The sequence below is a fragment of the Eleutherodactylus coqui genome, chromosome 9 (genome assembly GCF_035609145.1).
Source record: "Eleutherodactylus coqui strain aEleCoq1 chromosome 9, aEleCoq1.hap1, whole genome shotgun sequence".
Classification (NCBI taxonomy): Eukaryota; Metazoa; Chordata; class Amphibia; order Anura; family Eleutherodactylidae; genus Eleutherodactylus; species Eleutherodactylus coqui.
Genome location: NC_089845.1, coordinates 72,128,098 through 72,272,276, shown reverse-complemented (window position 1 = coordinate 72,272,276; position 144,179 = coordinate 72,128,098). Strand labels below are relative to the sequence as shown.

Genomic DNA, 144,179 nt, shown 5'->3' with positions numbered 1-144,179 from the left:
GAGAGCAGGTATTTTTTTCCCAATTAAGGAAAGCAAATGGCGAACCCAGCAGTAAAGCGTAGCTGGGTGCGTCTGATTTAGCAATGTTGTTCAAGCAGCTCACACGTGTCCACCGCCCGTAAGGACGGACAGAGGCTGGACAAATAGATTTGTTTTCAGTTTTTTTCCACCAAAAGGCAGCACTGCGTATATTCAATGAACATGAGAAGTTTAATAACTGTGCTGTGTCCCTGCTTATGTGTCACAGAACGTGAGGGTAGCAGAGTTATTATAACTCTTGGAGAGCAGGTATTTTTTTCCCAATTAAGGAAAGCAAATGGCGAAGCCAGCAGTAAAGCGTAGCTGGGTGCGTCTGATTTAGCAATGTTGTTCAAGCAGCTCACACGTGTCCACCGCCCGTAAGGACGGACAGAGGCTGGACAAATAGATTTGTTTTCAGTTTTTTTCCACCAAAAGGCAGCACTGCGTATATTCAATGAACATGAGAAGTTTAATAACTGTGCTGTGTCCCTGCTTATGTGTCACAGAACATGAGGGTAGCAGAGTTATTATAACTCTTGGAGAGCAGGTATTTTTTTCCCAATTAAGGAAAGCAAATGGCGAAGCCAGCAGTAAAGCGTAGCTGGGTGCGTCTGATTTAGCAATGTTGTTCAAGCAGCTCACACGTGTCCACCGCCCGTAAGGACGGACAGAGGCTGGACAAATAGATTTGTTTTCAGTTTTTTTCCACCAAAAGGCAGCACTGAGTATATTCTATGAATAATAACTGTGTTGTGGCCCTGCCTATACAATTCTTTCCCTGCAGTATCAATGGAGGGTGCAATGGTCTGCAGAGGCGATTTTGAGAAGCAAAAAAAAATGCAGCACAGCTAACAGCAGCCTGGACAGTACTGCACACGGATAAATATGGCCCTAGAAAGGACCGTTGAGGTTCTTGAAGGCTACACTCACTCCTAACACTCTCCCTGCCTATGCAGCACTTCTGTCCCTAATGCCAGGTGCAACGGTCTGCAGAGGCGATTTTGAGAAAAAAAAAATTTGCCACTGCTAACAGCAGCCAACACACAGCTATCAGTGGCCCTAATAAGGACCTTTGGGGGGTCTTGAAGCCTACACTAACTACCAATTCTTTCCCTACAGCAGCTCCGGTACAAACAGCACTGTCCCTCATCTAACTCACAAGGCATCTGAGGCGAGCCGCGGGAGGGGCCGACTTTTATGTTCGGGTGACACCTGATCTCCCCAGCCACTCACAGCAGGGGGGTGGTATAGGGCTTGAACGTCACAGGGGGAAGTTGTAATGCCTTCCCTGTCTTTCAATTGGCCAGAAAAGCGCGCTAACGTCTCAGGGAAGGAAGTGAAAGTAACCAGAACACCGCATGGTGTTCGTTACGAATAACGAACATCCCGAACACCCTAATATTCGCACGAATATCAAGCTCGGACGAACGCGTTCGCTCATCTCTAATAGTGATGAATGGGAGATGCAAGAACAGAAAGAGTCAGGGCTCATTCACACGAGGGGGTAGGCACGCAAAAATCAGATGCCTTCATCCGAACGTTCCCATAGGGAACCATTCATTCTAATAGCCGTGTGTTTTTTACACACGTGATTTAGGTAGGCCAAACCAGAAGGAGCTGCGAAAAAGTGACTGTCAAGGTGGCGCCGCTGCTCTCTTACACTAGGAAAGGTGTGTTTTTGGTGCGATTTGTGATAGGTGAAAAGGGCAATTGACAAATTTCTGACACCAGCCTGTATACAGACCAGGGCCTGTGTCGGACGAAATAATAATATAAGAAGGAGAAAAATAAAATAAAACCTTTTTCTCCCCTGAAATATACTGTGGTACCTCCGTGCAGATGGTGAATGGTGGGAAGGGACTCCAACAGGTAGGATCAATTGAACACACTGAACAGTTTATTTCCTTTAGCACAAAAGAATCTTCAGCTTATTTAGTGTAGTTCAGAATTACTTTGTATTTCTCAGTACAATTCAGATTTGCTGTTTTTGTAAGGTGCATTTCTTAGTTTAATTTACTTACAGGTAGTAACAGAACAATTAGAGCATATTCAGGCATGAGGCGCAGACTTACTATCTTGACAACAAATGGGCTTATTGACTGTATTTAAGCATGGTATTTCTTCCTATCCTTTATGCTTTGCCCTCCTGCTTTTCTTTCTTTATTTGCAGCTATTCTCTTGAGGTCTGAGCTTTCTTAGCGAACATTACAGTTACCGTATTTTTTACTTTATAAGATGCACTGGATGATAACACACACCCAGGTATTAGAGGAGGAAAATTGGGAAAAATATTTTAAACTCACCCAGGGAATTTAGTTCACAGTGCAGTTGATAGTACCGGCCGATGGAGGGCCACTTCTATGCCTTTACTTTCTCATTCACAGGAGAAGCAGCAGAGCTCTGAGACAGCAGTGCTCCATAACAGTAGCACTCAAGTATGGACGGGAGGAAGGGAAAAAGCCAACTGGTGGAGGTGGGGCAGCAGCAGTTCCTGACGGTGCTCACCACCAATCAGCAGTACATACGTGTGGCAGTGCAGAGGAGAGAGAACTCCTAACTGATTGCGCATTTGTTCACTCGATCGCAAGTTTGTGTGTGCAAACGCCTGATTCCAATGGCCAGTTTAAATTTCGGCACGTTCACTTTATAAGACGCACTGACTTTTTCCCTCCCCTTTTGGGTAAACAAAAGTTCGTCTTATAAAGCGAAAAATAATGTATTTTATTCTTGGGCTGATTCTCTTTTATTACTTCCAGTATTAGGATTTCCTTACTGCTTTACAGTTTCTCTAGATTCTTGCTGAAGTTTATCTATTTCTTTGCTTTCCTTTTCTCTTAGTCTGAATTATAGAACTTTTGAATACTCACACTTTCTCTCCTTCCCACTGCACTAGTTAGTAGGGTTACTCCTTCACTAGAACTCCATGTATAGCAACCTTCTCCTTCTCCAGCTTCTCTCCAACTCCTCTAGTAGACTCTTCTAGACTCAACAGCTCACTCCTCTTTATTCTACACTTACCGCTCTCAACCAACCTGTGAGTTGGACCTTTCTACCTATCCTAGGCTGTCCTTCTCTGGTTGTCTGACTAATGCCTTCTAAACTAGGCTGTGACAGTCTTGGAATAGTGCGGTTGACCAACATTAAAGCAATATATACATTATTCATTTACATCTCCTCAGAGTCCACAGTCTTTTATGGAGCGTACAATCCTGTACACTACATTTCTATTTGCTTTTTGCTAGTCTAGTCTTCTTTTCCTTTTAGTATAGTTTTGTTCCTGTATGTGTTTTCTAGTCCAGTTCTTGTTTCTATTCCCAGTTTGTATTTTTTGTTCATAGGTCCTAAATGCCTTCACATTTATTTCTCAATGCTAGTGTTTTCAGATAAAGCTGCCAGTAGGGATATCTGAGGAGGGACACCGGTGTCTTGTGTTGGGACCAGTGTAAGGGAAAGATTAGGGAAAAACTTAAGGCCCAATGATTATTGCTCAAAATCCGCTCAAAAGCCGTTTTTTGAGCAATAATCATTGTGTGTAACTGCACTTACATTGTGCAGTTTTCATTATGCCGCTGCTCATTGTTGTCTTTCAGTGTGCTGAAAGACGATGATGAGCATTATCAGGGACTTACAGCGGGATACAGCTGATACTATTGTTTCAGCTGTATCCCGCTCCCTGATGACAGGCTGGGTATGAAGAACAGAGGGGGCCAGCTCTGTTCTCCATACTTGGCACGGAGCGCTTGGCTGTATAGCAGCCAAGTTCTCCATGCAGAAAACATCTGGATGCAGAAGTGGGGAAACTCCGCTTGTCTTCTGCATCCTTCGCTCGGAGCGCTCGGCTGTATAACAGCCGGGCACACGGAGCGGGGAACAGCTGGATGCAGAAGACAAGCGGGGACACCGTTTTTTGTGTGATGTCGCTTCTAATTTAGTTTTCCCTTTAGCTTTTTGGCTACAGGCGAACACTGCAGGCACTAAGTGGAAGATCATCACAGACCATCCTATGCAAAGGGGAGGCCACTATGATCTCTTGCACCTCCACCGCAACCATCCGTGGAGGAATCAGCATATTGTAACACGTTTGTAATAGAACTCTGTATTATGAAAGTGTTACAAATGACATTACAGCCATAGGTCATCAACATTTTATCAGTATTTTATCTATTTTTGCCTCTGTTTACTTTATTTTCTACTGAACAAATGCTAATCCTTAATTGCCTGATAGAAAAAATAGCAATAGGTAGGCAAAAACACAAAAAATAGGTTATGCCCATATAAACAATGTATTCCAAAGGGTATTGCCTGGTCAGCCCAGGTGTTACATATATATGGATCCTGACCTGCGCAGTGCACTATAGTTTTTCACATAGATGCAAACACCATGTAACTTCCATTTATGTAGATGCATTGTAAGATTTTTATCTACTGTATACAATATTAAAATGCGTTTTGATGACTTATTGTGTAGGAGAAATTCCACAGAACAGCCCCTCGCTGTGTTTTTGAATAGCTTTCTATTTTATAGATGTAATACAACCCACAGTGTACAACATTTCAGGTGTAAGGAAAATGGATTAAATCATCTAAAACTAATTTATAAACAGACACTACTATTTAGTTTGAAGTATATATACCCTGTTTCCCTGGAAATAAGACCTACCCCGAAAATAAGACCCTAGCATGAATTTTCAGGATTTTTGAGGATGCAGCATGATTTTTCAGGATTTTTGAGGATGCTTGAAATATATGCCCTACTCTAAAAATACACCCACATTACAGTTAATAAAAAAAAGTTAATTTAAACAGTGTCCATGCAGCTATACATGTAAAAAAGTAAAAGCTTTTACATGTATTCATTGTCTCCTTTTTAAAAGATAACCAAATAGCAGGAATACATGTGGTGGGGGTGAATTATATACTCTCTATTTTGTGGTATATGGACTGCAGCTTTTTTGCTTACTTATTTCTTCAATTGTACTGACTAGACTGCTCCGTACTATAATGCTGCCCAACCCCCCCGCACGACCCAGTGTCCACAACGCACACCAGTGTCCCTGCGCAGCCTTCAGCTGCCCTCATGCCACACCACCCTCATGTCTATTTAGAAGTGCGTCTGCCATGAGGAGGAACCGCAGGCACACACTGCAGAGGGTTGGCACGGCTAGGCAGTGACCCTCTTTAAAAGGGGCGGGGCGATAGCCCACAATGCTGTACAGAAGCAATGAGAAATATAATCCTGTGCCACCGCCATCAGGAGCTGCACACGTGGGCATAGCAATGGGGAACCTATGTGCCACACACTATTCATTCTGTCAAGGTGTCTGCATGCCCCAGTCAGACCGCGTTTTTTTATAAATAGTCACAGGCAGGTACAACTCCGCAATGGGAATTCCGTGTGCACCCACAGCATGGGTGGCTCCCTGGAACCCACAGGCGGTACATAAATATATCCCATTGCATTGCCCATCACAGCTGAGGTAATGTCGTGCTTAATGCAGGTGGGCTTCGGCCCACACTGCATGCCCCAGTCAGACTGGGGTTCTTTAGAAGTGGACACATGCAGTTACAACTCCCTGTGGACCGACAGCATGGGTGGATGCCAAGAAGCCACCGGCGGTACATAAATATATCCCATTGCAGTGCCCAACACAGCTGAGGTAATGTCGTGCTTAATGCAGGTGGGCTTCGGCCCACACTGCATGCCCCAGTCAGACTGGGGTTCTTTAGAAGTGGACACATGCAGTTACAACTCCCTGTGGACCCACGGCATGGGTGGCTCCCTGGAACCCACCGGAGGTACATAAATATATCCCATTGCAGTGCCCAACACAGCTGATGTAACGTCAGCTGTAATGCAGGTGGGCTAAAAATTAATTGGATTACACTGTAGGCGAGGGCCCCCAAAAATTGGTGTACCAACAGTACTAATGTACCTCAGAAAAATTGCCCATGCCCAACCATGAGGGCAGGTGAAACCCATTAATTGCTTTGGTTAATGTGGCTTAATTGGTAACTAGGCCTGGAGGCAGCCCAGTTAAAATAAAAATTGGTTGAGGTGAAAGTTTCAACGCTTTAATGAGCATTGAAACGTATAAAAATTGTTTACAAAAATTATATGACTGAGCCTTGTGGGCCTAAGAAAAATTGCCCGTTCGGCGTGATTATGTGAGGTTTCAGGAGGAGGAGCAGGCGGAGGAGGAGGAATATTATACACAGATTGATGAAGCAAAAAGGTCCCCGTTTTGGATGGTGATAGAGAACGATGCTTCCATCCGCGGGTGCAGCCTACGTATTGCTTAGGTATCGCTGCTGTCCGCTGGTGAAGAAGAGAAGTCTGGGGAAATCCAGGTTTTGTTCATCTTGATGAGTGTAAGCCTGTCGGCACTGTCGGTTGACAGGTGGGTATGCTTATCCGTGATGATTCCCCCAGCCACACTAAACACACTCTCTGACAAGACGCTAGCTGCAGGACAAGCAAGCACCTCCAGGGCATACAGCGTGAGTTCAGGCCACGTGTCCAGCTTTGACACCCAGTAGTTGTAGGGGGCAGAGGCGTCACCGAGGACGGTCGTGCGATCGGCTACGTACTCCCTCACCATCCTTTTACAGTGCTCCCGCCGACTCAGCCGTGACTGGGGAGCGGTGACACAGTCTTGCTGGGGAGCCAGAAATCTGGCAAAGGCCTTGGATAATGGTCCCCTGCCTGCGCTGTACATGCTGCCTGATCTCTGCGCCTCCCCTGCTACCTGGCCCTCGGAACTGTGCCTTCTGCCACTAGCGCTGTCGGATGGGAAGTTTACCATCAGTTTGTCCACCAGCGCCCTGTGGTATAGCATCATTCTTGAACCCCTTTCCTCTTCGGGAATGAGAGTGGAAAGGTTCTCCTTATACCGTGGGTCGAGCAGTGTGTACACATAGTAATCCGTAGTGGCCAGAATGCGTGTAACGCGAGGGTCACGAGAAAGGCATCCTAACTTGAAGTCAGCCAGGTGTGCTAGGGTACCTGTACGCAACACATGGCTGTCCTCACTAGGAAGATCACTTTCAGGATCCTCCTCCTCCTCCTCTGGCCATACATGCTGAAAGGATGACAGGCAAGCAGCATGTGTACCCTCAGCAGTGGGCCAAGCTGTCTCTTCCCCCTCCTCCTCATGCTCCCCCCCCCCCCCTCCTCCTCCTCCTCCTCTGGCCATACACGCTGAAAGGATGACAGGCAAGCAGCATGTGTACCCTCAGCAGTGGGCCAAGCTGTCTCTTCCCCCTCCTCCTCATGCTCCTCCCCCTCCTCCTCAACGCGCTGAGATATAGACAGGAGGGTGCTCTGACTATCCAGCGACATACTGTCTTCCCCCGCCTCTGTTTCCGAGTGCAAAACGTCTGCCTTTATGCTTTGCAGGGAACTTCTCAAGAGGCATAGCAGAGGAATGGTGACGCTAATGATTGCAGCATCCCCGCTCAGCATCTGGGTAGACTCCTCAAAGTTTCCAAGGACCTGGCAGATATCTGCCAACCAGGCCCACTCTTCTGTAAATAATTGAGGAGGCTGACTCCCACTACGCTGCCCATCTTGGAGTTGGTATCCCGCAATAGCTCTACGCTGCTCATAGAGCCTGGCCAACATGTGGAGCGTAGAGTTCCACTGTGTGGCCACGTCGCACAGCAATCGGTGCACTGGCAGATGAAACCGATGTTACAGGGTGCGCAGGGTGGCAGCGTCCGTATTGGAGTTGCGGAAATGTGCGCTGACCCAGCGCACCTTTCCGAGCAGGTATGACAACTGTGGGTAGCTTTTCAGAAAGCGCTGAACCACCAAATTAAAGACATGGGCCAGGCATGGCACATGCGTGAGGCTGCCGAGCTGCAGAGTCTCCACCAGATTACGGCCGTTGTCACACACGACCATGCCCGGTTGGAGGCTCAGAGGCGCAAGCCAGCGGTCGGTCTGCTCTGTCAGACCCTGCAGCAGTTCGTGGGCCGTGTGCCTCTTCTCTTCTAAGCTGAGTAGTTTCAGCACGGCCTGTCGTGCCGCGCGACACCGACTGCTGGCGACGTGCTGCTGCTGACACATCTTGATTGCGAGACAGAGGTTGCATAGGAAGAGGAGGAGGAGGGTGGTTTAGTGGAGGAAGCATACACCACCGCAGATACCACCACCGAGCTGGGGCACGCAATTCGGGGGGTGGGTAGGACGTGAGCGGTCCCAGGCTCTGACTCTGTCCCAGCCTCCACTAAATTCACCCAATGTGCCGTCAGGGAGATATAGTGGCCCTGCCCGCCTGTGCTTGTCCACGTGTCTGTTGGTAAGTGGACCTTGGCAGTAACCGCGTTGGTGAGGGCGCGTACAATGTTGCGGGAGACGTGGTCGTGCAGGGCTGGGACGGCACATCGGGAAAAGTAGTGGCAACTGGGAACCGAGTAGCGCGGGGCCGCCGCCATCATGCTTTTGAAAGCCTCCGTTTCCACAAGCGTATACGGTAGCATCTCCAGGCTGATCAATTTGGCAATGTGCACGTTTAACGCTTGAGCGTGCGGGTGCCTGGCGGCGTACTTGCGCTTGCGCTCAAACAGTGGCGCTAGCGACGTCTGGACGCTGCACTGAGAGACATTGCTGGATGGGGCCGAGGACAGCGGAGGTGAGGGTGTGGGTGCAGGCCAGGAGACGGTAGTGCCTGTGTCCTCAGAGGGGGGTTGGGGCACAGGGGGAGAGGCAGTGGTGCAAACCGGAGGCGGTGAACGGCCTTCGTCCCACCTTGTGGGGTGCTTGGCCATCATATGCCTGCGCATGCTGGTGGTGGTGGCTCCCCAGCTGATCTTGGCGCGACAAAGGTTGCACACCACTGTTCGTCGGTCGTCAGGTGTCTCTGTGAAAAACTGCCACACCGTAGAACACCTTGACCTCTGCAGGGTGGCATGGCGCGAGGGGGCGCTTTGGGAAACAGTTGGTGGATTATTCGGTCTGGCCCTGCCTCTACCCCTGGCCGCCGCACTGGCTCGGCTTGTGTCCACACCCTGACTTGGGCCTCCGCATCCTCGCCCGCGTCCACGTCCTATAGGCCTACCCCTACCCCTCAGCATGGTGTATTACCAGTAGTGCAGAAACAGAACGCTGTAATTAAATGTGCCGCTTATTGGCCTGTGGTTGGAGGCTGACTTCGCTTACGGAACGCCAGGAAATAATTTTGCGCAAGCCTGCTGTAACACTTAGCTGGCTGCGTATGAATTAGGAGGACTACTACACCCAGCACGGACCCAGAACACTGAGGACAGTCACAGGCAGCCAAAATAGATTTTTTTCCCCAAATGTTTTTGCAAAGGCCCACTGCCTATATTCAATAAATATATCTCTTCTCTCTCTGCGTCACCGCTACTGACCCTGGAGTATGTCAAATAACTGCAGAGTGTTGCACTGTGGACTGGAATACAGCGGTGATTTAACAGCCAACACAGAGCCAGGAAATAATTTTGCGCAAGCCTGCTGTAACACTTAGCTGGCTGCATATGAATTAGGAGGACTACTACACCCAGCACAGACCCAGAACACTGAGGACAGTCACAGGCAGCCCAAATAGATTTTTTTCCCTAAATGTTTTTGCAATATATGTCTTCTGTCCCTGCCTAACCACCACTTCTGGCCCTGGAGTATTACTGCAGGACGCAATGCTCTGCACGGCCGATATACCAAAAAAAAAAAAAGTGCAACACTGCAAAAAGCAGCCTCCACAGTACTGCACACGGTTAGATGTAGCCCTAAGAAGGACCGTTGGGGTTCTTGAACCCTAAAATACTCCTAACGCTCTCCCTATAGCAACTCCACCAAGACAGCACTTTCCCTAAAGTATGTCAGAACGCATCTATGGCGAGCCGCGGGAGGGGCTGATTTTTATACTCGGGTGACACCTGATCTCGCCAGCCACTCACTGCAGGGGGGTGGTATAGGGCTTGAACGTCGCAGGGGGAAGTTGTAATGCTTTCCCTGTCTTTCTATTGGCCAGAAAAGCGCGCTAACGTCTCAGAGATGAAAGTGAAAGTAACTCGAACATCGCGTGGTACTCGTCACGAGTAACGAGCATCTCGAACACGCTAATACTCGAACGAGTATCAAGCTCAGACGAGTACGTTCGCTCATCTCTATTTCAGATGTTTTGATATCTAATGTGTATGGTTTCAGATTACAGGGTACATACTATGAGGGCTTTAGTTAACATTGGCTTTGGGTTATTTTTTTATGTATAGATTTTTATTTTATTCTGTAATTTTGTTTTACTTATTTATGTAATTAGTTTTTTTACTATGTCCCCCATGATATCCTATAAGACCTTTGGTTGATATACACATGTATTTTTTTAAAATCTTTATTGCACACTTTTCCACTTTAGCTGGGAAATCCATAGGAGCCCCGGTAACAGGGAAAACATCCCCCTATAGTGACAATAGTCACTAATAAAGCTGATAAGGGTCTGCCAAGACCCTGTATCTCTGCTGTGGCAGGGGTCCTGGCAGTCACATGACCGCCGGCTCGCGTGGTGGAAGTTATACTTTCACTTTTTAGTACACTTTTTAGCTCATTGAGCGCTGTGTACTAGGGAAAGGAGAAGGCAGAATGGTTTAAAAACGCCTCCTGGCTTCTCCTCTGGGGTTATCAGCTGTGACTAACAGCTGACAGCCAACCTGCTTCTGATTGATTGCAGAAGCTGAGGCTTTAATCCCACACCATATTTTCACTATCGAGCGGTGCTTGGTCCTAATTGGGTTAAAGATCTTTCCCGGTATAGAAGTAAGGCTCACAGGCCCATAGTTTCCTAGGTCCACCTTCTTCCCTTTTTTGGAGATAGGCACAACATTTGCCCTTCTCCAATCTTCTGGGACTTCTCCTGTACTCCAAGAATTTTCAAAGATTATGTCCAGTGGTTCAGCAATTAACTTTGCTGTGTCCTTCATTGTACAATGTAAAACCTCATCCTCTTTTATTAAGTCTATTTCTTATATCTAGGTTGTAGCTTTAAGCTTTGCATTCCAATCATGTGTATCATCCCACCAAGTTTCTGTGATGCCTATGATCATATTTCTCTTCCTGTGTTAGGAACTCCAATTCTCCTGTGTTTCCCATGCTCTGTGCATTTGCATAGAAACATTTTAGTTTGTTATGAGTGTCTCTTGCTCCTCTGCTTTCCTTCAGAATTTTTTGCCTATGTTCTTTCCACTTCTAATAATAAGGTTCTTCCCTTCGTATTGTTCTAGTTTAAAGCTATCCTGATGAGTAGACGTTGAGCTAATTTAGCAATCACTAAAGAGACTGAGGGCAAAGTGAACTAATTGTGGAGAAGGAAGGTTAGCAAGCTGATTGGGCAGACCACCATTGAAATGGTGTAGACTGAGAGCATTGTTGGCCTAAATAGGGTTCATTTTAACTGGAATAGTCTGTTACTATGGGGCTAATGTATATCTGGAGAGAACCTGGGATAAGTGACTGCAGTACTGAGCAGATAACTGGGGGAGGCTGCTGGTACTCAGCTAGGATTTAGGTAGAAGCCAACTTTGAGGGGTATTGAGGAGGATCTGCAGCATAGAGCTGGTTGCATGGGAGACCTGGTGAGCAGCTAAACCATTTTAGCTGCATGGTGCTTTATAATGAGCGGATTAAACATTTCAGATACATAGTACATTTGAACTGAGTATCCTAGGATTTTGCAGGAGTATAGGGCAAGTGGAGCCTTGGTGAGTCAGGGCCTAATTCGAAGGTGTAATTGCCATTGAGATATCAGTTGAAATTGGGAGGCAGTTCGTAGCAACATGAATTTTTGAGCAGGACTCTTTTAAAGTGAACAGGAGCTAGGAGCATGTTTTATATGCTGGTCCATTAGATTAGGACATCTTATGTCAACTGTGCGTGACACTTGTTGAGCACAATTTGCATCTATGTGCTGTTTGATGCAAATTGTGCTCAAGAATCTTAGATATAACACACACATGGCTGTTTGAATGTGGTCTCATTGAGTGAGAAAAAAGTGCATTAACAGAGCAATAATAGAAAAAAATTATATTATTACACTTAAAGGGGTTTTCCTGGGTAAAAACTACTGATAACCGAGCTACAGGATAGGCCATCAATAATTAATTAATCGCTGGGGATTCACCTTTTAGGACCCCCGTCGATAAGCTGAGTGCGTGGGTATGCTGTCAATGCAGCAGGCTGGACATGCATCATAGGGGACAGCAGTGGGCAGAGCCAGCATTAGGGGGGACAAATTGGGCAATTTCCAAGGTCCCCCATGCCCAAAGTGGACTTCTGCCTCCAGTGCTGCAAGTGCTTCACAGCTTTTGTTCTCCCATCCTTGAATATGAATGGTTGGGCAATACGTCGGCTGACAAGCATAACAAGAGGAAAGTGTGGTTGTGGAATGACACAAAATCTGACAACATTAGCACCGTAGGCATTATGCTCTGTCTCCAGCCTCGTGCTTCAGCGCAGCCACTGCCCCACTTGACCAGCGGCCGTCTAGGGCTTCCAGCAAGCCTATGACTGGTCAACACAAACTTAATAGCATGAATTCACTCTATGTGGCAGTCTGCTATGGCCCCTATGTAAAGGCTGCACTAACAGCTGACGTGGGGGAATAGAGGTTGGTGTTCCTATGTTGATCAGTTTTATTTTTTCAATCCATCCACATGGCTTGTAGTGTAAATGCTGCAGTTTCTCATCTATATTAAGCATGGTTCTGCTTTCATAGCTATGCAGTAAGCTAAGTTCTAGTACCATATCAATTTATTAAGTTCAGTTCTGGTACTGTATCTGTGGTGGTGGTAGTGATTATGCATTCAGTCGAGGCCGACTTTCAGTCACTTCATGGATCACTGTTCTCCATGCTTCCTATCCTTGTCCGGCTGTGATCCATAAAGTATTTTGGCAGACATAGTGTAGTTTACCATTGTTTTCTCCACCCCTACTTATTTATCTGTTCTATTCACCGAGGCAGAGATAAATAAAAAAGAGACCTGCAGTCTAAAATAGACCAGATGTCAAATGCGCTTTTTCTCTCTCTTTGTCTAATAACAGATCAGGTATCCAATATGTTTTTATCCCTTTATCTCTTTTTTTCTAACACTCTGCTATGCTATCATTCTAATAATCTAGCTAAATAGTCTAGGCTAATGTCTTGTTTAGCAGCATAGAAACATAACAAAATGAAAAAAACAAAGAGGTCTGACAGGGCCTCCTACCTAGATGGTGGGCAGGAGACCATTGAGGAGATCATTTTCATTTTAAATAAGGGATAAAATACATAAGATAAATAAGGGATAATAACATATTAGATACCTGATCTATTATTAGACAAAGAGAGAAAAAAAGCGCATTTGACATCTGGTCTATTTTTAGACTGCAGGTCTCTTTTTGTCCAAGTCTGCTGGATCCCTTCCAATGATTGAGAGAGAATGTATCTGAATGGTATATGCTCTCATTAATGTACATTGGATGTTTCTGGCGTCCAATGTGTGCTGTATTCTATTCAGTAAAGAAGAGTTGACATCCTTTGGTGCCCAACTGTGAGTGATAGCTCACCAAATAATAGTCTTGTTTTATTGGGTTTTCCTGTATTATAAAAAGTGGTTCCTGATGAGTTGAATCAAACAGAAACGGGTGCATAGACCCAAGAACCAAAAACGACTGTGCATAAACCCAAATCATAAGATCTTGATGAAAGATCTTGTCAATAAATCCATCGCTATAAACCCACTTGGGCTGAATAGCATATTACTGCAGCACAGCAAACAATACATCACAGTCGAATTAGGTGTAAATATGAGCACGTCATTGTGAAGTATAAGCGGGCAGTAATATACACTACCGTTCAAAAGTTTGGGGTCACATTGAAATGTCCTTATTTTTGAAGAAAAAGCACTGTACTTTTCAATGAAGATAACTTTAAACTAGTCCTAACTTTAAACAAACGCACTCTATACATTGCTAATGTGGTAAATGACTATTCTAGCTGCAAATGCCTGGTTTTTTGTGCAAAATCTACAAAAGTGAATAGAGGCCCATTTCCAGCAACTATCACTCCAGTGTTCTAATGGTACAATGTGTTTGCTCATTGGCTCAGAAGGCTAATTGATGATTAGAAAACCCTTGTGCAATCATGTTCACACATCTGAAAACAGTCTAGCTCGTTACAGAAGCTACAAAACTGACCTTCCTGTGAGCAGATTGAGTTTCTGGAGCATCACATTTGTGGGGTCAATTAAACGCTCAAAATGGCCAGAAAAAGAGAACTTTCATCTGAAACTCGACAGTCTATTCTTGTTCTTAGAAATGAAGGCTATTCCATGCGAGAAATTGCTATGAAATTGAAGATTTCCTACAACGGTGTGTACTACTCCCTTCAGAGGACAGCACAAACAGGCTCTAACCAGAGTAGAAAAAGAAGTGGGAGGCCGCGTTGCACAACTAAGCAAGAAGATAAGCACATTAGAGTCTCTAGTTTGAGAAACAGACGCCTCACAGGTACCCAACTGGCATCTTCATTAAATAGTACCCGCAAAACACCAGTGTCAACATCAACAGTGAAGAGGCGGCTGCGGGATTTTGGGCTTCAGGGCAGAGTGGCAAAGAAAAAGCCATATCTGAGACTGGCCAATAAAAGAAAAAGATTAAGATGGGCAAAAGAACACAGACATTGGACAGAGGAAGACTGGAAAAAAGTGTTGTGGACGGATGAATCCAAGTTTGAGGTGTTTGGATCACAAAGAAGAACGTTTGTGAGACGCAGAACAAATAAAAAGATGCTGGAAGAATGCCTGACGCCATCTGTTAAGCATGGTGGAGGTAATGTGATGGTCTGGGGTTGCTTTGGTGCTGGTAAGGTGGGAGATTTGTACAGGGTAAAAGGGATTCTGAATAAGGAAGGCTATCACTCCATTTTGCAACGCCATGCCATACCCAGTGGACAGCGCTTGATTGGAACCAATTTCATCCTACAACAGGACAATGACCATAAACACACCTCCAAATTGTGCAAGAACTATTTACAGCAGAAGCAGGCAGCTGGTATTCTATCGGTAATGGAGTGGCCAGCGCAGTCACCAGATCTGAACCCCATTGAGCTGTTGTGGGAGCAGCTTGACCGTATGGTACGCCAGAAGTGCCCATCCAACCAATCCAACTTGTGGGAGATGCTTCTAGAAGCGTGGGGTGCAATTTCACAAGCTTACCTCAACAAATTAACAGCTAGAATGTCAAAGGTGTGCAATGCTGTAATTGCTGCAAAAGGAGGATTCTTTGACGAAAGCAAAGTTTGATGTAAAAACAATGTTATTTCAAATACAAATCATTATTTCTAACCTTGTCAATGTCTTGACTCTATTTTCTATTCATTTCACAACGCATGGTGGTGAATAAGTGTGACTTTTCATGGAAAACACAAAATTGTTTGGGTGACCCCAAACTTTTGAACGGTAGTGTAGGTGAATGATCTATCCAGAGGACTAGGTGGATAATACCTATAAACCCCCATAGTCACCTGTTTGTAACGTGTGTGTATACACATAAGCACAGTTCAATCACTTTTTCACTGTACTGTTAAGCCCCAGATAGTGGGGATGCTATAGTTGGGTATCTATATAATACCACTCCATCCATGAGTATGTACATTATCTTTAGCTCAGAATAGTATACTATGTATATTGAGACCGTACATGGTTTGGTTTTAGGTACATCTTGATCGAACACTTTGTATGTCTAGAGAATGTTTATTGTGTTTAAAACAATAAAAGCTAAGTTACGCATTTATCTAGGTTTGGGACCAGCATGTATCTAGCTACACGACTAGGTTACTGTATCTATGTAGTAAGCTTCAATTTTGGTACCATGTTTATCTGCCTGCTGTATGTGCAGAGCAGTGCAGACTGGTTTGAGAACTGGGGTCTGATATTCTTTTCAATGTAGTCTGGTCTAGGTTTAGGTCTCAGAACTGTGCTAAAACATGATTATTTTTGTTTTAATTTGCTGAGTAAACTGAGCATGACTGCATTAGTTATCTAAGAATTTAGCAAAACCAATATACTTGCCAAAAGCAACAACCCTAAGTGGATCCCCTAAAAAGTAAACTTTTATTAATCAGTTCTGGTGGCAGGAGGAATACCAGAACTGACAGGATTAGGTGTATTAGGACATGTGATGGCTATACAGACCAGATTAATTCTACTGTGTGGAGGTATTGGCCTATCCAATATCTGACTCGGATGTATCTGAAGCTATCAGTACCTATCCAAGCATCACCTTCCGCCGTGGTAACAATTTAAAGAATATGCTTGTTCATAGTTATTTTCCAAGGTCCCTCCAGTCTCGCAATATGAGAGGGATAGGACAGACACTAGGTTGTTGACCATGTGGAAATTGTTCATTTTACTCTGTGGTGATGAATACAACATCTTTTAGAAATTCCATTGATAACAAGACATATGCTATAAAAGAAACTCCATAAACTGCAGAAGTAGAGCTGCCATGTACATGATGATGGGCCAATGCCTGAAAATATGTCTGTAAGACTATACAGGGGTTCAGACACAGGATTTCCAAGCATCAGAGCTCTATTAGAACTAGAACAGAAATGCCAGTATCTAGGCATATAAATACATATGTAGCACATGGCAGAAAAATTTGTAGCTTGAGGTTCTGTGGTATATGTGAGGTCCACTTGGTCCCGAAGAAGGGTAATCTGAATGCTGTCCTGTTGAAAGAAGAGGTGAGATGGCTCTTTCACCTGAAGAGCAAAACACCCTTGGGACTGAATGAGGGTTTTTCTTTGGGGCATTTATTTAAATCTCTACTTTTGACATTTGATACTATTGAGTATTAATACGTTGAGCTGTGCCTTCTCTTTATTTATAAGGATGAGGATATATATATTTAATTTGTATATTTTATATTTCTTAATTGTTTTCATGTAATTATATATCCGGCTGTCTGCTTTATGCCGCTATGACTTTGAACCAGTGAGTATTAGAGAGGGCTATCATTTATTTTGTCACATTAAAAATGAGTGTGAACGCTCTGTGGCATTGTGTTAGTATTGATTGATTGGCTATCATAGCGCAAATTATACCAACATCTTGGCCTTGATAGATTTTTTTATTCTGTCGGCTAATTTTAATATACTGAGCATGCTCTGGCCTATGAATTCTGAGAACACCTCTGCATTATGGAGACTTTTATTATATCAGCCTGTTTTGATCAACTGAGCATGCTCAGGGTGACTAACACAGGGAGTGCCTTGGCAATGTGTCTCCTATTGGCTAAATGTTATGTGTTTCTCTATTGGCTGCCAAATACTGTTTTCCTATTGATCTTTGCACTGATGTCTGTGCATTACGCCTAGAGCCACTATTGGTTGATCCCTCTGTCTCTAGCACAGCTGATTGGTGGTGGGGATGATACTGCTCACATCTCTTACTGATATATATGTCTGTTGCAGCTGGACGCTACATCTGTAGCTCCATGTATATCTGAGGACACCAGTTGTCTGGTGAAAAATGTTGGGGAGCTCTAGTGCTATGTTTTAGCTTCAGATTTATGCTGTAGGCATTCATCTTTTTACTATTGATTGTGATGCTTTCAGTGTATTAGCGTAGTACTCCAGAGTTGAGTACTACTGCACTTCTTTGGCTATATAAAAGGCCTAATTCATGCTGATTATCATGCATTATAAGTTAGTATGTTCATGTTATTGTCGTGTGCAGTCATGCCTCACTGTATGTTGTTTACTAGCAATGCTCTCAGTCCCTTAGAAAGTACAGTTCACCTAGCAACAGTCAAGGGAGTGGTTAGCCAGGCTTAGCCAGAATGGAGGACCTGGGAGTGGCAGCTTAGATCTCCTTTACAGGTTGTTAGTGGTGGCAGTATAAAAGAGAGGAGTGCGTGGAGGTAAATCAGTCTAGCCAGTTCAGAGGAGACTGAAGGAAACCAGGGAGAAGGTGAAAGCCTCTGCCAAGACATTGCAAAGCCAGACAGTGGGGTGGGAAGGAAATTACATCTCAGGTGTGAGTACTTAAGGGCTCAAATGCAACACTTGTACACAACACTACGGTGCTACTTAATTAAGAACAAGAAAAAGAAACTTCAGAGACTTTGACTCAGAGCAGGTCTGTACCCAAATACCAATTAGGATCACCCTGAGTCCAGCAGGAAGAAACAGAACCCCCAACAGGACATGGACACAGGTAAAATCAGCTGTGTTATCAATCTGTCATCTCACAACCCTATAGATTTAACTGGAGCAAATCAGCTGCTACTAAAGCTAGTAAACTCTTGGGGTGCATTAAAAGAGGTATAGGGGCGAGGGATGAGAATATTATACTTCAACTATATAAGGCACTTGTCAGGCCCCACATGGAATACTATGTACAGTTCTGGACACTGATACTCAGGAAAGATGTTGCAGCACTTGAGGGGTTTCAAAGAAGGGCAATTAAATTAATAAATGGAATGGGAGGACTGGAATACCCAGAGAGACTATTAAAATTGGGATTGGGATTATTTACCATGGAAAAAAAGACGGTTAAGGGGCGATCAAATAACTATGTATAAATACATCAGGGGATAATACCAGATCTCTCTCATGACCTGTTTATACCCAGGACTGTGACAGTAACATGAGAGCATCCTCTTTGTCTAAAAGAAAACAGGTTTCATCACCAACACAAAAGAGGGTTCTTTACTGTAAGAGCAGTGAGACTGTGGAACTCTCTGCCTGAGGATGTGGTGATACTAAAATCCATAGAGGAGTTTAAGAGGGGACTAAATGTCTTTCTAGAGCACTATAATATTACTATTACAGGATATAGACATTAGGTGACCAATAGGGTTGTTGATCTCAAATGTTGATCCAGGGATTACTCTGGCTGTCATTATGGAGTCAGGAAGGAATTTGTTTTCCTCCAAATGAGCTAAATTGACTTTTTTTCCCCCTTCCTCTGGACCAACAAGTGCGAAGTTGAAACAGGCTGAACTAGATGGATATTGTCTTCATTGAGCTTAGCATACTATGTTATTATGTAGCCCCACTAATGTGGAGCTCTGTGTCCTCTCCAGGGGACTTTCATTCTGTCCTATTAAAATGCTTGACAAAACAGAACTCTGCAGCGACATGGAGGAATATTTCAGGAGACTAAGAATGAAAGAGCTCTTCCATGACAGAGAGAAGACAGGACTTACAAGCACCCAAACACAGGAGAAACTAGGGGCCAAGAAGAAGTCTGATTGGACAGCTTCTACTGGCCTCAACCCCACTTTGTACAAATATATAGACTCCTTTAGTAATGTGGTGTAATCTACTATACTGTATAAGCAGAAAAAAGAAGCATTTAATATCAATATGCAGGAAAGAATGGCCATCTATGCACTTAAGAGAAACAAGGAGATCACCATTAAGCCTGCAGATAAAGGTTTTGCTATAGTTCTTATGAATACATCAGACTACAAAAAAGAAGCAGACAGACAGCTAAGAGACACCAGATACTACACCAAAATGGATCAGGACTCGACTCAAAAATATGTGAGGAAATTGAGAAGGGTTGACAGAATCCTATCTGTGAGGTCCCCAATACTCCTGGGCTTGATACCAGAGAACATTTTACATGAAACTACACAAAGCTGGCAACCCAGGGAGGCCAATTATCTCAGGTGTGGGAACCCTCATTGAAGGAATCTCAGGATAGGTAGAAGGTGTCCTCAAACCACTCGTGAGAAATGCAGCCAGCTACTTGGAGGACACCACAGACCTGGTAAATAAACTGTCAACTATAGGCCCCCTCACTGATGGCGACATCCTGGCCACCATGGATGTGGAATCCTTATATTCCAACATCCTACTTGAAGATGGACTGACTACCTGCCAGGCACACTTTGAGGCCAATGGGGTTGCAACTCATGAGATTCATTCTCTCACACAACTATTTCTACTTTGGTAAAGAGAGATTGATGCAACTCACTGGAACTGCAGAAAATGGCACTGCAATATGCCAAACTTTTCATGGCAAAACTGAAGAGTGCCTTTCTGGCCTCCTGCTTCAGCATACCATTGGCCTACATCCGCTACATTGATGACATCATAATCATCTGGGCCAACACCGAACAAGAACTAATACAATTTCATGAAAGATTTAATGCATTCCACCCCACCATAAACCTGACACTAAGCTACTTACATACCGAAATCAACTTTTTGGACACTACCATAAAAATTTCAAGCAACTCAATACTGACATCCCTATACCAAATTGTTCGGCCCACATACCTCAGATGGGACAGTTTTCACCCTAAACACATCAAAAAGTCAATCGTTAACAGCCAGGCCATCAGATACAACTGGATCTGCTCCAACCTAACAGACAGAGAGGAGCATCTATACCATCTTAAAAGGACATTTTTAAACCATCTATTGATGACCAAATTACCAGAGCCACCAGGATACCCAGAAATCAACTACTCCAATACACAGAGAAGGAAGGAAACAATCGTGTACCTCTAGTAGTGACCTACAATTCACAGCTAGAGGTACTACGGAAAACCGCAAAGAAACTCCATCATAAGCTACACAATGATGACTGTCTTAAAACCATATTCCTGGACCCTCCACTTCTGTGTTACATGCAACCCCCAAATTTGAGGAACTTTATAATCAGCAGTGCATTGCACTCTGACACACAAAAAGTAACTTATCCCTAAAATGTAAGTAGCTGCAAGACCTGCTCACATGTATCCTGTGTGTGGTCAGTACAAGTCTACAAACCCACAGCAGGCTTATAAGATCCCTGGGACATTCACATGTTCCACATCCAATATTGTGTACCTAATCCTATGCAATAAATGTTAGATTGGTGGCCTTTATGTTGGAGAAATGGAAAAAAGACTTAAAGTGAGGATGAGGTCTCATCACCACACAATTAAACAGAGAAAGACAGAATTACCTGTGGCGGAGCACTTTTCTAGTAACGGACACGGTCAGAGGCGTAACTTAAAGCTCCTGGGCCCCAATGCAAAATGTGTAGCAGGGCCTCTAATTATAATGTTTTATTAATAGTGTTGGGCTCCCTATATGGAGAAGAGAGGCCTTATGGGCCCCCTAAAGCTCCTGGGCCCGGGTGCAACCGCATCCCCTGCACCCACTATAGTTACGCCCCTGGAGACGACATAGAAGATATGAAAGTTATTATACTGAAAGGCAATTTCAAATCACAGCGGCTCAGAAGAATTTGGGAATATAAATTTATAACAACTTTTGATACTTTCAACAGAGGGTTAAACTGCTCAAAATGGTTCATGCATGATTGGCAAGTATGAGATGTCTATAGCACAGAAAACACTGCTGACCTGATGACCCCCTAACACTAATTCAGGGACCATAAAACCATCACATCTGTATTAGTGAATATTTAAAGATGTTTGTATTTCTGCTGTAGTATTCTTTTAAGTGCAAATCAATCACATGCATGTATGTGCCTTGTCACAAGTATGTGTGTATATATATGCATGCCTCTTCAGCTCTAACGAAAAAAAGGTTTGGTACCATGTTAGTCAGTAGAGCAAAGTGTGACTATTCTGAGTAAGAGAAACCAAGTAATCTTGTAGATGTGATATCTTTTAATGGCTAACAAAAAATACATGATGTTACAGCAAGCTTTCGGATTCTCTATTGACCCTTCCTCAGGCTAAAATGGAACTGGTTTGGATGGGGCATAAATATGATATACAAATCCAGAGAGGACACCCCTCTTGATTGAAATAAAAATGTTCACACACAGAAATGTGAGACCGTTTTACACTCAAAACCTAAAACAAACTTAGCTGAGACATAAATACAGGAATGTTACAGTTTTATGATGTGTCTTATCTGTCCTTCAACCTGCACATGTAAGAAAATGCAGCGCCACCTATTGAATTGCACCTCCTTCAGACCTTTCATGTTTTCCACTTATGCAAGAATCCCAGGTGGAGGGTCATTCGATTCTTGAAGGTATCAAACATGGCCCTACATTTATACTCCTAAATTCTTTCGGTGACACTGTGACTTCAAATTGCCCTTCAGTATAATAACTCATCTGCTTTAAGGTGTGTCCCTGACCACAAAAATGTTTTGCCACAGGTAATTCAGTCTTTCCCTCTCTAATTGAGTGGCGATGAGTTCCTAAAGCAAAGGTCAACAGAAATACAATTCATAAGATATCCTTCTAGATGTTTTAACATTCTTTCTTTTGTTTATGTACTGGATGCTGCTCTTCCTTCAAGTATTATACTCCTTCACATAATGTTTATGAACTAGATGTGTCCTTTCCAAAGATTGTTTTGCTTCTAATAGAATAATTTGTCGAACAATTTTTTCTATGCTTACATAGCTATAGATACAATAATAAAAGAGAAGCAGAGATGAGTGAGCGTACTCGCTAAGGCAAATTACTCGAGCGAGTATTGCCATTTTCGAGTACATGCCCGCTCGTGCCAAAAGATTCGGGGGCCGGCGGGGGTGAGCGGTGAGTTGCGGGAGTGAGCATAGGGGAGCGGGGGAGGAGGGGAGAGAGAGATCTCCCCTCTGTTACATGTTGTGCTTCTCCTGGTTGTATTAAATTATGATCTAATATATATTAGAGTGTATCATGCACCCTGTTGAAAAGCTAGAATAGTTTGCACAATAGAGTATGCCCCTTTTTCCATGAGTTTTGTTAGGCCTGCAGAGATAAAACTTTAACCCTGTGTGTACTGAAAGACAGGCTGCTTGTATAGAAAAAAATCTTTTTTTTTGATGAATTTGGGTCATAAGCTTGGACTTGATAGTTAATGGTTATAAGTAGAGATGAGCGAACGTACTCGGATAGGCACTACTCGTCCGAGTAATGTGCCTTATCCGAGTACCTCCCCGCTCGTGCTGAAAGGTTCGGGTGCCGGCACGGAGCGGGGAGCTGCAGGGGAGAGCGGGGAGGAACGGAGGGGAGATCTTTCTCTCCTTCTCTCCCGCCCGCTCTGCCCCGCTCCCCGCTGCGACTCACCTGTCAGCAGCGGCAGCTCCCGAACCTTTCAGCACGAGCGGGGAGGTACTCGGATAAGGCACATTACTCGGACGAGTAGTGCCTATCCGAGTACGTTCGCTCATCTCTAGTTATAAGTAAAGATGAGCGAGCACCAAAATGCTTGGGTGCTCGTTACTCGGGACGAAATTATCGCGATGCTCGATGGTTCGTTTTGAGTAACGAACCCCATTGAAGTCAATGGGCGACCCGAGCATTTTTGTATATCGCCAATGCTCGCTAAGGTTTTCATTTGTGAAAATCTGGGCAATTCAAGAAAGTGATGGGAACAACACAGCAACGGATAGGGCAGGCGAGGGGCTTCATGTTGGGCTGCATCTCAAGTTCCCAGGTCCCACTATTAAGCCACAATAGTGGCAAGAGTGCCCCCCCCCTCTTAACAACTTTTACTTCTGAAAAGCCCTCATTAGCAATGCATACCTTAGCTAAGCACCACACTACCTCCAACAAAAGCACAATCACTGCCTGCATGACACTCCGCTGCCACTTCTCCTGGGTTACATGCTGCCCAACACCCCCGCACGACCCAGTGTCCACAACGCACACCAGTGTCCCTGCGCAGCCTTCAGCTGCCCTCATGCCACACCACCCTCATGTCTATTTATAAGTGCGTCTGCCATGAGGAGGAACCGCAGGCACACACTGCAGAGGGTTGGCACGGCTAGGCAGCGACCCTCTTTAAAAGGGGCGGGGCGATAGCCCACAATGCTGTACAGAAGCAATGAGAAATATAATCCTGTGCCACCGCCATCAGGAGCTGCACACGTGGGCATAGCAATGGGGAACCTATGTGCCACACACTATTCATTCTGTCAAGGTGTCTGCATGCCCCAGTCAGACCGCAGTTTTTTATAAATAGTCACAGGCAGGTACAACTCCGCAATGGGAATTCTGTGTGCACCCACAGCATGGGTGGCTCCCTGGAACCCACCGGCTGTACATAAATGTATCCCCTTGCAGTGCCCATCACAGCTGAGGTAACGTCCGATTAAATGCAGGTGGGCTTCGGCCCACACTGCATGCCCCAGTCAGACTGGGGTTCTTCAGAAGTGGACACATGCAGTTACAACTCCGTGTGGACCCACAGCATGGGTGGGTGCCAGGAACCCACCGGCGGTACATAAATATATCCCATTGCAGTGCCCATCACAGCTGATGTAACATCAGCTTTAATGCATGTGGGCAAAAAATTAATTAGATTACACTGTAGGCGAGGGCCCCAAAAAATTGGTGTACCAATAGTACTAATGTACCTGAGAAAAATTGCCCATGCCCAACCAAGAGGGCAGGTGAAACCCATTAATCGCTTTGGTTAATGTGGCTTAATTGGTAACTAGGCCTGGAAGTAGCCCAGTTAAAATAAAAATTGGTTCAGGTGAAAGCTTCAACGCTTTAATGAGCATTGAAACGTATAAAAATTGTTTACAAAAATTATATGACTGAGCCTTGTGGGCCTAAGAAAAATTGCCCGTTCGGCGTGATTACGTGAGGTTTCAGGAGGAGGAGCAGGAGGAGGAGGATGAATAGAATACACAGATTGATGAAGCAAAAAGGTCCCCGTTTTTGATGGTGATAGAGAACGATGCTTCCATCCGCGGGTGCAGCCTACGTATTGCTTAGGTATCGCTGCTGTCCGCTGGTGGAGAAGAGAAGTCTGGGGAAATCCAGGCTTTGTTCATCTTGATGAGTGTAAGCCTGTCGGCACTGTCGGTTGACAGGCGGGTACGCTTATCCGTGATGATTCCCCCAGCCACACTAAACACCCTCTCTGACAAGACGCTAGCCGCAGGACAAGCAAGCACCTCCAGGGCATACAGTGCGAGTTCAGGCCACGTGTCCAGCTTCGACACCCAGTAGTTGTAGGAGGCAGAGGCATCACCGAGGACGGTCGTGCGATCGGCTACGTACTCCCTCACCATCCTTTTACAGTGCTCCCGCCAACTCAGCCTTGACTGGGGAGCGGTGACACAGTCTTGCTGGGGAGCCATAAAGCTGGCAAAGGCCTTGGAGAATGTTCCCCTGCCTGCGCTGTACATGCTGCCTGATCTCTGCGCCTCCCCTGCTACCTGGCCCTCGGAACTGCACCTTCTGCCACTAGCGCTGTCGGATGGGAATGTTACCATCAGTTTGTCCGCCAGGGTCCTGTGGTATAGCATCACTCTCGAACCCCTTTCCTCTTCGGGTATGAGAGTGGAAAGGTTCTCCTTATACCGTGGGTCGAGCAGTGTGTACACCCAGTACTCCGTAGTGACCAGAATGCGTGTAACGCGAGGGTCTCGAGAAAGGCATCCTAACATGAAGTCAGCCATGTGTGCCAGGGTACCTGTACGCAACACATGGCTGTCCTCACTAGGAAGATCACTTTCAGGATCCTCCTCCTCCTCCTCCTCAGGCCATACACGCTGAAAGGATGACAGGCAAGCAGCATGGGTACCCTCAGCAGTAGGCCAAGCTGTCTCTTCCCCCTCCTCCTCATGCTCCTCCCCCTCCTCCTCAACGCGCTGAGATATAGACATGAGGGTGCTCTGACTATCCAGCGACATACTGTCTTCCCCCGCCTCTGTTTCCAAGCGCAAGCGTCTGCCTTTATGCTTTGCAGGGAACTTCTCAAGAGGCATAGCAGAGGAATGGTGACGCTAATGATTGCAGCATCCCCGCTCACCATCTGGGTAGACTTCTCAAAGTTTCCAAGGACCTGGCAGATGGCTGCCAACCAGGCCCACTCTTCTGTGAAGTATTGAGGAGGCTGACTCCCACTACGCCGCCCATGTTGGAGTTGGTATTCCACTATAGCTCTACGCTGCTCATAGAGTCTGGCCAACATGTGGAGTGTAGAGTTCCACCATGTGGGCACGTCGCACAGCAGTCGGTGCACTGGCAGATTAAACCGATGTTGCAGGGTGCGCAGGGTGGCAGCGTCCGTCTTGTACTTGCGGAAATGTGCGCTGACCCGGTGCACCTTTCCGAGCAGGTATGACAAGTGTGGGTAGCTTTTCAGAAAGCGCTGAACCACCAAATTAAAGACATGGGCCAGGCATGGCATGCGCGTGAGGCTGCCGAGCTGCAGAGCCGCCACCAGGTTACGGCCGTTGTCACACACGACCATGCCCGGTTGGAGGCTCAGCGGCAAAAGCCAGCGGTCGGTCTGCTCTGTCAGACCCTGCAGCAGTTCGTGGGCCGTGTGCCTCTTCTCTCCTAAGCTGAGTAGTTTCAGCACGGCCTGCTGACGCTTGCCCACCGCTGTGCTGCCACGCCGCGCGACACCGACTGCTGGCGACGTGCTGCTGCTGCTGACACATTTTGATTGCGAGACAGAGGTTGCGTTGGAGGAGGAGGAGGAGGGTGGTTTAGTGGAGGAAGCATACACCGTCGCAGATACCAGCACCGAGCTGGGGCCCGCAATTCTGGGGGTGGGTAGGACGTGAGCGGTCCCAGGCTCTGACTCTGTCCCAGCCTCCACTAAATTTACCCAATGTGCCGTCAGGGAAATATAGTGGCCCTGCCCGCCTGTGCTTGTCCACGTGTCCGTTGTCAAGTGGACCTTGGCAGTAACCGCGTTGGTGAGGGCGCGTACAATGTTGAGTCGGACGTGGTCGTGCAGGGCTGGGACGGCACATCGGGAAAAGTAGTGGCAACTGGGAACCGAGTAGCGCGGGGCCGCCGCCGCCATCATGCTTTTGAAAGCCTCCGTTTCCACAAGCCTATACGGCAGCATCTCCAGGCTGATCAATTTGGTTATGTGCATGTTTAACGCTTGAGCATGCGGGTGTGTGGCAGCGTACTTGCGCACAAACAGTTGCGCTAGCGACGTCTGGACGCTGCACTGAGAGACATTGCTGGATGGGGCCGAGGACAGCGGAGGTGAGGGTGTGGGTGCAGGCCGGTAGGCACTCGTTCCTGTGTCCTCAGAGGGGGGTTGGATCTCAGTGGCAGGTTGGGGCACAGGGGGAGAGGCAGTGGTGCAAACCGGAGGCGGTGAACGGCCTTTGTCCCACCTTGTGGGGTGCTTGGCCATCATATGCCTGCGCATGCTGGTGGTGGTGGCTCCCCAGCTGATCTTGGCGCGACAAAGGTTGCACACCAGTGTTCGTCGGTCGTCAGGCATCTCTGTGAAAAACTGCCACACCTTAGAGCACCTTGGCCTCTGCAGGGTGGCATGGCGCGAGGGGGCGCTTTGGGAAACAGTTGGTGGATTACTCGGTCTGGCCCTGCCTCTACCCCTGGCCACCGCACTGGCTCGGCCTGTGCCCACACCCTGACTTGGGCCTCCGCGTCCTCGCCCGCGTCCACGTCCTCTAGGCCTACCCCTACCCCTCAGCATGCTGTATTACCAGTAGTGCAGAAACAGAACCCTGTAATTAAATGTGCCGCTTATTGGCCTGTGGTTGGAGGCTGACTTCGCTTACGGAACGCACAGCAGAGGCAGGAAAGAATTTTGCGCAAGCCTGCTGTAACACTTAGCTGGCTGCGTATGAATTAGGACAACTACCCCCAGCAGAGACCCAGTACACTTGTGGACAGGAATACAGTGGTGATGTAAGAGGCAACACAGAGGCAGGAAAGACGTTTGCGTAAGCCTGCTGTAACACTTAGCTGGCTGCGTATGAATTAGGACAACTACCCCCAGCAGAGACCCAGTACACTTGTGGACAGGAATACAGCGGTGATGTAAGAGGCAACACAGAGGCAGGAAAGAATTTTGCGCAAGCCTGCTGTAACACTTAGCTGGCTGCGTATGAGTTAGGACAACTACCCCCAGCAGAGACCCAGTACACTTGTGGACAGGAATACAGCGGTGATGTAAGAGGCAACACAGAGGCAGGAAAGAATTTTGCGCAAGCCTGCTGTAACACTTAGCTGGCTGCGTATGAGTTAGGACAACTAACCCCAGCAGAGACCCAGTACACTTGTGGACAGGAATACAGTGGTGATGTAAGAGGCAACACAGAGGCAGGAAAGAATTTTGCGCAAGCCTGCTGTAACACTTGACTGGCTGCGTATGAATTAGGACAACTAACCCCAGCAGAGACCCAGTACACTTGTGGACAGGAATACAGTGGTGATGTAAGAGGCCACACAGAGGCAGGAAAGAATTTTGCGCAAGCCTGCTGTAACACTTAGCTGGCTGCGTATGAATTAGGACAACTACCCCCAGCAGAGACCCAGTACACTGAGGACGGTCACAGGCAGCCCAAATAGATTTTTTTCCCAAATGTTTTTGGAAAGGCCCACTGCCTATATACACTAAATATGTCTTCTGTCCCTGCCTCACCACTACTGGCCCTGGACAATGTAAAATTACTGCAGGGCGCAATGCTCTGCACGGCCGATATACAAAAAAAAAAAAAAAGTGCAACACTGCAAAAAGCAGCCTCCACACTACTGCACACGGTTAGATGTGGCCCTAAGAAGGACCGTTGGGGTTCTTGAAGCCTAAATACTCCTAACACTCTCCCTATAGCAGCTCCGGCACCAGCAGCACTGTCCCTGAGCTATGTCAGAATGCATCTGTGGCGAGCCGCGGGAGGGGCCGATTTATATACTCGGGTGACACCTGATCTCGCCAGCCACCCACTGCAGGGGGGTGGTATAGGGCTTGAACGTCGCAGGGGGAAGTTGTAATGCCTTCCCTGTCTTTCTATTGGCCAGAAAAGCGCGCTAACGTCTCAGAGATGAAAGTGAATGTAACTCGAACATCGCGTGGTACTCGTCTCGAGTAATGAGCATCTCGAACACGCTAATACTCGAACGAGTATCAAGCTCGGACGAGTACGTTCGCTCATCTCTAGTTATAAGCTGTACAACTGAATGTAACACGTTATGAGATTGATATGTGCTGGATACACTGAAACCTTCAACACAGTCCCATACTGGTAGAATAGTGTTTATTTAGTGTAATGGCTACCTGATTCCTATGCTAATTGGTAGGTGGAATCTGGGACTCCACTAATGTGTTAAGATTTCGAAGTAATGCCCGTTGGATAGTTGGTCATTCTGGGAATGACAATTGCAGCAGAAGATTCCAAATGAGTGGAATTTTACATTAATGAATTAAGACTTTGAGAAAGCTTTAGTTAAAGTATATCATTTGGAGAATATTTGTGGCTATAGATGAGCTAGGGTGAGTAAAATATCCGAGGGACAGAGGAGGTGACCCAGTGGTGGTCATGCTCAATTAATGATGTTTGTAGCTACAGCTCATTAGTAAATGTCTGCAGGACAGAGCTGATCCAGTGTAGAGCATGCTTGATTATCTTGCCAATTATGGACAGTATAGGAGTACCAAAAGAGAGACAAGTAAGCCAAAGACAGGATGTCTGGATATGGGAAAGTGAAGCAAATTTGGGAGAGGGAGAATGTGGAGGTTGGATAGCAATCATGATGTAAAGAAAGAAGTAGATAAATGAATTGAAGTGTCATAGAATGTGTGTGCTGAAGGTTACAAGGAAGTTTAATTGAAAGGATGTTTATGTACAGTGATTTGAATTTGAGACAAAGGAGGAGAGCAGGGCAGCTTCAGCAGGTATAGCCTCTCTGTCTACCTCTGACACCTTTCCGCAATGTGGTGATGTAGCAAAGCTGAACTTGTTCGATATCCATATTGGGCAAAATGTGATGTGGGAAAACCAGAGAATGAATTGTCATTTCACTGCTTGGAAAGATGTTAGATTATGGTCATTCATCTCATGTACTGATAAGAGAAAATAAATCAATGAACTCTGTTATAGAGTTCTATTACTTGTCTAGGGAGAGTAAAGTTTTCTTTGTTCTCCAGGAGATAAGGTGCTTTCCAAAGGGAGGGGGTGTCTGTGTCAGAAAATTGTATGTGTGAATTGAGAATCTGTGTTATTGCTGGACAAGAGAACTAGGATGTAATTTTTCATCAGTTCTGATCATAAATAATTTGGATTTGTTATTTTTGTGAATTTGTAAATGCGAAGGGCTGGTATGAGTAAATTGAGTTGTGTATGGTATGTGTATCGTTGGATGGCTGGACATGGAACTGAGAGAGACATATATGTATAGGTTCTTGATGCGTGTACAACACAAGTACATGGTATATTTAATACATGGGTCTTTCTTATTTGAATAATGTGGAATTATGATACTAAAACAGTAATGAGATATTTGTGGACTTGACAAGCCTAATAAGTATTTTACAAAAAGAATCAAATGAATTACAAGAGTTTACTTAAAGTGTATTACATTTTTAATGTGGGTAGATTTTTGGTGTCAAACACCTGCTTCACCCACTTACGAGGGTCAGACATGCTAAGCAACAATTGCCTATACCCCAAATGATTTTAAGCTGACTAGCCTACCCACTAACCAACAGTTAATTACTATTTGTGCTGTACTTATTGTTACAAACTCTGAGGAAAATGCATCGCTTTATATGCAGGACACTAATCACATTACTAACGGCAAAATATAGGCAGTTCAGGCTATCCCACTCCTCGGAAACCCCCAGGAAGTGCGGGGATTGGTCGGATATTGCAGAGAACGAATGCCTCAAGCCTCCAGCCTTCTATGACTGCCTATCCCTCCCAAAACAGTGCCCATATCCCAATTGAAAGATGTACAGTCCTGAATCCAGAGAGGGAAAAAAATGTGTAACTTCAAATGTAAATGCATATTTGTTTATAACAATGGAAAATGAGATCAGGGGGCTTGAAAATGTTGTTTAAAACTTCCATTGCTAATGCAGATTTTGGTTGCAGTAGCAGTATCCAGTGTCATTTGTGATGCGCCGACCACTGACCTGGGCGGCAGTACTTGCCGCCCAGCATGTTCGGAGCAGGGGTGGAAGCTAGCACTTTGCCAGCTTCTGCCCTGTGATTGGACAGCTGCCGGAGAGAAAGAAGAGGAGCAGCAGCCTCTCGGTGACCGCTCCCGTACCGCACAGGTTAGTATGTTTTTTTCTTTTTTTTTTTTTTTCGGACAGAACCCCTTTAACCAATCATTGGCAACCAAGCAAGGTAGAAATGTGTACTCACAGAAAATGAACCTCTGGGATAAATTGCTCTTGCATCCAGATCACAAGCAGCAGTGCAGTAGACTCACTCTTTCCACACACGCCACACAAAATTTGTGTTGCAAACTCCTCACACAACACCCAGTGTATTGGAGAACCATGATTAAAAGTTGTTACATCTGTAATTACTGTAGGTTTAATGAATCTGTTTTGCAGTCATTACAGTGATAAGACATTCATATAAAAGATAGTAGATGGGGGCGTGGCTTGGAGATGGCGGCGTGAGCACTCTCTGCTTTAAGTTCCACCAGCAAAAACTGGCTTCAATGTGCACACAGTAGCCCAACAAAACCACCACTACTTACATGAGCCGCAGGAGAATCTCTAGCCACTTGGTGGCACCTCCAGAGGCCGGCCCTGCAGGTATTCAGCGCTTCCTCAGGGCTCCTAGCGCCGCAGGCTCAGGATCAAAGATGGCGTGGAACCGCATTTGCAGCTCCTCCTCACCGCCGGACAGCAGTATCAGGACACTCAGACCTGCCGGCCGTGCCGGGGACTGCTGACGTTTCTGCTCAACAGAAGGAGAGGACAGGGAGGAAGTGCCACATTGCAGAGCGCCCATGCCGGCAGATGAGGTGAACTCCCCCCAGCCACCAGAGTCCCCTGAAGGTAGTGATAGCCAGGAGGGGAGCGATCTGCCACTTAACCCAGGCAACCATCCAGAAGAAAGGCAGAATCTTAGTGCTGCCTTGAGTCAGGACTCTACCCCTCTGACACCCACATAAGAGGATGGGGGTGATAGAATAAGGCACCACACACATGGCCTGGATGAAGGCCCTCTGGAGAGCCCTAGTGCCAGCAGGCCTGTCATTTCACTCAACCAGCCTCCAGCAAAAGGGCATCCAGTCGGAACTGGCAGCCGCCACGACGGGGGCCACATTGCACTGCTAAATAGGAGCCAGCCTACCAAAATTGTTTCAGCCGCCGCACCCCGAAACAGGAAGCCTTTCTAACTGGGACCAGTGCCCACCTGAAGATAGCAGCCGCTCCCACATTCAGGGGCCACATGGATAACCCCGGATACAGCCTTTCATCTGACCGCGGATCCCCTGAAGAGTCACTACAGGGTGACTCCTAGGACTGCAAGAAGCACTTGCGGGCAGTGCCTACAAAAAGAGACTTCCAGAGGACTCCCACAAACAGGCCCTGTCTCTTTTGCAGCAGGAGTTAAGACATGTGGGTCATAGGCTGCAAACTGTAGAGGAGTCCCAAGAAGAAGTTTTTTCTTTGCTGGATGCCCACAGTCAAGTCATCAATGCCCAGACCCTGCAGATGGCAGACATTCTATCCCATCTATAAAGAAGTTATGCACTTGAAAAAGACCCTCCGTTGGGTCGAAACGTTGTGCGTTTTACTGGATTTTTTGCACCGAATAAAGAAGCATCTGTTGATCCACTTTTAAAGAAAATTTAACCACCTTTGGCGCTGCTCATTACTTCTTTATGCATTGACTGTCTTCTGAAGATCCAAAGGAGTCGGGTCTTCATATATGAGCTTTTTGCGCATCCTTTCCCTCCTCCCACTGAAGTGGTCGGATCTAACGGAGTGCTGCTGTAACTTCGATTACTTGGATGATTCTATCCCATCTAGACGACCTGGGGAACAGGCACCGAAGCAAAAACACACGCTTGCAAGCCCTGTCTGAAGAGATGACTCCTCGGCAGCTAGAAAATTGGGCACGCAACATGTTCAGCTCCCTATTGCACCACAATCGTTCTCAGCCAGTAGAAATAGATCATATTCACAGAAGCTTGGGCCCCAGACCAGAGGATCCGGGAAAACCTTGAGATGTAATATGCCGGATCCATTTCTGCAAGGACAAAGAGGCGATTCTGAAGCAGGCCCGGGATAACAACCCGGCTCTCACCCATAATGGAACTCCTATTACAATATTCCTAAATCTGGCCTGGCGTACCCTGCATCTCCACAGGGCGGTGAGACCGCTCCTTCACGCTTTACGAGAAGGAATCATATTATACAGATGGGGCTACCCGTTTCAACTGATATCTTCCAAGAACAGCAAAACAGCAATATTTAAAAGTTCGGCGGAACTACCAAGATTCCTGGGGGCTCTGGAGCTCCCCATGGTGGCGTTGCTGGACTGGCCTTTCCTGCCATCGCTACCAGTTGTGGCTCCCAGCGTGACCTGGCGAGAGGCTCGACCCCAAAAGAGAAGGGGTAAAGGTCATCCTGGAACTATCCCTCCCACCTGAGGTCTGTGAAGAAACATAACACCAAGACCTGAACATGGGAGTCCTGGGAAGCGCTCCTGTACACTTGGACTCTATCTGAAGATACCAACCGACGAAATGACTGATCCATTCTTCTCCTTTATCCCCTCCCCCCTTCCTTTTTTGTTCTTTTTGTTGTTGTTGTTCTGTGTGCTCCCCTTCCTCAGCTTTTCCTCTTCTTTCTTTGTTTTTTTATGTTTCCCAGGCCCCTATGCTCACGTTCTTGTTGCATTTTTCTGTGCTGTTTTTTCTTTGTTTGTTTATTCTTGGGCTATATGAGGCATGCCAAAGAGAGCTCTCTGACCCGTCCAAGTTACAAGAAGACTGTCTGCGGTTTGAATTGTTTATAACTAAGAGTTGCAGGTTCGACATTTCTGCACCGTTGGGGCATTCCTATTATATTTAGTTAGTTGGTGGGTAAGGCGCGGGTCTCCCGGAGGTATCCCTTCCTACTTCCCGCAATAGGCTAGACGCCACTAAGTGTCGTCTAATCTCTGGTATAGACCAGACGAGTACCTACTCTTATGAGTCTGGGGCACTATCCCCTGACTGACAGATTACTACATTTCTGTCACCCTGCTACTTTCCTTATATCTACTCTTCTACTCTTTCTCTTAACCCTCCTGTTAACCCCGGTGGCAGCCCATGCCAATAACTTACCAACATGACGAGCACATCTCCCATACCCCCGGCTGCCAACATTCTATAGACCACGGAGATCTCCCCCTTCTGCTCTGAGACCTGACCCTGCGTTCTGATAAAATGGTGTCCCCCCTGTGGAGTGAGATAAACGCCCTATACAACGCCCTCACCGCGGGGAAGAATTCCTTTTCCCCAGAGATCGCTCTTCTCTCCATCATCCCAAGCTCTATAGCATCGATTAAGAAAGGTGTCCTCGAGACAGGTGATACCGCAGCTATTGAACACTATGGTGACTCCTACACGCTTAATGTGGTTAAAAGCCATGGATGACATTATGTAAGAATTAAGCACTAGAGACGACACTAAATTCTCTATTTATTATGCTATGTGGGCGACCTGGATAAGTTTCCGTTCCTCTGCTAAATTTAATTCATGGTTAACTAATGGTGTGTTATAGTCCCGAATATAACTGCTATGAGATGTTATATTTGATGTCCGCATTTGGATGGCCACCGTCGGTAAGATTTTTTTCTGTTTTTATCTATCCCATACTTATGCAAATGTGGGAGAAGTTGGTAGTACAAACAGATTATTTTTACATGATCATAAATTAATTGTGTTTGGGCTGCTAAATCAGATAAATGCAGTACAGTCCCAGTTAATTGTAATCACTAACCAATATACAATAGTACTTAATTACCTTACAGCTAGCCAGAGTGGAATGTATCAAATAATTGGACCCAAAGGACAGAAAGAGAATTAAGACTGCTAGTAGAGTGATACAGATTCCTTGTTCAATCCTGCTAATAGGTTTAAAACTATTGGGGAATGGATCATGAGAATCATACAAATCATATTTCAAATATTGTGTGTAGTTGCTTATGCTATAGTTAAGTTGCTAATGTGTTGTATACCTTTTATGTTTAAGGCTGCTTTCACATGGGCTACAAATCTGTGCCGGATCATGGAGAAGACCTAGGAGTATCAAAAGGATGTGTACATGTGTTTCATCGACTACATCAAGGCATTTAATTGTTTTGAACATGACAAGCTTTGGAAGTGTCTGAAACAAATGGATGCCCCAGAACATATTGAACAGCTTATAAGGTCACTTTACAACAACCAAAAAGGAACAGTCAGGACAGCTTATGGAAACACGGATTGGTTCAGAATCGAGAAAGCCGTACAGGAAGGCTGCATTGTATCACCAGTCATTTTCAATCTGTACGCAGAAACGATCATGAGGCGATGCAATCTGGACTAATCAAAATAGGTGGCAGAAATGTTAACAAACTTCGATATGCAGATGACACCACCCTATTTGTGGAAAGTGAAAGGGACCTGGAATACCTTATCAAAATGCACAAAGAAAGTGAGCTCATGGGACTGAACCTCAACAGCAAGAAAACGGAAGTCATGACCGCCGTAAGTAACGGTACAGTGAACATAAACATCAACAATGAAGATGTCGAGACAGTCCAAGATTTCATCTTCCATGGACCCAAAATCAATTGCAACGGGCAATTGTGCATTGGTACATATGTATGTATTTATATATATACATTTTTATGATTGCTTTTTACAATAAATCTAGCAGGTTTACACCTGCATTTTCTATCTTGGCTTCCATGGTTCCTCAGAGTGCCTAAGGTAACATTTTCATTCTTGCCATCCACTGCTGCCTTTTCTTAAAGGGGTTGAGCCTCAATAATTTGGGGATACAACTAACCTGGGCTAGCCCTTCCCACACCTCTGGGAAGTTTAGGAAACCATCTGTTTTTTTGCGTCCACACTTCGGATTTCCGTTGGAATTATTCTACGTGCATACTGGGACGTGGAGATGTCGGGTAGAGAGTTTCCCTATGCACTGGGGGAACTTTTCCACCTACGCCGGGTAAGTTCTCTTCTACACCACTGTAATTTACATTTATATTGGCATTAGAGGAAGGAGCGCTGTCCTTACTTTTCTTTTTTCATCATTGATTTGAAGGAATGCTGCTATCCAACTGGTGGTGCTGCAGAGATATTGTTTCATCTTCCTTATTTGCATAAATTACCCAGAAGATCATTGATGGCCTTATAAGTCTCCTCACTCACCTTCTAGGTGCTCTCCTTGAGGAGAAATAAAACCCCTCCCGACCCTGGATTGCAGCTGACAGATCTCTCCACTGAGCCATCCAGGCCTTTGGGAAAATTCTCCTGCATACCCTAGGCTTATTTCATGATCCTGTATACCTAGTGCTGCCTCCCTGTTCTTGCTCTGCCCTGCTCCTGATTAAGCCCTCTATATAAACCTGAACCTATCCTTGCATGCATTGCATGATTATTCTCTTCACAGCATTGACTGATCAAACTCCACTTCCGGCTGCTCCTTTGCTATTGAGACATGACTTCCTGATACCAACCCCTGGCTTTCTATTTGACTGTGTCGTGGATTTATTTGGGGTCCATGGTGTAATCAATAAGAATGTTAGCACCCTTCCAGATTCCCGTTCAGAGATTGTGTGCACAATGGAAGAGATCACAGATACAGACTGTTAGTGTAGAAAGTCTTCCTGGACTCTCTTTATTAGTAGGTGTATAGCATCTTATATAGCATTATGAGTTATTTGCCCTTTATGGGCATGCCAGAAGCAATACGTGATTGGAAATCAAAGCATGGGATTGGGTAATCCAATTATGGTCTTTTTCCATCTGGTCCTGCGTGAGCTACGTACTGTGGTTACTGGTGGTAGTTGTATTCTTACTTAGTTGTTTATTTCTGTACCAGGTTGGGGCAGTGAGTGGCTGAGGAATATGGCTCGGGTGCATTCTTACCAAGACGGGGAATCTATGTAGACAAGTATGGTCTCTTATTATGAGTCATATAAAGAAAGTTCCCCTCTCCATCTGTTATTTCACACGTTACCTGTGGTGTTTTATGTTCTTTGTTCCACTATGTTAACATAGCCCCCCCACATTTGCTTGGACGAGTAAACAGTTACAGGAGAAGAGCGATTCTCGCTTGAGTATCTGCCTTAAACAAGCGTGCTCGCTCATCTCTAATAATATTATAACTAGGGATTATCACATTCGCCTCTAAGTACAGACCATATTAGACAGTGTCGGGATACACCCTGTTAAGAAGGGAATGGTACCATCCACTTGTAGGTTTGTTTATAATAACAGAAGAACAGAACAATGCTAAGAAAAGATGCTGCAGAATTGGTATATTATGGAAAATACAAGTATTTACCCTGACATAACAGGTGAGGCGACAGATCCTTGTTAGTGCACAAAATAGGAGGTCTTTAATAAATATAAATCCTCAGCTACACACCTGAGTTCAGTCTATGCCTGAGTATACAGTAAATAAGGGAGATGAAGCAATACCTCTGCAGCGCCACCTATTGGAAGGCAGCATTCCTGCAAGTCAATGTTAGACTCTTTATACAAGCCTTGTAACAATGACTGGGAATTGAACGGTATGTGATTTGAAGCAGGCATCTTAGAGCATCCACAGAAGTGACAACGAGGGGCTCTATTTTCCTTTTGCTATAGTTCTAAACCTGATACCTCTTACACAAGCTTTACTTTTGGGATTATTATAGCCAAGAAAATCAGCATGATGTCCTAGGATATGCTCACACAGAGTGGAAATGCTGCAGAATGTCTAATGTGGCAAATTCTGCAGAATTTCTGCAAAAAAACCTGTGTCAAAAAGTGGTCAGAAATTGTAGGGCGACATATTTGCAGAGCATGTGCTGGCCTTTTGAGACAGCGGGCGTGTGCATGCATGAGCCCCTCAGGCAGCCATGAGAGACTGACTGGAAGCCAGGGCACAGTGCAAGCCATGAACAGGTAAGGCAAGATGGCAGTCACAGCCACATCTATCCTATCTATCTATCCATCTCATATCTATCTATCTATCTATCTATCTCATATCTATCTATCTATCTCATATCTATCTATCTCATATCTATCTATCTATCTATCTATCTCATATCTATCTCATATCTATCTATCTCATATCTATCTATCTCATATCTATCTATCTCATATCTCTCTCTCTCTCATATCTCTCTATCTCATCTCTCTCTCTCTCTCATATCTCTCTCTCTGTCATATCTCTCTATCTCATATCTCTCTATCTCATATCTATCTATCTCATATCTATCTATCTCATATCTCTCTCTCTCTCATATCTCTCTATCTCATCTCTCTCTCTCTCTCTCTCTCATATCTCTCTCTCTGTCATATCTCTCTATCTCATATCTCTCTATCTCATATCTATCTATCTCATATCTATCTATCTCATATCTATCTATCTCATATCTCTCTATCTATCTATCTATCTATCTATCTATCTATCTATCTGATCTGCTCTCAAATGCATAAATAAACTGATAATAAATGCTTTAAGTGTTGGATATTTGCATGTATTTCTGTAGATCATTGTTGAAGAGCTCAAAGATAATATCCTTGGTTATAATATATTTCTTAACACAAAAATGCATCTTCAAAGACCTTACTGCTCTTCAAGAAGCATCAGTTTCTAAAGGTGTTGGCATGCACCCTCTGGTGGTGATGTGAAATGAAAGTGTTATTTGACTTGGATAAGGATGTTAGGATGGAAAGGAGGAGTTAAAGGCTTCCTAGCAGTGTGGATAGCTGCTGTAGGTATAAAACAGAGAGTTGCTCAGTGAGTGATCAATAGCTGCTCCTTCTGTGGACTAAAATGTGAATACCAGTCACCTGCATCTACTCTTCCAGCTGCTAGCTCCTGTACAAAGTGGATAATGGACCAGTCAGAAAAGAATGGGATTGTACAGCATGATCAGGAGTTAAACATGAATTCTTATGAAGATTCCTAAAAAAGGCTCCAGGTAAAATAAGGAGGTTTAGGACTACTTCCACCGACTACTCTGATGCAAAACTAATGAAGGCAGATTTTATTATAGTTTGCATTGCTTAATGAACATATGTGTGATGTGAAAAAAGAACATTTTTATGAATGGATTACTATCTGCTCTTTATGTTCAGAAAACCTACATCAAGCTATTTTATCACATACAGCAGTTTGCCATATGGCTGTAGTCACAATATGTGTGATTTTTACATAGGACTGAAAGTAAACCAGTTGCATTAAGCTAACTGAAAAGCTGCTTAAATGTTGCAGCCCTGGAGATTTATATTACAAATTCAGCTCTGCTACATCTATTTATCTCACATAAAACAATCATACCTAGTTAAGAATTGGGAATACTGTTATGCTCCCAGGTTGCTTCATGTGATAGTGATATTCAGTGAATGTAGTTATTATCTGTTATTCATTATAATTATTACTTTTAGGAATCATTCCACATATCAGATTTATTTGTTTTTTTTTATTTCACTGATTTTTTACAGAAACTGATAATATTATTACAAAGTATTATGATAATATGTTTGACTGCAGAATACATTTTAATGTGTATTATTTAGGCATGCCAGGGTCAATGAAAATATTGTTACGTTCTCATGTTTACTTGAACTAAAATATCTTGGCCATCAACAGGAGAAGTTGGATTCTCATACATTGTATGGCAGTAAATCAGATGGTTAGTGATTTAGGAATTTGAGGTTAGAACGTATGAGAATGTTGTTTTTTCTGATTTTTAATGCCTTTTTCCCACAGTCATTTAATTTGTCAATGTCCTTTCTGAGGTTGAGTAGGAGACCTAAATTATTAATTCATTTCTTGTTGCTCATATATCGTCAACATATTCCACAGCTCTGCACAGTCCAGACACTGTTCTCAGTGGGGTTCACAATCTAAATGTTCTACCTGAAAACAAAATACACTAGGGCCCCTTTCATAGGAAGCCAATGAATATAGATAAGCAAACTATTGAAAAGTTTGGTTCTGCTGGTTCTCCCCAAATTAGTTCCAACCCAGTGGTGGCTCTTCTCCTGTTGTTCAGTGGTTAGCTCTGTTGTCTTGCAGTGCTGGAGTCCTAGGTTCAAATATGACAACATCTGCATTGAGTTTGCATGTTCTCCCTGTGTTTCGTGATAATCACATTTATTTAACTCCATGTAAATGTTGCTCCTGGTCAGATTTGAATCTAAGAACTGAGCACTGCAAGACAACAATGCTAAACACTGAGCCACTATGTTTCTTCTTCCTCCTTCTCCGTGAAGGTATGCAATATAGAAAACATTGATTGTGCGAGTTTTTTCTTCACAATAAACATTAGAAGAGCATATAAACTCCATGCAGATGTCGTCCTTGGTCAGACATGAACCTAGGACTCCTAGCACTGCAAGGCAGCTGTTCTAACTACTGAGCTACCATGCTTCCTCTAAGCACTTCATGATTTAAAAGAAAATGTGATTCATCACACCCACCAGGCCACCTACTTCCATTCTCCTTGGTCCAGTTCTGATGATCCATTATAAGTGTTTTTGGTGGTGGACAGAGGTCAGAATGGACAATTTGTGTTACATTAGCTCCTTTGTAGAATTGGACCATACAGAGTAGCCTTTGCTCCCATACATGTCAATGAACATTGGCAGCCCATAACCGTGCCACTGGATCACTGGTGGTCTTTCCTTTGACTGCTTTTGATGAGTCATAACAGCAGCATACCAAAAACACAAGATATGCTGATTTAGAGATGCTATGTCCCAGTCATCTAACCATCACACTTTGTTCCTTGTCAGAGTCACTGAAATTCTAACATATCAACCTCTAGAACTGACTGTTCCCGATGAGGAGGAGGAAGTATGGTAGCTCAGTGGTTAACATTATTGCCGTGCAGTGCTGTATTCCTATGTAAAATCTGACAAAGGCAACATCTGCATGGAGTTTGTATGTTCTGCCCCATGTTACTGAATTTACTAGTAATTATTAGGAAATTATAGTACCAGTGTTTCTGGGGGTGCAATGTGCCACACAGCTCTGCTACATGGTACATGCATTATGATCCCCACACATCACACACACAGCTCTGCAACATGCACGTCCCACACACAGCTCTGGTACATGCCATGCACCTGACAGACACAGCTCTGCTGCATGCCATGTACCTGACAGACACAGCTCTGCTGCTTGGAAAGTGCGTCACAGACACAGCCCTGCTATGTGACATGCACGTCACAGACACAGCTTTGCTACATGCCATGCACCTGACGGACACAGCTCTGCTACATGCCGTGTGCATCACAGATACAGCTCTGGTACTTGCCATGCACATCAAAGACACAGCTCTGCTATGTGGCTGCGCGTCACAGACACAGCTTTGCTACGTAACATGCCCGTCACAGACACAGCTATGCTATATGACATGCGCTTCACAGACAAAGTTCTGCTACATGGTAATGTGACAGACAGACACAGCTCTGTTACGTGCCATGCACATCAAAGACACAGCACTGCTACGTGGCTGCACGTCACAGACACAGCTCTGCTACATGGGCATGTGACAGACATAGCTCTGCTATGTGACATGTGCATCACAGACACAGCACTGCTACATGACGTGTGTCACAAACACAGCTCTGCTACATGTAATGCCCTTGACAAACACAGCTGTGGTACATGCCATGCACCTGACAGACACAGCTCTATGTGACATGCATGTCACAAGCACAGCTCTGCTACATGGGCGTGTGACAGACAAACTCAGACCTGCTATGTGCCATGGCCTGACAGACACAGCTCTGCTACTTGACATGCACCTGACAGACACAGCTCTGCTACTTGACATGCACCTGACAAACACAGCTCTACTACATGCCATGCGTTTCACAGACAAAGCTCTGCTACAGGAAAAGCGAACCACAGACAGTTCTTCTTCTACATAACATGCGTGTCACAGACACAGCTCTGCTACATGGGCATGTGACAGACACACAAACCTATGCTATGGGCCATGAGCCTGACAGAGACAGCTCCACTACTGACATGCACCTGGCAGACACAGTTCTGGTACGTGATGTGCCTGATAAACACAGCTATGCTACAGGCCATACGCTTCACAGACAAAGCTCTGCTACATGACACGAGCATCACAGACACAGCTCTGCTACGTAACATGCACATCACAGACACAGCTCTGCTACATGACGTGCACATCACAGACACAGCTCTCCAACGTGACGTGCACATCACAGACACAGCTCTCCAACGTGACATGGGCGTCACAGACACAGCTCTGCAACATGACATGTGCATCACAGACACAGCTATGCTACGTGACATGCGCGTCACAGACACAGCTCTGCTACGTTACATGTGCAGCACAGACACAGCTGTGTTACATTTCATACATCCATGCTGACTCCACATATTACACACACAGCTCTACTACAGCCATCCTGATTTCCACACTTGACACAAACAGCTCCTGAATACAGTGATCAGGCCGCGGTGATGTGATCTCTGACTCCACCCACACAGGTGATCACATGATGGTGATGTCATCACAGGTCCTGGTAGTTTCTGTTGGCTTATTCAGTATACAGTACTTTCTACCAAACTCCAGAATGGCTCCTCCCACAGTAGTGACATCACCGCAGGTCCTTCAGCCCACCGGATATCTGTGGTGGCAGTAGGTCGGTGTCTTCTCTCAGAACCACTGAGTTGTGACTGAGATAATAACGGCTTAGTTGTATTCTAATTGTGTTATTTTTTGTCCCTCCCCCCCCTAGCAAGAGCTCTAACTGTTTTTTTTTCTGTCAGTCAGGCTTTCTGTTTTATTCATAATGTAGCACCTGCGATGACGTCATCAGGGGTGGAGCAGTGATGTCACCACAGGTGGAGCATGAGAAGCACACACAGACACATATATATACATACAAACAGACAAGTGGTCGTTAGTAGTTTACTTTGTCATAATAATCACCTTTACTTATATAGTGCAAATATTTATTAAGGAGGAAGAAGGGGCTCTAGGTTCAAATCTGATGAAGGACAACTTCTGATGGAGTTAAATAAAGGTGATTTATTATGAAACACAGAGAGTACATGAAAACTCCATTTCAATCTAAAACCCCAACACTGCAAGGTAACCGTCCTAATCGCTGAGCCACAGCAGAAGAACCATCACTGGGTTCATCCTGGTCAAACCACCAACTGGTTTGGTTCGCACAACACTACTAATAAACCTTTCGGTATGTTCTTAGAGTTTTAGAGAAAACTGAAGAATCTAGAACTCTATGCAGGTGCTGTTCTTGTTCCGATTCAAATTTAGCACTTCAGAGATGCAAAGGATCAATGCTTCAGGCCTCCATGAGCAACATGGTAGTTTAGTGGTGAGCAGCGTAAACAGAATATTGCAATCTACCTGCTGTTGAACTACAAATCACATTATACTTTGAAATGAGTGTAGTACAGCAATAACTCCAAGACCAGTTTTACTTTGTAGCAGAACAGTAGTTGAATGAATATGTTGAGTGCCCACAATGTGCACTAAAACCTTTAAAGCAAACTGTCCATTCAGGAGCTTATGCACATTAGCACTTATATGAGATAACCTACTGCTGCTAAACCACCAGTGAGTAAACCAGGTAATTGCCACATATGTACTGAAGCAAATGAGTCTTAGGTAAGGGGAGCCTGGAGTGGCATTTTCATATTCATGGCCATAGGTTCTCCTGAATAGTTAATCCAGTAATTAAACCGAAAACTCAATATACTATGGTGCACTATACACTGGTGATCATACTACACATTCCTTGACATATTACAGATGCTGGAGCAGTAAAATTAATCCTCCAACTTGAGCGCCCTACAGAAGAACAACCAATAACTAAACTTACTAGAACTACCCAAGTATGAACAAGAGGGAATGGAAGATTGAGTCAAATATGTAGACCACATATGCACAACTATTCACAAGAAGATATAATTATTCTAGGTGCAATATAAACAATTTAATTCCTTCTGTTTTATTCTTTATGTACTGTTTATGTTATGGTTGATAGGAATATGTAATGTACTGTAGTTAAGTTTTTAATAATATAAAACAGAGTGAATAAGGTCAAATATGTTGAACAGAAGAAAGATTTACCAGTTTACAGTTGTTTCTGCAATGTATCCATGGTCTGGCATATCCAGACCAGTATATTACAGCATACTAATATGACAACATAACAGATGATAGTATGGTGCTTATTTTCGGAAGTAATTTAGTTTACAGTACTATAATAACAAGAAAAATGGAAACTGTTAGATGTGACACACAGCCGTCTCCAGTCTGCTGGACTGTTTGATTTGTTTCTTTCATTGTGTGTACAAAGGTTGGTTTATTGTAGTGTGGCAGGTAACATGTGGAAAGATAGGAGAGGAATGCTTTAATAAGAGAACCCATTTTTCACTGCTAGCTGGCTAGATCATCAGATATGAATAGAGATGAGCGAATATACTCGTTTCGAGTAATTACTCGATCGAGCACAGCGATTTTCGAGTACTTCCGTACTCGGGTGAAAAGATCCGGGGGGGCGCCGGGGGGCAGGGGGAGGCCTCTCTCTCTCCCTCTCCCCCCCACTCCTCGCTACAACCCCCCACTCACCCACGGCGCCCCCCGAATCTTTTCGCCCGAGTACGGAAGTACTCGAAAATCGCTGTGCTTGGGCGAAAAAGGGGCGTGGCCGAGTAGGTTCGCTCATCTCTAGATATGAACGAAGATGATGCTGGGAGCAAATACAATACCATGGAGTAGAGATACAGTGATCCCTCACTATATCACGGTTCAATGGTTGCGGCTTCAGTGCATTGCGGATTTTAGATAGACCATATATAATCCTGTTTTCGCCAAGTTTTTTGCTATATTGTGGAATTTTGCGGTACATACAGGAAATACAGTATGCCACTAGCGCTTGCCAACGCAAGATTGTACACAGGACATTATTGGCTGATGGAATGTGTTCTGTATCTTGGGCGCTGATTGGCTCACTGATCATAGGATGCTGTTCGTTTCGTGTAAACTGCTGTTACTAAAAAGCGCATGATTCGTTCACTTTTGGGATTGTTTGGCAGTTCACCCGACAGATTGATTTGTGTAAACATAACACTGCTATTTTGCGTATCGTGGGGTTCTCTGGAATGTAACCCCCACAATAGACGAGGGATCACTGTACATGTGTAAAAAATACTGTAGATGAGCTCATTCTTGTGTTGCTTTGTCAGGCCTTTTGTATCTGGGGAGCACTTGTTTCCTGCACTGAGGAACTTGACAAAAGAGAGAAATATCATTGGTTAGTATCAACACCTCCAATGGTAATGGTGTCTTTCTCTCTGACTTTCACTCTTCTTGTGGATCACTGAAGGTGCTCACCACACTTGCCCTGCCAACCCCATTTATATTAGACCCTAGCCCTTACCCAGATGTAATGAGGCTTGGGTCAACCACACTGTGGTACTCATGGGCTTTTCTATGTTACTTTACATTGCATAACATGCCACACATATCATTCTGGTGCCATAGTATACCATACTATGCATGCTGTGTCTCCAGTTGCCATTTTGTTGCATAGCTATATGCAATCCTTGCAGCACATTGCAGTGCCACCAAAACTAAAAGGAACATAAACATACATTAAGGAAGAGCTCAAACGTACTCTGATGACACACCCTGTCTTCCTGGACTATAGTCTGTACAGGATAAAGAACTAAGCCGCGTCACTCGCTCTGCCAAAAAAAATCAGCTGATTCAGTTGAACTTTTTTTTTCAAACTAGCTAGACAGCCCATAGCAACCAATCACAGCACAGCTTTCATTTTATCTCAGCAGTGTGAGAAATGCAAGCTGCACTGTGATTGGTTGCTCTGGGCAACGACGATATATTTTTCTTTTCGATAGCTTTCATGGTGTGATGTTGGGCTACTTTTCAATGGCCCACCCTGTATATTGTATATTTACACGTCTTTAAATAAACTTATTTTGTATTTCTTTGCTCTTGTATCAATGTACCATGTACAATAATGAACAAACTATTCTTTATGACAAACACTACGTGGAAAATATAATAACTTGCATCATCCTTTTGTTCTATATTTTACTTTAGGTAAACACTCTTTCTTGAGAGCTATACACTGGCTTAGTTCTTTATCCTGCACACAATATAGCAACAGTTGAGAAGCCTCTTAGGAAGCAGCAATGTGTAACCGTCATCTGGGATGGCTCCTAAGGTGCCAATAGCTGCATATGTAACATAACACAAGCACTGCCCTCTTCTTACTTACATCATCCTAAAAAAGAACATAGGAATAATGCAATACTGCAACACACAGGGATTTTGACACACACAAGCCCACAATTCAGGATAGAAACATCAGCCCCATGTTAATTAAAAAAGAACACCCAAAAGTCCACCTGGAGCTGCTGGACCTCCCCCGGAGTCGAGAAAGACCTTTCCTGTTCTCTTACATTTTCACCAGTAGTACAATTTTGAGTAACTTCCACCATCTATCAGCATTCTTTCAGGTCATATCTGCAGGAGTTCAAGAGGATACGGTCGGTCCATGGTGCTACATGAATTTTGTAGGATTCCCAACTTGAGGGCTCTTTTTACTTCCAACTACATGCTTCCCTGGGTATTGTCTATATATTTATTTATTAAACCTCTAGTATTAGGTTTAGAGTAACTTACATTATATGACCCCTTCCTGCAAAACTGGAAATTTAGTTGGCTTTTTTCACAGATAAAATAATAGCAGTTCTTTATTAGCAGGCCCATTATATTGATTAAGGCCTTATGTCCACTGGGGGGAGCCTACAGCAGAATCTGACCCTGCCTGTGGCCGAGGACACCGCAGGACTTCTACTTACCTGTCTGGGTCTTCTCTTTTCTTCCCTGCAGATATGTGCAGAAGTTCAGGCTGGCGTGCCGCTGCACGTGCGCAGTGTTTTTTTTTTTTTTAAACTCCTGCTTTCCCATGGAATCCGTGGCCCATCTGCAATTCAATTGCGGACAGGCTGCGGATTGGACAGCGTCCATTGACTTCAATGTAAGCTGTCTGTGTTGGATCTGCAGTAAAATGGAGCATGATGCAATTTAAAAAGAAATAAAAATGTAATGTATTTTTTTTTCTGGACCAAAAGATCTACTGATCAAATCTGCATGCTTTATTTCACTTGCGGACTCCCATGTATTCCTATGGGTGGTTTGATTTGCACATCTAACGCGCGGGTAACCAGCGCGGATTCTGCAAATCAGATCTGCCCGTGAACATTGGGCCTTAATGTTACCAGCTAAGGCATTCCATAAACAACCTGCAGAAAGCACTGCATGTAATCATATCTGCTATAGAGAAATTGGGCATTAAATACTTCAGCATTTGAAAGGGGTATTTCTGGACTCTTTAATTTTTTTTTCCATTGATAACTGACAATCAAGAAAAAAACAAAACAAATTTGACGAGAGAACAGTGGCGAGCTTTGAGAAATCTCTCTTCTCACTCTGACAAAGTAATTAACAGAGCTGCTAAGGATGGGGGAGAAGTCATCATGGAGTCACACTATTTCCATGATGAAGTTTTAATGCTCCATTTAGACAGAACAATTATCATTCAGAAAATCGTTCAAAGAAAACTGAGTGAATCGTTCAGTATAAAAAAATTTTCAAACGCCTGAACGATGAGCGAGGATTGTGATGTTTGCGCTTGTCGTTTAGTATTAACCGCCATAAAAATTGCTGTCTCTCATTTTTAATACTTTTCATTCAATGTTTCATATGAAATGCCCGTTCTGTTGGGCAAACGAGAATCGTGAGATTCTTGGCCCATGTAAAAGGGCCATAGGAATATTATCTGATTACTATAGAAAAATAGATACTCCTACTTAGATCTTTCTCCACCACCTAGTCCCTTGTTAAAAAAGATGAAACAATGGCTATATTGAATAGAGATGAAAACAAATTTCTACTATCTCAACACCCATCTATTATATACTTCTATTTCTTATGAAAAGTTCTTAAATCTCTTAATAACCAGTTTTTTCAGGGGTTAATTCAGTTATAGCTAACCTCTCATCATATATTGAGGATTTGTTACAAAGATTTGTTGGTTACTTATCTTCCTATATTGGAGCTGCAAGTCATTTGCTTTCATTACTAAAAAGTATAAAATGCAAGAAGGATATGCTATGGGTTAGTTTGTACTTTACTGCCTTTTATAGTAACATCTCTCATGATAGGGGCCTATCTGCTGTTCCATATATTTATCCATGAATGCCTACTGCGCAAAAACATTTTATATTACAGTCAATAGACTTTTTTTAAACTCATAACTATTTTATTTTTAATGAACAATTTTATCTTTAGATGAAAGGTACAGCAAAAGGGACAAAATTCACCCCCAGTTATGGAAATCTATTTATGGGCAAATTTGAAATTGATATAGAAATATTAGAAAATGACAATATCATTTTACAAACCTTTTATTGATATAATTTTTATACATAAAGAATGAAAATTAGAACTAGAGTGTTTTATGGAAGAAATAAAAAAAAGATATTAGGGCTTGAGTTTTACTTACGTAGATCTGCTGGATATGTGTTTTTAGATAGACATCTTTTACTCAAAATACAAATATAGAAGAAGATATGATTAGTTATCTACATTTCCATAGCTGTCACTACTGCTACCGGAAACTTAATATTCCTTATAGCCAATCTAAACATCAATTTAAACATGTTTGAAGGAATTGTTCCCCTGACAATTGTTTTAGAGAACAAACATAGGTGATAAAGTCCAGACATTTAAACAAAATCTATCCTAAGGATTTATTAGAAGATTCAAGTTAATAAAATATCTTGGGAATCCCAAGGAGACTGAAACCCCACAAGAGAATTACTGAAGAGGGAAGCTCTGTGAAATTTATCACAAATTACAATTTTCAACATAATTTTATTAATAGTTTGATATCAACACTGGCCCATTGTAATGGAAGACCCTGTTCTTAGACAACTTATTCCTTTAATATCCATTACTTTCTCAGGGCCCTTTATTGCTGGGATGGTTATCCCATGTAAATCACTCCTGTGCTTTCACACAGGAGAGATTATCCCTTAGTGAATGGAGGCTGAGCGGGCCAGAGATCATTCCAGCCTGTGCAGTACTCCAGAGTTGTTTACTCTATTACTTCTGTGATGATCACAGGGTTGAATGAGGTTTACTATAATATATGCTAAGTGTAAAAATTTATAATGTTATGCTGTTAATATTTCTCACTAAGTAAGTACAGGTCACCTAGCAACCTGTAGGTTGCTTAGGGGAGTGTTTAGCCAGGTATAGAAAGCCTGTGATTGGTAGAGCCCCCTATATAGGTTGGATTAGTGACAGTACAAAAGGTGAGAGTGGGCAGAGTTAAGTTAGTCTTCCAAGTGCAGAGCTAAGCTTGAGCTTGAGAGAGGAACAAGGAGAAAGCCAGTGCTGTGGGAACAAAAAAAAAAACATCTAGAGTGTGAGTACTAAAGAGCTAGAACTGTCTAGTGAAGTCAGAGTAGGAAGGAGGAGAGAAGACGTAGGTCCAAGCAAAGGAAGAGGAAAAGCAGGAAAGCAAGATAACGAAGTCAGCCAGTCATAGGCACCACCAGGGTGAGAAGCTGTAAGGAAAATAAAGGGTACAAATGCATTTCTTATTAGCCATCCTCTGAGCAGAATGCAGAAGTATGTAATGCCTGCAAAAGTCATTGTTAATTGTTCAAGCAAGCCAATGTGTAATCTCCCATTTCTGTTGGAAAATAAAGGCATTATAGTTTACTTCACAACCTGACTCCTGGAGTCACTTCCCACCACCTATTTCATCTACAATATCCAGGGGTAAGGACTACTTCCCCTATTTTTGTTTAGTTCTCCATTTTTTGTATTTAATATTTTGTCTGGAATGGGTCCATACCCATATACGGACTGGTGTCACAACAAACTGCATCTTCCTTTACCCAAATGTGCAGTTAGCACCCCACTGGGGTATCACCATCTTACCCTGCCCAACCCCGCGGGCAGCATGCAATAAGAACTACCAAATTTACCACTGTCTACTCTACGAGAGGAGCAGCAAAGCCACCAGAACTTCCATCTCATTTCCCGCTGCTCCCCCTCCTAGGTCCGGTACAGGTTGCTACACCTGCCCGCATACATTCACAGTAAACAGGCAGTCATTTATAGATGAATAACTGCCTGTTTACATAGGCCGATCATTGTTTGATTTGTATGCCTGCATGTTCTGAAGAGTGAATGAATTATTAGTTGTTCAGATCGTGCAGGTATTTACAGTCAAAAATTATAATTAAATCCAGCGAGAATCTGAATGATAATGAGTCAGTGTAAAAGGGCCTTATGGAAGAGCTCCAACTCTAGCTAACAAAATTGCCCCACCCTAGCCAAAAAATAAAAAGCATACTCGAGAGTTCTTGTTACTCGAGCGAGCTCCACAAGGTGCTCGAGAACATTTCAAGGTCTCCTCCCCACATGTTTAGCAGCTTTTTTAGCCAATAAACATGCAGGGAGGCTTTGGCACTTCCTGCTATGACGTGCAACCATGTGCACGTCTATAGCAGAGACTGGCTGGCCGGATCAGGTGACCTAATGCTCGCCTCACGTGCAGGCTGGATTAGCTGAGGGACAGAGCTGCTGCTAATCAGGGAGAGTGGTAGTGTAGGTTAGAGGTTGCATTTAGGCAGGGATCCATTTTATAGGAACCCAACAAGTCCACTTTTGTGCATCAGCAGTTTGGCTGGCTGGGAGCAGTGGTGCGCACCAACCATTCACAAGCATTCGGGCTGTATACTGCATACTGTTACCGGTTTTATGCAGTATACTGCGCCTGTTGTACAGAGAGTAGATAGGAAGTAACAAAACTCATATCATTTTTCTTTTTTGTATTTTTTTGGGGGGTTTAAAGCGTACGCTATATACCCCTGAGTGCGTCCTGTCAATGCATACTATGTAACTTGACTGTACTCAGTTTACAGTCTATATTTTGGCCTTAAAGCGTACGCTATATACCCGTGTGTGCATCCTGTCAATGCATACTATCTAACTTGACTGTACGCAGTTTACAGTCTATATTTTGGCCTTAAAGCGTACGCTATATACCCGTGTGTGCATCCTGTCAATGCATACTATCTAACTTGACTGTACGCAGTTTACAGTTTTCTTGGGAGGCTTAAAGTGCACGCTATATACCCCTGTTTGCGTTCTGTCAAAAAACACTATCTAACAAGGATATAAGCAGTTTACGATGTGTATTTGGGGCTTAAAGCATACGCTATATACCCCTGAGTGTGTCCTGTCAAAAAACACTATCTAACAAGCCTATACGCAGTTTACGATGTGTATTTGGGGCTTAAAGCGAATGCTATATACTCCTGAGTGCGTCCTGTGAAAAAACACTATCTAACAAGACTATTCACAGTTTATTATTTTTTGGGGGGGCTTAAAGCGTATGCTATATACCCCTGAGTGCGTCCTGTCAATAAACACTATCAAGACTATACGCAGTTAACGGTGTGTATTTGGGGCTTAAAGCATACGCTATATACCCCTGAGTGTGTCCTGTCATAAAACACAATCTAACAAGACTATACGCAGTTTTTTTTTGGGAGGGGGTGGGCCCTTAAAGCGTACGCTATATACCCCTGAGTGCGTCCTCTCAAAAAACCCTATTTAACAAGACTATACGCAGTTTACGGTGTGTATTTGGGGCTTAAAGCGTACGCTATATACCCCTAAGTGCGTCCTGTCAAAAGAACACCATCCAACAAGCCTACATGCAGTGTACGCTGTGTATTTGGGGCTTAAAGTGAATGCTATACACCCCTGAGTGCGTCAAAAAACACTATCTATCAAGACTGTACGCAGTTTATTATTTTTTTCGGGGGGGGGGGGGGGGCCTAAAGCAAATGCTATATACCCCTGAGTGCATCCTGTCAAAAAACACTATCTAACAAGGCTATACGCAGTTTATGGTGTGTATTTGGGCCTTAAAACGTACGCTATATACCCCCGAGTGCGTCCTCTCAAAAAACACAATTTAACAAGACTATACACAGTTGATTTTTTTTTTTGGGGGGGGGGGGGGCTTAAAGCTTACGCTATATACCCCTGAGTGTGTCCTGTCAAAAAACACTATCTAACAAGACTATACGCAGTTTTTTGGGGGGGCGGCTTAAAGCGTACGCTATATACCCCTGAGTGCATCCTGTCAAAAAACACTATCTAACAAAGCTATACGCAGTTTACATTGTGTATTTTGGCCTTAAAGCATACGGAAAATACCTTCAGTTTGCGTAGAATTTTGACGGAGTGCATTATACAAGATAAAGAAGGTTAGGGGTAAGGGTCGAGGACATGGACGTGGACGTGGGCATCCGAATGAGGGTGTGGGCAGAGGCCGAGGTCCTGGGCGGATAGAACAGTGCTTGCTGCTGAAGGAGAAGTAGAACGCCGTGTATCTACCCTCCGTAGCTTCATCTTACAGTTGGCAGGTCTGTGAGGTACACCATTATTAAAAGCACAACAGTGCGATCAGGTGATGACGTGGATAGTGGATAACGCATCCAGTAATTTATCCAACACTCAGTCTTCCACGCAGTCCACTCACGCTAGACAAGAGACTGGACCTTTGAATCCTCAGGCTGCTCCTCCTTCCTCCCAGCCTGGTCACTACAGGGCATGGAGAGATTCTGAACAGGCAGACTCACAGGAACTGTTCTCGGGTCCCTTCCCTGAGTCGGAAAAAATGGTTCATGAGCCACCTGAGGAATTTGTCGTGACCGATGCCCAAAATTTTAACCTTTCACAGTCTCAGGGTGATGAGGGTGGGGACATCCAAGTAGTGTCTCAAGAGGTATTTGTTGATGATGATGAGACACAGTTTTCTATCAGTGATGTTGTTGTTAGCTCATTAAGTCTGAGGGAGGAGCAGACTGAGGATTCAGAGGAAGAGCTGGTGGATGATTTGGCGACTGACCCGACCTGGGTTGGTAAGCCTACTGAGGACAGCGCTTCAGAGGGTGAGGCAAGTGCAGCACCAGAACAGGTTGGAAGAGGCAGTGGGGTGGCCAGGGGAAGAGGCAGGGCCAGAGGCAATAATCCCCCAACTGTTTCCCACAGCACCCCCTTGCGGCAAGCCTCCGTGCAGAGGGCTAGGTGTTCGAAGGTCTGAAGGTTTTTTAATGAGAGCGCGGACGACTGACGAAAAGTGGTGTGCAACCTGTGCCACGCCAATATCAGCAGGGGAGCCACCACTACCAGCCTGACCACCACCAGCATTTGCAGGCTTATGATAGATAAACACCGGATGAGGTGGAACGCAGGCCATTCACCGCTTGCTGGTCACACCACTGCCTCCTCCCCGTCTCACATGCTGGCAGTGAGATGCAATCCCCCTCCCAGGACGCAGGCACGAGCGTCTCCTGCCCAGCATCCACCCCTTTGGCTGCACGGTCCTCCATTGCCTCCACCAATGTGTCCCAGCGCAGTGTTCAGCTGCCCATAACAGAAGCATTAGAGCGCAGGCGCAAATATGCAGCCACCCACCCGCATGCACAATCGGTAATAGTACATATCAGAAAACTGCTGAGCCTGGAGATGCTGCCATATAGGCTGGTCAAAAGTGAGGCTTTCCACAACCCATGGCGGCGGCCGCCCCATGTTACTTGGTCCCCAGTCGCCACTGTTTTTCCTGCTGTGCTGTCCGCGCCCTACACCAGCGCGTGTCAAGGAATATCAACTGTGCTCTCACCAACGCGGTTACTGGGAAGGTCCACTTAACCACCGACATGTGGATAAGTGCTAGGGGGCAGGGACACTACATCTCCCTGACGGCACATTGGGTTAACCTGGTGGAGGCTGGGATTGCTCACGTGCTATTCACCAAGGATTGCGGGTCCTACCTCGGTTATGGTTTCTCCGGCTTATTATGCCACCTTCTCCAACCCCCCAACCCTTGCCTCCTCCTCCACCTCTCAATTACCATCTGTGAGCATGTCACCATCAGTCGGTAGCTCGAGGCGCTGCAGCACTGCCATGGGGAAGTGTCAGCAGGCCGTGCTGAAACTCCTGAGCTTAGGTGACAAGAGGCACACCACCCAAGAGCTGTTACAGGGTTTGATGGAGCAGGCAGATCTGTGGCTTTTGCCACTGAACCTCCAACCAGGCATGGTCTTGTATGATAATGGGCGTAACCTGGTGGTGGCTCTGCAGCTTGGCAGACTAACACACGTGCCATGCCTGGCCCACGTGTTCAATCTGGTGGTTCAGTGCTTTCTTAAAAACTACCCCAACTTGTCTGAGCTGCTCAGCAAGGTGCGTCACGTGTGCGCACATTTCAGAAAGCCCACCACTGATGCTGCCACCCTCAGGACACTTCAACAGCACTTCCAGCTGCCAGTTCACTGACTGTTGTGCGACATGCCCACACGCTGCAATTCAGTTTTGCACATGTTGGCCAGGGTTTACAAGCAACGTAAAGCCATTGTTGAATACCAGCTGCAACAGGCCCGTCGGAGTGGTAGTCAACCTCCGCACTTCTTCACAGAGGAGTGGGCATGGATGTCTGACATCTGTCAGGTGTTAGGAAACTTTGAGGAGTCAACGCAAATGGTGAGCGGCAATGCGGCCATTATCAGCGTAACCATCCTGTTGCTTTGCCTGCTGAGAAGGTCGCTGCTAAGCATTAAGGCCGACACTTTGCAGATAGAACAGGAGATGGGAGATGACAATACATTGCTTGAAAGCCAGACCAACCCTCACGTCTGTTTCTCAGCGCGCATTGGAGGAGGAGGAGGGGGAAAAGCTGCTCCCCACACTGCAGAGGGTTCCCATGCTACTTCCCTCACATCTGTTCAGCATGCATGGGCTGAAGAGGAGGAGGCAGCTTAGAGTCATCTTCCTACTGAGGACAGCAATGTGTTGCGTACCGGGATCTCGCACACATGGCTGACTTCATGTTAAGCTGCCTTTCCTGTGCCCCTCATGTTATCCCTGTTGCCCAGAATGCGTCTTACTGGGTGTTCACCCTTTTCGACCCACGGTATAAGGAGAAACTTTCCACTCTTATTCCCAAAGAGGAAAGGAGTATGAGAGTGATACAATACCACAAGGCCCTGATGGAAAAACTGATACTAAAGTTCCCATCTGACAACGCTAGCGGTAGAGGACGTAATTCAATGGGCCAACTAGCAGGAGAGACAAGGGGAACAGGCAGCATGTCCAGAACAGGCAGGGGAACACTCTCCAAGGCCTTTGCCATTTTTATGGCACACCAGCCAGACTGTGTCACCACTCCCCAGTCTAGGCTGAGTAGGAGGGAACACTGTAAAAAGATGGTGAGGGAGTACATAGCCGACTGTACAACATCCTTCATGACCCCCTGCTCTATACAACTATTCGGTGTCAAAGCTGGACACGTGACACGAACTTGCACCTTGGGGGTGCTGGTCTGCCCTGCCACTAGCGTGTTATCAGAGAGGGTGTTTAGTGCTGCTGGGGGAATTATCACGGATAAGTTTACCGGCCTGTCAACTGACAGCGCTGACAGGCTTACACTTATTAAGATGAACAAAGCCTGGATTTCCCCAGACTTCTTTTCTCCACCGGTGGAAAGCAGCTTAACATAAAGTATCTTTGAGCTGGAACAGGAGAACCATGCACCCTTTATCATCCCCAAAAAGGGTAGAAGTAGCATGGTCTATCCTTCTCTGATCTTCCTCCTCCTAAACCAGCATATCAGCACGCTGAACAGCCAATTCTTCAGTGGGCCAAAAGGCTCTGTAAAAACTAATTTTTTCGAAGGGCTGCCTCCAGGCTCTGTTAGCAAATAAAGCAAGTACAAGCTCTATTTTTCAGGGGTTCACCTGCACTCTGGGTAAACAAATCTTTCAGGGCTTCGCCTTTACTCTTGGTACACAAATTTTTCAGGGATTCGTCTATACTCTTGGTAAACAAATTTTTCAGGGGTTCACCTATACTCCTGCTGCACAAATTTTTCTGGGGTTCGCCTATACTCTTGGTAAACAAATTTTTCAGGGGTTCACCTATACTCTTGGTAAACAAATCTTTCAGGGGTTCACCTACACTCTGGGTAAAAAAAATGTTTTGTTGTAGAATGGGTTGTTGAATTGTGGAAATGTGTGGAAATACTGGCATCTGAGTCCCCTTTATGCCCACGTTTGTGGCTGATGAAATTTTTTTGGTGGCATGGGATTGGAATAATTGGAACCCAACAGTCCTTTTTAGGACTACAACTACACTTTTGCACATCATCAGTTTGGCTGCCTGGGACCAGTAGTGCGCACAAAGCATTCACAAGCACCCCGGCTGTATACTGCATACTGTTACCGGTTCTATACAGTATACTGACTATATAGGAACTAACAAAACTCTTCTCATTTTTCATTTTTTAAATTTTTGGGGGGCTAAATACATTTGCATAAAAGGCCCAAGTGTTATACAGTGCAGATCAAGAGGACACACAAGACTGTACACATTTTACACTGTCTATTTTTTGCTGAAAGCATTTGCATAATAGGCCCAAGTGTGTGTCCTGTTGATCCACACTATATAACCGGACTGTACACATTTTACACTGTCTATTTTTGGCTAAAAGCGTATGTAAAATACCCTTAGTGTGTGTCCTCTTGATTCGCACTATATAACAAGACTGTACACATTTTACACTGTCTATTTTTGGCTTAAAACATACGCAAAATATCTCACAGTTTGCGTAGCTTTTTCGCGCAGTGCATTATAGAACGTGATGAAGACTAGGGTTAAGGGTAGAGGACGAGGATGTAGACATGGACGTGCGTGTCCGAATGAGGGTGTGGGCAGAGGCCGAGGTCCTGGGCGAGGTGAAACAGTGCCTGGTTTGGTCACTCTAATTTCTTTAAAGTACATGCTGTGTTTTGCTGGGGCACTGCTTAAAAGCCCCTCGGGGAGAGGCAGGGGCTGGGACAGCCGGTAGCTTGCCTGTCGGTAGACCGCCACCTGGATCCCATTAAGCAAGTACGATCTCTATGTTAAAAAATATTTCAGGGGTTCACCTGCACTCTGGGTAAAAAAATCTTTCAGGGGTACACCTATACTCTTGGTACAGAAGTCTTTTAGGGGTTCGCCTATACTGTTGGTACACAAATTTTTCAGGGGTTCGCCTATACTCTTGGTAAACAAATTTTTCAGGGGTTCGCCTATACTCTTGGTAAACAGATCTTTTACTGGTTCACCTATACTCTTGGTACACAAATGTTTCAGTGGTTCGCCTATTCTCTTGGTAAACAAATGTTTCAGGGGTTCACCTATACTCCTGGTAAAAAAAATACCCTGCACTCTCGTTTAAAAAATCTTTCAGGTTCTCACCTGCAATCTTGGTAGAAAAAATGTCCTCTTTTTAAAATGGGTTGTTTTCTTCATTCAAAATGTAGAAGTACTGGCCTCTGAGTCCCCCCTATTTTGGCGTTTGTGGCTAATGAAAATCTGCGACGGAGGTGGCATGGGATGGCACTTACAATCATACATTAATTTGTCTGCAATTTGTCAGCTAAGAAGCACAATTTTGAAAGGGTCACATGGCGCACGCATCCCAGCACGGTGTCTATCTTTGGCCACTAATTTCTTTACAGTTCATGCAGTCTTTCCGTGGAACACTGGTTAACAAGCCCCTCGGGGAGAGATGTTCTTCATTTTTTTTCCTTTTTGCACGCTTCCTCAACCATCAGAGGCGTCATTGTGTGCCCGGCCGCTTGGAGGAAGTGCTCGGGTCAGACGGGCACCCGCCAGCTACAGCGGCCGGACAGGCAGAGTGGGGACTCGGGGACTCCTTGGCTCTGTACCAAAGAGAGGCGGTAGAGGGGCGGCTGCAGTGCGTTGACTCGAGTGTGCGCGTCCCCACTGCCAGCTCTCCACCAGTACTCTTGGACAAAGGCGGGTTGACCCGAATCCCCGGGACGAGAGGAGAGGGCCACTACTCTTTCGCGTGCCACTCCGCGTGGGGGCGCCATCGGTCTGTCGGACGTCAGGAGCCGGAAGGACTGGCCTATGGTGTTGCGGAGCTCCCGTCGGCGAAGCAGGCGAAGGGGTGCGCCTTACCCCTTCTGGGATGGGGACAGCTGGACGCTGGGCTGGGAAAAAACTTCAGTACGCTGTGGATGCAGGCTCGTGCCTGCGTCCTCGGGGGATTGGACCGCAATGCCAGCATGTCACCCAGGAGAAGAGGCAGTGGTGTCACCCCCAGGCGGTGATTGGCCTTCGTTGCACCTAGTGTGGTGCTTAGCTAAGATGTGCCAGCTCGTGTGCCTTGCAGATTATTGTCTAGCCCAACTAAATTGTTAGGGGGTGACCACCAGGCTCTTACCCACAATTTGGCTTAATAGTGCGACCTGGGAGCCTCAGATGCATCCATGCATGCTGCCCCTGCTGTCCTCTATCCGTTTATGTGGTGTTTCCATGACTTTCTGATGTTATCAGGTGAATCCCACACCCTTCCCTATGCAGAGCATGGGTCACCTTGAAAAATGCTTGAGTCTCCCATTGACTTCAATGGGGTTCGTTACTCGAAACGAGCTCTCGAGCATTACGAAAAGCTCGACTCAAGTACTTCAGCACCCGAGAATTTTGGTGCTCGCCAATCTCTAACTGCCATCTCTAGCTATAAATATAGATAGGCTCATTTAAATGCAGACCCTTAAGATGTAAATGCGGTGATTCTGTTTCTGATTATATTTATGAAGTCACTGTGCTGGGAACTGGGGAACACATACCTCTAAATCACCATGAGGAATGTGCCTCACGCTCAGTGATTTACATAATCCAGTGTCCCTGCGGGCTCGTGTACTCAAAGAAAGACTCAACAAACCTCTCTAATGCTGTGAATAAATTACAAAAACATGGTGTTTCTAGACATTTTGCACAATATTATCAGAGGGACATTATGAGTTTGAGTCACCCCCATAGAATTGATTAAAGGGGTTCTCCAGGAAAATACTATTGATGACCTACCATCAGGATAGGTCATCAATAGGATAGGTCATCCATTGCTTAGGACCCCATCCGATCAGCTGAGCTGGCACATGCTGTCAGTGCCGCAAATACACAGAGGTCGAAGAACAAGCTTCCTCTGTGTAGTGGCCGACACTTGTAACTGCAGGCATGGCTCTCATTGCAATCAACATGAAACGTACTGGATATATAGAATTAACTGTTCTTTACCATTCGGTCTGAAGGGAAGTCTGGAACACTGAAACTATTCAAGATGCTACTGATGATTTTGTTAAAAAAAAAGTTTTATTGATTTTAACCTATTTATAAGTCTATATATATTTATTGCAGTTTTATATTGCTATCTAGTATGCTGAACAAATTTGCGATCTTTTAGTGATTTGCAGTAGTACACAGGCTCAGTGTTGTGTTCGTATCAGCAAATATTCCTCCAAACAAATGAATATTCCTTTTATTTTCATGAATATTCTCTCACTCCAGCGAATAATATTTCTCTTGAATGCTCGTAGTTTAGAACATTCACTCACTTTACCAGAAATGACAGATTGTACATGATATTGGAAATAGCATGTATAATATGCTAATGTCCACTACCGTTCAATATGCTCAACATCAATTGCAATTAGGATATAAATGTAAGTAGTTGCATAGTTCTATTGTATATTTGTCTGCATTATATATATTCCTGAGGAAGGGGAATGAGGTCGCGCCTGAAACATGTTGAGCCTGATTGTTCTCTGTGAGTTCCTACATCTGAGTGAAGGAAGTCTTTTATACTTACCAAAAAGGGTCTGGATTCACACTGATAAGTTAATTTAAATTGAGAGCTGGGAAATGGTTCTTATTTTTAATAAGTTTCAGCTGAGCCTCTTAGTGCCTTATATTATGTATATTTCTACTGAGTTACCAATACGTGCAGATCGTATTAGGATGTTGGGCTGCTAGAGGAATAAAGACACAGATGTCTATAGAAGTGTAAACAGAAAGATTCTATTGGCTCTATTTTATTATTGGAGGCTAATTTGGATTTAGTGTGATACCATCGGGGCCACACACTCGGCGGGTTTGATTTTACTTCTTAGGCCTCTTTCACATGAATGTTGCGTTTTTCCGCTTGGAAGATTGCGACCAAAAATTGCGTGAATGGACGATTTTCCGTGAACAAGTTCTGAGCTTAATTAGCGTTTTCTTGTTCATTCTCACGGCCAGGTTCGAAGTATTGCCGAAAAAATGCGCTGCTGATCGGAATTCCCTCAGTTGAAAAAAGGCTTTCTTATGCCTTAAATACAGGCACTTGTCATCTTTTCCCAGCATTGCACACAGCTAAACTCCCTCCCCCTTTTTTTTTGCAGCTCCCCTAGGAGTCTATGGAAGCTACAGTGTTTTTCGGCATCAGGAAATTTCGGTTGCCAATGTGCTATTTTTTCCAGTTGGACGTTTTTGCGAAGCCAAAAATCATTCATCTGAATGAATACATTGGAAATCAATGCTTGCTATGGTCATATATCTACCAAAAGATGACTGGCACAAATCTGCCACTCGAGTTCATGCCAACCAGCCGATTCCCGATGCCACTGTCACTGCGGTAAGCAGTGCAGGTTGGTTCTGTGAAGTGAACGAGAAGTGTATGATTGTATGGTCTAAACAGGCTGCCCGAGATGGGGTTGACGTCTCCAGCTCATTCGCTCAGACAAACGAGAGGTGTGAAATTCTCGGTCGATGTTAAAGGGCCATTACACTCTGCTACATCTGTAAAATAGATAATGGACCAGACCAATACCAAGAATGAGATTGTGCAACACAATCAGCAATTAAAAGGATTGCCTCACAAATCATTTGCTAGAAATAAAAAAAGGCAATAAATACTAGAAATGCACATAAAAGAAATAACTCTTTATTTAATAATGATAATCTAAAAATCCTAAAATCTATATGCAGCCAAAAGACATGCAATGCAGTGATCAATGGTAACATGACTTTCATGGTTCTGCAGGTGCAGCTTCCATTGAAGTCAATGGGAGCAATTCTTTAAGAAGTAAAATGTAAAGGAAGGAATAGGCTGGCTATTTCTCCTACATACCTTCCATATGAAAGTCCTAATCATGTATGCTAAGATAAACATAATTAAATAACTTGTAACATGGTCTATACTGAACAGATTTCTTTCCCTTGAGAACAACTGAGGTTTACTTGGCGTGTTGTCTTGGAAGCAATATTGTTACAACAGAATGATTTTGCTTTTCATTACAATGTTACCAATGTTATGGCAAGTTCATGTTACGATGGATTTTTTAGAAAGCTGAAAAAAGCTGCTAAAAAAATTATTACAATATCCTTTATCATCATTGGCAGACGACTTATATATAAATGTGAAGCACGTCACTGCACAGTCTTCTCTCTGACAATCAAGATGACAGCAACATATCATGAATACTGCTAGATTGGAAAACACCTGGAACCCACCTGTGAATAGATGATGGACCTGCATTGTTCTTCATCATGTCATAAGCCATATGCTCAGACCGAAAAGATGTATGAGTAATCTGTAAGAAAAACTGCACCCTGATTAAGTGGCATGTGTGATAAAGAGCCTATTTCTGTTCTGTGGACTAAATGTGACTACATCATCTGTTCATTCATAAATCCAGGCACTTTGATATACTTGTCCAGCTGCCAGCTCCTACGAATGCTTGTCACAAAGTTTATTTTGACTGTTATAAGTTTCTAAGACAAGTTATCTTATTTTACACCACTGCAAAACTATTTTTGTATTGTCTTAAGGCAACAAAACCCATTGTAAAGTAATTGAAAGGGTAAACAAACTGGGACATAGAAAGTTAGCATAAGATGTTACAAGTCAAGTTAAGCTGTGTTTACATTGAACGATTATCATTAGGAAAATCATTCAAACAAACAAAACTGAATGATAAATCGTGCCATTTAAACGCTGCCAATGACAAACAAGAATCATGAGGTTCTCGCTTGTCGTTTATTTTCAGACAACATAAAAAACAGCAGCGGCTCATTCACTCGCCACAGGGTGTAACTGTAAGTCCTGGCAGGGTGGTACTTAATGCAACAGGACATACAGTTACGCCCTAGGGATAGTGTGAGATCAGAAGACATCCTATGCTATCCAGCAGCGGGAGACGGCTGTCACTGATAGCCGGCCCCCTGCTGCAACAGCGGGGGTGCATCAGGACAGCGACCCCTGTTGTTAATCCCTTCCATGTAAAGGGCTCACAGAGGGAGCATGCTCCCTCTCTGCTGTCATCGGACCCTCTGCTATGTGATCGCCGAGGGCCATTGGGTTGCCATTGCAACAGGACGCCAGATGCAGGCATCCTGCATTACCAGTGTCTATGATCGCTATAACAAGCGATAAGGCATTGCAGGACAGAAGTCTTGCAATGCATTATCATAGCGATCATAACAGCTATAATGCCAGTTCCCCGCAGGGACACAAAAAGTGTAAAAAAACAATCAAAACAGTGTCAAGTAAAAAAGAAAAGTTTAAAAAACCTTTTTTGTGCTTTTTCCCCTATTAGTACAATAGGACAAAATAGGACAAATGATATGTATAAATAGGACAATATGATTTGTAGAATTATAGTCAGGGGTATGATTAACCAATTATACCAAACAGGTGATAATGATCATCATTTTCATATTTAGCTGGAATTACTGTGATTACCTCAAACAGAAACTGCTGTGTTGGTGGCTTAAAACTGGGCGAGGAACAGCTAAACTCTACTACAAAGGTGATTTTGTAGCAGCACCTGCCCTTGTGGTAGGCAGGCAGCTAATGATTGCCACAAGGGCAGGTGCTGCTACCTTTTTTTGTTTTCGTTCTTGCTACTATTGGGGTGGGAATCTCTGGGAAACTTTAGTTTAACCTTGAGTGATAGTATTGCCTATCTCCCAGTCCTAATTCTATTTCTGCACTATATATCTAGTAGTCTAGGACTTTTTCTATCCATTTAGAACTATTTCTTAGGATTTTATTATAAGTTCCTGATGATGCTACAAATTCAGTAGCGGAAACGCGTCGAACCGCACATCCTATTTAAAGAATTTCTTTTCACCTATTCTACTGGGTTTTTGAACTTGAATCACCACACTGGTGTATGATTTGACTTTTGAGGGTCATCCCTCCAGTTTGTGGCCCCTCAGTCCTCTCTTGCTGTGTTTAATCAAGCCATTCACGTATTCATACTTACCATTGGCTTTGATTCACCTGAGGATGGTTAGGCTTGTGGTGGGAATTCATGAATTGTGATAACCACCCTTTGAACGATTCATTGTAAACTTCTAGCTGACCCTATTGATTTTTCCAGCTCCTTTGTAATACTTTTTTCTGTTGGCGGTCACAAGATATCGAACCGTGTTTTGAAGTCTTTAGAGACCCTCGCTAATAGAAGTGTCTCTTTTTCTCTCCTTTATACGGTCTCTCCTTCCAATATTACAAATGGGGATCCTGCTATAGGAGTTATTCACTTTTTTTTGTTTTATATGTGTGCCTCTTTCAAGACTTGTGTATCAAGCCTTTTTTAGTAATTGATTTATTAAAAGTTATATTTTAGAATTTAAATCGAACCCCTACAGTGAAATCTTGATTAACCATCTGGTGGTCTTCCTGCTTCTGTGAAATTGTTTCCTACTACAAAAGTGAGGTTGTGCAACCCAGTTAAATGTCATACACAATGACAAGACAGCACAGCAACAAGACACAAAGTATTTATTATGCATCATCAAGGTCTTTCCCAGGCAAGGATTTCAAAGCAGACTGTGGTGTCAAGATATGCTGTTCAAGCTCATCTTAGTACATAGAAATAGGCAGTGTTGAGGACTGTAGATGCAGTTATTGGGAAGGAGATTTAGTGCAGCAGATGAAAGACACATTGTGTTTCAAAATCAGAGGATGTCCAGCAGTGCCATCCTCTGAGAACTGGCAGAAACCAATGGCACCCAGGTACACCCATCTACTGTTTGGAGAAATTTGACCTCCATGGAATAATTGTGGCTAAAAGCCATGCCTTAGATATAGAAACAAGGCCAAGCAACTCAACTATGTATGAAAGCACAATAAATGGGATGTGCAAATATGGCAGCAGGTGATCTGGATTGATGAGTCAAAATTTGAAATATATGGCTGTAACAGAAGGCAGTTTGTTCACCAAACACCTGGAGAGCGGTATTATAATGAGTGTCTGCAGGTAACAGTGAAGCATGGTGGAGGTTCCTTGCAAGTTTAGGGCTGCATTTCTGCAAATGGAGTTGGGGATTTGGTCAGGATTAATGGTGTCGTCAATGCTGAGAAATGTAGGCAGATACTTATCCATCATGCAATACCACCAGGGAGGTGTCTGATTTGCTCCAAATTTCCAAATGTATTCTGCAACAGCTCAATGACCGCAAACCATACAGCCAATGTCATTAGAAACTATCTTCAGTATAAATAAATGCAAGAAATCCTAGAAGTGATGATATGGCCCTCACAAAGCCCTCATTTCAGCATCATCAAGCAACCTACATCCACAGAAGATCTGTGGTTAGTTCTCCAAGATGTTTGGAACAAACTTCTTGCTGAGTTCCTTCAAAAGCTGTGTGCAAGTATAGGTAGAAGAACTGATGCTGGTTTGAAAGGTGCTCACACCAAATATTGATTTGATTTTGATTTTGTTTATTCACTTTGCAGCATTTCTCCACAGCTGTCTAAAACTTTTGTACAGTTCTGTATATCTACTGCAGTAAACGTTTAGTCAGAAGCAACTTACCCTGGGATAAAAATTGATCTTCTAGTATTAGACAAGTCAGCCTGGCAGTGATCAGCTGATCGCTGCACCAGATTTGTTTTATAAAGAAGTCATCTTGCTGACACAATTCCTTTAAGTCTTTGGCAGCATCCACTCTACATCTGCAGTGCTGGCATTATGTAGTTAATGCAAAGCACCAAAAATGTATGGCACAAAAATCGATGCACCATTCTCAGCAGGTCTCAGCTGTGTATTACATCTAATTACTGCGGTAAATAGTAACTGTAACTAGAGATGAGCGAGCATACTCGCTAAGGGCAATTGCTCGAGCGAGCATTGCCCTTAGCGAGTACCTGCATGCTCGACAGAAAAGGTTCGGGTGCCGGCGCGGGGGAGCGGTGAGTTGCGGCAGTCAGCAGGGGGGAGCGGGGAGGAGAGACGGAGAGAGAGATCTCCCCTCCGTTCCTCCTCGCTCTCCCCCACATCTCCCTGCCCGCCACTGGCAGCCAAACCTTTTGGTATGCTCGCTCATGACTAACTGTAACATCTACGCAGTTAGACAGAGGTATGGGGTTGGACAAGATTATGGGTTACTGAAAGGTCTTTATGGCTGCTGATCACCTAATGAAGGCCCTGAGGTACACCATCTTTATATGTCTATTACGCCTTGCCAGAGGCAGAGTCTATACAGTTTTACATTGAAAGGCATCACTGAACACTGCAACGCAGACAGGGTGTTCTGTTCAAACCTTCCACAATTCCATCAGTCAATATGATAAAGTTATGACGAATGATGGATTGTAATTACCACTAGATGAAAGACAAAAAAAAATCAAAGAATTTTGGGCGTCATATCAAATCTGTCCAATAATAAAACTGCCTAATTGTAAAAAGGAGAAAATGATGGCTCGTGGATGCAAGCCTTGTAATCTTAAGCACATAAAGGCAAAGGGATTAATCCAATTTCTTCTTTATTAATTAAATTATACCCAGCACAAATAATGTGTTTTGAGGACGCAGCCCTTTTTTCAGAAATGGCCGAAAAGAGTACTAATAAAACAAATGGAAAGTAGAAGGTAGAAAGAACAAGAGACATAAAATTAAAATTAATAACTAAGAGCAATAATAAATTAAATAGATTTTAAACCCTGAATAGCGCTGCTAGATGCAATAAATTCATGAAATACTATTGGTAAAAGAAATAAAATATCTAGATAAATATATCTTTACAGTAATTGAGATAATATTAATAGTAAAGTGATAAAAACAAAAAATATCCAATCTGCTGCTAGATCAAAGTCCGTATCAAAGTCCGTTCGCATGCAGCCCGAACGTAAGCACTGTCAAATGTAAGTACTATTTAAAATCGCTATGCAATGTCCGGCAGAGCGGGTGAAGAGAAAACGGAATAGAATTTACCATACATGTGGACATAAACTGTTGTGTTGACACATGCAAGGCTCAGAAGGGAAGGAGGACTATTTGGCATTTGGAGCGCAAATTTTGCTGGAATCATATTGCATTTGAAGAGCTTTTGAGGCACCAATACAGTGGAGCCCCCCAAAAAGTGACCCTGTTTTGAATACTATACCCTTCAAGGAATTAATCAAGAAGTGTGCTGAGCATTTTAACCCCACAAGAGTTTTGTATAATTTGTTAGTGCTGGGCCATGAAAATGAGAAACTACAATTTCTCCAATAATATGTAGGTTTAGCCCAAATAGTTCATTTTCACAAGGGGTAATAGGAAAGAAAGCTCCTCACAATTTGTTAAGCAATGCCTCCAGTGTACAACAATGCTCCAGACGTGGATGCAAACTACTATTTGAGAATGTGGCCAGCTCTGAACGGAAGCAGCAGTTTGTCACACAGATTTTGTTGGAATGGTGTTCGGGCACCATATTCCTTTTGCAGAGCCTTTGAGGTACTAGAATGTTTCACCGAAATATCTTTTAGCATCGCCATATTTAGAGAACTATAACTTTTTTATTTTTATATCTACGCAGCTATGTGGCAGTTGTCTTTTGTGATATGAGCTCACGTTTTCATTGATAGCATTTCAGGGTACAGATGACGTTTTGATCGGTTTTTATTAAGTTTCTTTGGACATTTTTTTTTCTTATAGCTCACCATGCAAATAACTGACATGTTAAGTTTATTCTGTAGGTTAGTCTTATTCTGAAAATATCACATTTCTACACTGCTTTTCAATATATTTTATGCTTTTGTGAAACAAAAGCATTTTTCATAGAGAATTTTTTTTTTACATTGCCATATTCACAGACTCATATGTTTCTTATTTTTCTGTCTACTGAGCAGTACAAAAGCTTGTTTTGTATAGGATGAGTTGACGTTTTCATTAGTACCATTTTGGGGTATACAACCAGGGCCAGAAATCTGAGGAATTGACTGTACTTGCCAATGTGCAAGTGGACAGATGCACTGCGGCACCCTCCTTGAGTAATGACATAGCAATCGAGGTCACAGTAGTTGCAATTACAGAGCACATAAGCTAGAGGGGTTCAAGAGCCCTCCTCAACTATAACATGAACTAACAAATAGCAATGACAGTATTTAGGGATAGCGCTTTGAAATAAGTAAAATGATGGTGATAAAACTAGAGATGGATTAATGTCTAAATGTCTAAAAATGAGGCTTACCTGGTGTTAGCAGCCAAACACAAGGTGTCAGGCTGACAGCAATACCTAAGAAACATCCCAGAGGCAAATGAATGTTCTCAATCCTTATGTATAGCAGACATCCACAGGGTTTGGAGTGTGAGAAGCAATATCAGATATTGCATATGAAGATCCAGGGAAAAAATGGATAGTAGGAAAATTTGTCCATCGCTCATAAGGATAAGGAATAAAAAAGAAGAACTGGAAAATTTGGGTTACTTATAAGGGAGGTCTCATGTCCTCGAGACTCCCATATTGCAGAATATATAGCCAGTCAAAGTGTATTCACAGTACTTTAATTGGTCCAAAAGAGCAGGTAAGTATAAAATAACAAAACTGTCACATCTACACAAGATGCGCTAGCTGCCTAACCTGAGATACTGCACAAACGCAAACACGGAATGTCAAAGGGCCAGTGAACTGGAAACCGAGAGCAGAGGTAACACGCTGGCCTGTTGACCCCTTAACATCAATTTAGAGACTATAAACCGTTCACATTTCTTGTCACTGGACTAATTAAGTTTTTACTGTTATGCTTATTCCTTCATGGTATTTATCTAAGTGCTATTAATCACATCATATCTTTGCCCCATTATCCTGCTCTGGAATTCATTTCAAGTGGATATTAAGCACACCATATTTGTGCCATCCCATGTAATCATGTGTGTGATATAGTGATATTGATAAAATGTCCCCCAACTATCCATAACAACTTGCCACTCAGGATACCAGGAAAGTTGAGTGGGCTTTAATAAAATATATCTCTCCCACTCCCTTGAATATGCCCAGATCTTTTGATGTAGAAGAGGCTAAGAAATTCTTTGCTCCAATGGCAATAAAACTAGCTAGTGATAGGGAGATGTTAATTGACCCCTGCCAATGAGGATCAACGCATCTATCCTTTCTCATAGACCAGTGGAATCGGGGGCAGATTAATGTGAGAATCTTTTAATAAAGGATATTTGCTCGTGTGTAGGTCCTAGCCTAATATTAAATATGTTTTCAGAATCGGGCGGCCCAGCTGAATAAAACGCATCCACACACATTGAGGTGCGGCCCCCTCAAACACAACAAAATGGCATATCTGCGTACCTGGGCATAATTTACGTGTCATGCTTAGTATCTATGGATGGGTGAATTCCTGATATTAAACATGATCATCATATCTTCTCCCATGGGAGTTCCTCCCAGGGAAATGTGGCCAAAATATTTAATTGGTGTTTACTACAGATCTTCCTTGCATATACTCAATCCGCTTTGATGATGTCAGAAAAAGGTCGGCAGGGATGTGGTTCTGCAGAGGTTTAAAACTAATTGGTTTCCTTATCCAAATTGTCAGACCTTTTGGAGATATGCCCAGCACAAGGGACTCCACTAATCAGAACCTTGGGCCATGTATCCCGAATCTGCTATTTTTCTTTTTTCTTTTTAGTTAAAAGTACTGTTTTATGTTCAATAAGTGTTTATTGAGATATCAGTAACTTTATATATCAGTAACTTTACACATCTGTTCACAATTCCTTTAAATTAGTCATTTCAAACAAATGAACCAGTATAGGTACTTCGGGATTTCGCGGGTGCCCAATAATTCCCCCAAACCTCCCGTATTACTGGTTAAGAAATTTCTTCCTTGGGTGGTCCCAAGTCAGATGTTGAAACCAAAAATAACTTGGTATCTATTATTAACTTATAAACAAATAAAGAAACTTAGGTATACTTAGATGCAGAGGAGAGAGTGTAGAATCCAGCTCGCCTCTGTGTTGTAGATCATGTCGACATTATCTAGTCATAACGTTAATTTTAGCTGGTGAGGAGAAAAATAGAAGATAGAGAGTAGGAGACAAGAAATCAGGAGAGAAGAGTGAGACAGGGGACGGATTAGAAAGGGAGCAAGAAAGAGGAGGGAGGGCTATTATATGCCCTAGGGGGCAGGGTAATGGGGGGGCTTACCCATCCGGCGGCGGTCATCCAAATGCTATTATTATCGAACACTGTTTCTCTTTGCAGCTATATTTAGGGTTTAAGCACATCGTTAGTTATCCAAGAATTAAATTTTGCAGAGGAGCGAAAGCTTAACCAGGTCGCCCATGTGGCGTAATAATTAGAAAATTTGGTTTCATCTCTAGCTCTTAATTCCTCCATGTGCATAATGTCATCCAATGCTTTTACCCACATTAAGCATGTGGGGGTCGTCGTGGTGTTCCACAGTTGTGGTATCACTTGTCTTGCCGCTAGGAGAAAAAATCTAAGGACTCCTTTCTTAATCGAATTTATGGAGCCTGGGATAATGGAAAGGAGTGCAATCTCAGTTGAAAAGGTAACTCTCCCCGTGGTGAGGGTGTGGTATAGGGCGTTTATCTCGTTCCATAAAGGAGATACCAGTGAGCACGACCACCATATATGTATCATCGACCCTGGGCTATTTAGGCATCTCCAACAGTTGTCTCTGGTATTCGGATACATCTTGGCAAGGCCGGTTGGTGTACAATACCACCTAGATAGAATTTTGTAATTCAGCTCGTGGTGTCTGCCGGAGACAGACATTTTATGGGTCATGATTAGCGACTTGGACCAATCGTTATCTTCGAGTTGCTGACCTAATTCTCTCTCGCAGCTTCCCCTGAAACTCAAACCCGCGTCTTGCGTGTCCCTGGCCGCCAGCATGCCATAAAGCACGGAGATCTCTCCTTTCCACTCGGGAGCCCCCACACACATCTCCTCAAAGGGGGTGGACCGTCTTAGTTCCTCTGAGACCTGGTCCTGTGCTCGAATATAGTGATTCAATTGTAGGTATTGGAGCCACGCACTGGCCATTGGGTCACCCTCTCCTAGCAGTGCTTCCATTGGTTTGATTCCATTCTCTGTCATGACATCCCGTATTCGAGGGAATGGTATCCCCATCCTGTCCAATATTGGTAAGCCCCGCATTCCCAATGGGAAATCTGGGTTGCCCACTAGAGGCATCCAAGGGCCAGGTACTAATATTAGACCTGTCCTAGTTGCAAACCCGTCCCATTGTTTCAAAATAGATCCCAGTAATGGGGGGACTGTTATTCCCCTATGTCCGAGGGCCCCATTTAGCCAGAACAGGCCCTGTGCTTTAAATGGGACTGAGTCCTGTTCGAGCTCAACCCAGCGCTTTGACGTTCTCTGAAGCATTAGGTCTAGTACGCATTTGCATATCGCCGCTCTATGGTATCTTGCAAGGTCTGGAAGCCCCACTCCACCCACTTCCTTTCTTTGCGTTAAAATTTTGTAACTCAGCCTAGGTCTTGTTCCATTCCAAACAAATTTTATCAAGGCTCTTCTAAGTCGCATGAAAAAGTTTTTTGGGACCTGGATCGGTAAGGTCTGGAACAGGTAAAGGAACTTGGGAAGGGCGTAAATTTTTTTGGGTTGATCCTGCCGAACCATGACAGGTTCAAAGATCGCCACCTCTCCAGGTCTCTCTCCAGCGAGGAGCCGAGGGGCCCGTGATTAAGACTGAACAGGTCTTCTAGCTTAGAGGGGATACGTACTCCCAGATATTTGATGTGGTCGTCCTTCCACTTCAACGGAAATCAAGATTTTAGTTGGGCGACTTCCGTGGGGGGGAGAGTTATATTTAAGATTTCGGACTTATGAATATTTACTTTAAAATTACTACGTTGACTGTATTTTTTGAACTCTTTTAGTATGGCTGGTAGACTAGTTTGAGGATTGGTCAGGTAGATGAGCAGGTAATCCGCAAATGAGGCCAATTTGTGTTCGGATTGTGGGGTTTGGAAATCTCTTATGCTTGGGTTTCGTCTTATAACATTTGCGAGGGATTCCATGACTAATACATAGAGGGTAGGTGACCGGGGGCAGCCCTGCCTCGTGCCATTGCAGATGTCCACTGGGGGGGGGGGGAGAGTCTACCATTGACTCGTATTCGCGCAGTGGGGCCATTGTATAGAACCATGATCCAGCTTCACAGCCTGGGTCCAAGGCCTATTTTTTGAAGAGTGGCTTCCAGGAAGCCCCAGTCCACCCGGTCGAATGCCTTTTCGGCATCCACCGAGAGGAGGCATAGAGGTCTTTCTTCTTGCTGGGCCCTTCCAATAAGGGATAAGGTCTGTATGGTGTTGTCTCTTGCCTCACGGCCCGGGACAAACCCCACTTGGTCTCTGTGGATCAGCCCTGGCACAAGGGGTTGCAGTTGGGATGCGATTGCTTTAGCAAATATCTTTGTATCAACATTTAGGAGAGAGATGGGTCTATAGTTTCCACAATGGAGCCGGTCTTTCCCAGGTTTTGGGATCACAGTTATTGTCACTTGCAATGCTTGGGGGGGGGGGGGGGAATGGGCAAGACCTGAAAATAGCATTGAAAGATTGGCCGGGTAGGGGAGCCAGCAGGTCTCCACATGTCTTGTAGAATCTGGGGGAGAAGCCGTCTGGGCCTGGGCTTTTACCAATTTTTAGTTTCTGGATTCCCTCTAGTATTTCCTGTTCCGTTACATCAGCCTCTAGTGCCCTCGACTCCTCGTCAGAGACAGGACCCAGTGCATGATCCTCCAAATAGGACGCCAGTTCTGTGTTCTCAGATCCTCCAGGGTCCCAAACCTACGTCACGGATAGTATAAAGCTCCTTGTAATATTTGTGGAACCATTCTACAATTTCCGCAGTGGCATGCACTCTCTCTCCCCGGGGTGAGGCCAGCGCAAAGATATACGAGTGCGATTCTTGCGGGTTAAGTGCCCTTGCCAACCAGGAGCTACATTTGTTTCCATATTCATAGTACCCACCTCTCATTCTATCTTTAGCACAGAGGGAGGTTTGGTCCATGAATGTTAATATCTGTTGGCGCAGAAATGAAATTTCTGCGCCCAGGGATGGTGTCGCTTTTGCTTTATTGGACTGTTCTGCTGTGTCTAGTTTTGTTAGTAGGTCCGTCAGTTTACCTGCCCTCTCTCTCTTGAGTCTAGTGCCATGCGTGAACCCCCCCCCCCCCCACGAATGACACATTTCAGGGCCTCCAATTAAATAGGTGGGGCCGTATCGTCTGTTTTGTGGATTTCTGTGAAACTTTTGATGGTTTGGCGTATTTCGTTTAGGCAACAGGGATCTCCTAGGAGTTTGTCGTTCAGGCGCCAGTATCGTTGCCCAGTCCCCGTATCTCCCCTCGTTAGTGGCCCATAGACCGGTGCGTGTTCAGACCAAACGATCCTACCTATTAAGCTTTTGGGCGCTAGGTCTAGTAGGCTATGCGATATAAATAAGTAGTCCAATCTGCTATAGCTGTTGTGTGGGGGGGAGTAGTAGCTAAAGTCCTTGCAAAATCCTCCAAAGGTCAACTAGTTTAAAGGAGGTCAGCTGTCTCCGCAGTCTGCACACGACCACCAGGACATGCCAGACCTACCTGATGACGAGTCGAGGCGTGGGTCCATACAAAGATTTAGGTCTCCTCCAAGGACGATCGAGGTTCCAGAGGCAAATCGAGCCAGTTCTCCCAACACTTGGATCCCGAAGGTGGTCTGGCCTACATTAGGGAAATAAACGTTAGCTATTGTAAACACCTTTGTTCCAATTTCCACTTTAAAAAAAGGTATCTACCCTCTGGGTCCACCTCGGAGGAGAGAAAGCTGTGGGGGAGGTTTTTGTGTATGGTTTGGAGACTCCACATGATTTTTTGTCAGGATGGGTACTATGGTACCATTGGGAATAGTGTCTATTGTTACACTTCAGGACATGGCCACTTCTAAAATGGGTTTCTTGGAACATGACAATGAGTACATATTTTTTGTGCATGTGCGACAGGATTTGACCTCTTTTGGAGGGACAGTTAATCCTCTGGCATTGTAGGTGCAAAAGGATGTGCTTGTCATTTTGGTGCGTTATTGGTGCCGACCGCCGCCAGATGGAGTAAGAGGGTTAAGAGAGAGGGTAGAAAGATAGACATAGAGGAAAAAGCAAGGTGACAGAAGTTTAGTCATCTGTCGGTCAGGGAATAGTGTCCCAGACTCTTTGGAGTAGGTACTCGTCTGGTATACACCAGAGATTAGACGGCACTACGTGGCGTCTAGCCTAGTGAGGGAAGGAGGGAGGGACACCGCCGCGTGCCTCCCGCTACGCCCACCAGTTAACTAAATATGGAAAAAATGCCCCAACAGGGCAACACTGTTAAACCCGCAACTCTTAAGTATGAACAGTTCAGTGCGCAGACAGTCTTCTTGCAACTTGGACAGATCCAGCATCTCGTTTTGGCTTGCCTAATGCAGTTCACGAACCAATCAAAATATGAGAGAACATATTAAGTCATAACACGTAAAATAGGGGAGAGGAAGAAGGAGAGAAAAAGAGAGAAAAAAAAAAGGAGGGAGGAGGGGGGAAGGTGTGTGGGTGGGGGGGTAGGCAGGGATGGAGAAAAGGAGCAGAGTAGTTCGGCCATCGGTTGGTTTCTTTAGGTAGGGTCCAAATATTCAGGAGTGTCTCCCAGGGCTCACATGGTCAGAGCTTAGTATTGTCTCGTCTTTTAGGTGGGAGGTGTAATTCCGGTATGTCCCCTGCTCCTTCTCTTTCCGGGTCGAGCCTCTCGCCAGGCTTCTCTGGGGGCCGTGACTGGTAGTGAAGGTTGGGTAGGCCAGTCTGGTAGTGCCACCATGGGAAGCATCAGAGTCCCCAGGAATCTTGGTAGGTCCGCTGGGCTTTTAAATATAGCCGTTTTGCTGTTCTTGGAGGCTATCAGTTGAAATGGGTAGCCCCACCTGTACAATATATTTCTTTCTTGTAGAGCTTGGAGTAGTGGTCTCACTGCCCTGCGTAGTTGCAGGGTATACCTGGCCAGATCCGGGTATATTGTAATAGGAGTTCCATTGTGAGCGAGAGCTGGGTTGTTGTCTCGTGCTTGTTTCAGGATCGCCTCCTTATCCTTGTAGAAATGGATCCAGCATATTACATCGCAATGTTTTCCCGGATCCTCCGGTCTGGGTCCCAGACTTCTGTGGATGCGATCTATTTCTACTGGTTTGGAGCGGTCACATTGCAATAAGGAGCTGAACATATTACGTGTCCAATTTTCCAGTTGCTGGGGGGGCAGCTCTTCGGATAGGCCTCGTAGGCCGATGTTGTTGCGCCGATGCCTGTTCTCCAGATCATCTAGATGGGATAAGATTTCCGCTATCTGCAGGTTCTGGGCATTGATGACTTGACTATGCGCATCTAGACGTGAAAAAACTTCTTCTTGAGATTCCTCTACTGTTTGTAGCCCGTGGCCCACATGTTTCAGTTCCTGCTGCAATAGGGACAGGGCTTGCTTGTGTGAGTCTTCTAGTCTCTGAAAGTTTTTTTTTTGTGGGTAACGCACGGAGAGGTTCCTTCCAGTCCCAGGAGTCGCCCTGTGTTGAATCGTCTGTATATTCGCGGTCATATGAGGGGCTGTGACCGGGGAATTCCGCGTGCCCCCAGGCGTGCGTGTGGCTGGTCATTTCAGGTGGGTCCTGGTCCCAATCTCGGGGGGGTCCTCTGTCTCTGGGGCGCAGTGATTGAGGGTGTTTCAGCAGCTTGACCCCTGTTTGGAGGAGTAATGGGGCCCCCATCCTGGCTAATGTCGCTTCTGGGTGGGAGTCCTTTTCTTGGGGGCTGCTTGTTTGAGGGGATATGCTTGCTTTCATTCGGGCTCCCCATGGGGCCCCCATCCGAGTCCTGTGCCTTATGCCTCTTTATATTGCTCCCTCCTTTGTTTGTAGGCATCTAAGGAGTGTCTTTTGTGCTTGTGGCAGCATTACATGTCTGCCTTATATCTGAGACGCTGCCTGTGCCTGGTGGAGTAGCGCTTCCCTCCCTGCTCATGTTTCTCTCAGGGGTTACTGGAGGCTGGGGGAGGTTTACCTCTTCTGCTGCCGGCGGGGTTTGATTGCCGTGTGCTGCTTCCTCCCTCTCTTCTCCCTCTGATGAGCTGGCTTGTCAGCTGTCTCCAGCGCGGCTGGCGGGTCTGGGTGTCCTCATGCTGCATTCCGGTGGTGAGGGGGAGCTGCACGCATGATCCGGCGCCATCTTGGGTCCGGCGCCTGCAGCACTAGGAGCCATGAGGAAGCGCTGTATTCCCGCTGGGCCGGTTTCTGGGAGTGCCGTCGAGCGGCTGGGGATTCTTCTCAGTCCCATGTGAGTCCCTGGGGTATTTTTAGGCTGCTGTGCTGGCATTCATGCGCGTTTTGCCGGTGGGGTCAGCGGGAGCTCAAGGCAGGATATGCTTACGCAGCTATGTCCAAGCCACGCCCCCTAAAAGTACTGTTTTGTTGTGTATACCTGTATTCCCTTATACTCTGTGTAACAAACTTTGTGTATTTTGTATATCTTTTTATGTGTGTAGATATATATATATATATATATATATACACACACATATATATCTGAACTGGTAGTCTTTTTCTAGCATAAATCTACAATTTATTAGTCAGCCTTATCCGTTTTAGAATGAACCATAACTTCGAAGATCGTGTTCATAATTCATAGTCTGGGTCCCAGCTTCCCTTAACAGTTGGTGGTAGCAACATGTATTTGTGCAGATATTGCAGGGCACTGGGCAATTGGAGCAGTAGCAGGGGGTGATCTGAGCCTCAAGTCAGCATGTATGCAGAAGCGTGGAAAAGCTGGGTACAAATCATTCTGTATTTTAATGACTCCATGCTTGCAATTCTGCTAGAGTAATCAATCGAGGGTCTACCATGACATGCGGTCATAGCTGCGAGAGCACTCAGAACAGTCGATCTGTTACAAATCGGTGATAGAGTCGGGATTTGTTGGGTCCACTTTCTCCCATCTGATGCTGTCACATCCAGGGGTTTCCCCTTGTGGTCAATGAGGCCGGTGGCAGCAGCGACGGCCCCATGTAGCTGTGGTAGAAGGACGCAATGCTATCCCATTGAATTCAATGGAGCCAGCGCTAAAACTGGCTCCATTGAAAGCAGTGAGATGCTAGCAGCCCCTGTAGTGATTTTCGGGGAAGGTCTTTAACTATGAACCCTTTCCCAAAAATCATCCCTAGAATGTGTAAAAAATAAATAAAATATATACTCACCTCTCCGCAGCTGCCGGGGCTCAGGTGCGTCCAGCAGCGTCTTCTCACTGAACTGCTCTGAATCTCTTTCAGCAGGCAGGGATTTAAAATCCCTGCCTGCTGAAAAGGCTGTATCTGATTGGCTGAGCGCTCAGCCAATCACAGGCAGTGCTCACCTATTCAATGAATGACAGCTAAGTGCTGCCTGTGAATGGTCGCAGTTCTCAGCCAATCAGAGGTAGCGCTCGGCCATTCATTGAATTCAACGAGCCAATCAGATACAGCCCTTTCAGCAGGCGGAAAGAGATTCAGAGCAGTTCAGGGAGAAGACGGGCTGGATGCGCCTGAGCCCCAGCAGCTGCAGAAAGGTGAGTGCGCATATGTATACATGTATACATATGTATACATATGTATATACATGTGTATATATGTATACATGTGTATATATGTATATATACAATATTTTTTTTTACACATTCTAGAGATGATCTTCAGGGAAGGGCTTATATTTAAAGCCCTTCCACAAAAAATCACTGCGGGGGCTGCCAGCATCTCACTGCTATCAATGGAGCCGGCTGTGGCGCCGGCTGCATTGAATTCAATAGGATATCATTGGGGTCATCCCCGCAGGGAGTCTCCCTGTCACTGGACACTGTGACAATGCTGTCACAGTGTTCAATGATGAGGCAACTCCCCGCAGAGAGTTCTGCAACACTTGCATCTCTTGGATCCACATCTATACGATCCAATTGAACCAATGGAAGGAGTGTTTTTATTAGTTAAAGGGGTTGTCCCGCGCCGAAACGTTTTGTTTTTTTTTCAACCCCCCCCCCCGTTCGGCGCGAGACAACCCCGATGCAGGGAAGTAAAGAAAGTTTACCGGAGCGCTTACCTTAATCCCCGCGCTCCGGTGACTTCAATACTTACCGCTGAAGATGGCCGCCGGGATCCTCTGTCTTCGTGGACCGCAGCTCTTCTGTGCGGTCCACTGCCGATTCCAGCCTCCTGATTGGCTGGAATCGGCACGTGACGGGGCGGAGCTACACGGAGCCGCTCTCTGGCACGAGCGGCTCCATAGAAGACTGCTGAAGACCCGGACTGCGCAAGCGCGGCTAATTTGGCCATCGGAGGCCAAAAATTAGTCGGCACCATGGAGACGAGGACGCTAGCAACGGAGCAGGTAAGTAAAAAACTTTTTATAACTTCTGTATGGCTCATAATTAATGCACAATGTATATTACAAAGTGCATTATTATGGCCATACAGAAGTGTATAGACCCACTTGCTGCCTCGGGACAACCCCTTTAATGAAGATAAGTGAGGAATGAGGGGGGAGGGAGGTGTCAAAACTTTTTAAGGGTTTTGTTCCTCCACAGGGGCGTAACTATAGGGGATGCAGGGGATGCAGTTGCACCCGGGCCCAGGAGCCTTAGGGGGCCCATAAGGCCTCTCTTATCCATATAGGGAGTGCAGTACTATGAACAAAGCATTAAAATTGGGGGCCTTGTTATATATTTTGCATTGGGGCCCAGGAGCTTCCAGTTACGCCTCTGTTCCTCTAGAAAATGATATTGGGTTTATTAGGAATATTGTTACCAAAAAAAAGAATCTCCCTTAAGGATACACCAGTGTTTATTCAGAATGCATGTTGAGTGTTATGCTGAGTAATAAAATCTGTTTTAAAAAATGCATTGTCTTTGTCTTTTTTGTATTCATTGGAGTGCATTTAGACAAGCGTGTGCATACATAGGTGCACACAAAACAGCGCGTCTATTAGAATCATTGATTCCCTATGGTGTGTTCACATGTCTCTGTTTTACAGGTGTGCAAATGCACGTTCCTGCAAAACATAGGACATGTGTGCACCATAGGTCCGTGGTGCGTATCAATATTCCCCAGCGAGGAGTCCTTTTGTCCCTGAACACTGTAACAGCACTGTCACAGTGTTCAGTGACAAGGGGACTCCACATGGGGATTAAAGAATTCCGTGTCACAGCTGTGGAGGAAGATTTCTTCATCTTAATGGGGAGTCCCTTTGTCACTGGGGACTGAAGAATTCCTCTGCCACAGCTGTCACAGATACAGCCTTTTCAGCAGGAGGGGATTTAAAATCCTGAAAGAGATTCAGAGCAGTGCAGGGAGAAGACACGTCTGTCCACGCCTGAGCCCCCGCAGCTGCGGAGAGGTGAGTATATATATATTTTTTATTTCTAACACATTCTAGGGATTACTGTCAGGGAAAGGCTAAAATTAAAACCCTTCTCTGAAAATCCCTGCAGGTCTTGCCGACAGCCTATTGCTTTCAATGGGGCTTCAGAAGCGCCGGTCCAATTGAAAGCAATGGGAGAACATTGCACTCCTCTGCCACAGCTGTCACTACTGTGACAGCTGTGGTAGGTGAATTCTTCAGCCCTGCGGGGGAATCCCCTTGTCACCGAACACTGTGAAAGTGCTGTCATGGTGTTCAGTAAAAAGGGGATTCCCAGCAGAGATGAAGAAATCCTTTTACACAGCTGTCACTGCTGTGGCAGGGCATTCTTTACTTCCCACGGAGTTCGGTCATTCACTGAATTCAATGAATGTCTGAGCACTGCCTGTGATTGGCTGAGTGCTGTGACCAATCACAGGCAGCACTCAGCTGTCATTCAATGAAAGCCTCAGCGCTCAGCCAATCAGATACAGCCCTTTCAGCAGGTAGAGATTTTAAATCCCCGCCTGCTGAAAGAGATTCAGAGCAGCGAAGAGCGAAGACTCATCTGGAATCACCTGAGGCCAGGCAGCAGCGGAGAGGTGAGTATTTTTTATTTTTATTTTTTTATACCAGATAGGAATGATTTTCAGGGAAGGGCTTATATTTAAAGCCCTTCCCTGAAAATCACTGCAGGGGTGCTGCCATCCTATTGCTTTCAATGGGAGAGCTTTGTGTTCCTCTGCCACAGCTGTCACAGCTATGACAGCTGTAGCAGGGGATTCTTTACTCCCCGTGGGGAATCCCCTTGTCACTGAACACTGTGACAGTGCTGTCACAGTGTTCAGGGTCAAGGGGACTTCCCATGGGAAATATTTACATTGCAGTCGCAGAGGCAGAGAGGTGAGTATATATATATATATATATATATACACACATATATATATATATATATATATATATATATATATATATATTTTTTTTTTTTTTTGTACACAAACCAGGGATGATTTTCAGGGAAGGGCTTACTTTCATATGAGCCAAATTTCTGAGTGCCTTAGAATAACCTTTCCCTTCAAAGCATATTTTAAGAATTTCAGCTTGTTCATTAAAAATCTGAGTAGTTGTACAGTTTCTTCAAATCCGTTTAAGTTGACCATATGGGATGTTTGTTTTCCGCTTTCTCACATGACAACTAGTAAAATCGAGATAACTGTTTAAATCAACAGATTCAAAAAAAAGTATCGATATGTATGGTCACATCTTTGATGTATAGTTCAAGGTCCAGAAATATAATGCTCGTAACACTAATTGTGCTTGTGAATTCTAAACCCCAACTGTGGTTATTAGGACCATCAATAAATGTGGAGAGATAAGACTTTTCTTCCCAGATAAAAAGAATGTTGTCTATATATCTTTTATAAAAGATTATGCATTTCTCCTGTATATTCCTTTCGAATGAGTCCATAAAGAGATAACTTGGGGCCTAACTTGGGGTTACTTTAGTTCCCATCCCTGTGCCTTTTACTTGTAGATAAAATTCATTTCTATATCTAAAATAGTTGTGCATGATAAAATTAACAGAATCCGCAAGGAACCTTCTTTGACAATAAAGCACCAAGGGATTTTCTTCCAAAAATTAGTGGATTGTATCCAGACTAGAGATGAGCGAACGTACTCGTCCGAGCTTGATACTCGTTCGAGTATTAGCGTGTTCGAGATGCTCGTTACTCGTAACGAGCACCACGCGATGTTCGGGTTACTTTCACTTTCCTCTCTGAGACGTTAGCGCGCTTTTCTGGCCAATTGAAAGACAGGGAAGGCATTACAACTTCCCCCTGCGACGTTCAAGCCCTCTACCACCCCCCTGCAGTGAGTGGCTGGGGAGATCAGGTGTCACCCGAGTATAAAAATCGGCCCCTCCCGCGGCTCGCCTCAGATGCGTTGTGAGATAGCTGAGGGACAGCGCTGTTGGTGCCGGAGCTGCTGTAGGGAGAGTGTTAGGAGTTAGTGTAGGCTTCAAGAACCCCAACGGTCCTTCTTAGGGCCACATCTAACCGTGTGCAGTAGTGTGGAGGCTGCTTTTAGCAGTGTTGCACATTTTTTTTTTTTGTATATCGGCCGTGCAGAGCATTGCGCCCTGCAGTAATAGTCCAGGGACAGAAGTGTGGCGGCAGGGAGAGCGTTAGGAGTTATTGTAGGCTTCAAGAACCCCAATGGTCCTTCTTAGGGCCACATCTAACCGTGTGCAGTAGTGTGGAGGCTGCTTTTAGCAGTGTTGCACTTTTTTTTTTTTTGGTATATCGGCCGTGCAGAGCATTGCGCCCTGCAGTAATACTCCAGGGATAGAATTGTGTAGGCAGGGCCAGAAGACATATATTATAGATTGAATATACGCAGTGGTCCTTTAGAAAAAAATATTTGGAAAAAATCTATTTGGCCTGCCTGTCACTCTGCTCAGTGTTCTGGGTCCGTGTCTGCTGGGGGTAGTATTTCTCCAAATAAATACGCAGCCAGCTAAGTGTTACAGCAGGCTTGCGCCAAATTATTTCCTGGCTCTGAAATCACCGGTCTGTTGCAGTTAATAACACTGCAACACTACAGTTCCGTGACACACACATCAGGGACAGAATTGTGTAGGCAGGGCCAGAAGACATATTATAGATTGAATATACGCAGTGGTCCTTTAGAAAAAAATATTTGGAAAAATCTATTTGGCCTGCCTGTCACTCTGCTCAGTGTTCTGGGTCCGTGTCTGCTGGGGGTAATATTTCTCCAAATAAATACGCAGCCAGCTAAGTGTTACAGCAGGCTTGCGCCAAATTATTTCCTGGCTCTGAAATCACCGGTCTGTTGCAGTTAATAACACTGCAACACTGCAGTTCTGTGACACACACATCAGGGACAGAATTGTGTAGGCAGGGCCAGAAGACATATTATAGATTGAATATACGCAGTGGTCCTTTAGAAAAAAATATTTGGAAAAAATCTATTTGGCCTGCCTGTCACTCTGCTCAGTGTTCTGGGTCCGTGTCTGCTGGGGGTAGTATTTCTCCAAATAAATACGCAGCCAGCTAAGTGTTACAGCAGGCTTGCGCCAACTTATTTCCTGGCTCTGAAATCACCGGTCTATTGCAGTTAATAACAGTGCAACACTGCAGTTCCGTCACACAGTCCAGGGACAGAATTGTGTAGGCAGGGCCAGCAGACATATATTATAGATTGAATATACGCAGTGGTCCTTTTGAAAAAAATATTTGAAAAAAATCTATTTGGCCTGCCTGTCACTCTGCTCAGTGTTCTGGGTCCGTGTCTGCTGGGGGTAGTATTTCTCCAAATAAATACGCAGCCAGCTAAGTGTTACCGCAGGCTTGCGCCAAATTATTTCCTGGCTCTGAAATCACCGGTCTGTTGCAGTTAATAACAGTGCAACACTGCAGTTCCGTCACACAGTCCAGGGACAGAATTGTGTAGGCAGGGCCAGAAGACATATATTATAGATTGAATATACGCAGTGGTCCTTTTGAAAAAAATATTTGGAAAAAATCTATTTGGCCTGCCTGTCACTCTGCTCAGTGTTCTGGGTCCGTGTCTGCTGGGGGTAGTATTTCTCCAAATAAATACGCAGCCAGCTAAGTGTTACAGCAGGCTTGCGCCAAATTATTTTCTGGCGTTCCGTAAGTGAACTCAGCCTCCAACCACAGGCCAATAAGCGGCACATTTAATTACAGTGTTGTGTTTCTGCATTCCTGGTAATACAGCATGCTGAGGGGTAGGGGTAGGCCTAGAGGACGTGGGCGCGGCCGAGGATGCGGAGGCCCTAGTCCTGGTGTGGGCACAGGCCGAGCTCCTGATCCAGGTGTATCGCAGCCGACTGCTGCGGGATTAGGAGAGAGGCACGTTTCTGGCGTCCCCACATTCATAGCACATTTAATGGGTCCACGCGGTAGACCTTTATTAGAAAATGAGCAGTGTGAGCAGGTCCTGTCGTGGATGGCAGAAAGTGCTTCGAGCAAGCTATCATCCACCCAGAGTTCTGCGCCGTCCAGTGCTGCAAATCCGAATCCTCTGTCTGCTGCTCCTCCTTCCTCCCAGCCTCCTCACTCCACTACAATGACACATGCTCAGGAGCGGGAAGACTCCCAGGAACTGTTCTCGGGCCCCTGCTCAGATTGGGCAGCAGTGGTTCCTCTCCCACCAGAGGAGTTTATCGTGACTGATGCCCAACCATTGGAAAGTTGCCAGGGTCCGGGGGATGAGGCTGGGGACTTCCGGCAACTGTCTCAAGACCTTTCAGTGGGTGAGGACGACGATGACGATGAGACACAGTTGTCTATCAGTGAGGTAGTAGTAAGGGCAGTAAGTCCGAGGGAGGAGCGCACCGAGGATTCGGAGGAAGAGCAGCAGGACAATGAGGTGACTGACCCCACCTGGTTTGCTACGCCTACTGAGGACAGGTCTTCAGAGGGGGAGGCAAGGGCAGCAGCAGGGCAGGTTGCAAGAGGCAGTGCGGTGTCCAGGGGAAGAGGCAGGGCCAGACCGAATAATCCACCAACTGTTTCCCAAAGCGCCCCCTCGCGTCATGCCACCCTGCAGAGGCCGAGGTGCTCAAAGGTCTGGCAGTTTTTCACTGAGAGTGCAGACGACCGACGAACAGTGGTGTGCAACCTTTGTCGCACCAAGATCAGCCAGGGAGCCACCACCAGCAGCCTCACCACCACCAGCATGCGCAGACATATGATGGCCAAGCACCCCACAAGGTGGGACGAAGGCCGTTCACCGCCTCCGGTTTGCACCGCTGCCTCTCCCCCTGTGCCCCAACCTGCCACTGAGATCCAACCTCGCTCTGAGGACACAGGCACTACCGTCTCCTGGCCTGCACCCACACCCTCACCTCCGCTGTCCTCGGCCCCATCCAGCAATGTCTGTCAGCGCAGCGTCCAGACGTCGCTAGCGCAAGTGTTTGAGCGCAAGCGCAAGTACGCCGCCACGCACCCGCACGCTCAAGCGTTAAACGTGCACGTAGCAAAATTTATCAGGCTGGAGATGCTGCCGTATAGGGTTGTGGAAACAGAGTCCTTCAAAAGTATGATGGCGGCGGCGGCCCCGCGCTACTCAGTTCCCAGTCGCCACTACTTTTCCCGATGTGCCGTCCCAGCCCTGCACGACCACGTCTCCCGCAACATTGTACGCGCCCTCACCAACGCGGTTACTGCCAAGGTCCACTTAACAACGGACACGTGGACAAGCACAGGCGGGCAGAGCCACTATATCTCCCTGACGGCACATTGGGTGAATTTAGTGGAGGCTGGGACAGAGTCAGAGCCTGGGACTGCTCACGTCCTACCCACCCCCAGAATTGCGGGCCACAGCTCGGTGGTGGTATCTGCGGCGGTGTATGCTTCCTCCACTAAACCACCCTCCTCCTCCTCTTCCTCCTCCTCCAACGCAACCTCTGTCTCGCAATCAAGATGTGTCAGCAGCAGCAGCACGTCGGCAGCAGTCGGTGTCGCGCGTCGTGGCAGCACAGCGGTGGGCAAGCTTCAGCAGGCCGTGCTGAAACTACTCAGATTAGGAGATAGGAGGCACACGGCCCACGAACTGCTGCAGGGTCTGACAGAGCAGACCGACCGCTGGCTTGCGCCGCTGAGCCTCCAACCGGGCATGGTCGTGTGTGACAACGGCCGTAACCTGGTGGCAGCTCTGCAGCTCGGCAGCCTCACGCACGTGCCATGCCTGGCCCACGTCTTTAATTTGGTGGTTCAGCGCTTTCTGAAAAGCTACCCACGCTTGTCAGACCTGCTCGGAAAGGTGCGCCGGCTCTGCGCACATTTCCGCAAGTCCCACACGGACGCTGCCACCCTGCGCACCCTGCAACATCGGTTTAATCTGCCAGTGCACCGACTGCTGTGCGACGTGCCCACACGGTGGAACTCTACGCTCCACATGTTGGCCAGGCTCTATGAGCAGCATAGAGCTATAGTGGAATACCAACTCCAACATGGCCGGCGCAGTGGGAGTCAGCCTCCTCAATTCTTTTCAGAAGAGTGGGCCTGGTTGGCAGACATCTGCCAGGTCCTTCGAAACTTTGAGGAGTCTACCCAGGTGGTGAGCGGTGATGCTGCAATCATTAGCGTCACCATTCCTCTGCTATGCCTCTTGAGAAGTTCCCTGCAAAGCATAAAGGCAGACGCTTTGCACTCGGAAACAGAGCTGGGGGAAGACAGTATGTCGCTGGATAGTCAGAGAACCCTCCTGTCTATATCTCAGCGCGGTGAGGAGGAGGAGGAGGAGGAGGAGGAGGAAGATGAGGAGGAGGGGGAAGACACAGCTTGGCCCACTGGTGAGGGTACACATGCTGCTGGCCTGTCATCCTTTCAGCGTGTATGGCCTGAGGAGGAGGAGGATCCTGAAAGTGATCTTCCTAGTGAGGACAGCCATGTGTTGCGTACAGGTACCCTGGCACACATGGCTGACTTCATGTTAGGATGCCTTTCTCGTGACCCTCACGTTACACGCATTCTGGCCACTACGGATTACTGGGTGTACACACTGCTCGACCCACGGTATAAGGAGAACCTTTCCACTCTCATACCCGAAGAGGAAAGGGGTTCGAGAGTGTTGCTATACCACAGGACCCTGGCGGACAAACTGATGGTAAAATTCCCATACGACAGCGCTAGTGGCAGAAGGCGCAGTTCCGAGGGCCAGGTAGCAGGGGAGGCGCGGAGATCAGGCAGCATGTACAGCACAGGCAGGCCAACACTCTTTAAGGCCCTTGACAGCTTTATGGCTCCCCAGCAAGACTGTGTCACCGCTCCCCAGTCACGGCTGAGTCGGCGGGAGCACTGTAAAAGGATGGTCAGGGAGTACGTAGCCGATCGCACGACCGTCCTCCGTGACGCCTCTGCCCCCTACAACTACTGGGTGTCGAAGCTAGACACGTGGCCTGAACTCGCGCTGTATGCCCTGGAGGTGCTTGCTTGTCCTGCGGCTAGCGTCTTGTCAGAGAGGGTGTTTAGTGCGGCTGGGGGAATCATCACAGATAAGCGTACCCGCCTGTCAACCGACAGTGCCGACAGTCTAACACTCATCAAGATGAACAAAGCCTGGATTTCCCCAGACTTCTCTTCTCCACCAGCGGACAGCAGCGATACCTAAGCAATAGGTAGGCTGCACCCGCGGATTGAAGCATCGTTCTGTATCCCCATCAAAAACGGGGACCTTTTCGCTTCATCAGTCTGTGTATAATATTCCTCCTCCTGCTCCTCCTCCTGAAACCTCACATAATCACGCCGAACGGGCAATTTTTCTTAGGCCCACAAGGCTCAGTCATATAATTTTTCTAAACAATTTTTATACGTTTCAATGCTCATTAAAGCGTTGAAACTTTCACCTCCACCAATTTTTATTTTAACTGGGCTGCCTCCTGGCCTAGTTACCAATTAAGCCACATTAACCAAAGCGATTAATGGGTTTCACCTGCCCTCTTGGTTGGCCATGGCCAATTTTTCTGATGTACATTAGTACTGTTGATACAGCAATTTTTGTCGGCCCTCGCCTACAGTGTAATCAAATGAATTTTTAGCCCACCTGCATTACAGCTGACGTTACATCCGCTGTGTTGGGCAATTCAATGGGATATTTTTATGTACCGCCGGTGGGTTCCAGGGAGCCACCCATGCTGTGGGTCCACAGGGAGTTGTAAATGCATCTGTTTCCACTTCTAAAGAACCCCAGTATGACTGGGGCATGCAGTGTGGGCCGAAGCCCACCTGCATTAAACATGACATTACTACCTCAGCTGTGTTGGGCAATGCAATGGGATATATTGATGTACCGCCGGTGGCTTCCTGGCACCCACCCATGCTGTGGGTCCACAGAGAATTCTAAATGCATCTGTTTCCACTTCTAAAGAACCCCAGTCTGACTGGGGCATGCAGTGTGGGCCGAAGCCCACCTGCATTAAACATGACATTACTACCTCAGCTGTGATGGGCAATGCAATGGGATATTTTTATGTACCGCCGGTGGGTTCCAGGGAGCCACCCATGCTGTGGGTCCACAGGGAGTTGTAAATGCATCTGTTTCCACTTCTAAAGAACCCCAGTCTGACTGGGGCATGCAGTGTGGGCCGATGCCCACCTGCATTAAACATGACATTACTACCTCAGCTGTGATGGGCAATGCAATGGGATATTTTTATGTACCGTCGGTGGGTTCCAGGGAGCCACCCATGCTGTGGATCCACAGGGAGTTGTAAATGCATCTGTTTCCACTTCTAAAGAACCCCAGTCTGACTGGGGCATGCAGTGTGGGCCGAAGCCCACCTGCATTAAACATGACATTACTACCTCAGCTGTGTTGGGCAATGCAATGGGATATATTTATGTACCGCCGGTGGCTTCCTGGCACCCACCCATGCTGTGGGTCCACAGGGAGTTGTAAATGCATCTGTTTCCACTTCTAAAGAACCCCAGTCTGACTGGGGCATGCAGTGTGGGCCGAAGCCCACCTGCATTAAACATGACATTACTACCTCAGCTGTGTTGGGCAATGCAATGGGATATATTTATGTACCGCCGGTGGCTTCCTGGCACCCACCCATGCTGTGGGTCCACAGGGAGTTGTAAATGCATCTGTTTCCACTTCTAAAGAACCCCAGTCTGACTGGGGCATGCAGTGTGGGCCGAAGCCCACCTGCATTGAACATGACATTACTACCTCAGCTGTGTTGGGCAATGCAATGGGATACATTTATGTACCGCCGGTGGGTTCCAGGGAGCCACCCATGCTGTGGGTGCACACGGAATTCCCATTGCGGAGTTGTACCTGCCTGTGACTATATATAAAAAAACGCGGTCTGACTGGGGCATGCAGACACCTTGACAGAATGAATAGTGTGTGGCACATAGGTTCCCCATTGCTATGCCCACGTGTACAGCTCCAGATGGAGGTGGCACAGGATTGGATTTCTCATTGCTTCTGTACAGCATTGTGGGCTATCGCCCTGCCCCTTTTAAAGAGGGTCGCTGCCTAGCCGTGCCAACCCTCTGCAGTGTGTGCCTGCTTTTCCTGTGGCAGACGCACTTATAAATAGACATGAGGGTGGCGTGGCATGAGGGCAGCTGAAGGCTGGGCAGGGACAGTTTGGTGTGCGCTGTGGACACTGGGTCGTGGGGGGGGGGGGGGATTTGGCAGCATGTAACCCAGGAGAAGTGGCAGCGGAGTGTCATGCAGGCAGTGATTGTGCTTTGTTGGAGGTAGTGTGGTGCTTAGCTAAGGTATGTATTGCTAATGAGGGCTTTTCAGATGTTAAAGTTGTTGGGGGGGGGCCCACTCTTGCTGCTATTGTGGCTTAATTGTGGGACCTGGGAACTTGAGATGCAACCCAACATGTAGCCCCTCGCCTGCCCTATCCGTTTCTGTGTCGTTCCCATCACTTTCTTGAATTGCCCCGATTTTCACAAATGAAAACCTTAGCGAGCATCGGCGATATACAAAAATGCTCGAGTCGCCCATTGACTTCAATGGGGTTCGTTACTCAAAACGAACCCTCGAGCATCGCGAAAAATTCGTCTCGAGTAACGAGCACCCGAGCATTTTGGTGCTCGCTCATCTCTAATCCAGACCCTTATTGTGTTGGATTTTAGAATATAAGGATTTGACAACTAATGTTACCCAAAGATATGAATACATCCGGATGATCTCTTTGACCAAAGTAAGAAGATAGTCAGTGTCTCTCAAATAGGCTGGAAGGGCTATCACGGAACGCTGAAGATGCCTATCAATATATTCTGATAGACAACATGTTATAATTCCTATCCCCGATATAATAGGGCGTCTGGGTGGGTGTGTTATATTTTTAGGGATCTTGGGCATAAAATAAAAATAAGGGATTTCGAGATTGCATAGACCGATAAAGTTCCTTTTGGTTGTTGAGATATAGTTTTGAACTAAGTTGATTAAATTGTATAATCTCTTTTGTACGTATATGATTGGTGGGATCACTCACTAGTTTAATATAATAGTTTGTGTCCTCCAAGATGTTAAGTGCTTCCAACTCATAACATTCCTTATTTAAAATGACTATTCCACCCCCCTTTTCTTGTCAGCATTCTTTATGACTATTTTCGTGTTTGCCAACAATTTGAGTGTCAGTTTCTGGGTCCTATTGAGATTATCAATAGCACCATGTTTGACCTTACATTTATTAGTAAAATCAGTAAAACTTGGTTATAAAATATTTCTATGAAATTTCTAAAGGGTAAAAGGAACTGGGAGGTTCAAGGTCGGTTAGGATAGGATCTGATGGAGAAAACAAAAAAGATTCATAGCAGGGGGAATTGAAGGGATTAAAATTTGCAATAAGCTTTTGTCGGGAATAGTGACATTGAAGGGTATGTTTTCTAATAACCTTATGTAGAGCCATAAAGAGTTGGAAAAGGTCAGGTGGACTAGAAGTACTAAATGATAGACCTTTACACAATGCTCTAACCTCTATGTCATTGAGGTTGAATATTCCCAATGTGCGACAAGTTGTGGGGCTTATTTCTTTTGAAGGGATAGTCTTTTTAGTTTTTTTTTGTTGTGACGCCTCCCTACTTGTTTACTTCAAAGCAAAGTTGTCACAGCAGCACTTCCAAACAAAATACAACTATAAGTGGGAGGTATATTCACCATGCAGAGCTCCAAATTGATATCCGACTCCTAGGTCCAGTAAGATTGTTTCAGACGAAAATCAAAAAGTGAGCAGCATAGCAGAATGTCTTGTTAGAAAGTTTGCGTCTGTAGTGATGCTCCTTTATTGACTCCAGAAATATTTGTTTCTGGAGTCAATAAAGGAGCATCACTACAGATGTAAACTTTATAACAAGACACTCTGCTATACTGCTCACTTTTTGATTTTCGCCCTTCCTTGTTTACCTCGTCTTCTTGTCCTGGTCTTTTCTGGACATTTGGGTTTCACGCGGATTGGTAAATAGAACTCGGTTATTTTTTTAAGTACTATTTCTAAGTAACTTGTTTTTGGAGAGGAGTTAAATTTCAGGTGGTGGACTGCAGGTGAGAGAGGTGGAAGGGTGAGGAAGAGCCAGGTTAGGCACAGTGGAACAAGGGAGGGGGGTAGGTATAGGCTTATGGGAGAGATCGTATCCTAACCCTAAAAAAATCCAGAAGGAAATGAAGTGAGTGTGTCCCTTATGCAATGTGGGGGACCTAGAGGGAGAAGGGACAGTAATGGAGATGTTGTCAGTACTAGATGTATCAGAAAAAGAAGGATTGGCGATAAGTTTAAGCTTATACGAGAGAAAGAAGAAGTGGACTTATGGTTTAAGGCTTACAGGACAGATGGTGGAGCGACAAAAATGGATTTCCCCGGGGATAAGGATGTAGCTGTATCAGGTGAGCATGGACATACAGTTGTCGGGATGGAGATTGGAATGTTGTTTATGTTTAAATGAGAGAGGCAACATGGATGAAGTGATTGGTGTAGGGCGAGAAAGGAAGAACCAGAGAAAGGCGTAGCAGTAGGCCTAGAGGGGGGAAGGTAAATAGGGGAAGGTATTTTATGGTTGTGCTTCCTAAATGCGGGAATTTAATATCTGAAGATGTTTTATTGAGTTTATTAGTGAAGACATAGGTTTGACCTGACCAAAGTGGAGCAGCTTGGCTAGCATTTGTCATCCGTCTTGAGGGAAAAGAAGGTCTGGGATTCCACCTAGGGTGGTATTCCCATGGAAACATGTCTTTTTTCTTAAAGTCTAAAAGATGGCGTTTTAATTTACTTATTTTTTTTAGAAAAGATATGAAGCTCTATGGAGTTAGTATATTTCAAGGCATATTTCACAGTTTATTTAGAACTGTTTACTATTATTCCTTATCCTTATGAGTGCTTGACAATTTTTTCAATCTGACAAATAGCAATGTGATACCTTTTTCCTTTCACTGCAGAAAGCCTCTGAGCTGTCATTTGTTGGAATCTTCTAGTGGGTTTACCGAGAGTGTGCTTTGTACTCCCCTCACAGCCCTGGAATTAGGTTGCAGGAGACAGACAAATTTGTAGCTGTACAATTCCACAACCAAATCAGCAAGTCTAAGACTAGCTTCACAAGGTATAAGTACATTTACACATTTTTATTTGCGCTTGTACATGTTTTACTGTATTTTTTGCTCATGCATCGTCTCTTGTATTTGCTCACACAAAAAAAACATGCAAGCATGCTCCCACTGATTTCATTGGGCAAATCAATCTGGGAGTAAATTTGAATAAAAAGGGGTGTTACCTTTAAGGATAAAAAGTGAGGACAGTGGGAGGGATGGTACATTCTACAGAGGGAAATTGGCACATGCAGTCTGAGGAGAATCTAATGCTCCTCTATGTGTATACATATTTTATTCCTGAGTTCCTCTGAAGTAACCATGACTTCATAAAATTTTCTGTGCAAACAACAGGTAAAGACCTGTACCAAAATAACTCGGGTGAAGCCGGGTATATCCGGTAGTATTCTTATATGAACAAATCCATTGAAAATCAATGGGTTCTATTTACTGCATATTGCACTAGCAAAATTTGTGTGCACAATACTTTGTGCAAATGCGTTCATGTGAATAATTCTGAACTGCAGATTTTGATACAGAATTGCTAAGAATAACTAAGGTAGGCTCACGGCTCTTAATAGGCAGTAGCAAAGCAGGCGTCAGCCTCCCGCTGACACATCAGCCTCCACTGACTACATCTCTGTTCTCCCTCAACTCTCCTTTCTCTTAAGCTCCTCCTCCCAACTCTTCTTAAGATCCCACGAGACACACAAACAACGCATTAAGCAAGACAGGACGGTTACAACAGAGCTGGTTAACATCACACAGAACACAAGTTGACACAGACACACACATAAAAGATAGATCACATGAAACAGACACAACGTCACCCCAAAGACACCCTGTAATACGAACAGCATACAACATCATAGTTTTGCATTGCTGCATACCAAACTGCATTTTTTATGTGCATGAAAAAAATGCAGCATGTCCTGTTAGGTCCATATTTCAGACTTAACTCGCCCATGTAAGTCAATACATGTTACATGCATATTCAATGCATTATTTACACATGTCGCTAGAAGACAATTTGTTGTTTTTTTTTACACACGTAAAAAACACAGTGAATACGTATGTAACATGCAGTTGAGGCTACTTACACACGAGAAAGTTTCCTGGCCCCATATCATGTTCGGTAACCTATGTTTTACCCATGGATGCAAGGCATCTATGAAATTCTGTTACTCTATGGGCAATAGAGGATCGCAAGTGTTTCCCATTAATTTCAATGGGAAATCTTGCATCACACTTAGATGCACACGCTGGGCATGTGGGAGCCATACGATGCATTCAACGTCCCATGGAAATCAATGGGCAATGCCTACTGAGGAACGCGTAAAGTTAGAGCATGCCACCGCTCATGTATATCACTCCATTCAACAGAATAGGGTTCATACATATTTGCCTGAGATTTGTGCGTCTTGTAATGCACAAATCTTGCGTGAGTTTCTTGGCTGTGTTTAAGTGGCCTTAAAGCATACACATGAAAAACACACTTATAAAGCAGTGAATACGGTGCTTTTTGTCATGGCCCGAATATGCAAACGCCCATGTGAATGCACTCTAAGCATTAAAGGCATTGTTCCACTATTAACTCCTTAAGGGCCAGGCTGTTGTGTTCCTTAAAGGGGTTGTCCCGAGAAAGCAAGTGGGGGTAAGCACTTCTGTATGGCCATATTAATGCACTTTGTAATATACATCGTGCATTAAATATGAGCCATACAGACGTTATTCACTCACTTGTCTCCGTCCTCGCGCTGTCTCTGCATCCCCGTCGCCATGGTGCCGTCTAATTTCTTCCTCAGCAGTCTGTTTTAGACGCGCTTGCGCAGACTGTCCTCTCCCCGCTGTGAACGAGCCGCTCCAGCGTGCCCGCGCGATATCACAGGCGAGCTATCGCTGCACGGAAGCGGCGTTTCATTCAGTACAAGTGCACGCCTCCACCGATGACATCAGTCACCTGCTCACGTGACCGACGTCTCGGGAGCGCGCATGAAAGCCTCCTGGAAGCGCGGTGCACCGTGGAACGCACCCTGGGACATCACGGGCGCCATCTTGGAAGAAGAACTTTATAAGTTATTCTTTCTTCAAAACGGTAAGTAGGAAAGCGGTTTATAACCACTTTAAAGGGCTGCTTTATGCCGGGGGGTGACAGGGGAAATGGGCTAATAGTAAATTTTGAGGTTTTGGCTCGGGACAACCCCTTTAAGGACCTGACACTTTTTAGGGATTTTACCCATATGGTGGTATTACTGCCCTATTTTTTTCCTTCAGCTACCAAATGTATTTTTGTTGCGTTTTTTTGTTTCCGTGACATATAGGGTGATTTTTTTAAATATTTTCACAGACTTTTTTTCATTTTTAGTTTTATTGGGGGTTAAAAAGCTAAAAAAATAGATTTTTTTTAACATTTATAGTTTTTTTTTTTAATTAGTATATTTACGTTAAAATATGGTATGGGAATGAGTTCCTCATTTTATTTCGGATGTTTTGATATTTAATTTATATTATAGATTTTCTTTTTTATGCATATATTTTTCTCTTAGGCCTTAGTCAGACGGGCGTTTTTTTGCGCGATTTGCGCATGCGTCCGGCGATTTTTTAAAACCATTGCCTTGCAATGGTATTGGACACATGAGCGATTTTTATGCGCTCGTCCGATAAATTATAGAACAGAAATCGCAGATCGCACCTATCTGCGATCTGCGATTCCTGTTCTCTTCTCTATATGCGCTCAATGGGGCCGGCGGCAGCAGCGCCGACCCCATTGAGAACATATAGAAGACAAATCATTCTTCTCTGCCACAGCTGTAACAGCTGTGGCAGAGAAGAACGATGTTTGCCCATTGAAAGCAATGGGCTGCCGGCGTGCGCGGGATGAATTGTCGGGAAGGGCTTAAATATATAAGCCCTTCCCTGCAATTCATCCAGAAAAGTGTTAAAATAAAATATATATATATATACTCACCTGCTCCCGGCAGCCGGAGTTCCGCGTGGCTGGCCTGCAGTGGGTGTGAAGGGGGTGTGAGTCAGACCTGCCCCCTGATTGGTTCAGCGCTGAGCCAATCAGGGGGCAGGTCTGACTCACACCCCCTTCACACCCACTGCAGGCCGGCTGCGCGGAACTCCGGCTGCCGGGAGCAGGTGAGTATGTATATATTTTTTATTTTAACACTTTTCTGGATGAATTGCAGGGAAGGGCTTATATATTTAAGCCCTTCCCGACAATTCATCCCACACTCGCCCGCAGCGCATTGCTTTCAATGGAGTCGGCTGTATTGCCGGCTCCATTGAATGCAATGCGCTGGACAGCTCCAGCTCGTTTCTAATGAAACGCGGCTAGGAGCAGATTTTCGGGCGATTTTCGGGCACCGGTCACGCGATTTGCGGATGCGCATCTGTCATGCGATCCGCAAATCGCACGAAAAAACGCCTGTCTGACTAAGGCCTTATTCTGTACATTTTTTTAACTAATTTATGTAATTATTTTTTTTACCATCTATATCTCTCCATGATGTCATATAAGACCTCTGGGGGACATTTATATGTTTTTTTTTTTATTTGACACTTTTCCACTGTAGCTGGGGCATACCAGAGAGCTGCGGGAGCATTACACTGCTTTTAGGGGGGGAGGTGGGGAGAGGTGAATATTGCTGCTTTTGTTATTTTAGCTTAAGGACAGCTGCTTTAAAAAATTTTTTATAGTGTGACCACTAGAGATGAGCGAACGTGTTCGTCCGAACTTGATATCCGTGCGGATATTAGGGTGTTCGGGATGTTCGTTATTCGTAACGAACACCATGCGTTGTTCGGGTTACTTTCACTTCCTTCCCTGAGACATTAGCGCGCTTTTCTGGCCAATTGAAAGACAGGGAAGGCATTACAACTTCCCCCTGCGTCGTTCAAGCCCTATACCACCCCCCTGCAGTGAGTGGCTGGGGAGATCAGGTGTCCGCCTAATATAAAAGTCGGCCCCTCCCGCGGCTCGCCTCAGATGCCTTGTGAGTTAGTGAGGGACAGTGCTGTTTGTACCGGAGCTGCTGTAGGGAAAGAATTGGTAGTTAGTGTAGGCTTCAAGACCCCCAAAGGTCCTTATTAGGGCCACTGATAGCTGTGTGTTGGCTGCTGTTAGCAGTGGCAATTTTTTTTTCTTCTCAAAATCGGCTCTGCAGAGCGTTGCACCCGGCATTAGGGACAGAAGTGTTGCATAGGCAGGGAGAGTGTTAGGAGTGAGTGTAGCCTTCAAGAACCTCAACGGTCCTTTCTAGGGCCATATTTAACCGTGTGCAGTACTGTGCTGGCTGCTGTTAGCTGTGCTGCATATTTTTTTTCTTCTCAAAATCGCCTCTGCAGAGCACTGCACCCTCCATTGATACTGCAGGGAAAGAATTGTGTAGGCAGGGCCACAACACAGTTTTTATTCATTGAATATACGCAGTGCGGCCTTTTGCTTGTAAAACAAGTGAAAATAATTCTATTTGTCCTGCCTCTGTCCGTCCTAAGGGCGGTGGACACGTGTCGGCTGCGTGTGCAACGTTTAAAAATCAGACGCACCCAGCTACGTTTTACTCCTGGCTTCGCCATTTGCTTTCCTTAATTTGGAAAAAAAAATACCTGCTCTGCCAGAGTTAATAACTCTGCTACCCTCAAGTTCTGTGCCACATTAGCAGGGCCACAGCACAGTTATTAAACTTCTCATGTTCATTGAATATACGCAGTGCTGCCTTTTGGTGGAAAAAAACTGAAAATAATTCTATTTGTCCTGCCTCTGTCCGTCCTAAGGGCAGTGGACACGTGTCGGCTGCGTGTGCAACGTTTAAAAAACCGACGCACCCAGCTACGGTTTACTGCTGGCTTCGCCATTTGCTTTCCTTGCTGCGCGATTAGGAGAGAGGCACGTTTCTGGCGTCCCCACATTCATCGCCCAATTAATGGGTCCACGCGGGAGACGGTTATTAGAAAATGAGCAGTGTGAGCAGGTCCTGTCCTGGATGGCAGAAAGTGCTTCGAGCAACCTATCGTCAACACGCAGTTCTGCGCCGTCCACTGCTGCAAATCCGAATCCTCTGTCTGCTGCTCCTCCTTCCTCCCAGCCTCCTCACTCCACTACAATGACACCTGCTCAGGAGCGGGAACACTCCCAGGAACTGTTCTCGGGCCCCTGCTTAGATTGGGCAGCAGCGGTTCCTCTCCCACCAGAGGAGTTTATCGTCACTGATGCCCAACCATTCGAAAGTTCCCGGGGTCCGGGGGAAGAGGCTGGGGACTTCCGCCAACTGTCTCAACAACTTTCTGTGGGTGAGGAGGACGATGACGATCAGACACAGTTGTCTTGCAGTGAGGTAGTAGTAAGGGCAGTAAGTCCGAGGGAGCAGCGCACAGAGGATTCGGAGGAAGAGCAGCAGGACGATGAGGTGACTGACCCCACCTGGTGTGCAACGCTTACTCAGGAGGACAGGTCTTCAGAGGGGGAGTCAAGGGCATCAGCAGGGCAGGTTGCAAGAGGCAGTGCGGTGGCCAGGGGTAGAGGCAGGGCCAGACCGAATAATCCACCAACTGTTTCCCAAAGCGCCCCCTCGCGCCATGCCACCCTGCAGAGGCCGAGGTGCTCTAAGGTCTGGCAGTTTTTCACAGAGACGCCTGACGACCGACGAACAGTGGTGTGCAACCTTTGTCGCGCAAAGCTCAGCCGGGGAGCCAACACCAACAGCCTCACCACCACCACCATGCGCAGACATATGATGGCCAAGCACCCCACAAGGTGGGACGAAGGCCGTTCAGCGCCTCCGGTTTGCACCCCTGCCTCTCCCCCTGTGCCCCAACCTGCCACTGAGATCCAACCCCCCTCTCAGGACACAGGCACTACCGCCTCATGGCCTGCACCCACACCCTCATCTCCGCTGTCCTCGGCCCCATCCAGCAGTGTAGTTCAGCGCACCGTCCAGCTGTCGCTTGCGCAACTGTTGGAGCGCAAGCGCAAGTACGCCGCCACGCACCCGCATGCTCAAACGTTAACCGTCCGCATAGCAAAATTCATCAGCCTTGAGATGCTGCCGTATAGGGTTGTGGAAACTGAGTCCTTCAAAAGTATCATGGAGGCGGCGGCCCCGCGCTACTCAGTTCCCAGTCGCCACTACTTTTCCCGATGTGCCGTCCCAGCCCTGCACGACCACGTCTCCCGCAACATTGTACGCGCCCTCACCAACGCGGTTACTGCCACGGTCCACTTAACAACGGACACGTGGACAAGCACAGGCGGGCAGGGCCACTACATCTCCCTGACGGCACATTGGGTGAATTTAGTGGAGGCTGGGACAGAGTCAGAGCCTGGGACCGCTCACGTCCTACCCACCCCCAGAATTGCGGGCCCTAGCTCGGTGGTGGTATCTGCGGAGGTGTATGCTTCCTCCACTAAAGCACCCTCCTCCTCCTCCTCCTCCTCTGTCTCGCAATCAAGATGTGTTAGCAGCAGCATGTCGCCAGCAGTCGGTGTCGCGCGGTGTGGCAGCACAGCGGTGGGCAAGCGTCAGCAGGCCGTGCTGAAACTACTCAGCTTAGGCGATAAGAGGCACATGGCCCACGAACAGCTGCAGGGTCTGACACAGCAGACCGACCGCTGGCTTGCGCCGCTGAGCCTCCAACCGGGCATGGTCGTGTGTGACAACGGCCGTAACCTGGTGGCGGCTCTGCAGCTCGGCAGCCTCACGCACGTGCCATGCCTGACCCACGTCTTTAATTTGGTGGTTCAGCGCTTTCTGAAAAGCTACCCACGCTTGTCAGACCTGCTCGTAAAGGCGCGCCGGCTCTGCGCACATTTCCGCAAGTCCCACACGGACGCTGCCACCCTGCGCACCCTGCAACATCACTTTAAGCTGCCAGTGCACCGACTGCTGTGCGACGTGCCCACACGGTGGAACTCTACGCTCCACATGTTGGCCAGGCTCTATGAACAGCGTAGAGCTATAGTCGAATACCAACTCCAACATGGGCGGCGCAGTGGGAGTCAGCCTCCTCAATTCCTTTCAGAAGAGTGGGCCTGGTTGGCAGACATCTGCCATGTCCTTGGTAATTTTGAGGAGTCTACCCAGCTGGTGAGCGGCGATGCTACAATCATTAGCGTCACCATTCCTCTGCTATGCATCTTGAGAAATTCCCTGCAAACCATAAAGGCAGCTGCTTTGCGCTCGGAAACGGGGGCGGTGGAAGACAGTATGTCGCTGGATAGTCAGGGCACCCTCCTGTCTATTTCTCAGCGCGTACAGGAGGAGGAGGAGGAGCATGAGGAGGATGAGGAGGAGGGGGAAGAGACAGCTTGGCCCGCTGCTGACGGTACACCGGCTGATTGCCTGTCATCCTTTCAGCGTTTATGGCCTGAGGAGGAGGAGGAGGAGGAGGAGGATCCTGGCAGTGATCTTCGTAGTGAAGACAGCCATGTGTTGCGTACAGGTACCCTGGCACACATGGCTGACTTCATGTTAGGATGCCTTTCTCGTGACCCTCGCGTTGCACGCATTCTGGCCACGACGGATTACTGGGTGTACACACTGCTCGACCCACGCTATAAGGAGAACCTGCCCACTCTCATTCCCGAAGAGGAAAGGGGTTCGAGAGTGTTGCTATACCACAGGACCCTTGCGGACAAGCTGATGGTAAAATTCCCAGCCGACAGCGCTAGTGGGAGAAGGCGCAGTTCCGAGGGCCAGGTAGCAGGGGAGGTGCGGAGATCGAGCAGCATGTACATCCCAGGCAGTGCAACAGTCTTTAAGGGCCTGGCCAGCTTTATGGCTCCCCACCAAGACTGTGTCACCGCTCCCCAGTCACGGCTGAGTTGGCGGGAGCACTGTAAAAGGATGGTGAGGGAGTACGTAGCCGATCGCACGACCATCCTCGGTGACGCCTCTGCCCCCTACAACTACTGGGTGTCGAAGCTGGACACGTGGCCTGAACTAGCGCTGTATGCCCTGGAGGTGCTTGCTTGTCCTGCGGCTAGCGTCTTGTCGGAGAGGGTGTTTAGTGCGGCTGGGGGAATCATCACAGATAAGCGTAGCCCCTTGTCAACCGACAGTGCCGACAGGCTAACACTCATCAAGATGAACAAAGGCTGGATTTCCCCAGACTTCTGTTCTCCACCAGCGGACAGCAGCGATACGTAAGCAATACGTAGGCTGCACCCGCGGATGGAAGCTACGTTCTCTCTCACCATCCAAAACGGGGACATTTCTGCTTCATCAATCTGTGTCTAATATTCCTCCTCCTCCTCCTGCTCCTCCTCCTGAAACCTCACGTAATCACGCAGAACGGGCAATTTTTCTTAGGGCCACAAGGCTCACTCAAATAATTTTTCTGAACAATTTTTATAAGTTTCAATGCGCTTAAAAGCGTTGGAACTTTAACTTGAACCAATTTTTCGTTACACTGGGCTGCCTCCAGGCCTAGTTACCACTTAAGCCACATTAACCAAAGCGATTCACCTGCCATCTTGGTTGGGCATGGCCAATTTTTACTGAGGTACATTAGTACTGTTGGTACACCAATTTTTTGGGGCCCTCACCTACAGTGTAATCATAGCAATTTGTATGTTCTTCGCCTGCACTCATGGTACAGAAAGGTGTGTGGGGTTGGCCTACACTTTAGCTACATAAATGTAACTTGGGCCTTGGCTATACTAAGGCTACTGAAATGGAACTAAGACTGCGCTTCCACTATACTGCTGCTTCAGAATTGTTACTGGGGCCTGTCTTGAGTGCTACTATTGCTGACATGGAACGAAGACTGCGCTCCCGCTATACTGCTGCTTCGGAATTGTTACTGGGGCCTGTCTTGAGTGCTACTATTGCTGACATGGAACGAAGACTGCGCTCCTGCTATACTGCTGCTTCGGAATTGTTACTGGGGCCTGTCTTGAGTGCTACTATTGCTGACATGGAACGAAGACTGCGCTCCCGCTATACTGCTGCTTCGGAATTGTTACTGGGGCCTGTCTTGAGTGCTACTATTGCTGACATGGAACGAAGACTGCGCTCCCGCTATACTGCTGCTTCGGAATTGTTACTGGGGCCTGTCTTGAGTGCTACTATTGCTGACATGGAACGAAGACTGCGCTCCTCCTATAATGCTGCTACTGATATGTTAGTGGGGCCTGTCCTAATGCTACGGCTGAAATGTTACGAATTCTGGGCTCTGCCTATACCGCTGCTAATGGTATGTCTCTGGGGTGTGGAAACAGAGGCTTCCCAAAGACATGATGGCGGCGAGGCCATTTCCCACCAACGCGGTTACTGTTAAGGTGCATATAACCACGGACACGTGGAGAGGACACGTAGTGCCTCAAAAACATCCCCCTCCTCCTCCAACAGGGAAAACATTCTTGGCAAATGCCTTTGCATTGGTTCGTCTGGTGGCAGTCCAAGAATTTCACCTTTACCGACACAACAAGAGAGCCCCCACACCATCCCACCGCCACGGCCCACTTAATCCTGGCCGCATTCCGAAAACCAACAAAATACAACCGTGCTACTAGGTCCGCAGTCACCACCACATTACCACCAACGCGGTTACTGTTAACGTGCATATAACCACGGACACGTGGAGAGGACACGTAGTGCCTCAAAAACATCCCCCTCCTCCTCCAACAGCGAAAACATTCTTGGCAAATGCCTTTGCATTAGTTCGTCTGGTGGCAGTCCAAGAATTTGACCTTTACCGACACAACAAGAGAGCCCCCACACCATCCCCCCGCCACGGCCCACTTAATCCTGGCCGCATTCCGAAAACCAACAAAATACAACCGTGCTACTAGGTCCGCAGTCACCACCACATTACCACCAACGCGGTTACTGTTAAGGTACATATTACCAGTCTGACTGGGGCATGCAGACACCTTGACAGAATGAATAGTGTGTGGCACATAGGTTCCCCATTGCTATGCCCACGTGTGCAGCTCCTGATGGCGGTGGCACAGGATTCTATTTCTCATTGCTTCTGTACAGCATTGTGGGCTATCGCCCCGCCCCTTTTAAAGAGGGTCGCTGCCTAGCCGTGCCAACCCTCTGCAGTGTGTGCCTGCGGTTCCTCCTCATGGCAGACGCACTTATAAATAGACATGAGGGTGGTGTGGCATGAGGGCAGCTGAAGGCTGCGCAGGGACACTTTGGTGTGCGCTGTGGGGGGGAGGGGGGGGCGGTTGGTCAGCATGTAACCCAGGAGAAGTGGCAGCGGAGTGTCATCCAGGCAGTGATTGTGCTTTGTTGTAGCTAGTGTGGTGCTTAGCAAAGGTATGCCATGCTAATGAGGGCTTTTCAGAAGTAAAAGTTGTTGGGAGGGGGGGGCCCACTCTTGCCGGTATTGTGGCTTAATAGTGGGACCTGTGAACTTGAGATGCAGCCCAACATGTAGCCCCTCGCCTGCCCTATCCGTTTCTGTGTCATTCCCATCACTTTCTTGAATTGCCCAGATTTTCACACATGAAAACCTTAGCGAGCATCGGCGAAATACAAAAATGCTCTGGTCGCCCATTGACTTCAATGGGGTTCGTTATTCGAAACGAACCCTCGAACATCGCGGGAAGTTCGTTTCGAATAACGAACACCCGAACATTTTGGTGTTCGCTCATCTCTAGTGACCACCCTTTTAACCCTATTATTACTGGGGGTGGTCGCACATGTGTGGGGGTTAATGCAGGAGGGTCCCAAGCTAACCTTTTGCACCCAAGGCCACAAGCCTGTAGATATACCCCTTTCTCTGAGTGAAGTGGGCACTACTTGGCTGACAATGCTGTTTAGTTTATAGAACCCCCATGCAACTATGACTTGACAGGAATATTGACCACACACAGAAGAGCATGGAAGAGATGAGAAGGAACCTCCACGTACAGCCTGTACCTGCATCAGTCTATGAGCCTGTGCATGTGAGTGAGTAAATGGCTGACTGGAGAAGTTATAAAATAACTATTTAACTAATTGGGATGCATTCAATTTTTTTTTTTAAAAAGAGGCTACATGCTGCTTTATATAGCTGCCGAATTTACCAAGAAGGTCATCTAGTGACTTTTGGTTTTTGGCTTTATTAAAGCAGTCAACAGTACAGTTTTAGTTGGAAGGGAAGATCTCGTATTTTGAGAGCCATGTTGCATGGCAACAGCCACGAACTGAAAGTGATTGGATGACTTTCTTGGAAAAGTTGGTGGAGAAGCAGGATGGTAAAAAATCTGTTGTAATGACACCACAATCCTGCCTTTGCTGTGTAGCAGCACACCGTCCCCACTGCTGGTGTGATCGTCTGGGGGGGGGGGGGGGGGGGGTAGGATGATCACAGGAATACCTACACAATATTTCCACACTTACTTGGCTTGCCAGTTGCTAGATTTATAGCTAATGGGACATGTAAGGGACCATCTGGGAACTTTAACAGCCTACGAGTTTGCATGACCTAGAAGCTCAGTTACAACAAATGTGGACCAATATGCCACAGTATAATTTATAGAACTTGTATGCCTCCATACCATCCCGTATCACAGCTTGCATCCAAGCTAGAGGTTGTCCAATGGGGTAAATGAGCCTCCCTTCAAGTGTTCAGTTTTTTGCAATGAATTATCATTTTAATCTGATATTAATCACTTACTTATATCAACGTTACAATCACACATATAAAGTTTCATTTGAGTTTGACAACTCCTTCAAGGGATAGATTTATTTCTGACAATGAGTCTATAATTTTTGATTGTCCGATGTTTTACAAAATGCTCTGCACTATTTTGGTACTGCTTTCTACTATGCCTGTCACTTTTCTTATTAACAGTTAATTTGACAGTTAGGCATGAAGAATAACAGACATGGCAGACTACGAGGCCATGAATTGGTCTTGGGATACCTTAGCCCTAGAGATGAGTGAGCACCAAAATGCTCGGGTGCTCGTTACTCGGGACGAAATTTTCGCGATGCTCGAGGGTTCGTTTCGAGTAACGAACCCCATTGAAGTCAATGGGCGACCCGAGCATTTTTGTATTTCGCCGATGCTCGCTAAAGTTTCCATGTGTGAAAATCTGGGCAATTCAAGAAAGTGATGGGAACGACACAGCAACGGATAGGGCAGGCGAGGGGCTACATGTTGGGCTGCATCTCAAGTTCACAGGTCCCACTATTAAGCCACAATACCGGCAAGAGTGGGCCCCCCCCCTCCCAACAACTTTTACTTCTGAAAAGCCCTCATTAGCAATGCATACCTTTGCTAAGCACCACACTACCTCCAACAAAGCACAATCACTGCCTGCATGACACTCCGCTGCCACTTCTCCTGGGTTACATGCTGCCCAACCGCCCCCCCCCCCCCACAGCGCACACCAAAGTGTCCCTGCGCAGCCTTCAGCTGCCCTCATGCCACACCACCCTCATGTCTATTTATAAGTGCGTCTGCCATGAGGAGGAACCGCAGGCACACACTGCAGAGGGTTGGCACGGCTAGGCAGCGACCCTCTTTAAAAGGGGCGGGGCGATAGCCCACAATGCTGTACAGAAGCAATGAGAAATAGAATCCTGTGCCACCGCCATCAGGAGCTGCACACGTGGGCATAGCAATGGGGAACCTATGTGCCACACACTATTCATTCTGTCAAGGTGTCTCTGCATGCCCCAGTCAGACCGGGCTTTTTAATTCATAGACACAGGTAGGTACAACTCCCTATTGTGAAGTCCCTGTCGACCGACAGCATGGGTGGCTCCCTGGAACCCACCGGCGGTACATAAATATATCCCATTGCATTGCCCAACACAGCTGAGGTAGTAATGTCGTGCTAAATGCAGGTGGGCTTCGGCCCACACTGCATGCCCCAGTCAGACTGGTAATATGTACCTTAACAGTAACCGCGTTGGTGGTAATGTGGTGGTGACTGCGGACCTAGTAGCGCGGTTTTATTTTGTTGGTTTTCGTAATGTGGCCAGGATTAAGTGGGCCGTGGCGGGGGATGTTTTTGAGGCACTACGTGTCCTCTCCACGTGTCCGTGGTTATATGCACCTTAACAGTAACCGCGTTGGTGGTAATGTGGTGGTGACTGCGGACCTAGTAGCGCGGTTTTATTTTGTTGGTTTTCGTAATGTGGCCAGGATTAAGTGGGCCGTGGCGGGGGATGTTTTTGAGGCACTACGTGTCCTCTCCACGTGTCCGTGGTTATATGCACCTTAACAGTAACAGCGTTGGTGGGAAATGGCCTCGCCGCCATCATGTCTTTTTCCGAAGCAGCAGTATAGTGGGAGCGCAGTGTTAGTTCCATTTCAGTAATAGTAGCAGCCTACACAGGCCCCAGTAACGATTCCGAAGCAGCAGTATAGTGGGAGCGCTGTCTTCGTTCCATTTCAGTAGCTGCAGTATAGACAAGGCCCAAGTTACATTTATGTAGCTAAAGTGTAGGCCAACCCCACACACCTTTCTGTACCATGAGTGCAGGCGAAGAACATAGAAATTGCTATGATTACACTGTAGGTGAGGGCCCAAAAAAATTGGTGTACCAACAGTAGTAATGTACCTCAGTAAAAATTGGCCATGGCCAACCAAGATGGCAGGTGAAACCCATTAATCACTTTGGTTAATGTGGCTTAAGTGGTAACTAGGCCTGGAGGCAGCCCAGTTTAACGAAAAATTGGTTCAAGTTAAAGTTCCAACGCTTTTAAACATTGAAACGTATAAAAAATTTTTAGAAAAATTATAAGAGTGAGCCTTGTGGCCCTAAGAAAAATTGCCCGTTCTGCGTGATTACGTGAGGTTTCAGGAGGAGGAGCAGGAGGAGGAGGAGGAGGAGGAATATTATACACAGATTGATGAAGCAGAAATGTCCCCGTTTTGGATGGTGAGAGAGAACGATGCTTCCATCCGCGGGTGCAGCCTACGTATTGCTTAGGTATCGCTGCTGTCCGCTGGTGGAGAAGTCTGGGGAAATCCAGGCTTTGTTCATCTTGATGAGTGTTAGCCTGTCGGCACTGTCGGTTGACAGGCGGGTACGCTTATCTGTGATGATTCCCCCAGCCGCACTAAACACCCTCTCCGACAAGACGCTAGCCGCAGGACAAGCAAGCACCTCCAGGGCATACAGCGCTAGTTCAGGCCACGTGTCCAGCTTCGACACCCAGTAGTTGTAGGTGGCAGAGGCGTCACGGAGGACGGTCGTGCGATCGGCTACGTACTCCCTCACCATCCTTTTACAGTGCTCCCGCCGACTCAGCCTTGACTGGGGAGCGGTGACACAGTCTTGCTGGGGAGCCATAAAGCTGTCCAGGCCCTTAAAGACTGTTGCACTGCCTGTGCTGTACATGCTGCTCGATCTCCGCACCTCCCCTGCTACCTGGCCCTCGGAACTGCGCCTTCTGCCACTAGCGCTGTCGGATGGGAATTTTACCATCAGCTTGTCCGCCAGGGTCCTGTGGTATAGCAACACTCTCGAACCCCTTTCCTCTTCGGGAATGAGAGTGGAAAGGTTCTCCTTATACCGTGGGTCGAGCAGCGTGTACACCCAGTAATCCGTAGTGGACAGAATGCGTGTAACGCGAGTGTCACGAGAAAGGCATCCTAACATGAAGTCAGCCATGTGTGCCAGGGTACCTGTACGCAACACATGGCTGTCTTCACTAGGAAGATCACTTTCAGGATCCTCCTCCTCCTCCTCCTCCTCAGGCCATACACGCTGAAAGGATGACAGGCAAGCAGCAGGGGTACCGTCAGCAGTGGGCCAAGCTGTCTCTTCCCCCTCCTCCTCATCCTCCTCATGCTCCTCCTCCTCCTCCTGAACGCGCTGAGATATAGACAGGAGGGTGCTCTGACTATCCAGCGACATACTGTCTTCCCCCGCCTCCGTTTCCGAGCGCAAAGCATCTGCCTTTATGCTTTGCAGGGAACTTCTCAAGATGCATAGCAGAGGAATGGTGACGCTAATGATTGCAGCATCGCCGCTCACCACCTGGGTAGACTGCTCAAAGTTTCCAAGAACCTGGCAGATGTCTGCCAACCAGGCCCACTCTTCTGAAAATTATTGAGGAGGCTGACTCCCACTGCGCCGCCCATGTTGGAGTTGGTATTCCACTATAGCTCTACGCTGCTCATAGAGCCTGGCCAACATGTGGAGCGTAGAGTTCCACCGTGTGGGCACGTCGCACAGCAGTCGGTGCACTGGCAGATTAAAGCGATGTTGCAGGGTGCGCAGGGTGGCAGCGTCCGTGTGGGACTTGCGGAAATGTGCGCAGAGCCGGCGCACCTTTCCGAGCAGGTCTGACAAGCGTGGGTAGCTTTTCAGAAAGCGCTGAACCACCAAATTAAAGACGTGGGCCAGGCATGGCACGTGCGTGAGGCTGCCGAGCTGCAGAGCCGCCACCAGGTTACGTCCGTTGTCACACACGACCATGCCCGGTTGGAGGCTCATCGGCGCAAGCCAGCGGTCGGTCTGCTGTGTCAGACCCTGCAGCAGTTCGTGGGCCGTGTGCCTCTTATCTCCTAAGCTGAGTAGTTTCAGCACGGCCTGCTGCCGCTTGCCCACCGCTGTGCTGCCACGCCGCGCGACACCGACTGCTGGCGACGTGCTGCTGCTGCTGACACGTCTTGATTGCGAGACAGAGGTTGCGGAGGAGGAGGAGGGTGCTTTAGTGGAGGAAGCATACACCGCCGCAGATACCACCACCGAGCTGGGGCCCGCAATTCTGGGGGTGGGTAGGACGTCAGCGGTCCCAGGCTCTGACTCTGTCCCAGCCTCCACTAAATTCACCCAATGTGCCGTCAGGGAGATGTAGTGGCCCTGCCCGCCTGTGCTTGTCCACGTGTCCGTTGTTAAGTGGACCTTGGCAGTAACCGCGTTGGTGAGGGCGCGTACAATGTTGCGGGAGACGTGGTCGTGCAGGGCTGGGACGGCACATCGGGAAAAGTAGTGGCGACTGGGAACTGAGTAGCGCGGGGCCGCCGCCGCCATCATACTTTTGAAGGACTCCGTTTCCACAACCCTATACGGCAGCATCTCAAGGCTGATAAATTTGGCTATGTGGACGGTTAACGCTTGAGCGTGCGGGTGCGTGGCGGCATACTTGCGCTTGCGCTCCAACAGTTGCGCTAGCGACGGCTGGACGGTGCGCTGACAGACATTGGTGGATGGGGCCGAGGACAGCGGAGGTGAGGGTGTGGGTGCAGGCCAGGAGACGGTAGTGCCTGTGTCCTGAGAGGGGGGTTGGATCTCAGTGGCAGGTTGGGGCACAGGGGGAGAGGCAGCGGTGCAAACCGGAGGCGGTGAATGGCCTTCGTCCCACCTTGTGGGGTGCTTGGCCATCATATGTCTGCGCATGCTGGTGGTGGTGAGGCTGTTAGTGGTGGCTCCCCGGCTGATCTTGGCGCGACAAAGGTTGCACACCACTGTTCGTCGGTCGTCAGGCGTCTCTGTGAAAAACTGCCAGACCTTAGAGCACCTCGGCCTCTGCAGGGTGGCATGGCGCGAGGGTGCGCTTTGGGAAACAGTTGGTGGATTATTCGGTCTGGCCCTGCCTCTACCCCTGGCCACCGCACTGCCTCTTGCAACCTGCCCTGCTGCTGCCCTTGCCTCCCCCTCTGAAGACCTGTCCTGAGTAGGCGTTGCACACCAGGTGGCGTCAGTCACCTCATCGTCCTGCTGCTCTTCCTCAGAATCCTCTGTGCGCTCCTCCCTCGGACTTACTGCCCTCACTACTACCTGACTGCAAGACAACTGTGTCTCATCGTCATTGTCCTCCTCACCCACAGAAAGTTCTTGAGACAGTTGGCGGAAGTCCCCAGCCTCATCCCCCGGACCCCGGGAACTTTGCAATGGTTGGGCATCAGTGACGAAAAACTCCTCTGGTGGGAGAGGAACCACTGCTGCCCAATCTGAGCAGGGGCCCAAGAACAGTTCCTGGGAGTCTTCTCGCTCCTGAGCATGTGTCATTGTAGTGGAGTGAGGAGGCTGGGAGGAAGGAGGAGCAGCAGACAGAGGATTCGGATTTGCAGCAGTGGACGGCGCAGAACTGTGGGTGGACGATAGGTTGCTTGAAGCACTTTCTGCCATCCACGACAGGACCTGCTCACACTGCTCATTTTCTAATAAAGGTCTCCCGCGTGGACCCATGAATTGTGCGATGAATGTGGGGACGCCAGAAACGTGCCTCTCTCCTAATCGCGCAGCAGTCGGCTGCGATACACCTGGATCAGGAGTTCGGCCTGTGCCCACACCCTCACTTGGCCCTCCGCGTCCTCGGCCGCGTCCACGTCCTCTAGGCCTACCCCTACCCCTCAGCATGCTGTATTACCAGTGATTTGATTTCCCAGGCAGGAAATAAATTGGCGCAAGCCTGCAGGCCAAATATAATTTTTTCCCTTTTTTTTTAAAAGGAAAGGCCCACTGCGTCTATTCAATGAATAATAAGTTTAATAACTGTGTTGTGGCCCTGCAAATGTGTCACAGAACTGCAGTGTTGCAGAGTTATTAACTACAGCAGAGCAGGGATTTCCCAGGCAGGAAAGAAATTGGCGCAAGCCTGCAGTAAAACGTAGCTGGCTGCGTCTGATTTTTTTTATGTTCTCCACGCAGCACACACGTACCCAGAGCCCTGAGGACTGTCAGAGGCAGGCCAAATATAATTTTTTCCCTTTTTTTTAAAAGGAAAGGCCCACTGCGTCTATTCAATGAATAATAACTGTGTTGTGGCCCTGCCTACACAATTCTGTCCCTGTAGTATTAATGCAGGGTGCAATGCTCTGCACAGCCGATTTTGAGAAGAAAAAAAAAATGCAACACTGCGAACAGCAGCCTGCACAGTACTGCACACGGTTAAATGTGGCCCTAGAAATGACCGTTGGGGTTCTTGAAGCCTACACTCACTCCTAACACTCTCCCTGCCTAACCACCACTTCTGTCCCTAATGCAGGGTGCAATGCTCTGCACAGCCGATTTTGAAAAAAAAAAAAAAAAATACACTGCTAACAGCAGCCTCCACACGGATAGATGTGGCCCTAAGAAGGACCGTTGGGGTTCTTGAAGCCTACACTCACTACAAACACTCTCCCTACAGCAACTCCAACACAACTGCACTTTCCCTCAGCTAACTCACAAGGCATCTGAGGCGAGCCGCGGGAGGGGCCGATTTTTATACTCGGGTGACATCTGATCTCCCCAGCCACTCACAGCAGGGGGGTGGTATAGGGCTGGAACAACACAGGAGGAAGTTGTAATGCCTTCCCTGTCTTTCAATTGGCCAGAAAAGCGCGCTAACGTCTCAGAGATGAAAGTGAAAGTAACCCGAACATCGCGTGGTACTCGTTACGAGTAACGAGCATCCCGAACACGCTAATATTCGCCCGAGCATCAAGCTCGGACGAGTACGTTCGCTCATCTCTACTTAGCACCCATTGGCCCACTACAATTGAATCACAGGGTTGCCTATGGGGTGAAGTAGGATGCCTCCCTCCCTCTCCAAATCCTTTAGATGCCACAGTTTGCATTGACAGCGGGTGGCATCTTTGGATCGGAGCTAAGAGCACTACAATGAATGCAGTTTTGCTGTGTGGTAATAGGAAAATACACAATGTAAAAGCAGATCAGGTGAAGACACTGCAGGCTCAGCTCCGGAGTTTATTTCACTGACACATTGGCAGCTGCAACGACCATGTACATTGCATGTCACCAAAGGGTTGATATGTCCTGCTTGTAAAACCATGTGGCCAATAACTGTATTAAAAAACGTTGACACTATAACTCATTTGGTTTTGCTGTGTGGTAATAGTTAAAACAAAATGCAAAAGCAGATCAGGTGAATAAGACCCACATAAAGAATTGGCTGGATATCTGAAAATTGATGTTATATTCCAGTAAATAACAGTATCCGCAAAGCTTAATATTAAAGGTAGTAAGCTAATGAAAAACAGCAGTCCCATGTGCGTTATTAGCTGCATATGTAACTTAATCCCAGCTTAATTGCGGAGCATTGACTGTGACATTGTTCTAATTCTACAATGTTAAAAGCTTTTTTAATGGAGAGCAAACGCATCAACTTTCTTGTTTAAAATATATTTTAGTTCACATTGTTAACAACTGAAATAATAAATTGCTATATTATTAAAGTAAATTATTTTTCCACCGGCATAATTTAGACGGCAGTTTATAACTCTGTGGCATTTTATACTTCTCCAAATCCTTCTATAAGAAAACTTGTGGAGAATACTCAAAAGCACACTATTTTAATCAAAGTTATATAAAAAAGCCTATCGCGGTATAAATGTAAAGCTTTGCTTTGAAATAATTTACTCTGCTGGGAATACATTTGTAATAAAAGGCTTACTAAGAAAATAACTTGGAAGTAACCATTTTTAGTACTAAACCTAAAAGAAATCCTTATTTGTTTGATCTGTAAAAATAAGTCAATTTGAATGTTTGGACTTGACTTTATGTTCAAGCACATTTAATGAGTGTGTCCTATTGTGTAATATTTGGGGACATATGTTTTTCACTTACTGGTACATTTATTTGAACATCTCAGGATCCTAATATAACCTAACATATTTATATAGGTCAGTACTTCCAACAATAGGCATCGGCAAACTGATGACCGCTGCTGTGAGCTGTTGATTTGTATGCTTTCTCTTTTCCTCTTCAAAACTCTTAGTCATGCAAAAGATAAAGACTTCATTCAATTGGCATGAACACCTTGGTTGATTAATTAAAATGCAATATTTATGAGATTCCACTGAGAAAGTAGCCATGTTCAAAGTCTAGATGCAGCTGTGCCTTCTATGTCTTTGGTGAGGAGGGTCATGGAGGACTAACTATAAGAAAAGGAGTCATGCAGCTCTGCACAATTGGACAGCTTATTATGCTTTTCAATATTTGTATCTGAACATGCTGTAATAGATTATTTCATGTTGACTTTAAATTTTTGAATAATAAAATAATAATTATGCTAATTGCTTTAAATAACAGCATTACATTTGTTTTTTCTCTGTATTGGTTCATATACCAATACAGAGATAATAAAAATATATACAGTATAAACGTACAGTGAAATAACACAGTACATTGGTATATGTAAAAAAAATGATAGATGGAAAGAATGAGTATGCATAAAACTATTTAAAAAAAAAATCGGTCTAAAATCAATTACCCTAGGTATAGTAAAAGACTATTCACCAAAACTATGTGATAAAGGTGGAAGCACATAGAAAATAAGTATGCATATATAAATATTATAAAATAAATGAAAATCCTAGTATAAAATAATATAATAATAATAAACTTCAATTATAAAAAGATATTTTAACTGTAAAGAACAGCTTTGAATGTTGGTTTTCACAATAAAAATGCCACAAAGTATAAATAAAATGAACTTGTCAACTGCTCATCCAGCTTTGTCATATACCTACTGGAATGTCCCTGTAACCTCCAGTATGTTGGTCGCATCACCCAAACCCTAAGATGCAGAATTAACAAACACAGATCCAACAGTACAAATGGCTTTTTAAACCATAGCGTCTCTAGACACACATCGTTAGCCCACAGCAATAATTTAGAGTCATTTTCTATTACTATTTTAGAACAGGTCCTTCCCCACACAGTCAACAGATTCGAAACGCTAAAAAGAAGGGAGATGTTTTGGATCTTTAAACTCAATACATTTATACCCTTCGGGCTTAACGCAAGCCTGGAAAACATCTTTGAAAGTTAATTGCGCACTCCAGTCCCTGTTATCCACCACACCACCCCTTCAAACCCCCTTTTTTCCGTGTGTGCTTTTGTTTTTTTTTTCTCTTTTTTTGTTGTTGTTTCTTGTTTGTTTGTTGTTTTGTTTTGTGTGGGTTGTTTGTTTTTTGTTTTGTTTTTGTTTTTTTCTTCCCTCCCCCCGCATGCCCTGTTTTCATATTACTCCCCCGTCCTAACCCCCGTACATTCCCCCCTTTGCAAATTTTATCCTACTACCAAAGCAGCCAATAGTCCAATCTTATGCCATTCTAATTCTCAGAGTTCCCTGCCCTTCCAGTACTTATCTTTCACCCATTCCAGTTGTTTGTTTCCCTAATACCATTATCCTTCACAGTTAGTGTGGTGCACCGGTGGTTAATACAACAGGCTAGCAAGGGCTATAGTTCTCATGTCACATGGCAGGGTGGCTTCACTAACCTGATGGTCCCGGGTTCCACACCATACCCTTTTGTCAAGGGAGCTGCTTCAGTTATACGGAGAGCAGGATAGACTTCTGACACTGGGATTTTGTGAAACAGCTTTAACTTTACTACAATTGCTTATGTACATTCCAGGTTACGAGTCAATCAAAGTATAACATGCGGTATTACAAATGGATGATCATTTGGTTATCACGACTTTAAAGGTGGCGGCTTCAGCAGAGCTATTGACGAGATGTTGACGATACAGTCTATGATGCTCTTGGAAATGTCTCTTACTTCGCTTGTAGCAGGAATATCTTTGCCAACAGTTAGATTCAATCCTCGATATACACAGTCCAGTTTAGATTAAAGGGGTTGTCCGGCCATAAACATTAGGTCTCATTACTTCTGTTTGCCCAATACAATGCACTTTGTAATATACATTGTGCATTGTAAATTAGGCAAACAGAAGTTATTCAGTTACCTTTAGGGTTGCCCCCCCCTGTGTTGCTCCTCGGTTGCCATGGTTCCTGGTTCCGACAAGTCTCTTGTCCTCTTCTTGTCGGGATGACCGGGGACGCGCCTCTCCAGCACAGCTCTGCGCATGTGCAGAAGAACTTCAGCCTGGGAAGCTCAGTTCTGCCTGCAGGGGAGGCGTGTCTGCTGGCTCTTCAACTCCAAGGTAAGAATGAGAGGAGGGGCGGGCTCTCGTGGGGGGGGGGGGAGGAGGAGGAGGGAGTGAGGGAGGGGGGAGGATGGATGGATGTGTGCAAGTGGCTGTCAGAAGTCCCGGAGGGGGGGGGGGGGGCGGCAGTGATGTGCGTGTGTGTGTGCAATGTCAGGAGACCCGGCTGTCAGAAGTCCCGGGGGGAGGGGGGGTGCAGTGATGTGTGTGTGTGTGTGTGTGCAATGTCAGGAGACCCGGCTTTCAGAAGTCCCGGGGGGAGGGGGGAGGGGGGGGGTGCAGTGATGTGTGTGTGTGCAATGTCAGGAGACCCGGCTGTCAGAAGTCCCGGGGGGAGGGGGGAGGGGGGGGTGCTGTTAGTGTACTTGTGTGTGGGCACTGTAAAGGGGGACTCTGTGGAGGAGGTCACAGGGGGGAGCACTGTATAGGGATGCTGTGGATAGGGGGCATGTGGAGGGGGGCTACTTTGGAGTGCAGTGGGGGGGACTCTGGGGGGGTGGCATGTGTAGGGGGGGTACTGCGGAGGGCACTGTGGGGGGGGAGTACTGGGGGGGGCACTGTTGAGGGGGGACTGTGGAGAATGCTGTGGTTGGGGGGAATGAGGGGGGCTACTTTGGAGGGCACTGTAGGGGTGACACTGGGGGGCATGTGTAGGGGGGACTGTAGAGGGCACTGTTTGTGGCACTGTGGGGGATCATTAGGGGGGCACTGTGGAAGAGTGCACTGCGGGGGGGGGGTCATTGTGAGGGGGGAGGGAGCTGTGGGAGGGGCACTATGAGGGCATGTGTGTGTGGGGAAATGTTTTGTTTCACTTTAGCAGGGTGGGGGGGCAGTAGGTAGCCTTGCAGTGGGGGGCTGCAGGAGAGTTCTCTCTCGGCTCTCCCCAGCCCCTCTCCATTCACTATACACTGTGCTGCTGTTTACACTCATGCCAGGATTTTATCCTGACATGAGTGTATAACGCAGTCTCCCTTGGCCACACCCCCTCTGATTATAGTATGCAGCAGGGGGCGGGGCCTGGGCGGGGAGAGACTGTAGAGCAGTTCAATAGAGGTGGGCATGTCATGGGGGCGGGGCTAGGACATGAGCTGAGGGAGGCCATGAAATCCTGCCTTTTCATGTCTCTTACTACCATCGGGAGCGCGCACACAGAGGAGGGAGAGCGCAGAGCATGTGAGAAGGCAGCACAGAGGCGCCATCTTTGAAAGCTGCAGTGAAGATCAGATTCTAAGGTAATAAACTGACATTCCAGCTGATCTGCCTGCCGGTTTGAGCCCCTGTATGCTGTCTGTTACTATCCTTACTGAAAGGAAAGCAGCAGCATTATAAAAATTTTTACCCTGTGTGGTCGGACAACCCATTTAACTTCTGCTGTGGGCTCCATTCACATTGCATTACAATTTTCACTTGGTACTCACAATTCCGTTCCGTCACGCGGTACCTGGAAGGACGCATGCGGGGACAATTTCATCAGCGTACTAGCTGACCAATACTGCTCTCCACCAAAAGTTAGAAACAGCACACGCAGGGAGGTCCTTGTACAACTTATCCTCTCTGTCTTAAGCTCCAGCTCTGTCTCGTTTCCTCAGAGCTCATACACAATAATCCCCTTCACAGCGTGGACTGGCACAAAAATGGCAGAGTGGGTTAAGGTCCCAGGAGCTCTCTCTGTCTGCCCTTTGTTCTTGGCTCACATGTTACTCTGCTCCCTTCCCCCTCCAAGAGACGACTCACTCCCTTTGCTGTCAGGTCCCTCCCACCTTCTTGGGGGATGTGGAACTTTGCAGCATCTGCTGAGGGGCTGCTTGATAACCAAAATCACATCTCATCTGTACAATTTAACCCTTGTATCTCTGCATAGCCTGAGATATGCAAGGTTCTGCAAATATAACACAGCGCAGTGCAAAATACAAACAATATATATTATAATGCATTGTGAAAAATATGCTTTATGAAACCACACGACAACTTTGCACTGGGGTGTAACACAGACTCTGGTTCTGGGACACTACAGTTAGGACTTGGTTAAAACTTAGTTAATCTTTATTTAAATAACTAAAAACGTAAATGATCCGGCATGAACATGAAACATAGAACAGAACTTGTTGATATATAGAATATCAGAAATAGGTATAACAAAACACAGGACAAGGACAAACAAGTATGGCATGCACAATTGTATAATATCAGTCTTAGTACTCCATTATTAGACCCATTTTCATATATATTTGGGATAAATGGAGTCTACAGAAATGTGCAGCCAATACGTCTCTGAATTAGTATGATTCACTAACCCTTGACTTAGTAGTCGTGGTATTTAGAGTGTATTTTTATTGATGCAAATCTCTAACACTCAGCTTAATAGTCGTGGTGTTAAGATTAACCTCACACTCTGTACAGTGATTCTCTCTAATTAAAAGAGGCTCTATTAGGTTGTTTTACTCGGATAATATATGAATAATTCCGGTTTATGGATATCTACTCAAAATTAGAGTCTTGGGATCCTGATTCAGATAGAAGAGAGGGATCCAAAAAGGCTCCAGTCAACAGTAATAATAGGCCCTTTGAGATAACATTTAAAGAGCTCAGAGAATGTGTTTACAAAGTGTTCCGCAGGAGCCAGGCTACGTCCGGCTACTGAGGGAGATTGGAATATTGCTGAGGTCAGAATATGACTTCTGAGCCAAGCTAGTTCATTACATTGCCAAAAGTTGTAGAAATAATGGCAGCCTATAGAAAACCGTGTACATCCCTCTTAATCAGAGATTATAATAATATATTGTACAGGTATATATTGCAGTATGCGGGAAAATACCCTTATTCGCAGTGTTCAAAGTGTACACAGTGTACACAGTACCCAGATGGAAATTCGGGTAAAAGTGCGTTGTCCAATTATAGATGTCAAAAAAGGGACAGTCTATAGACTATCAGTACTTTGTATAGATATATAGCACCGATTAGGTAGTCAAGGACGCTGTACTGATGTTGACCCTGCTTGATAGATGTTGACTAGAGAGTGAATCAAATAGAAAGATGTTTTAGAGACATAGCCTCTGGCCTTGACGGTAGGTCAGGGCTTCCCAATACCATTATCCTCTAGTTCACACTCCACACTTACCAGACATCACCTTCAGTCTTTTTTTTCCCCTCCCTCTCCCTGCCCCCTTGGATCCAGGACCAATTAGAATACAGGGACCCGCTTTCCTGCCCCCTTCCCCAGCATATATACCCTCACTCTCTCCCTGCTCACCAAAACTTCTCCTGCTCCTGCCCTGGCTGGCCTGCACCCCACAGGTAAATTACTCCTATGGTAATCTCATTTCATCTCCACCTCTCCTTTTTCCTTTCCCTTTCTCCAGCTCCTGCTCCCCATGCAGGTGTAATACAATCCCAAATTAACCCCCTTCCCCTGCTTGTCACTGGAATAATTCACACCATTCATTCCCTCATTTTCTATCCAGATAGCCTAATCCTTGATAAACTGACACAATTATTCCAATCCTATTTTCCACCTATGGCATTGGGCTTGTTTTTGTCCCAACATCTTTCTAATCTTTCTAGGCAAGCAGATCTAATCATTAACCCTTTTGGGACCCACCAATTGATAAGTCCATTATATTTCAATCATTGTATTGACAAAATTCTCCCCTCCAATCCTTCCTGTTGTGTGCACTTCTTGTAGCTACATTATTCATTTTATTTATACTTTGCAGCGTTTTAATTGTGAAAACCAACATTCAAAGCTGTCTTTACAGTTGAAATATCTTTTTATAATTGAAGATTCATCCTCACAAACAATTATTTCTCCTTTCACAAAGAGATAATCCTGCAACTCACTGGAACTGCCTTGGGCAGTAAAATGGCACCGCAATATGCCAACCTTTTTGTGGCAAAACCGGAGAGTGACTTTGGCTTACCGTTCCAGCAAATCATTGGCCTACTTCCACTACATTGATGACATCTTAATCATCTTGACTAACACCGAACAAGAACTAGTAAAATTCCATGAGAGATTCAATGCATTTCACCCCACCATAAACGTGACATTAAGCTACTTATACACAGAAATCAACTTTTTGGACACCAGTATAAAAATTTCAAACAACTCAATACACACGTCCCTATACCGAAAATCAATTGATTGGCCCACATGCCTCAGATGGGACAGTTGCCATCCTAGACACATCAAAAAGTCCATTGTATAAGCCAGGCCATCAGATACAACCGGATCAAAGAGTAAGACAGAATTACCTGTGGCAAAGCATTTTTCTAGTCATAGAACAACATACAACATATGAGAGTTATCATACTTAAAGACAATTTTAAGTCCCAATGTCACAAAAGAATTCTTAAAGGCAATTTTAAGTCTCAATGTCACAAAAGAATTTAGGATTATAAATTTATAACCATCTTTGATACTATCAGGAAAAGGTATGAATCTCAGAGGGGGGTTTCTACATCAGTGGAGATTATGGGATATAAGAAACCCAGAGCAGAGGTAACACATTGAGCCGATGTTGACCTCCTAACATCAATTTGGAGACAAGAAACTTTCACATTCCTTGTCACTGCACTATTTATTTACTGTTATGCTCATCCCTCTCTGGAATTTATCTAGTGCAAATTAAATACACCATGTTTATGCCCTCCCTGAGGAAGGATCTTGAGAGGTTCAAAAGCTTGCTATAACATCATATATTTTTGTTAGCCATTAAAAGGTATCATATCTACAAGATTACTTGGTTTCTCTTACTGAGAACAATTACACAGAAATCCCTCTGTCTCCCATCAGCTCTCTGTGATACAATACTGAGGGACTGATGGGTTGCTATGACACCCAGAGGCTTGAAAATGGCCTTGGTGACTGCCATCTACTCTCGTCTATTGGGTCCTGTTGGAAGTAGGGTCTAGTACGCTGATGTAAGAAATTGCAATACATAGTACTGCAGTGTGTTATAGAAACAATTGTTCCTAATTAACTTCGTCTCCCCGAGGAACAAAAATGTAAAAAATTAAAAATGTTTAATAAAAATGTTTAAAGTAATCTAAAATAATAAAAAGAAAAAAGCTGAAAGTCCCCGTTACATCCCTTACTATGGAAAAAAATCACAACATTTTTATTTCTGTTTGTAACAACTAACATAAAAAATGTAACACATTATTTAACCCACACAGCGAATGCTGTTAAGTAGTATATAAAACACATGTTCAAAATAGCTAATCTTGCATATCTCACCTTGACAAAGAACAATAGAAAACAATAAAAAGGTTATATGAATCTCCAAATTGTACAATTTAAAAGCACAGCATGTTCTTCAAAAATGCCCTCATACAGTTCCATTGAGAGAAAAAAATGTTGGGGGTCTTTGAATACAAAAATATAGAAAAAAATATTTAAAGTGGAAAGGTATCAAATAGAGATGAGCAAACGTACTCGGATAAGCACTACTCGTCCGAGTAATGTGCCTTATCCGAGTACCGCTGTACTCGTGCTGAAAGATTCGGGACGCTCCGCTGCTGACAGGTGAGTCGCAGCGGGGAGCGGGGCAGAGCGGGCGGGAGAGAAGGAGAGAAAGATCTCCCCTCCGTTCCTCCCTGCTCTCCCCTGCAGCTCCCCGCTCCGCAGCGCGTCCCGAATCTTTCAGCACGAGTACAGCGGTACTCGGATAAGGCACATTACTCGGACGAGTAGTGCTTATCCAAGTACGTTCGCTCATCTCTAGTATCAAAGCATTTAAAAAAAAACTACATTACTTTGGTAGTGACGTATTCATACTGACCAGGGCTCTTGGAATACAGCAATACAGGAGCAAATTTATTTACTTTTACCAAAAAGTGATTTTCAGGGTACAAAATAACTTGTATACACTTGGTATTGTTGCAATTATGCTGACCTAGAGAATAATCTTATGTTATATTAATTACCACTACATGGTGAACACTGTAAAAATGAAATCCAAAAAACAATAGGAGGATTTTTTTCACAATTACCTCCACAAAAATTAATAAAAGTTTTGCAATGCATCATATGCACCCAAAAATGAAGCCATTAAGAATACAATTTGTACCACAAAAAAAACAAGTGGCATACATCAATGCCAGCAGATAAATAAATAAATTGTGACTCTAGCAATCCAATGATTTAAAAAAACTGAAATATTGGTTGGTCATTAGGGCCTAAAATGGGCCAGTCATTAAAGGGTTAATTCTATTTTTCTTTTCATTGTGGTATATCCATGCGTGGTAATTTGTGTCACTTGGCGATAGTAAATAAAATATAGATTTAATAACTAACGCTATATTCAATATCAAACCTTGTAGGTTACCCTTCTTTCACTGTGTGCTTTTACTTCCAGTGAATATTCCATCTCAGGTTTCTGTCTTCTATGCAAAACGAAAAAAAGGTTTGGTACGGTGTTAGCCAGTAGAGCAAAGTGTGATTGTTCTCAGTTAGAGAAACCAAGTAATCTTGAAGATATGATACATTTAATGGCTAACAAAAAAACATGATGTTATTGGGAGCTTTCACAAACCTCTCAGGATTCTTCCTCAGGCATAATGAATCAGATCTTTATGTACATATGTAGACATATGAAAAGGCACAGACATAGCAAGATTAATTTGCATTTAAAACAATACCAAACAAGATGAACAGGGAAATAAATATCTAATTAGTCCACTAGTATGGAATGTGAAACTTTTATGATCTCTAAATTAGTGTTAGGGGTCACAGGCCTTTGTGTTATTTCTCCTTCAGATGTGCAAAAAAGGAAGATGGGACATTCCCTTAGCAGCGCCACCTATTGGATGGCAGCATTCCTTAAAATCAACTGCAAAGAAGCTCTATCATACCCTACACAAGGATGACCACCTGAAAACCATATTCCTGGACCCTCCTCTTCTATGATACAGGCAACCACCAAATTTGATGAACTTTAAAATCAGGAGTGCATTGCTCTCTGACACACAAAAATGGACATATCCCTGTAATGTAATGAGCTACAAGACCTGCTCACATGTTCTTACAATGGACAGGATACAAATCCCCAACACACAACAGGATTATAAGAAAACTGGGACATTAACATGTTCCACGTCCAATGTTGGGTACCTGATACTGTGCAGTACATGTCCTGTTGGGGGGCTTTAAATTGGGGAAACAGGACAAAAACTAAGAGCCAGAATGGGAGGGAAAGAGAGAATTACCTGTGAAAAAACATTTCGCAATGTCACGGACACAACATAGAACAGATGAGAGTTATCATATTGAAGGGCAACTTCAAGTTGCAAAGGTACAGAAGAATTTGGGAGTATAAAATTATGGCCATTTTTGATACCCTCAAGAATGGTGTAAACCACGGAGCGGGGTTCTTGCATCAGTGGAGAATATGAAAGGCCTGAGGGAGGTCTAGAGGAGTGTCACTAAGGAGAGCACCCAGGGTGTGTATGGAGACACCTAGGGGTAAGTGAGTTGTGGGATGGCATTGTCTCTTCTCAAGGAGAGCAACGAGAAGGGGTGCTATTTCCAATCATTATTTTACAGACTTGGTACAAAGTCATACATTGATTTGAAGGAATGCTGCCATCCAATTGGTGGTGTTGAAGAGGTATTATTCCATCTTATTTGCAGGTCTGAACGAGAGATAACACACAGGCCTCTGTCCCCCCCTAACGCCATATTAGAAGTCATAAAACTGTCACATTCCTTACCAGTGGACTAATTAAGTATTTACTTCTCTGCTCATCTTGTCTGATATTTTATGTGCAAATTAGTCTCGCTTTGTCTGTGCCTTTTCATATGTCCACATTTGTACAGATATGTTTTATTATGCCTAAGGCCGCCTGCAGATGGCCGGGTTGGATCCCGCTGCAAGAATTCTTGCAGCAGGACCCGACCCGAGCCCCTGCAGGGACCAGCATGGCACTCACCTGCTTCTGCGGCTCCGGCTCTGTGATGTGCTGGCTGCCGCCCAGCCGGCGCATGCGCAGAGCGGAGCCAGCGGCCGGGGAGTGACATTTCTGTGCGGGGCTCTGCGAGAAAGCCGTGATTTGTTTTCCGTGCGAGTTTTCTAACGCAATCCTATGGCCACTTCCATGGGCGAAAATTCTGTGGGAAATGTCGCAGCGGAATATCCACCCATGTGCAGAGCAGGTAAGGAAGAATCCTGAGAGGTTCGCAAGCTCACAACAATATCATGTATTTTTGTTAGCCATTAAAAGGTATCATGTCTACAAGATTACTTGGTTTCTCTTGCTGGGAACAATCACATTTTTTACTTATATGCACAACACTACAAAGGGATTGAACAAAAACAGTTTCAGTTTGGTTTCCATGCTCCTCAAGTAGTATTGTGTTATGTAGTGATTTTGCTGTTCATAGATAGACACCCTTTGTCCATGTGCCCTAATAGGGCATATGAAGGGTTTGAATCGACTTTTAATGAAAATTGAATGTTTCAGATTTCTGAAGTTAAGAACATGACTGAAAGAAGTAAATTGTTTTTACCTTTCCTCTGGAAATCATCATCTGGAACATTGCCTAATTGTGGCAATTTGTCATAGTAATCATGGTATTCTTTTGGTAAAAATTATCTAAGAACCACATGTATGGCTCTGCAATGACCTCAGATAATGTTTTCATTTATATGCCTTCATAACCGCATTCTAGAGCATTAATCTACAAAATGGCAAGTTAGGTTTAAAAATTCCAAAAAGTGGACTTTGATCTTTCTTTCCCAGAGCTCTTCAATGAAGTCCTCAAGAGGGTTTAACTACGTAAGAGTCCTCTTTATTAGTTTTACGAATGCAGCACCCATTCTGGGGGATTACATGTAATACATGACTGATCTCAATGGCTGATATGTAAAACTACATTTCCCATGCAAAAGCCAACAAAGGGCAATCTCTGCCAAGATAATGTTTTTGCTGTTAAATTTACCTGTTTACTACCAGGGGTCTCGAGATGCAGGCCCATTGCAATCAGCTGGTCAGTGTGACAGCTACAGTCTGAGAGGGATTGTCTCTTAAATTTTTGCAAAGATTATTGTAAACTTTGTGTAGAATAAGATACAAAAAACATCCATGTATCATATTCTACTTTCACTGTGTCTATTTCATTGGGCTTTACTGTAATTAACCAAATTCTATAAGTACAACATATGTACGGTGGGTATTAAAGTATATCTTGCTGTTATATTGCAATTTCTACTATTGTTCTTGCTAGAGATGTATTAACTCATTTGCAAATGCCTTTTCTAAGCCATTGAGCCTTTGTGTGCCATGGTGAAGCTTGTTATTATTCACAGTAGTCTAGTGAGAGCTGCACTATGAAGGAAAGAAGGTGAATTCCTTGGCCCATAAATAGAATACCTTAAACTTACTAATCTTATAACAATACACAACAGGTGCTGTCTGTGGGAAAATAATAATTTCATTTATCTAAAAATGAACAAATCTGACAATCCACATAGATTATCATGCTATCCGGATTTACAAAATCTTTCCATATGAAAAGTGCAAAATAGAAAAATGATGGGGGAGGGGTAGATCCTTCTTTTCTTGATGCATAATAATGGCACTCCTACCAAAATATATGTAGCTTGATTTAAAAATTTCGACATAATGGCAAATGAGCAGCAATGCTGTAAATGTAACTATCAATTAATTCACTAACCTGAGAATATTAATTGATACTACACTTCAAATGAGGGGTCATATATCAAGTGTACATCAATTGGGGAACCTTGATGGTGCTCAGAATATGTAGCATTAACAGGTCAATACATCTATCCAAATACAGTAGAAAACAAGGGTGCAACACTCTACTCATCAGGTCTTCTTCTACACGCATTTCTAAAACTTGGTCATCCTTCTTCCTGGATGAACATCCATTATATCATTGTTGCAAGAAGGAGCCTTGTGCAAGAAAATCAAGTGAGTGCTGCATTCTTGTTTTCTACTTTATGTAATATTCTTCTTTGAATAGCACTGGTGTAGTTAAAATGTAATTTCATTCAATTGTGTAATTAAATATTTAAAAAAAATGTTTAGTCCATTACAATATAGATGTTGCAGACCAGGTGCAAGGCCAAGTGATTATGTTGTAGACGACCACTTAGCCATAATGTGCTTCCCCCTAAAATATGGACCATTTGACTGACATTCAAATAGGGTAAACCAAAATTGTAGATATGTTCCCCCCGCTACCCCTAATTCAGGTATTTACACATTTACTCTTCAAGGGTTAAAGGGGTTGTCCCGCGCCGAAACGGGTTTTTGTTTTTTTTCAACCCCCCCATCCCGTTCGGCGCGAGACAACCCCGATGCAGGGACGTACAGAAAGCTTACCGGAGCGCTTACCTTAATCCCCGCGCTCCGGTGACTTCTATACTTACCTGTGAAGATGGCCGCCGGAATCCTCTTCCTCCGTGGACCGCAGCTCTTCTGTGCGGTCCATTGCCGATTCCAGCCTCCTGATTGGCTGGAATCGGCACGTGACGGGGCGGAGCTACACGGAGCCTGCATTCTGCACGAGCGGCTCCATTGAAGAGAGCAGAAGACCAGGACTGCGCAAGCGCGGCTAATTTGGCCATCGGAGGGCGAAAATTAGTCGGCACCATGGAGACGAGGACGCTAGCAACGGAGCAGGTAAGTATAAAACTTTTTATAACTTCTGTATGGCTCATAATTAATGCACAATGTACATTACAAAGTGCATTAATATGGCCATACAGAAGTGTATAGACCCACTTGCTGCCGCGGGACAACCCCTTTAATAGGACTCCAATAGGGAGTAGGAAGTAGGTAAGTAATTAAGTTCCAATTCCTGTCTAAAATACAGATGTAGCAATGCTAACGCATGTTGCGTTGATGCACCACTAAGATAAGAATAGTACTGCTACATCTGTATGGTCATATAGACCAGCAGTATGGCAGCATGCCTAAATAGCATTGGTCTCATAGTTCATAAAGTGTGTCATTTTTATGTGGCTGGGCCTGCTTCTAAACAGAGGACATCGCCATCCAGGAATAGCTGCTTGGAGGATATCGACATACAAGAGATTGAATATTTTTCATATCCTGCTGCATTCTGGGAAGAGTCGCTGTATCTAGATGCTCAGTGGACATCACCAGAGATTGGAGCTCCAGGAAGATAATTTACATATTCTCTGTGCATTTTCGGAAGAGTCGCTGTGACCGGGAAGATTGCTGGGTCTTGGATTGTTTTCTCCCAGAAAGTAGATGTAACATCAATTGATCTTCCCTGTACTACTGAAGGAATAAAATGATGCAGGCTATCTATAAGCAAAAATATGGTGAGAGAACACTTAGCTAACTTTAATGAATTTAAGTCTCCAGGTTCAGATGAATTATATCCTAGGATACTAAAGGAAGCACAAGCAGAAATTGCTGAACCACCCGCTGTAATCTTTGAAATTTCATGGAGAACAGCAGAAGATTGGAAAAAGGCAAAGGTTGTCCCTATCTTCAAAAATAGAAGAAGGTGGATGCAGGAAACTACAGGCCTGTGAGCCTGACTACTATACCAGAGAAGATCTTTTAACAAATTATTTGTGCAGCGACTAACTAAATAATATTTAACAAGGAAAAATGCAATGTCCTACATCTAGGCAAAAAATTTGAAAAAAGATTATACAGAATGGGATGAATTGAGCTAAGCAGCACATGTGAAAAAGACTTGGGTATACTAATAGATCAAAGACTGAACATAAGTCAACAGTGTGATGCAGCAGCAAAAAAGGAAAACACAATTCTGGGTTATATTAAGAGAAGCATAGAGTCTAGATAACATGAGTTAATTATCCCCCTCTACTCTTCCGTAGTCAGACCTTATTAGGTATATTATGTCTAGTTCTGGGCATCCCAATTTAAAAAAGACAGACAAACTGGAGCAAGTTCAGGATGGTGAGCAGTCTGCAAATCATGTCCTATTAGGAACGGTTAAAGATTCTGGGAATGTTTAGCTTGCAGAAAAGAAGACTGAGAGGAGACTTAATAACTGTCTACAAGTATCTGAAGGGCTGTCACAGTGCAGAGGGATCAGCCCTATTCTCATTTGCACAAGGAAGGACTAGAAGTAATTGGATGAAACTGAAAAGGAGGAGGCAGATTAAACATTAGAAAAAACTTTGACAGTGAGGGTGATTAATGAGTGGAACAGGTTGCCGCAGGAGCTGATGAGTTCTCCTTCAATGGAAGTCTTCAAACATAGATTGAACAGATTTGTTTGGGATGATTTAGTGAATCCAGCACTGAGCAGGGTGATGACCCTGGAGGTCCCTTCCAACTCTATGATTTTGACCAGTCTCCTTGTCCCAGCTGCTAAAAAAACACTCCCACAGGATGATGTTTTCACAACCATGCTTCAGTGTACGGATGGTATTGGGCAGGTGATGCACAGTGCCTGGTTTCCTGTAGACATAACGCTTAGAACTGAAAAAAGTTCAATGTTGGTTTCATCAGATCAGAGAAACTTGTTTCTCAGAGTCTAAAAGTCCTTTAGGTACTCTATGGCAAACCTTGGGCAGGCTTTTGGGTCTTTTACTGACATCTAGAAAATTATGAATAAAAGTAGTGAAAGGTCTGGGTTAGAGTTATAAAAGTTTGGAGAATGTGACCTCTCATCTGGGTTTATGCTTTCTTTTCCTTTTTTTTGATTGACCATATGGTGTTATGGTTTGCATTCTGGATGTACCTAATGACTTGTGCATAAAATGTATTTAAATAAATAAAACAACTCTAGCTAGATAATATAAATATATGTTTGAGCATTCATCACAATGCAGGATTAATCTGCAAGGTAACACTTCTATTATAAAGTTGGAGACAGCTGAAACAGAATCAAACTGTTGACAGTAGGAAGGGTAATGGCTCAGTTCCTTCCCCAACAGCAACCTTTACATATGCCTACAACTTTTTCCTGTGGAAATCAATATCATTCATTGACTGGGTAGTAAAAATCAGTCATAGTAGAAATTAACAAAACTTTTGGAAACCCGCTTTTGTAGCTGAAATTGATTTTTTTATGAATTGTAAGGTGATCATACAGTATATCAATAGACAGTATGGAAATCTGTCTCATGATCCTTTCATACATAAAACTGTAATTATTCCAAGGGGCCATTCACTACTTCTAAATGAATGAAGTTTTCACCATCATTATGGAAATGCTTTCTTTACTGTAACAGCAAGACTGTGGGATTCTTTGCTACAAAATGTTTTGTTGTTTGATTCATTGAAGGCTGGTTGACCAACCATGCTGTTGATCCATGTTTACTTAAACTGTGATCATCTGTTGAACTTGGTTTAAGGAAAAAATGTTGCAACAACATTTTTTGATCTAAGATTTGCTACCAACCTAGTCCATTATTTTGGACTTCAGTTGCTAAGCCAAGTTCAACACGTTTAATTTGGCCAAAATCGAGGGATCAAATTGAACCAAGTTCATAGGCTAAATCATGGAGGTGCAATGTTTTTTTTGTTGATCTTAATCAAAGCTTTGATGCAATGGGCACTGAAAGAGTTTAATATGTTGTAGACAAAATGAAAAAGAACCTTGTGCTTCTATGCACTTAGGATAGTGTGAATGATACCGGTCTCGTGAAGGGTATGACTTACTTCATTGAGGAGCCCTATACACATACAGGACTCCTTTCAATCCAAGGATAATCTTAGTAAGCCAGAGGGAGTTCTGGGAGATTTCAACTTTTTATTGGTGGAGAGACAAACATGTGCAGACACAGGAAACAGTAGAGGGAAAACCAATTGAATTGGAGTGCAACGCTTTTTGGAGCAAGGCAGGCTCCTTTTTCAAGCACAAATGTGGGGGTCTAGGTTGCTGGTTGCTAGTGGTATAGGGTTTAATATGTGTCTGGATGCATTTCTTGAAAGAAAAAAATATATAAATTGGGTAGGATACATTCTGATTGCCATATTTGGAGTCTGAAAGAATTGTTTCTAATATGAGACAAGGACTATAAGGCAGCTATCTTACAGAATATTAAGTTGAACTTCATAGACAACTGCCTTTTTATTCTAAAGAACTTTGCTACTTTACTTGCAATATTTGTCAACTTTGTCTTATACAGTACACTTATATCTATACACTTCCTTGTACCAAATAAAATTGCTGTCTTTTTACAGGTGAGCCTCCTTACTGAAATGCTGACTCTTCTCCTGTATGCATATATTTTATCCTGCCAACAACTTACTGTGTCAGTATGATCCGGTCAAGAATAGTTTCCCACTTCCATCTTCAGAAACTGAACTACAGGTGAGGTTCACTTACAAGGATTAGCTGTCTTGTCATACTCTCTGATGTTATAAAAGATATATTGAAAATAAAAAAGGATTTTATAGAACCAGCCTAGAGTTTTAGTTCTTAAATCATGATTATTCCCTGTTATGAATACAAGAAACAGATGTAATCTTGTGTAAACTGCATTAACGTCAAATTTCTAAGTTTTGGAATTAAATGTTTTTGGAGCTTTTATGGCAGCATAATATATTAACATTTCTAATTAGTCTGTGGAAAAGACGTCTCAATAACGCTAATGTTAGGTCCGAAAAACATGAAAATATTTAGGTATAAAATGTGCCAATAATTCCAGGAAACTGCACATAAGAAAAGGGCTACAGCATGCAACAAAGAAAAGACAACATAGGAAACATGACTAAATAAGTGATAGACTGATACAGAGGGGAGAAGAACCTGCCTGTGAAAGTTTACAATCTACCAGAGAAGAGGGAAGGAGACATTAGGTAAGGGTAGATAGATGCTCATATGGTAATTTAGTGGCAGCAGGATTACTATAGATCGTAAGAGGAGATCAGAGATTATGTGTAGGGTGGTAGTGGGACATTAGGACAGAGACCTATGTAGGGGACAGGTTGTTAGTCTTTAATAACATTTTGAACTGTATTGACTGGGCCATGAGTAACTACTGGAGGGATTGGCAAAGGGAAGAAGCTGTAAGGGGAAAACATAAGGAGTAAAACCCTCTTTTGATGTGCCTTCATGTATATGGGTAGATTTTTATATGTTCAAGGGCCTTCAGAGACAGAGGTCACATGATTATTTAAAGTGATTTTGTGGCAGTGGAGTGAAAAGGAAAGTCTTGGAACTCACTAGGACTACCTTTGTGCTGGAACTGTGAATGAGGACTAAGCTTCAACCCCAGGGGATGTCATAGTGGCCATCTTGGCCATATAAGTGATTACAGCTGCATCATAAAAGGACTCAGGGAACAGCAGCATGTGAGAGCCTGCAGAGTAGGTGTGAGTAGCAAGGGGGCTAGGAACGGCAGGAGTGCAGAGGGGGAAGCAGCCTCAGCAACAGCAGTGATTGAGGCCTACCAGTGGCATAGTGGCCAGCATTTCATGCTGTGGAGCAGTGCAGGAAAGCATCCTAATGACTGAAGGCGGAAATGGATGATGAAAGGACCTGACGATGTTTTCTCAAAACTAGAGACCAGGTTGAATTCCATTCAAAGATCCAAGTATGCTACCAAATCTTGATCTCTTAGACACAAGATCCATTAGCATCTATAAAAAAAGAAATGGGAAACAGATCTACAAATCCCAATAGCAGACAAACAATGGCTAAATAGTTTTTCCTCCATTTCATCAGTATCCAGATGTAGAAATCATATAGAAAACGTACGCAAAATACTATACCAAAGGCACCTCCCTCCCCAGAAACTCAACAAAATTTCCCTCAATACTCCAAAAACTGTTGGAGATGTGGTTCACCAGAGGGAACTCTAGTACACCTGTGGTGGAAATGTCGTTATATTTCAGGTTTGTGGACTCAGATCTTCCAATTAATGTCTACTCTATAATTAAGGCTGTGAATAACAATACCGGGTTTGAATACATGTATTTTTCCGCATCAAGCAGAAAAGGAAAATTCATGAAAAATTGGGAAGTCTGGATCCAAAGCAATTTCTACTACATGCCCAAGTCCTATTCGCTTTGATTATGCTTCTGTTTCTTTCTTTTTATTCTTCTATGTACTAGACCGATGACTTCCAAAAATCTCTAGTTCTATTATGATTAAGTTAGACATTCCTACCTCTATGTATGTAAAAAAAACTCTGCAATGACCAATTCAATGAGGTTTTGGGATTTATTTTGTTTATTATTATTTGCATTAAAAAACCTTTTTCAATTAAAATTGTAAGACAGAGTACAACATTGAGTATGGAGTACTGCGATAAGGATGTCTAATTACGATTGGTTTGTCTTGTAAAAATGGGCTAAGCTCTTTTCTAACGCTCACTGAACCTTATACATCTTATTGTTAAATATGAGGAGCTAAAATTGAGATATATACAATTGAAGATTGATAGTATTAAAATTACAGCCCAAGATCCTTCCACTCTGCCAAATTTTGAAGAACTCAAAACACATTTATAAAATTTTTTCTACTTTATAAAATTCCATAACAGACACTAAAAACCTAAATTTTAGAGGAACTTGTTTGATTATTGGCACCGGGGATCGCAGCGATGAAGGAATCCTCTGCCACAGCTGTCACAGCTGTGACAGAAGTCCCCGGCATTCTATTCCATTGCTTTCAATGGGATCGGCACTGCTGTCGATCTCATTGAAAGCACTGCTTTCTGCAAGCCATGCGGAATGACTATCGGGGAAGGGCTTGAAATATAAGCCCTTCCCCGATAATCTGCCAAAAGTGTGAAAAAAAAAAATCATACTCACCTCTCCTGCGCTCAGCTGCATCCTCCTGCTGGCTCCCCGGCACTGCTATGAAGCTCTTTCATGAATGAATAGCTAAGAGTTATGTGTGATTGGCTGAGCGCTCAGCCAATAGCTAAGCAGTAGCTGCTATTGGCTGAGCCCTCAGCCGATCTGCACAGCTCTTTCAGGAGGCGGGGATTTTTAAATCCCCGACTGCTGAAAGAGCTTCATAGCAGTGCCGGGGAGCCAGCAGAAGGACGCGGCTGAGCGCAGGAGAGGTGAGTATGATCTTTTTGATTTTTTTTTCACACTTATTGATGATTATCGGGGAAGGGCTTATATTTCAAGCCCTTCCCCGATAATCATTCTGCGGGGCTTGGCTGAAACTATTGATTTCAATTGAATCGGCAGCAGTGCCGATTCCATTGAAAGCAATAGAATTGAATGCCGCGGACTTCTGCCACAGCTGTCACAGCTGTGGCAGAAGTCCGCGGCATTCTCCCTATGCTTTCAATGGGGCTAGCGCTGCTGTCGCTAGCCCCATTGAAAGCACTTGCAATATGCCGGTTCTATGCCGGCCTCTTTCTTGTGCTGCGATGCGAGATTTTTCTCGTGCTCTTGCAGCGCAAGAAAGAAAATATCGCTAGTGGGTGGGAGCCCTTAAATGGTCACTAACTTTTCAAAAAAATTGTGCTAATGATAGGTGGGATGAGTTAAGAGGGAATATGGTCATTAATGCAGATAGTTGGGCGAGGAAAAAAAAGAGAAGGCTGGAGACTTCCGCTCTTGGTGGATCGACTTGGGTAGAAATGATTTTAAGGCGAAATGGATACATTAATATTAAAAAAGCTGTAAAAATAAAAGTAAATGAGTATATTATGTTTATATCTATGTTTTTTTGGCAGCATATTCCAGCACTTGTGACAATGGGCTCCAACCAAACAATTACAGATCAGCTTTCTGAAGAAAAGGCCTCCACATTATGTTAGTGATGAACTCATCATTATACCCACGTATATTGGAACTTAATATAAGCAACTTGGATGGTAACATTACAGTGCCAACAAGCAAGACTAAATTGTCATCATGTGATCAAGTGGTAATAGCGGCTGAGGTATTTTTGACCCTTGGCATTGTAAGTCTCCTTGAAAACATCCTAGTCATCTCTGCTATTATTAAGAACAAGAATCTGCATTCGCCTATGTATTTCTTTGTGTGTAGCTTAGCAGTTGCTGACATGTTAGTTAGTGTGTCCAATGCATGGGAGACAATCACCATAAATCTTATCAACAATAAACAACTCGTCATGGAAGATGCTTTTGTACGTCACATTGACAATGTTTTTGACTCCATGATCTGTATTTCAGTGGTAGCTTCTATGTGTAGCTTGCTCGCCATAGCAGTGGATAGGTATATCACTATCTTCTATGCTTTACGGTACCATAACATCATGACTGTGAAGAGAGCAGGAGCCATCATTGCTTGTATTTGGACATTCTGTACGGGTTGTGGTATTATTTTTATTCTCTACTATGAGTCAACTTATGTCATTATATGTCTAATTACTATGTTTTTCATCATGCTGTTCCTCATGGTATCTTTATACATTCATATGTTCTTGCTGGCTCGCACTCATGTAAAGAGGATAGCTGCCTTGCCAGGCTATAACTCCGTACATCAGAGAACAAGTATGAAAGGAGCCATTACTCTAACCATATTGATAGGTATATTTATTGTATGCTGGGCACCATTCTTCCTGCACCTCATTCTCATGATTTCCTGTCCACAGAACCTTTATTGTGTCTGTTTTATGTCTCATTTTAATATGTACCTTATTTTGATAATGTGCAATTCGGTCATTGATCCACTGATATATGCATTCCGCAGTCAGGAAATGCGAAAGACATTTAAGGAAATTATTTGCTGCTGCAATCTGCGAATCAGCTGTGAACTGCCTAGTAAATATTAATAATAAAAACCTGAAAGCGCGTTTTATTCCTTTTATTTTGGTTCCGTCTCCTGATTTCATAAATATTTTTATGAATCTGAGCACTTGCGTAGGCAATACACGTAGGCACAGATTTGCTTCCACAAAAATAAAAGGCTAAGTTTCAAAATGTTCTAACAGCTCAAGTCCATACAAATGAAATGAAATAGACTTGTTTGTTATTTAATAGAATGAATTGAACATTGCATACTCCCACAGCCAGTGTGTAAGTTTAATTAAAAATGGGCAAACAAAAGTCTGAAAGAAAACCATACACCTGAAGGAATCGGATGGTACATGATGGCGCAGCAGTGAGAAGCGGAGATCGCACAGTTTTATTAAAAAATTACTGAACAAAAACTGTTTTTACTTTATGTTGCTCCATAGGAGGGTTATTATATTTAAAGGGGTATTTCGCAGAATAGGCAAAATTCTTTAAATTTCCCTAATGTTTCCTTTTATTGCCATTATTCCATTTGTCCATCTAAATCGTCAAATTGAACCTACACTGTAGCTGCTTTCTAGACAGCTTCAAATTGTTATTTATAAAAGCTGTCCGGGATTACAAAAACTACATCTCCCACAATGCCCCATGGCCAGCTACTGATGAGTGTGCATTCATGACTGTACAAACTGTCATCATTACAGAATTTGAATGCACTGAGCATACCTGACCAGTAACACAGCAGACCATACAGGCCGTAAGCACTGGATACCAATGGGGAACTCAATGGGTGGGGGGTTGGGGAGACCACAGGTCCCAACCTCTCCACCTCCCCATGATGAGATCATGGGGTGCCTTTAAGTTGCAATGCAGCCAGGGGCCCTCTGAAAGCTCTCAGGGCTGCCATTGCAGATTGCCTATTAAGCCATGCCTGTGGCGTGTCTTGCTAGATTACCTGTCAGATTTCGGTATTATGTTACTATGGTATTACATCATACTGCCGGAGCAATCAAATAATCGCAGGCTCTAGTCCCCTTAAAAGACTAAAAAATATATAAATCAGTTTAAAATATTGTATTAATTATTTTTAAAACAGCTAATTAAAGCCTAATATGCCCTAAATTTTACATATTTACTATAAAAACATCTAAATAAAAAAAACCCTTTTAAAGAAAAAAGCATATTTGGCATTGCTATGTCCATAAAGGTCCAATCTATCAAATTGATGCATCAATTACCCCACACGGTGAATGTCATGAGAAAAAAAAAAACAATGACAGAATCGTTCTTTTCTGGTCACTCTGTCACCAAGAAAAAAATGCTATAAAAAATGATCAAAAAATCATATATACCCCAGAATGGTACCAATAGAAACTATAAGACATTCTGCAAAACATGAGCTCTTGCAAAACTATGTTGATGGAAAAATTAAAAATTTATTGCTGTCAGAAGATGGCAGCAGGAAATAATCTAATTTTTTTCCCAATATTTAGAAAATTTATATATATACACATTTATCGCAGTAATTGTACTGACCCATAGAATGAAGTTATCATGTTATTTTTGCTGCAGTGTGTACAACATAGAAAAAAGACCCACCTAAATATGGCGGAATCTCTTTTTTTTTTTTCATTCCACTCCACTCAGAATTTTTTAAAAAGTTTTTCAGTTCATTGTATGGTACATTAAATAGAACCATCTATATATATAAAGACGAAAGCACTCACTGACTGACTCGCCAAAAATTCTCCAACTTCCCGATATCGTAGAAACATGAAATTTGGCACGAGCATAGATTATGTCCAAAATAGGAAAAGTAAAGAGGTCCCAACTCGATTATTTAATTCTAGCGCAAAAGAATTAGTGTCGAATAGAGATGAGCGAGCACCAAAATGCTCGGGTGCTCGTTGCTCGAGTCAAACTTTCCGCGATGCTCGAGGGTTCGTTTCGAGTAACGAACCCCATTGAAGTCAATGGGCGACTCGAGCATTTTTGTATATCACCCATGCTCCGCTAAGGTTTTCATTGGTGAAAATCTGGAAAACCCAAGAAAGTGATGAAACGACACAGAAACGGATAGGGCAGGCGAGGGGCAACATGCTGGGCTGCATTTCAGGTTCCCAGGTCCCACTATTAAGCTACAATAGCGGCAAGAGTGCCCCCACCCCTAACAATTTTTACTTCGGACAAACCCTCATTAGTAAGCCACACCTTAGCTAAGCACCACACTACCTCCAACTAAGCACAAGCACTGCCTGCGGGACACACCGCTGCCTCTTCTCCTTGGTTACATGCTGCCCAACCCCCCCGCACGACCCAGTGTCCACAGTGCACACCAAAGTGTCCCTGCGCAGCCCTCAGCTGCCCTCATGCCACACGCTGGCCTCATAGCCACACCACCCTCATGTCTATTTATAAGTGTGTCTGCCATGAGGAGAAACCGGAGGCACACACTGCAGAGGGTTGGCAGGGCCAGGCAGCGACCCTCTTTAAAAGGGGCAGGGCGATAGCCCACAATGCTGTACAGAAGCAATGAGAAATCCAATCCTGTGCCACCTCCATCAGGAGCTGCAAACGTGGGCATAGGAATGGGGAATCCATGTGCCACACAGTATTCATTCTGTCAAGGTGTTGCATAGCGCAATCGACACTGCAAGGGGAAAGCCGTCTGTGCTCTGCCCCCTACCCAAGTCAGTCAGTGTCTTTGTGCCAGACAGGTCAAACACCGCGATGGGAACTAAGTTTGCACCAACAGCATAGGGGGGTCCTAGGAAGCCCAAGACATGAACAAAAAATTGATCTGAGCAGCAAAACATGGCAGACTTGCACCGCGCCCACGACATAGGCCTCGGCCCACAGCTTCAGCAATCCTAGTCAGGAAGCAGACTTTCACTGCACCAAGGACATAGGCCTCTGCACAAACCCTCAGCAATCGCCGGCCTACAGCGGACTCCTATGCTAGCGTAGCTGTGCACGTCTCATTAGCGCTGTATTGCTCCTGTAGTTTGTCTCAATGCAGTGCCCCGGATAGTAGAGCTAACGTCAGATTAAATACAGGTGGGCTTCGGCCCACACTGCATGCCCCAGTATGACCGGGGTTTTTTATAAATAGTCACAGGCAGGTACAACTCCGAAATGGGAAATCTGTGTGCACCCACGGCATGGGTGACTCCCTGGAACCCACCGGCGGTACATAAATATATCCCATTGCAGTGCCCTGGACAGCAGAGCTAATGTCAGATTAAATGCAGGTGGGCTTCGGCCCACACTGCATGCCCCAGTCAGACTGGGGTTCTTTATAAGTAGACACAGGCAGGTACAACTCCGTGTGGACCAACAGCATGGGTGGGTCCCAGGAAGCCACGGGCATACATAAATAAATCCCATTGCATTGCCCAGCACAGCTGAGGTAATGTCAGATTAAATGCAGGTGGGCTTTGGCTCACTTAGCATGCCCCAACCTGACCAAGGTTTTTAATACATAGACACAGGCAGGTACAAATCTCCTATGTAAAGTCCCTGTGGACCGACAGCATGGGTGGCTCCCTGGAACCCACCGACGGTACATAAATAGATCCCATTGCAGTGCCCTGGACAGCAGGGCTAACGATAGATTAAATGCTGGTGGGATTCGGCCCACACTGCAAGCCCAGTCAGACTGGGGTTCTTTATAAGTAGACACATGCAGTTACAACTCCGTGTGGACTGACAGCATAGGTGGGTCCCAGGAAGCCACCGGCGGTACATAAATAAATCCCATTGCATTGCCCTGGACAGCAGAGCTAACGACAGATTAAATGCAGGTGGGATTCAGCCCACACTGCATGCCCCAGTCAGACTAGAGTTTTTTATGAGTATACACAGGCAGGTACATCTCCCTAATGTGAAGTCCGTGTGGACCGACAGCATGGGTGGGTCCCAGGAAGCCACCGACGGTACATAAATATATCCCATTGCATTGCCCAGCACAGCTGAGGTAACGTCAGATTAAATGCAGGTGGGCTTCGGCTCACACTGCATGCCCCAACCTGACCAGAGTTTTTAATACATAGACACAGGCAGGTACAAATCCCTTTTGTGAAGTCCCTGTGGACCGACAGCATGGGTGGCTCCCTGGAACCCACCGGTGGTACATAAATAGATCCCATTGCAGTGCCCTGGACAGGAGAGCTAACGACAGATTAAATGCTGGTGGGATTCGGCCCACACTGCAAGCCCAGTCAGACTGGGGTTCTTTATAAGTAGACACATGCAGTTACAACTCCGTGTGGACTGACAGCATAGGTGGGTCCCAGGAAGCCACCGGCGGTACATAAATAAATCCCATTGCATTGCCCTGGACAGCAGAGCTAACGACAGATTAAATGCAGGTGGGATTCGGCCCACACTGCATGCCCCAGTCAGACTAGAGTTTTTTATGAGTATACACAGGCAGGTACATCTCCCTAATGTGAAGTCCGTGTGGACCGACAGCATGGGTGGGTCCCAGGAAGCCACCGACGGTACATAAATATATCCCATTGCATTGCCCAGCACAGCTGAGGTAACGTCAGATTAAATGCAGGTGGGCTTCGGCTCACACTGCATGCCCCAACCTGACCAGAGTTTTTAATACATAGACACAGGCAGGTACAAATCCCTTTTGTGAAGTCCCTGTGGACCGACAGCATGGGTGGCTCCCTGGAACCCACCGGTGGTACATAAATAGATCCCATTGCAGTGCCCTGGACAGGAGAGCTAACGACAGATTAAATGCAGGTGGGATTCAGTCCACACTGCAAGCCCCAGTCAGACTGGGGTTCTTTATAAGTAGACACAGGCAGTTACAACTCCGTGTGGACCGACAGCATAGGTGGGTCCCAGGACGCCACCGGCGGTATATAAATATATCCTATTGCATTGCCCAGCACAGCTGAGGTAATGACAGATTAAATGCAGGTGGGCTTCGGCCCACACTGCATGCCCCAACCTGACCAGGGTTTTTAATACATAGACACAGGCAGGTACAAATCCCCTATGTGAAGTCCCTGTGGACCCACAGCATGGGTGGCTCCCTGGAGCCCACTGGCGGTACATAAATAGATCCCATTGCAGTGCCCTGGACAGCAGAGCTAACATCTGATTAAATACAGGTGGGCTTTGGCCCACACTGCATGCCCCAGTCAGACTAGAGTTTTTTATGAGTATACACAGGCAGGTACATCTCCCTAATGTGAAGTCCGTGTGGACCAACAGCATGGGTAGGTCCCAGGAAGCCACCGGCGGTACAGAAATAAATCCCATTGCATTGCCCTGCACAGCTGAGGTAACGTCAGATAAAATACAGGTGGACTTTGGCCCACACTGCATGCCCCAGTCAGACCGGGGTTTTTAATACATAGACACAGGCAGGTACAAATCCCCTATGTGAAGTCCCTGTGGACCGACAGCATGGGTGGCTCCCTGGAGCCCACCGGCGGTACATAAGTAGATCCCATTGCAGTGCCCTGGACAGCAGAGCTAACGTCTGATTAAATACAGGTGGGCTTTGGCCAAGTATGTTTTCATTGTTGGAGGAGGAGGACGGGGAAGTTTTTGAGGCAGTACGTGTCCTGTCCCCGTGTCCGTGGTTATATGCACCTTCCCAGTGACCGCGTCACTGAAAAGTTGTTAAGCCTGTGGAACCTAGTAGCGCGGCCTCACCACCATAATGTCTTTGGGAAGCCTCCGTTTCCCCTACCCTGTAACATTGCAGTAGCAGCAGTATAGGCAGAGCCGAGAATTAGTAACATTTCAGCGGTAAGAGTATGCACAAACCCCTGTAACATTTCATTGGCAGCAGTGAGGACAGACCCCACTAACATTTCATTTGCAGCAGTATACACAGACCCCAGTAACATTTCAGTAGTATCAGTATAGACAGACCCCACTAACAGTTCAGTAGTATAAGTCTAGACAGACCCCAGTAACATTTCAGTTCCAGCAGTATTGACAGACCCCAGTAACATTTCCGTAGTATAAGTTGCGACATGCCCCAGTCACATTTCAGTTCCAGCAGTGCAGACAGACCCCAGTAACTGTAACGTTGAAGCAGTATGGCCAAAGCAGCAGATTTACATTTCCCTGGCTGGAGTGTAGGGAGAGCATTGTATTAATAAGATTTCAGTAGTAGGAGTATAGACAGGCCCCAGTAACATTAACATAGAAGCAGTAGGGACAAAGCAGCAGATTCACATTTCCCTGGCAGCAGTGTAGGGAGAGTGTAGTATTGGTAAGATTTCAGTAGTAGGAGTATAGACAGGCCCCAGTAACAGTAACGTTGAAGCAGTATGGGTAAAGCAGCAGATTCACATTTCCCTGGCAGCAGTGTAGGGAGAGCATAGTATTAATAAGATTTCAGTAGTAGCAGTATAGACAGGCCCCAGTAACATTAACATAGAAGCAGTAGGGACAAAGCAGCAGATTCACATTTCCCTGGCAGCAGTGTAGGGAGAGCGTAGCATTGGTAAGATTTCAGTAGTGGGAGTATAGACAGGCCCCAGTAACAGTAACGTTGAAGCAGTATGGGCCAAGCAGCAGATTTACATTTCCCTGGCAGCAGTGTAGGGAGAGCACAGCATTTGTAACATTTCAGTAGTAGCAGTATAGTTAGACCCCGGTAACAGTAACGTTGAAGCAGTATGGGCAAAGCGGCAGATAAACATTTCCCTGGCAGCAGTGTAGGGAGAGCATAGTATTGGTAAGATTTCAGTAGTAGCAGTGTAGACTGGCCCCAGTAAGATTTACGTCGAAGCAGTATGGGCCAAGCAGCAGATTCACATTTCCCTGGCAGGAGTGTAGGGAGAGCATTGTATTGGTAAGATTTCAGTAGTAGCAGTATAGACAGGCCCCAGTAACAGTAACATTGAAGCAGTGTGGGCAAAGCAGCAGATTCACATTTCCCTGGCAGCAGTGTAGGGAGAGCACAGCATTTGTAAGATTTCAGTAGTAGCAGTATAGTCAGACCCCATTAACAGTAAAGTAGAAGCAGTATGGGCAAAGCAGCAGATTCACATTTCCCTGGCAGCAGTGTAGGGAGAGCATAGTATTGATAAGATTTCAGTAGTAGCAGAATAGACAGGCCCCAGTAACATTAACGTAGAAGCAGTATGGGCAAAGCCCACTATTAGTCACATTTCTGTTATAGCAGTATAGACCTGCCCCAGTAACATTTCCGTTGAAGCATTATGGGCAGAGCCCAGTATTAGTAAAATTACAGTAGTAACAGTATACACCAACCAAGGTAACATTTCAGGAGCAGAAGTATCGGCAGACCGAAGTTACATTTCTGTTGCTGAAGTATAGTCAGACCCCTGTAGCATTACTGCGGCAGAAGTATAGGTAGGCAGATCAGAGTTACATTTCTGTAGCAAAAGTGTAGGCCAACCCCAGACACAGTGGTGTAGCATGAGTGCAGGCGAAGCCCGTAAAAATTACTTGGATTACATTGTAGGTGAGGGCCCGAAAAATTGGTGTACCGACAGTACAAATGTACCCCAGAAAAAATGCCCATGCCCAACCCAGAGGGCAGGTGAAACCCATTAATCGCTTAGCGTACAGTGGCTTAATTTTTAACTAGGTCTGGAGGCAGCCCAGTCTAAAAAACAATTGGTTCAGGTGGAAGTTTCAATGCTTAAATGAGAATTTAAACAGATAAATATTATTTAGAAAAGTTATATGAGCCTTTTGGCCCACAGAAAAATTGCCCATTCGCGGTGATTGCGAGACGTTTCAGGAGGAGGAGCCGGAGGAGGAGGATGAATATCATACACAGATTGACAAAGGTCTTTAGGTAGCGCTGCTGTCCGCTGGTGGAGAAGAGAAGTCTGGGGAAATCAAGGCTTTGTTCATCTTTATGAGTGTAAGCCTGTCGGCGCTGTCAGTTGACAGGCGGGTACGCTTGTCCGTGATGATTCCGCCAGCTGCACTAAACACCCTCTCTGACAAGACGCTAGCTGCAGGGCACGCCAACACCTCCAGGGCATACAGCGCGAGTTCGGGCCACGCGTCCAGCTTTGACACCCAGTAGTTGTACGGAGCAGAGGCATCACGGAGGACGGTGGTATGATCGACTGCGTACTCCCTCACCATCTTCTTACAGTGCTCCCTCCGACTCAGCCTGGACCGGGGAGGTGTGAGACAGTCTTGCTGGGGAGCCATAAAGCTGGCAAAGGCCTTAGAGAGTGTTCCCCTGCCTGCGCTGAGCATGCTGCCTGATCTCCACGCCTCCCCTGCTACTTGGCCCTTGGAACTGCACCTTCTGCCACTAGCGCTGTCAGATGGGAAGTTTACCATTAGTTTGTCCACCAGGGCCCTGTGGTATTGCATCACTCTCAAACCCCTTTCCTCTTTGGGAATGAGAATGGAAAGGTTCTCCTTATACCGTGGGTCAAGCAGTGTGTACACCCAGTAATCCGTAGTGGCCAGAATGCGTCTAACACGAGGGTCACGAGAAAGGCATGCTAACATAAAATCAGCCATGTGTGCCAGGGTACCTGTACGCAACATATGGCTGTCCTCACTAGGAAGATGACTTTCAGGATCCTCCTCCTCAGGCCATACACGCTAAATGGATGAGAGGCAAGCAGCATGGGTACCCTCAGCAGTGGGCCCAGCTGTCTCTTCCTCCTCAGACTCCTCCTCCTCCACGCGCTGAGATATACATATGAGGGTGCTCTGACTATCCAGTGACATACTGTCTTCCCCCACCTCCGTTTCCGCCCGCAAAGCATCAGCCTTTATGCTTTGCAGGGAACTTCTCAACAGGCATAGCAGGGGAATGGTGACGCTAATGATTGCAGCATTGCCGCTCACCATCAGGGTGGACTCCTCAAAGTTTCCAAGGACCTGGCAGATATCTGCCATCCAGGCCCACTCCTCTGTAAAGAATTGAGGAGGCTGACTCCCACTTCGCCGCCGTTGTTGGAGTTGGTATTCCACTATAGCTCTACGCTGCTCATACAGCCGGGACAACATGTGAAGCGTAGAGTTCCACCGTGTGGGCACGTCGCAAAGCAGTCGGTGCACTGGCAGATTAAACCGATGTTGCAGGGTGTGCAGGATGGCAGCGTCCGTGTTGGACTTGCGGAAAATGTGTGCTGAGCCGGCGCACCTTGTCGAGGAGATCTGACAAGTGTGGGTAGCTTTTCAGAAACCGCTGAACCACCAAATTAAAGACGTGGGCCAGGCATGGCACGTGTGTGAGGCTGCCGAGCTGCAGAGCCGCCACCAGGTTACGGCCGTTGTCACACACGACCATGCCCGGTTGGAGGCTCAGTGGCGAAAGCCAGCGGTCGGTCTGCTCTGTCAGACCATGCAAAAGTTCGTGGGCCGTGTGCCTCTTCTCTCCTAAGCTGAGTAGTTTCAGCACGGCCTGCTGACGCTTGCCCACCGCTGTGCTGCCGCGCGATACCGACTGCTGGCGACGTGCTGCTGCTGAGAAGTCTTGATTGCGAGGTAGAGGTTGCGTTGGAGGAGGAAGGTATAGTGGAGGTGGCATACACCGCCGCAGATACCAGCACCGAGCTGGGGCCCGCAATTCTGGGGGTGGGTAGTACATGAGCGGTCCCAGGCTCTGACTCGGTCCCAGCCTCCACTAAATTCCCCAATGTGCCGTCAGGGAGATATAGTGACCCTGCCCGCCTGTGCTTGTCCACGTGTCCGTTGTTAAGTGGACCTTGGCAGTAACCGCGTTGGTGAGGGCGCGTACAATGTTGCGGGAGACGTTTTCGTGCAGGGCTGGGACGGCACATCGGGAAAAGTAGTGGCGACTGGGAACCGAGTAGCGCGGGGCCGCCGCCGCCATCATGTTTTTGAAAGCCTCCATTTCCACAAGCCTATACGGCAGCATCTCCAGGCTGATCAATTTGGCTATGTGCACGTTGAACGCTTGAGCGTGCGGGTGCAGGCCGGGAGACGCTCGTGCCTGTGTCCTGAGAGGGGGGTTGGATCTCAGTGGCAGGTTGGGGCACAGGGGGAGAGGCAGTGGTGCAAACCGGAAGCGGTGAACGGCCTTCGTCCCACCTTGTGGGGTGCTTGGCCATCATATGTCTGCGCATGCTGGTGGTGGTGAGGCTGGTGGTGGTGGCTCCACGGCTGATCTTGGCGCGACAAACCTTGCACACCACAGTTCATCGGTCGTCTGCACTCTCAGTGAAAAACTGCCAGACCTTTGAGCACCTCGGCCTCTGCAGGGTGGCATGGCGCGAGGGGGCGCTTTGGGAAACAGTTGGTGGATTATTCGGTCTGGCCCTGCCTCTACCCCTGGCCACCGCACTGCCTCTTGCAACCTGCCCTGCTGCTGCACTTGCCTCCTCCTCTGAAGACCTGTCCTCAGTAGGCTTAGCAAAGCAGGTGGGGTCCTTCACCTCATCGTCCAGCTGCTCTTCCTCCGAATCCTCTGTGCGCTCCTCCCTCGGACTTACTGCCCTTACTACCTCACTGATAGACAACTGTGTCTCATCGTCTTCGTTCTTCGTTGGGCATCAGTCACGACAAACTCCTCAGGTGGGAGAGGAACCATTGCTGCCCATTCTGGGCAGGGGCCCGAGAACAGTTCCTGGGAGTGTGCCTGCTCCTCAGAATGTGTCATTGTAATGGAGTGAGGAGGCTGGGAGGAAGGAGGAGCAGCAGCCAGAGGATTCAGAGTTGCAGCAGTGGACAGCGCAGAACTCTGGGTGTTCGATAGATTGCTGGATGCACTTTCTGCCATCCATGACAGGACCTGCTCACACTGCTCATTTTCTAATAAAGGTCTACCGCGTGGACCCATTAATTGTGAGATGAATCTGGAGACCCCTGAAATTTGCCTCTCTCCTAACCCCGAAGCAATCGGCTGCGATACACCTGGATCAGGAGCTCGGCCTGTGCCCACACCCTGACTTGGGCCTCCGCGTCCTCGCCCGCGTCCACGTCCTCTAGGCCTACCCCTACCCCTCAGCATGGTGTATTACAAGTAGAGCAGAAACAGAACGCTGTAATTAAATGTGCCGCTTATTGGCCAGTGGTTGGAGGCTGACTTCACTTACGGAACGCACAGCAGAGCCAGCAAACAATTTTGCGCACGCCTGCACTGTGACATAGGTGAGTATAACTCAGCTAGTGGAATTCACAGCGCAGAAGCAGTCAAGTGGCCAAAGGCCACTAGTAGGCCCTAAGTATTTTGCTTCTATTTTTTTAAATGCTGAGCTGGTACAGCAGACAGATACTGTAGGCAGCGTATATTATGTATACTGTTTCCCTCTGGCGGGATGACGGCGGGGATGTAACGGAGACAGCAGAGCCAGCAAACAATTTTGCGCACGCCTGCACTGTGACGTAGGTGCGTATGACTTAGCTAGTGGATTTCACAGCGCAGAAGCAGTCAAGTGGCCAAAGGCCACTAGTAGGCCCTAAGTAATTTGCTTCTATTTTTTTAAATGCTGAGCTGGTACAGCAGACAGATACTGTAGGCAGCGTATATTATGTATACTGTTTCCCTCTGGCGGGATGACGGCGATGATGTAACAGAGACAGCAGAACCAGCAAACAATTTTGCGCACGCCTGCACTGTGACGTAGGTGCGTATGACTCAGCTAGTGGAACTCACAGCGCAGAAGCAATCAAGTGGCCAAAGGCCACTAGTAGGCCCTAAGTATTTTGCTTCTATTTTTTTAAATGCTGAGCTGGTACAGCAGACAGATACTGTATGCAGCGTATATTATGTTTACTGTTTCCCTCTGGCGGGATGACGGCGGTGATGTAACGGAGACAGCAGAGCCAGCAAACAATTTTGCGCACGCCTGCACTGTGACGTAGGTGCGTATGACTCAGCTAGTGGAATTCACAGCGCAGAAGCAGTCAAGCCTGCTGTAACGCTTAGCTGCGTATTAATTAGGACTACTACCCCCAGCAGACACGCAGTACACTGAAGACGGTCACAGGCAGCCCAAATATACTATTTTTCCCCAATTTTTTTGAAAAAGCCCACTGCCTATATAGCCTGTATATCTCTTTCCCTGTACCACTGTCCCTGCCTCACCAGTACTGGCCCTATACGCTGTACAATGACTGCAGACTGAGGACGCAATGTTCTGCATGCCCGATATACAAAAAAAAAAAAATGTGCAACACTGCTCACAGCAGCCTCAACAGTACTGCACATGGTCAGATGTGGTCCTAAGAAGGACCGTTGGGGTTCTTGAAGCCTAATATAACTCCTAACGCTCTCCCTATAGCAGCAGCAGCATCAGCAGCACTGTCCCTGATCTCTGTCAGAATGCATCTGTGGTGAGCCGCGGGCGGGGCAGATTTTAATACTCGGGTGTCACTTGATCTCCCCAGCCACTCACTGCAGGGGGGAGGTATAGGGCTGGAACATCACAGGAGGAAGTTGTAATGCCTTCCATGTCTTTCTATTGGCCAGAAAAGCGCACTAATGTCACATCGCGTGGTGCTCGTCTCGAGTAACGAGCATCTCGAACACCCAAATACTCGAACGAGTATCAAGCTCGGATGAGTACGCTCGCTCATCTCTATACATAATCTAAATCTCTCACTTACCAATGTCATAGAAACTTAAAGGGGTTGTCCCACGGCAGCAAGTGGGTCTATACACTTCTGTATGGCCATATTAATGCACTTTGTAATATACATTGTGCATTAATTATGAGCCATACAGAAGTTATAAAAAGTTTTTTACTTACCTGCTCCGTTGCTGGCGTCCTCGTCTCCATGGTGCCGACTAATTTTCGCCCTCCGATGGCCAAATTAGCCGCGCTTGCGCAGTCCTGGTCTTCTGCTCTCTTCAATGGAGCCGCTCGTGCAGAATGCAGGCTCCGTGTAGCTCCGCCCCGTCACGTGCCGATTCCTGCCAATCAGGAGGCTGGAATCGGCAATGGACCGCACAGAAGAGCTGCGGTCCACGGAGGAAGAGGATTCCGGCGGCCATCTTCACAGGTGAGTAGAGAAGTCACCGGAGCGCGGGGATTAAGGTAAGTGCTCCGGTAAGCTTTCTGTACG

The 144,179-nt window shown here is 45.5% G+C and overlaps 1 protein-coding gene across 1 annotated transcript; it reads left to right on the top strand.

Moving 5' to 3' along the window:
* The first annotated feature begins 38,693 nt into the window (after nucleotides 1-38,693).
* Nucleotides 38,694-131,207, top strand: MC5R (melanocortin 5 receptor). Its single transcript, XM_066578964.1, has 3 exons — nucleotides 38,694-38,867; nucleotides 126,676-126,805; nucleotides 130,137-131,207. The coding sequence occupies exon 3, from the start codon at nucleotides 130,214-130,216 to the stop codon at nucleotides 131,198-131,200; it is 987 nt and encodes a 328-aa protein (XP_066435061.1). The 5' UTR covers nucleotides 38,694-38,867; nucleotides 126,676-126,805; nucleotides 130,137-130,213; the 3' UTR covers nucleotides 131,201-131,207.
* The last annotated feature ends 12,972 nt before the right edge of the window (nucleotides 131,208-144,179 follow it).

Coding starts and splice junctions, on each gene's coding strand:
- MC5R (XM_066578964.1), top strand. CDS start 130,214: ATGTTAGTGATGAACTCATCATTATACCCACGTATATTGGAACTTAAT.